The sequence below is a fragment of the Neolamprologus multifasciatus genome, chromosome 14 (assembly GCF_963576455.1).
Source record: "Neolamprologus multifasciatus chromosome 14, fNeoMul1.2, whole genome shotgun sequence".
Lineage (NCBI taxonomy): Eukaryota > Metazoa > Chordata > Actinopteri > Cichliformes > Cichlidae > Neolamprologus > Neolamprologus multifasciatus.
The window spans coordinates 40,783,988-40,924,863 of NC_140452.1; the positions used below are offsets into that span (position 1 = coordinate 40,783,988).

At 40.3% G+C, this 140,876-nt stretch overlaps 6 protein-coding genes, 1 long non-coding RNA gene and 1 pseudogene across 13 annotated transcripts; 2 read left to right on the plus strand and 6 right to left on the minus strand.

The window, feature by feature from the left end:
* Positions 1 to 5,296: 5,296 nt before the first annotated feature.
* Positions 5,297 to 9,485, minus strand: LOC146504699 (tapasin-related protein-like). Its single transcript, XM_085184796.1, has 7 exons — positions 9,358 to 9,485; positions 9,065 to 9,241; positions 8,691 to 8,966; positions 7,332 to 7,661; positions 6,317 to 6,653; positions 6,164 to 6,247; positions 5,297 to 5,994 (listed from the first exon to the last, which is right to left on the minus strand). The coding sequence occupies exons 1-7, from the start codon at positions 9,401 to 9,403 to the stop codon at positions 5,973 to 5,975; spliced, it is 1,272 nt and encodes a 423-aa protein (XP_085040922.1). The 5' UTR covers positions 9,404 to 9,485; the 3' UTR covers positions 5,297 to 5,972.
* A 2,001-nt stretch (positions 9,486 to 11,486) lies between these two features.
* LOC146504700 (tapasin-related protein-like) lies at positions 11,487 to 19,605 on the minus strand. 2 transcript variants are annotated; one of them, XM_085184779.1, is made up of 8 exons: positions 18,989 to 19,605; positions 18,696 to 18,872; positions 18,341 to 18,616; positions 17,725 to 18,054; positions 14,023 to 14,349; positions 13,870 to 13,953; positions 11,686 to 11,705; positions 11,487 to 11,586 (listed from the first exon to the last, which is right to left on the minus strand). In XM_085184779.1, the coding sequence occupies exons 1-8, from the start codon at positions 19,035 to 19,037 to the stop codon at positions 11,551 to 11,553; spliced, it is 1,299 nt and encodes a 432-aa protein (XP_085040905.1). In that variant the 5' UTR covers positions 19,038 to 19,605; the 3' UTR covers positions 11,487 to 11,550. The 2 variants fall into 2 exon arrangements, with proteins under 2 accessions (XP_085040905.1, XP_085040906.1); XM_085184780.1 differs by having other exon boundaries at positions 11,487 to 11,705; positions 18,989 to 19,604.
* A 657-nt stretch (positions 19,606 to 20,262) lies between these two features.
* Positions 20,263 to 34,149, plus strand: gemin4 (gem (nuclear organelle) associated protein 4). The gene is made up of 6 exons (XM_085184749.1): positions 20,263 to 20,471; positions 21,080 to 23,068; positions 23,860 to 24,016; positions 27,011 to 27,275; positions 32,667 to 33,356; positions 33,561 to 34,149. Exons 1-6 carry the CDS (start codon positions 20,462 to 20,464, stop codon positions 33,780 to 33,782), a joined length of 3,333 nt encoding a protein of 1,110 aa, XP_085040875.1. The 5' UTR covers positions 20,263 to 20,461; the 3' UTR covers positions 33,783 to 34,149.
* Positions 34,150 to 34,320: 171 nt separating this feature from the next.
* LOC146504702 (TLC domain-containing protein 3A-like) lies at positions 34,321 to 36,725 on the minus strand. 2 transcript variants are annotated; one of them, XM_085184789.1, is made up of 5 exons: positions 36,370 to 36,725; positions 35,870 to 35,953; positions 35,553 to 35,805; positions 35,386 to 35,481; positions 34,321 to 34,874 (listed from the first exon to the last, which is right to left on the minus strand). In XM_085184789.1, the coding sequence occupies exons 1-5, from the start codon at positions 36,489 to 36,491 to the stop codon at positions 34,599 to 34,601; spliced, it is 831 nt and encodes a 276-aa protein (XP_085040915.1). In that variant the 5' UTR covers positions 36,492 to 36,725; the 3' UTR covers positions 34,321 to 34,598. The 2 variants fall into 2 exon arrangements, with proteins under 2 accessions (XP_085040915.1, XP_085040916.1); XM_085184790.1 differs by having other exon boundaries at positions 35,553 to 35,772; positions 36,370 to 36,714.
* Positions 36,726 to 41,207: 4,482 nt separating this feature from the next.
* On the minus strand, positions 41,208 to 88,154 carry usp2a (ubiquitin specific peptidase 2a). 4 transcript variants are annotated; one of them, XM_085184756.1, is made up of 15 exons: positions 87,898 to 88,154; positions 86,067 to 86,313; positions 85,795 to 85,899; positions 70,614 to 71,442; positions 50,102 to 50,152; positions 47,438 to 47,561; positions 47,049 to 47,160; positions 46,847 to 46,957; positions 45,984 to 46,048; positions 45,721 to 45,824; positions 45,381 to 45,461; positions 44,177 to 44,255; positions 43,592 to 43,696; positions 43,120 to 43,240; positions 41,208 to 41,792 (listed from the first exon to the last, which is right to left on the minus strand). In XM_085184756.1, the coding sequence occupies exons 4-15, from the start codon at positions 71,379 to 71,381 to the stop codon at positions 41,708 to 41,710; spliced, it is 1,806 nt and encodes a 601-aa protein (XP_085040882.1). In that variant the 5' UTR covers positions 71,382 to 71,442; positions 85,795 to 85,899; positions 86,067 to 86,313; positions 87,898 to 88,154; the 3' UTR covers positions 41,208 to 41,707. The 4 variants fall into 4 exon arrangements, with proteins under 4 accessions (XP_085040882.1, XP_085040883.1, XP_085040884.1 ...); XM_085184757.1 differs by lacking the exon at positions 86,067 to 86,313; XM_085184758.1 differs by lacking the exons at positions 86,067 to 86,313; positions 87,898 to 88,154 and adding an exon at positions 86,370 to 86,661.
* A 530-nt stretch (positions 88,155 to 88,684) lies between these two features.
* On the minus strand, positions 88,685 to 115,630 carry LOC146504704 (tubulin-specific chaperone cofactor E-like protein). The gene is given in 12 exon segments (XM_085184784.1): positions 88,685 to 97,402; positions 99,548 to 99,659; positions 99,770 to 99,886; positions 100,038 to 100,054; positions 100,057 to 100,166; positions 104,838 to 105,094; positions 108,029 to 108,210; positions 108,349 to 108,488; positions 109,987 to 110,166; positions 114,370 to 114,440; positions 114,547 to 114,658; positions 115,442 to 115,630. Coding segments are annotated over 9 exon segments (1,290 nt in total). The 5' UTR covers positions 110,135 to 110,166; positions 114,370 to 114,440; positions 114,547 to 114,658; positions 115,442 to 115,630; the 3' UTR covers positions 88,685 to 97,195.
* Positions 100,173 to 103,303, minus strand: LOC146504705 (uncharacterized; annotated as a pseudogene).
* Positions 115,631 to 122,726: 7,096 nt separating the features above from the next.
* Positions 122,727 to 126,294, plus strand: LOC146504706 (uncharacterized). 2 transcript variants are annotated; one of them, XR_014877834.1, is made up of 3 exons: positions 122,727 to 124,332; positions 124,807 to 125,756; positions 125,995 to 126,294. It is a non-coding gene; the product is annotated as an uncharacterized LOC146504706 (long non-coding RNA). The 2 variants fall into 2 exon arrangements; XR_014877833.1 differs by lacking the exon at positions 125,995 to 126,294 and having other exon boundaries at positions 122,727 to 123,383; positions 123,621 to 124,332; positions 124,807 to 125,975.
* Positions 126,295 to 140,876: the final 14,582 nt, after the last annotated feature.

A 140,876-nucleotide genomic window follows, 5' to 3' on the forward strand; every position in this document is an offset into this window, starting at 1 on the left:
TTATGCATTTTAGGGCTGCAGTGAGGTAAGTTTTGGCTTTGCAGTCAATAAGTTCTGGAATCCTTCCCAAAACTGCTACTGTAGGACTTAGTGGAATATTTACTTTGAAAACTCAAATTATAGGATCAAATATCTGCCTCCAGAATACTTTAGGGCAGAGCCAAAATATATGGGTATGGTTGGTAGATTGTGTCCCACAGTTCCTCCAGTATGAAGTGAAGTGTGGGGCCCATCTTATCAGTTATTTCTGGTGTTCTGTAGAATCTGCTGATAATTTTCCATTTAAACTCTCTCCATCTGTTTGAATTAGTGGTCTGGTGTGCTTTAGTACATATCATCTGATGATACAGTACTTGGTATCATCAGGTATTTTTTCATTTATTTCTGCTTTCCACCTTCCCCTCATCCTCAGGGAATTATGCTTAATCATTGATGGGAATGCATTATAGGTTTGACTAATAGTAGTAGTCTTGTCTCTGTTTCCCATCTGTTTTTTGGGTTGTTTTTTTTTGTTTGTTTGTTTTTTTTTTAGAAATTCTTCAATTGGTGTGGGGTTGGCAATGTTTCCCTAGCTCTTGAGTGTTGTCAAAAAGGACCTTAGTTGAAGGTATCTATAGAAATCTGTCCTGGGGAGATTAAATTCATTCTTCAGATGTTCAAATGTCTTAAAGTTCCCTTGTTCCAATAGTTGATGTACACATTTCAGTCCATTATATGCCCACTTTTAAATGCAGTATCCAAATACTGCATTTAAAAAGTGGACAGGGAAAAGGGTTTCATAGATCCAATGCTTGATAGTGATGAATGATACTTTGGTGGTCCCAGTGCTGACTGAATTTTGTTCCAAAATTCTAATGTATTAGAAGATTGCCATTTATTTTACGAGACTATCTAGAAAAGGAAGTGTTTCCATTGGTTCAGGATATTTGCTATTTTCTATATTGAGCCAGCGAGTATGAATATCACTTTGCAGCCATGCCAGCAAAGGTTTTATTTGTGCAGCCCAGTAGTAATGTTTAAAATTAGGAACATTAATTACCCCCCCCCCCCCCCCCCCCATCTTGAACAACTGCGGGGTCTTGAGTCTAATTCTACGCTGCTGTTTATCCCATATGAAGTTAGAAGTTATTTTGTCCAGCTTATCAAGCATTGTCGTTTGGATTTTCAACTGGTATCATCTGTAAAATAAATAGAATAGTCTGGGCAGAACATTCATTCATATACATTCAACTCAGCTCATTAGGGACAGGAGGAGAATAGACCACTGCTCTCAATCATTGCTGATACGTTGAATTATTTTATTAGAATTTTTCTCAAACAAGTGGTCCAAAGGTATGGGAATGAAAATTCCCAAGTATTGTTAAGGGTTCAAATATTGAGGAGGGATACAGGAGGGTCGGTCAAACGCTGATGATTTTAATGAACACTGTACGTAGACAGCATCGATCTCTCCGTAACAATACACAAGCGGTTGTTTTATACCATCAGGGTTTACTTTTATGACGCCCCCTCATGCGTCAAGCAGATACAATACATGCATAAGTTTCAAAACCACAATGACTTTTAACACAGTTTGAAAAAACAACATTGCCTCGTCTGCATCCCAGGTGTCTTCCTGTCGCTGCCGGACACTCGCTTATCGTCTGGAACATCAGGCACACATTCTGCAACAAAATGTTCTTTTGCAGGCACAATTTTGCAGTCACAAGCAAAATATTTTGAGGGATTCTAAGTGTGTGTGTGTTTGTGTCAACCTGAAATGCACTCAGTGTCACCTCTCACCTCACCAGCTAAATCTTGTAACCTTTCCACCAGACAGAAGGCCAGCACGTACACAACTGAAACTATATGTGTAATATATTGAATAAATGTTTTAATCAAATGATACTACTTAAAACTTCATAAAAGAATATAAAAAGAATAAAAGATAACAATGAATAACCTGGTTATTCAAATGGACTCATCCAGACAGCTCCTCAAAATAAACACCAAAAAATGCACACTTTACAGAGGAAACAAAGACATTTCAGAAGTACACATCCTGACTTATTCTGAGTCATCTGTTACCAAGCAAACTCAAACACAGCAGGTTGCTGAATACACTCAGGTCTTTATTCAGGCCTGTTTCTAGATTATGTGATATATGTATTGTAAGCGTATATGCAATCTTTCCATAGCTCTAGGCCACTTTGCTCAATAGATCGGCATCGCGCCAGACGAAGCTTCTGACCATCAATTAACTGACCGAGCTTCAACTCTTTAATAAGCACCAAAATGCAATGTGTATAAAATGATTACAGTTGCTCCTGCAATGAAAGATTATTATATGATTATGGTACCACCTGTAATACAGACTTTAATGTAATGTTAACAGCTTCAATAAATGCTTTAGTGGTTCTAATGCAATGATAATACTGATAATAAAATAGCAGTAAAATAACTTGTTTAATCCTACAGTATTTAATACCCACTTTAGACCATTTTAATTCACTTTGTACTTTAATATTTTCTGGAATTGTCACATTTATATCCATTGCCTCGGTATCTATGTTAACCTTGTAACTTGAGTAATATCCATAGTCTAGAATAATGTTTTTTAGGTATGATATTGTAAGATTGGGTTCTGTTAGAAATAGTATTGTATCAGCAGCACATAGGGATATTTTATGCTCTTCATTGTTTTATATTATTATTGCCTATTAGTAACAGGTTGAGAGAGTTCCACCTCCACCTCCTGTTTGTAGTGCTGGCCCGTTTGAAGCTGAAGTTCTGGCGCATGTGTCACAAAAATCAACACACTGCTTCAGAAACACTGTGCCTGTGTCTGAACAGAGTCGTATGATCAATGACGTCTGAAGCTTCATTCGGCATGTCACTGCTTCAGTACCTAATTCAATGGTTTGTAAGGAACTGAATCACTGGCAGGGCTTGTGTTGTGTTTTGGTGGTGATTTGTGCGCTCACACAATGTGCTTACACATGGCCCACATACTGCAAAGAATGATGGCCCTTTGGTGGCCCAGATCTGGTTTGCCACAGGTGGCCCACACATGGGCCAGCACAAGGCCCGTTGCAGACATACTGCTGGCCCAGAACAGTTTCAGCTCTGGCCCCAGATGTCAGCCTAATGTGTACTTTAATCAAGCCATGTAATAACAACATGTGCCGGAACATAATAGTGCAAAAATAACGTGACGAAAATCTGTTCAGACAATAAATGGACTGATTCTTACATAGCGCTTTTCTACTCTCCCAGATTACTCAAAGTGTTCTATACAACATGCCACATTCACCCACTTTTTCTAAACTGAGTGCTTCCTAACTACATTTAAACGCATTCACACTCTTGACATGCAGACTGGAGGAGCCAGGGATCGAACCGCTAACCTTCCGATCAGTAGGTGACCTGCGCTACCTCCTGAGCTACAGCCACCCAGTGCGAAACATGAGTAAACCCTCACTAGGTTTTGGATAAAATGTACACTCACAAACCTGTCAAACCTGCATTTGAAATGTTGGTTACCATAGATAGCAGTATAGTATTGTAACATGGCATTTGGGTCTTCTAACTAAAATAGGAAAATAGGAACATAAATAGTGCCATCATTGCCAGGCCTGGCTCACATCTGGTTGACATACACCCTGCCATGACATCAGTCAGTCAGAAGTGCCAGCTTGATGCCAGACCTGTTTTCAATGAGCCAGGGCCACATAGACCAAACTGTAATCGGGCCAGATGTGGCATGCCATCACATAGACAGTGCCACCTATGCCAGGCCTGGCCCATATCTGGATGACATACCACTTACCATGCCAGAAGTCAGCCAGCAGTGGCAGCTAGACACCAGATCCGGACCAGACCTGTCTGCTATGTGGGAACACTCTGGAGTAAAAAACGTGAGTGCTTCCTCTTGTTACCCTCCATTAGTGAGAGTGCTTCTCTTTCGACTCTTCTTTCAAATCTTTGCATACCAATAAACCTGTGACTGAATTTTGTTGTCTTTTCTAAAACTGATAAAATTCTTCTCATCTGCTCAGCTTTTTTCTTGTGATTTTTAATATAAAGGGATCCTGAACTCTGAATACAGGCTGCTCTTGGACATACCATCATAACATCATGATAGGCGAGTTTAGACTCTTTTTGGGTGTGCTCAAGCATGCTATATAGGGTCAAAAGCATTAGCTGATGTAGCTAATTTTAACCTTATTGCGAGTTGCCAGCCAAGGAGCTGATGGACTTTACTGTTAATAGTTTGTTACAAATTTCTATTCCTATTCTGGTCAAATTGGGCTTCAGTGTTTGTTTACTGTACAGCTCCAGATCCAGTTGGCAGCAAGTCAGAATGTTGTTATCTATGTCAGCAGCAGCCTGTATTCAGTTTGAATATTGCTATAAACTGATATGGATCAGTTTATCTTTTATTCACTGCAACATTTAACATTTGGGTGATGGCACAAAGACTGAGAGAGGGGAGGATAGAGAGGGAGTAGGGTGAAGACAGCAAAGAGAGAGAGAGCAAAAAGAAACAGGTAAGAGTGGACATGTAGTCACATTCACCAAAAATTATAAAGCTGTAGCTTCATTTTTTATCCACATTTATTAATGATGATTTCACGTATCTAAGTATTGGGTTGTACTGTTGTTGATTATTTGGAACACCAACCTGCTCTTATAGTAATTATAAGATTATATTTTTATCATTTTCCAACAAATACAATTCCAGGAATATGGAGAGAGACACACAGAGTCAGAGAGAACAGACTACAAATCTGTTCTCCAATCGTGAAATTAGGGTACATGATGCTTTGTGCTGAGTCTGCATAACAAAGGGAGCATTTGTATGAAGTCAAAAACATATAAAACAACTCTATTACAAGTTTGCTTCAAGTACAAGGTCTATGGAGTTGGCAGGGGGATTTTCCATTGTTTATACTATATAATGCTACTTTAAGTGCTTGATGACTCAGTGAGCTGGCTCTATGTGATTAAGAAACTGAAATAGTGCCTCTTTAATGACTGAGCCTTTGCCTCAGTTTGGATCCATGCTAAAATGGGTGGATTAGATTGAAATCTCTCATAATTCACTCTGAATTACTCTTAGAAACAACAATAGGTCATCCAAGCAACTCATTTCCTTTTGAAGGTGACATTGTGATGTTAATCCATATGAGTTGAGGTTTGCAAGTGTAAAAAAGGTTGATGACATTTGCAAACAGCATGTTCCATTACTAATCAATGAAGCACTGCATGCATGACATTATGACTGGGAGCTGAACCCCCCCCCCCCCCCCCCCCCCCTCCCAAAAGGTTTAAACCTAGAATTGCTCCAAACATCATCTAACTTGGTTTATTTTTCATCTGAGTGTTTAAATAAAAGCTTATAGTAAAGGTAGTGCATATTTTATTTATCACAGATTTTACATTGGGTGCCCTTCCTGATGCAACCCTCCTGTTTATCCAGCCTTGATAAACCAGCACTAGAAGTACACTAGCTTGGTTTGCATTACATTCCAGTCTGAAAGAGACCTTTCTGTTCCTGTTTGCTAACCTGAATCTACAGTGGATTCATTCTTTTCAGCATCCTTATTATATTTATTAATTTTACAGTAATCTTCATTTAGTAAACTGACTATCAGTTTCCAATATTCTGTTTTTATTCAGCTCTATATAGAACCTTGTCTCCCCAGTGTTTAGTCCAAAAAGTGTCTCGTGCATCAGAAGAATCAGTCCTGGCTCCTGAATCCACTGGCTCAGCAGCTGCTAACCCGTAATCTTCAGTAGTTTTAATGTTATTGCACTGTTTTACATTCATACATGCAGGAGTTTACACATCGACACAAATCTACCTTTCACTGATGTTTCCATGGGGACCCCAGAAAGGACAGTTTGCCAGCCAGCCTTGTGTGTTGAGAATGGGGCCACATCCTCTCGCTCTGATCCCAGTCCTCCAGTTTGTTTGTTTTTATATCGCCTTACCTGCTAACGTTCTCCATGCTGTGAAGAAAAACGACAATTACCCTCTAGAACATCAACGAGTTATGTCATAATGATCTTCATATTTGTACATGCTTTCATGTCAGTGACTCCCAAACAGCAAGCTCGTGTGACTGTATTTTTTCCTTGTGTGTGTGGTTTGATGTAGCAGCAGGTCTGTATCACTCACCTGAGTGCAGGTAGCGCCGCTTCACATACAACAGCAGGATCATAACAGAGCCCACAGCGAGGTACAACATCCAGTTTGTTGGCTCTGAAACAGAACACACATCAAGCTCTGCTGCTCCCAGATGCTAGCTCTTAGTATTACACTGAGACTCACCTTCCACAATCAGGGTGAAAGCTCTTTGTGATGGGCACTTTCAGGGACTGATGGGAAACGCTGCATGTGAACCTTTTCCCAGAGTCCCTGAGCGAAGCCTGGAGGTAGAAGAAGCCCGACAACGAGAAGGTCATGTCCTGATTTTCTTTGTGGTCGGAAAGGAAGACCTTCTCCAGTGACCTGGGACGTGGAGCGTCCAACATGGCTGGATCCTGCTTGTAGCAAATTATCTCCACATCCCGAGGGTAGTAGCTGTTTGCCCCACACACAATCTTCCTCTTGTTACCCTCCACTAGTGAGAGACTGGGTCCCACATTGAGGGAGACATGGGGAGGCTCTGAGGAAAGCAGAGAGGGAAAAAAAAACATTACTTTAAAAGCTGAAACGAACAGTGGCTTTTCTGCTGACTTTCTATATTTCTGAGTTCTAAAAACACCTCCACACCATACGACTTTTATCACATAAGATGAGAATAAACACTTTAAGAGCCTGATTTGCTTTTTTTTTTAAAAAAAAAAAAAAAGAAAGGAAAAAAAGACAATAAAAAAAAAAGTTAAAAAAAATTTTTGTCAGCATTTACAAAGATACTTTTACACGCTATTTTGCCCTATTCAGGAAACATGGTTTTGCAGACATGTTCATGTGCAGCCCTCCAACAGCGTGTAGCCTGATGGCGATGACGCTATGCTGATAATGCTGAAAAGTGGGCGTAAACAGCAAAGAGAGTGAGTGACAGCAGGCATGCAACAGGAAACGGCAACGGACTGGTTCTACCACATATTTTTGACGTTGCTCCTGACAGCAGTAAACATCTCCAGCAAACTTTAAACAGTAATAATAAGAGTATTTATGGTTGTCACACTATGCTGTACACATCACAAACAGCTTTTTCACAGTCCACCTTAAACTCCATCCACTTAAACTCCATCAATAAATGTGGTTGAAAGCATATAAGCACAATTTAGTATTAGTACTTTTGTCCATGGCCTATGAACTCTCTGACTGTTTTCCTCACCTTCAATCTGCAGATTTATATCCACCCTGCCGAATAGTGGATTCACGGACACTGAACAAATGTAGGTCCCTTCACTGATCATTGTGGTGGAGGCCAGGGTGTAGGAGGCATCTCCGGCTGCAAAGGCACGTAGTCCAACACCACTTCCTTGGGTCTGTCCTGTGCGCCTGTTGTAACTGAAGAGCTTGGTCCTCTCACCGTGGTGCTGCTTGTGCCACTCCACAGTGACCTTTGCACCCTTGTGGTCGACATCAAACTGGCAGTGGAGCTTTTGCTGGAACTTCAGACATGCTTTAACTGAGGGAGTCTGTGTTTTGATGACCATGGCGACTGTGAAAAAGTGTGACAAACATGAACACATGCGAGTTGTTAAGCACATTTCTCAATACAAGCGTCCAATAACAGTGTAGGAGTCATGAGAAAGGCCATCTTTCATTTGTGTATTGAAAGTTGAAGATCAACCCTAAGTGGTGCAACATTTCTTAAATCTGAAATGTGACACCTCTGGCAATCCCTAATTCTAGGCCAGTACGGCTGAAGATTCCTGGTTAGCTGGGTACATATACCACTAAGTTAACAAACCACCTGGGTACAGCCTACTGTGCATATAGCTTAACACAAGGATCCTTACCTCTTATCTGTGTACATGTGTTTATTTGTCTCATCCATGTAATCATTAACACCAACTGGCTGATATTAGTTACACAGACACAGGTTCCTGTTGCATGCATGCAATCTTCCTCATTAACTCTGTACCATTGTTCCACATGATAACACTTTCTTATCTTTAATTAGCTTAAAAATTCCTGCACACATTGAGGAAATCCAAAGCACCTGCCACAGATGCTCTTTGTTGTCATTAATGATGCATTCAACCACATCTTATAGGACAAATACACATTTGTTCTGGGACACACCCAACATGTGCATGCACTCTCAAACAAATACTAATATTTCTAGGTTATGTGCTGGTGTAATACATTTTGTAGATATGTAAATATGTCATCAAGGGAGACTGCTGATGTCTAACTTTGATTATAGTTCTTCATTTAATTATTAATCAGACTGACCAAATCAATGTATTTTATGAGAAGAATTAAGTACATTTTTATTATTTCATTATTTTAATTATTTTATGAACATTTTATTATTTGTTTTAATGGATGGTTAGTCATTTGCAATCAAGTTAATTGTTTTATTTTCCTTCAGTCAATGTTTGTTCCCATAATATTTATATTTTCTTCCTTTATGGGGTTCTGGCACAGCAATACTAATGACTAGTCATAACGCCAACGAAAAACAAACTTTTAAGACAAATATATTCAGTTTTAGTCTGAAATCCTCATATGTTCGGTTTACCTGTGGTGGTGAGCACCCCTCTATTAGGGATGGGGGGCCATTTGTGGTAGTCCGGCCGTCCTGGGGGAGGCTGGTCGAAGGGGTGCCTGAGGAAGCTGGTGATGGTGAAGAGGCCTCTGCTGTGTCTGAGGATGCAGGTAAACCAGTGGTTGTACTCCTGGGCACCGAGGACAGGCCAGCGGACATAACTGCCCTCTGTGCTGTATCTGTGCAGCTCACACTTCAGCTGCTCTGCCTCCACCCCCTCCACATACTGCAACAGATCCAACTTTGATCCTAGAAGACAATAAAATAAACTCTAACACACTGTAGTTGTTGTTGTTGTTGTTGATGCTGTTTTCAGCCTTCTCCTCATGCAGGCTGCAGTAACTCACTGGTGATCTGGAAAGTGATGGCGTTTGGGTTAACAGGAGCATCTCCTTTCTGACCAAACTGAAGTATAGCCTCTCTGTGGATGAGCCGAGTCTCTGTGTGGTTGTCCTTATTCAAAAACACACGCTCATCAATGAAGTTGCAGGGCAGCCACTGGATCTGATGGACACTCCACACACCTGAATGACACACAAACACATAGAAAATCAAATAGTGTTAAGTTCATGTGGTAGCCTGTAGTGCCGATACTTGTTGCTGACCTACACACAAGCTGTAATCTGTGACAATAACTCACCTGCACTTAGAGACCAGTAAATAAATATCGTGAATATTAAACTCATGATTCTTCCCCGGTGCCCTCCACGGTCATACCCCTTGCTGCGCGATTGTCACAGGAAGTTTGTCGGGATACTTTCACCTTCACTCTGCGGGGGGGAGGGGGGGAATGCTGTGCAGAACAGGATAACGAGAAGAAGAAAATTTAAAAAAAAGAAGTTTATCTAGAATATTTGCTATTAAATTGCGTTAATTTCCACGGATGACAGGTGTGCTAATAATTTTATTGTCCTTCATTATGAGGATGACTGTGTGTCCTGTGTAAACTACTGTCTGTGCTATGTCATACATTTGACATTCGTTTTCCCACAAAGATCTATTGTTAATTTGTTTTTGTCTTTTGTTTTTTTGGTGGGGGGTGTCTTTTTGTTTTGTTTTTTAACTGTATTAAACTTGCAGTACCGTTTTTGTCCTGAAGTGTCGCTGTGAAAACTGACCGCATGAAAATACCAGATCAATAGAGAGAAGTCCTGAAATTCAACACACGTCGTACAAGAGAACTTTTCCACCCAATTTTATTAATGAACAATAGCAATACAAACAGATGAGGCGCTTATCCACCAAACAAAAATAAATTATACAAAGGCTGAGTGTTTAGGAGACATATCAAATTCAATAAATATTAAAAATATTAATTAACATGAAAAAAGCATAAGCATGAAAAAGTTCCTAAAGAAAAAAAGAGTCCTGATACCAAAGCCCCAAAACATATTCCATACTGTTTTATTGCATCCTGTTGGACTGTAACCAACTCCTGTGATTCCAGAAAGCCTGCAGTGATTCAGTGTGGAAAAAGCAGACAATCCACACTTTCTATATCATCTTCACAGAATACTCAGGTGGTCATATCCAAGTTAAACCAACTAAAGCCTGAATGATTATTTTGTTGGTAAATTCATTTACAATTTTGAATTTCTCTTCTTTCCCTTTGGGAGGAAGAGGAAGTGAAATATGTTTACTCCTTGTTACATGAACCTCCTCAGCCTCAAATTCCTTCAAAATAGAAGAAGATTAGACTTTCTGCAACTGAATGCTTCTAAAAACCTTTTGTACATTTATCATCACAAAAGTCAATAGCTGCTATGCAGAGCTGTCTGAGTCCAGGAGAAGTCTCAGAGTACACAATGTCTTCTTTATCCATCCATCTTGAAGGCAGTGGGATAAGTTTTTAATCTCATCTGAGAAGGATGGTTTGTCCAGTTTAACCTATGCAGCATTCTCTTTTCCAATGTCTCAAAGTGATTTAAGATATAGATAATGCAATTTTAATTCAGTAAACAATTTTTGTTATACAAAGAAAAGAAATGTGGTTAAAAATGTTGATTCCTTTGGTATAAATGCAACTGAATTTGGACTTTATGGATTGTGTGTTCAAGCTTCTTTCCAAATCCAAAGTACTGCAAAGTTTTCATTAGAAAAAGGTGTCTGACATCATCAAATGCACTACAAAAATATAAGAATACAATATATCCATGCTCTTGAATTAAATAGGCTTCCATCAGTACAATCTGACATCAGTCCAGTGTTATTACAACTGACCATCCGTTCTAAAATAGCTGTGAGCTGGTATGTCCCAGTATATTTCTTTAAAGCCATCATCAGGATCACTGAATTCAGATCCTCAGTTTTCAGCTCTGATTCACATAATCTTTGAAAGAGTCCTGAGTATACAGGATAACATCCTGAATCCAAAAGAGTAATCTGTGGAGCATAAACTGGAATAAAAAGTGACTACTTATTTGTTAGTACTTCAGAAAACTATTTGCCAACAGACTTGTGATTGACTTACACTGGATGTCTGAATCACTGATATCTAAATTAATAAAACATGACGAACTCTTCATACCTGATAAAAAGCCATCAAACTTTTGCCCTTTTGCAAACTAAAAAAGGGCCTCCCTTAAAAAGCCCTGAAATTTAATGACCCAAACAAAACTGTAATGTTTACCATAAATTTTAACAAAGAAAGATAAAATAAAATACAACACTTGTTCAAGTCAACCAGTTCACTAGCTGGTAACCCATCATTTTAAGCAGAGTTGTAATGCACTGCCTCACTGTCACACATGGAATGCAGGAGTTCACCAGCCCTCAGTCCGTCGATGTATCTGTGAAGACTCTGAAGGAAGACTCATTTAGCAGCTCACCTCTCTTATTCAGTCTGTGGCCACAACCTCTTCCTTTCTTCCTTTCAATTCAATTCAATTCCATTTTATTTGTACAACACCAAAACAACAGTCATCTCAAGGTGCTTGCCATTCCCTTTTTTGTTTTTATATCACCTTACCTGCACCAACTTTCTCCACACTGTGGAGGAAAAAAAAAACAATAATTACTTTAAAGAACTTCAGCATCTCACATGTGATACAACCAAGTTCCAAAAGAGCTGGGACGATGTATGAAATCTGAATAAAAGCAGAATGTAATGCTTTACACATCTCATGATCCCATATCTTATTCACAAACATTGAAAACATATCAAATGTTAAAACCGATAAAATTGAAAATTTAAAGAAACACAAATAGTTCATTTTGATTTTAATGGCTTATTTATTGTGAGGGTCCCAGGGGGCTGGAGTCTGTCACACCTACTGCAAGGTGAGAGGCGGGGTACACCCCGGACAGGCTGCCTGTCTGTCACAGGGCTAACACAGAGAGACATACAACCTTTCATGGGTAATTTAGAATATCCACTTAACTCAACCCCAATAACTGTATGTCTTTGGACTGAGGATAGGCTCCAGATACCCCTGCAACCCTGATAAGGATAAATGTAAGAGAATGGGTGGATGGAATTTGATGGCAGTAACTCTATGGTGTAGAGCTGTGTATTGAGTGTATCAAACCCAAATGCAGAAATCAGGATTCGGGAGTGAACTGATAAGGCTGGGACACAAAGGAAAAAATCAGGAATGATGAGACCACAGGCTTTAAACCATACACAAGCACAGGAGACAAACAACGCCTAACACACAACATGAAGTACCTAAACATGGAATTACAAAGAGGAAAGGAACACAACCTAATAACCCAGAACAGAGCCCAGAGAAGTAAAACTAAGGCCTCAAACTAGAAACACTACACAATTATCAGTAAACTGACACAAAGGAGCAAGTGCCACAATACCGAAATGAGATTAGGTCTGATGCAAGAACACAACAGAGGCAGGAACGCATAATGAACTAAATGGATACAAAATAGACTAAAAACCCAGAAGGGAACTAGATCAGAAAAACAACTTTTTCCCCCATTAAACCTGTCCTGCCTCGCAGCTTTTCCAATCTGAATTATTAGCCGACTCCAATGTTGTGCCAAACATATTTCGCTTTTCCAAGATGAGCACCATAAAATCTCTATATGCTCCTCCTGTTTGTGTGTTTCTGTATTCGTTTCTGTATTCATTTCTATTAGTGTTATTTCAGTTATTATAGTGTAATATGACCATTTCTAAGCTAACAGGCAGGAGAGAGAAAAGCAAGTGGGAGAAAATAGGAGAAAATATCAAAGATAAAAGGATAGAGCACAAATAGAAAAGCACCACCTGCTGCACCTGTAGTCCCAGAACTGCCTGGAAGGTTGCAACTCCAAAAACACAAAAACGCAGCTGTTTCGTCCACACATAAACGGCGTTCAAATCACCGAAAACTGAGATTTTTTAAAACTCCTTTTTTGCGTTTACGTGTAGACGAGGAATACAGAGTTCGTCACGCAACGTCAGAGCTTTGCATTGATTTCTATGACAGAATTCCTGTTTTTAAAGCATGGCCCAATTCTGATTGGATATTCTGCCTTGTCTGTCGTCTGTTGCCTTTCATTTGCCAGGTGGCATATTATTTGATTAACTATCAAATTTAATGCTTCAATGCAACTATTTAAAAAAGAAATTGACCTTGTCCCTTAGACACATTCTCTGAACCTTTTGACGATATTATGTACAGGAAACTATGACATATTTAAAGTTTGCAATTTTATGGAGCATTATTCTGAAATTGTTAAACAATTCTTAGACACTTCTGGGAAACTCTGCCCCTCTGAGATGCTCTTTTTATACCCAGTCATGTTACTGACTCCAAAAATGTTTCTCCCACTGTTTTTTCAGTACTGCAGACTTTTCCAGACTTTTCTTGCCCAGCACCAACATTTTTTTCTGATATGTTGCTGTCATCAAATTCAATATAGTCTAGTATTTTTCTCAGTAAATTTTCTCACTTTAGTCTTTTCACATGTTTTCCATTTTCTTTTAAATTGCAAATCATCCATTCTGTTTATTTATCTATATTAATAATTATTTTCTGTAGAATAAATATCATTTTCTCTAATATATGTTATTTATATTATTTTCTTTACATTTTACACACAACTTTGCAACTTTTTTAAAATTGGGGTTGAACATGCTTTATATGTCAGTTGCTCCCAAACAGCAAGCACGTGTTCCTCAGGTGTGATTTAGCTGGAATTCTGTATCACTCACCTGAGTGCAGGTAGCGCCGCTTCACATACAACAGCAGGATCACAAAAGAGCCCACAACAAGGTACAAAATCCAGTTTGTTGGCTCTGAAACAGAACACACATCAGGCTCTGCTCCTCCCAGCTGCTAGCTGCTAGTACTATACTGACACTCACCTTCCACAATCAGGGTGAAACTCTTTGTGATGGGCACTTTCAGGGACTGATGGGAGACGCTGCATGTGAACTTTTTCCCAGAGTCCCTGAGCGCAGCCTGGAGGTAGAAAACACCTGACAGCAAGAAGGTCATGTCCCTATTTACTTTGTGGCTGAACAGAACACTATGGTTCAGTGGCTTAGGATGTGGAGTGCCTGGATCCTCCTCGTACCAGATTATCTCCACATCCCGAGGGTAGTAGCCATTTGCCTCACACTTAACCATCAAGTCCTTGCCCTCCTGCAATAACAGGGTGGTTCCAACATTGAGGGAGACATGGGGAGACTCTGAGGAAAGGAGAGATAAAAATAAATAATAATAGTAATTTCAATACCTAACAGCAGACATTTATTATAGTAACTGGGCTGTTTTATTTAATTCACTCGTTTTAATTTAATATTCTTTCAGGTCAAAACTGGTGACATTTAAAAGTTGAGATTTGGTCTGAGTTCCAGAATTCTAGGAAGTCAAATTTGGTAAGATGCATTTCAGGTTACACACTTAACAGAATAATTAAATATATATATATATATATATATATATATATATATATATATATATATATATATATATATATATATATATATATATACATATATATATATATATATATACATACACACACAGTGGGGCAAAAAAGTATTTAGTCAGCCACCGATTGTGCAAGTTCCCCCACTTAAAATGATGACAGAGGTCAGTAATTTGCACCAGAGGTACACTTCAACTGTGAGAGACAGAATGTGAAAAAAAAATCCATGAATTCACATGGTAGGATTTGTAAAGAATTTATTCGTAAATCAGGGTGGAAAATAAGTATTTGGTCAATAACAAAAATACAACTCAATACTTTGTAACATAACCTTTGTTGGCAATAACAGAGGTCAAACGTTTACTATAGGTCTTTACCAGGTTTGCACACACAGTAGCTGGTATTTTGGCCCATTCCTCCATGCAGATCTTCTCAAGAGCAGTGATGTTTTGGGGCTGTCGCCGAGCAACACGGACTTTCAACTCCCGCCACAGATTTTCTATGGGGTTGAGGTCTGGAGACTGGCTAGGCCACTCCAGGACTTTCAAATGCTTCTTACGGAGCCACTCCTTTGTTGCCCGGGCGGTGTGTTTTGGATCATTGTCATGTTGGAAGACCCAGCCTCGTTTCATCTTCAAAGTTCTCACTGATGGAAGGAGGTTTTGGCTCAAAATCTCACGATACTTGGCCCCATTCATTCTGTCCTTAACACGGATCAGTCGTCCTGTCCCCTTGGCAGAAAAACAGCCCCATAGCATGATGTTTCCACCCCCATGCTTCACAGTAGGTATGGTGTTCTTGGGATGCAACTCAGTATTCTTCTTCCTCCAAACACGACGAGTTGAGTTTATACCAAAAAGTTCTACTTTGGTTTCATCTGACCACATGACATTCTCCCAATCCTCTGCTGTATCATCCATGTGCTCTCTGGCAAACTTCGGGCCTGGACATGCACTGGCTTCAGCAGCGGAACACGTCTGGCACTGCGGGATTTGATTCCCTGCCGTTGTAGTGTGTTACTGATGGTGACCTTTGTTACTTTGGTCCCAGCTCTCTGCAGGTCATTCACCAGGTCCCCCCGTGTGGTTCTGGGATCTTTGCTCACCGTTCTCATGATCATTTTGACCCCACGGGATGAGATCTTGCGTGGAGCCCCAGATCGAGGGAGATTATCAGTGGTCTTGTATGTCTTCCATTTTCTGATGATTGCTCCCACAGTTGATTTTTTCACACCAAGCTGCTTGCCTATTGTAGATTCACCCTTCCCAGTCTGGTGCAGGTCTACAATTCTTTTCCTGGTGTCCTTCGAAAGCTCTTTGGTCTTGGCCATGGCGGAGTTTGGAGTCTGACTGGTTGAGGCTGTGGACAGGTGTCTTTTATACAGATGATGAGGTCAAACAGGTGCCATTCATACAGGTAACGAGTGGGGGACAGAAAAGCTTCTTACAGAAGACGTTACAGGTCTGTGAGAGCCAGGGATTTTCCTTGTTTGAGATGACCAAATACTTATTTTCCACCCTGATTTACGAATAAATTCTTTACAAATCCTACCATGTGAATTCATGGATTTTTTTTTCACATTCTGTCTCTCATAGTTGAAGTGTACCTCTGGTGCAAATTACTGACCTCTGTCATCATTTTAAGTGGGGGAACTTGCACAATCGGTGGCTGACTAAATACTTTTTTGCCCCACTGTATATATATATATATATATATATATATATATATATATATATATAGTTTCTGACCACACTTAGTGGAGTGTAGTGGAGTAACAATCCAACAAATGGATTTAACAGTTCATTAAAATTTGCCTTCCATCCTTCAATGTTAGTTGAAAATAGATTCAGAAAACCAAAAAGAACTAATAACTAAGAAACTGAGATTCTTAAAAGGCTGCTGTATATTGACAACATATAAAAAGTACCATATAAAGATTTCAAATATCATGTCACATTTGACCACTTACATTTCCTTTAAGGTCAATAGATTGATCTGAAGGTCAAAGTAATAAAATGCTATAAAGAACTCTCATTGTTTGTACTGACAACATATACACCAGTCAAAGGTTTGGACACAGCTTCTTATGGCAAGCACAACAGTCAGTCATTACTTTAACAACTGAAGATCAGTCAGTCTGGAAAACTGCTAAAATTTTGAATGTATCCCCAAGTGCAGTCCCAAAAACCATCGAGCACTACAATGAAACTGGCTCACATGAGGATTGCCCCACAAAAGGAAGACCAAGAGTCACCTCTGCTGCTAAAGGTAAAATTCAAGGGTAAAGAGTCACCAGCCTCAGAAATCACAAGCTAACAGCACCTCAGATTAGAGCCCAGATAAATGCCACACAGATTTTCCAGTAGCAGACATCTCTACATGAACTGTTCAGTGAAGACTGTGCGAATGAGGCCTTTGTGGTCAAATAGCTGCTAAGAAAGCACCACTAAGGAAAAGCAGGCGAGGAGGTGTGATGGTGTGGGGATGCTTTGCTGGTGACACTGTTGGGGATTGATTCAAAATGGAAGGCACACTGAACCTGCATGGCTCCCACAGCATCCTGTAGCAACATGCCATCCCATCCGGTTTGCTATTAGTTGGACCATCATTTATTTTTCAACAGGACAATGACACCAAACACACCTCCAGGCTGTGTAAGGGCTATTTGACTGAGAAGGAGAGTGAGGAGTGCTGTGCCTGATGGCCTGGCCTCCACAGTCACCCGACCTAAACCCAGTTGAGCTGGGTTGGGATGAGATGGACCACAGAGTGAAGGCAAAAGGGCCAAGGAGTGCTCAGCATCTCTGGAAATTCCTTCAAGACTGTTGGAAAACCATTTCAGGTGACTGCCTCATGAAGCTTATGGAGAGAATGCCATGAGTGTGCAAAGCAGTAATCAAAGCAAAGGGTGGCTATTTTAAAGAATCTAAAGTATATAAAATGTTTTGAGTTATTTCACGCTTTTTTGTTTACTGCATAATTCTATCTGTGTTCATTCATAGTTTTGATTCCTGCAGTGAGAATCTACAATGTAAATAGTCTTGAAAATAAACAAAAACCATTAAATGAGAAGGTGTGTCCAAACTTTTGACTGGTAGTATAGACATTTAGGGAATGATCCAATCCTATGTACCTTCAATCTGCAGATATATATCCACCTTGGCAAACAGTGGATTCACGGACACTGAACAAATGTAGGTCCCTTCACTGATCATTGTGGTGGAGGCGAGGGTGTAGGAGGCATCTCCAGCCGCAAGGGCACGTAGTCCGACACCGCTCCCCTCGGTCTGTCCTGTGCGCCTGTTGTAACTGAAGAGCTTGGTCCTCTCACCAGGGCGGTGCCTATGCCACTCTACAATGACCTTTGCACCCTTGTGGTCAACATCAAACTGGCAGTGGAGCTTTTGCTGGGACTTCAGGCGTGCTTTAACTGAGGGAGTCTGTGTTTTGATGACCATGGCAACTGTGGAAACAGACGTGACAAACAACACAAGTGTCCTTTACTCAAATAGGTGACAACCACTTCCTGTATCTATGACATGACAATTATTTGGCCATCCACCATTCCAAGTCGATATAACTATAACTGTCTCTCTCTATTTCTACTCTAATCTCCAAGACACAAACACAGTTTCTTTTCAGCACTCTGTCCTTGAACTTCTGCCACTGCAGCAGGCAGGCAATTAACAAACCCCTAGGAATGGTCTGTATGGCTCAAAAAAAACCAGAATCCTCATATGTGAGTTTACCTGTAGTGGTGAGTACCTCTTTGTCAGCAATGACAGACCAGTTGTGGTAGTCTGGCTGCCCTGGGGGAGGCTGGTCAGAGGGGTGTCTAAGGGTGCCAGCGACTGTGAAGCGGCCCCTGCTGTGTCTGAGGATGCAGGTAAACCAGTGGTTGTACTCCCGGGCACCGAGGGCAGGCCAGCGGACGTAACCGCCCTCTGTGCTGTATCTGTGCAGCTCACACTTCAGCTGCTCTGCCTCCACCCCCTCCACATACTGCAGCAGATCCAACTTTGATCCTAGAAGACAATAAAATAAACACTAACACACTGTAGTTGTTTTTTCAGCCTTCTCCTCATGCAGGCTGCAGTAACTCACTGATGACCAGGAAAGTGATGGCGTTTGGGTTAACAGGAGCATCTCCTTTCTGACCAAACTGAAGTATAGCCTCTCTGGGGATGACCCGAGTCTCAGTGTGGTTGTCCTTGTTCAAATACAAACGCTCATCAATGAAGTAACAAGGCAGCCACTGGATCTGATGGACACTCCACACACCTGAATGACACGAATGGAATTCATGCGGTAGACTAGAATATCTATAGTCACTGTTGACCTAACACGCACAAACTGACCTAAGCTAATCTGTGACAACGTGTTGCACTATAACTCACCTGCACTTAGATACAAGTAAACAAAAATCCTCAAGATTAAAACCGTCATTCTTCTCCACTGTCGAACTCCTTGTTGTCCGATGTCCACACAAAGTTTCTCTTGACACTTTCACTTTCATTTCAAAGGAAAAAGAAAAAAGGAGTGCGATTTCTGACGTGATGAGCAGCTCGAAAACCAAACCTTTAAAAAAACATTAATCATAATCAAAAAAGTTCATAAAATCGAGAATATATGCTAGGAAGTTGCAAATAAATAAATAAATCAGGATACAATGTCCTAGTTCTTTTTACAGCGTTCCTGTTTTCATGTTAGACGTAACATTATTGTAGCTGGAGCCTATCCCAGCTGCCACGTGGCCAGAGGTCTGTCTGGTAGGAAGACTGTGGTAGGTGCATATTTTACTTTATCCATTACCACACAAACGGACTCTAAACTGTGTGTACTTGGAGTCACGGGGCAAATGTACTCCATACTTGATTCGAACTCAGGATTGCTGTAATGTGACTATGTGAACCACCGCACCACATAGTTTAATAAATAGTTCACAGCAGTTCATGAGGAGTCAACAGCTTGCAACAGGTGCTTTATATAAAACTCGTAGTATTGACTTTGCCCTGAGATGTCGCTGTGAGGGCATGACAACAGCAGCCTTACTAGGCTTTCCGACACCAGAGCTGATGGACGAGAGTCATGTCACTTCCTGTTAATCTCGTTTTACAGAAATTCACTATTTAGTTCACCTGAAAGTCCTCAAATAATAGCTGTGAATGTAGCGAAAGCACTCAGATAATTATTTCTCCATGCCCGATGTTAGGTCTAATAATCTACATTATACGTTATTTAGATATTGGGAGCGTAGTTAAACCACAACAAAACCTATAATGCATATGAGAACACGCTGCTTGTGGTGGTCGAAGGTGATCACTGTCAGGAAGTTACTGTCAGAAGTTTTCCGCGGCTGTGTGTTTCATGCCTGAAAGTAAAGTAGTCGATGCATTATGCGGTTCTTGGTGCTGTTTGTATTACACCGAAATGTTGGAAACCATAAAAATGTGAAAATGAAGCTGCATCTATTAACTATTAAGGAAACGATTTAAAAACAAAACAAAAAGCAATAACCAAAATTGTTTACCCAACAAAAATGACATTCTGGGGCTACAGAGCCATAGAGCTCTATTCATTCTGCCATATGCTTAGAGCGCCCTCTATGAAACCGGAAATCCACAGAGTGGGAGTTCTTGATCATGAATACTCTCTGGTTGTACACGCTGACGCTAACAGCGGAAGCGCTTTATACAAAGTTGGTGTCACTCTGATAGAAACCTTTGCTGGGACGTAGTTTCGTGTTTGCTCTCTACTTCATTATACTCTGTTGTAAAGTATTAGAGCTGTGGTACAGCTTATAGTTGGAACTAAAATTAGCAAACTAGCTTCTCAGCATCCAGGTCCACTCTGCAGCTTTGGCACTAATAATGAACAAAGGTAACCGTTACACTCCTCACGTTCCCATACAGAAAACACGAGTCACAATTTCTGTTATGCTACAGTTAATGTTGCATGTGGTAAAAGGAAATAACAGCAAACCGTGATTTTTCGCTATAATCAACCCCCACAAAATTAAATCGTATCAGCTTTAGCAGTGTAAGAGGTAATGCTGTTCTCTAACCGCTCTGCTGTATGTGTGTGAGAATGACAGAGCAGCGACATTTTTTCTATATATATTTATATAACTTGTATTCATTCTGTGTGGAACTGAAAAATAGACACTAATACCTTATTCTACAGAGTGTGGATGTTCATATACAAGATCACGATTTAAAATAATGAGATACAAGTAACCTCTCTGAGCTCAGACTATGTTCCTTCCACTGTCAGCTTAAGATGAACCAGAGTTGAACTTAAGCTTATCTTCAGTCAAAAGCCATTTTCAAAGTGGCATTTTCTGGTCTTAAGATCAAATGTGGTTTTTTTTGTGCAGCTTTGCCATTTTAGGCTAATTTAAGGAGCTGAGAGGACAGTTAAAAATTTTCAAAAAAATCAATTTCCTCTGGCAAATTTGAGTTTTGATGCCTTTTCTCTTGTTCTTTCAGACTCGACAGTGCTTTGGGGAGCTTTCCTCCTGGCTGATAAGCTGTGTTCCCCCTCATCTCTGTCCACCATTCAGAAAGCAGACTGGAGCCGGGTGGGACATGTGATCCTGGAAGCACTCAAAGAAATCTGCAGACAGGATGAAGTCAGTGACTGTCCCAACCCAGCAGCTGAGAGCTGGAAAAAGAGGATGGTTTGTGTTGTGTGGCTGAAGCTGCTGTGCAGAGAGGCTGAGGAGAACGTTGAGTTTGCTTGGAGGGAGAACCCTTTCTTCTCTCTCCAAAACAGCCTCCCTGAGGTCAGCCATGTCGTCCTGCTGGAGCTGGTGAAGTCAGCAGCAGCTGCGGGTGTTTTTGCCAGTTTCCTCCTGCGTCTTCCTCACGCTCAAATCTGTGCTGAGCTGGAAAGGCTGGTGGAACATGTGGGGAGCGATCCCATAGGGGAAGACGATATCCGACTCCTTCTGGAGGTTTGGTGGGAGCTGTGGAAAGGCAGAGTGGAAGAGGAGGTTGGAGAAGAAGAGAGCATAGAGAAGATGTTTGCCAGCCAGCTTGCTCGCCTCTCCTCTGAGTCCTCCAGTCTGTCCCCTCAGGCTGCAAAGAGGTTAAAGTTAGACACGCCAAATTCAGCAGATATTCTGCACATTCTTCTTTACGCACTCAAAGACATGAAAGGTCACATATCCTCACCTGACCTCTGCTTTCAGGCCTTATCCATTTCCCTCGATGCTCTTTACACAACCTTCCTGATAGACCAAAACGTGGTGCTTCCAGCTAAAGAGAAGTTGGACTGTTTGTGTAAAATCCTCCGAGCCAGAGAGGAGAACATGGAGAAGCTGAGTCCTGAAATGATTCAGGAAGCTCTGAAAGACTTGCGTGCTTCTCACACACCTTCTCAGTTTAATCTGCGCCAGATGAAGCTGAGTGAAGCTCTGAGGATTATCACAGAGCTTGCACAGTTTTGGCAAAGCGGTGTTCTCAGTCAGTGTGACCACTCCAGCCCTAGTTACTCTGCTTTCCAGCTAGAACAAAGCATCCAGAGGGTCCTGGCTTCTCTAGAGGAAGCACCCGGAGCTGGGAGTGACGACTTTGAAGGAGAGAGTGATACACTCAGAGGTGTGCTGAAGTCACTGTCCCTCCCTGCAGCAGAGAGCAGCCCTGAAGTGAGCGCAGAGGTTGCTGCTGTCATCATCACCCATCACCTGGAAGACTGTGAGGACTTTGCAGTGTTGTTTGCCAGCGAGCCATTATGGGCAGAACGTGCGGATCGCTGGCTCGACTGCCTGGAAAAAAACCAGGGGGCATTCCGGCAGCACGGCACCCTTATGAGCCTCGCCTCCACCCTAATGAGCAGACTCCATAGCAAGAGCGCTAATGTGAGGCAGTGCCACAAACTGCTGAAAATCACTTCAGGTATTTTCTCCACACTCACATTAGAAGACCAGAACAAAGCGTTGGCTGCCATGCTGAGATTATCCAGCAGGGGGTTCTTCAAGTGCTCTGTACCTGCTGCTCTAGCTGATGGGTTTGAACAGGAGCTCAACATGACCTTCAACTGCATCATTCAGGGGGCGGGCGGAGCTTCAGTGGGAGCTTCACAGGGCAACCTGACTACGGCAGCCTCTCTAGTTGCAAGAGTGGCCTTTCAGAACCCTGAAGCCACTTTGAGGTCCTGCTGTCATTCGGCTGTTTTCAACAAAGGAGCTTTCTCTCTAATGGCTAAGATCCTGGAACAGCTGCCAGGACTCAGAGACCAGAGGGGAAGAAGAGATGGAGGGAGGAAAAATGTGGTGTGCAGTTTACTTTGCAAGTGTTTACAGGACATGATCCAGACCAAGTCACTGTTAGCAACTGAAAAAGAACAGTTCCTCAAGTTTCTGGGTCTGCTCATGGAGCCCGTCACTTCAGCTGAGGGAGAAGGAAAGAGGGAAAGCGTTCTGTCACCTCACGAAGTCGTGAAAACCTTTGTCCTGCCTAACCTCTCAGCTACAGGTGAATATCACATGTTTATGTTTACCACAACCTACATTAGCTATTTTATTAGCATTTTACAGTTGTGATCAAAAGTTTAGATCCACTCGTCATGGATATGAATGTCATGGTAAACGTGGTGCTTCCACCACGTCTGGGCTTTTAACATTTCCAGGGTGGAATGATTGTACAGCATACATGTGTGATGACTTTGAAAAAAACAAAACAAGAATTGGATTCACAGGTTTTAATTTATTTCCACTGATCCTGACAGGGTCAAAATTCTAAATGTTAAATGAAAAGGTTAAGTGTACCGTAGCATGTTGCATCTTCATCAGACACTTTTAGTAGTTACCAATAAGCATCTGGCATAATTCTTGGCAGAATTGTTAGGTTATTCAAAATTATTGGTTTCCAGGCATAGACCACTAGAGTTGAGGTCTGGGCTTTAGGAAGGGAATTCCAGAAGGTTACGGTAATGTCAGCCTTCTTTATCCAAGTTTCAACCATCTGACTGTTGATTTGAGCCACAGAGCATGATGCTACCACGACCATGCTTGACAGCAGGTACAGCATTCTTAGGTTTGAAAGCCTCTGCAGCTGCAAGTGTCAGTTAAGTGTGAAGATGTCGATTTTGGAGCAGGGGCTTCTATATCGGCACCTTCTTGGTCCATGGCGATGTAAAAAAAAAAAAAAAACAACTCTTCACTGTGGACAGTGATGCTGCTGTTCCAGAAGTTTCCAGTTACATAAATGCATTGGGATGTAAAGTAAATTATTTGTCACTGATAGTTATTCTGTGGTTCTGCCAGCTCACTGTTCTGTGGATGCAGAGCTGAGTATCCAGCTTCTCCAGACTGCTTTGTCTGTGGACATGCAGGAAGCAGCCACCACTCCTCACTGGGTGTTCAACTGCTCTCCTTTCCCCCTCCTCTACATGCTGGCCCAGCTACACAACCAGACTCTCAGGTTTGTATCATAAGTAAAGCTTTCCACTTTTTTTTATTTCTGAGCTGTTAAACCTTTATATAGGGCTGCTCAATTATGGCAAAAATGATAATCACGATTATTTTCACTGAAATTGAGATCTCGATTATTTGACGATATTTATTTAACAATAACAATGTATTGAATAATGACTTTAAAGATTGTCAAAAAATAATATAAAATACTGATAACAGTGCAAATGTTTGCAATATAAAAAATAAATGAAAAATGTAAACATCTATGTTTAGTGAACTTTGCGGTGCTGCTCTGTGGTGCAGCTACGACACTGTAGCAAAGTTTACACACTTTGTCTACTTGATCCACGTCTGACTCTGCGAACCCATAATGTTTCCACACCACTGAAGTTTTTTTTACCTCTCTTTTCAACCACCAGCAGTCACTCTCCTCTCCAAATAACTTCTGCTTAGCTTTCCAAGCATCCCTCGGGTCCTCTTAATCAGCGGTCCCCAATCCTCAGACCGGTACCGGTCCGTGAGTCGTTTGGTACCGGACCGCGAGAGTTGAGGCTCAGGTGTGAAATGTATAGTTTTCAGGGGGTTTTTTTATCGGTTTTCAGCGTTATTTTGTTTACTCGGTTTTCCTTGGTCTTTTCACGTGTGTTATGAATAAATCTTCTTTTTTTCGGTACCGGTACTAGTTTTATTTTGTTGTATTTATCCGCGACACCTTAAAGGCCGGTCCATGAAAATATTGTCGGCAAGGGCGTAGATTTGTCATGGACGAAAGGGACATGTCCCCACCAATATCCAGCGATTATTCAATTGTCCCCACCAATAATTTGATCTCTTCGAGTAAAGAAAAACAAACCAGATAAAAAGAAAAAAACAATCCGTCAACGTCTCATTCAGCCAGCGGTGCAGAAAGAGTTAAATTACGTTCTCTACTGGAGTCCTACCTCATGTGACAAATATGGCCAATGTGATTGGCTGTGCCTTTCAGGGAGCTCTGTTTAGTTTTAGCAGCTGCAAGCCTGCGCTGCGAGGACCTGCAAGGAGGATGGCAGCAAAAAGGAAGAACCTGGATATAAAAAAGTATTTCGGAAACTAAATGCACAACAGGCAGCACTATTAGTTATCTCAATCTCCCAGAGTAGTATTTCTAATTTTGATTGAAACTGTCAGAGAAAACGGCAGCCTCGAGCAAGCCCGGATATTAATTTACAGAGGCTGTTAGAATTATATGTCTAACGTTAAAATGTTGGTGACACAATAATTTCTTCCTAATGGCACTGACATATTCATAGGGTTAATTTTTGAGACTAAATATCATGAGGTAGTCGTGATTTTGCAAATATTCCACCTTGGAGTGCAGTTTGCACAAATTGTTTTAAAAATGTGCTCAACCTACAAACATTACTGATGAGTCAAGATCTGCACAAATTGACAGAAACACTGAAGCAGCTACACATTTTATTCTTATTGTCATGTATGTCCTATTTGTCAGGTGATAGAGAGTAATGGTGATACAAGAATCACATTGGATGGTGACTTGGTGCTTCATTACTGTATTTGGAGCACATGTGTGACTGCAAGTATTTGGAATGTTTCACTGTTATTTATCAGGTGACAGAGGCAGCTCTGCCATGTTGTAGCTCAGACAGAGGTGAAGAGGCGAGGTCACAGGTGACTGGCTGATGATTTGGTGCTATAGATTAACTAGTATTTATTATCATGACAATTGTTAGGCCGCTGATTTAAATTGATTCATTAGTGTATATTTGACAAAGAATCTGAATTGACATGTCTCACTTTTTATATGGCACGAATCCATGTGTTATTTTATCAGGTAGCAATATGTCCTAGTGCAGTCAGAGGGGAAGAGCCAGGGCCAAAGGTGAGGCACATCAAGCACATAATAATACTTTTAATCTGAGGATAAAACACATGTACTGAGGCTGAAAGAAGCTTCAGTGCTCTCAGAAGACTAAAAAGATGGGTAAGGTTAACAGTGACTCGAATGAGATTAAACAATGCTGCTGTGTGTCCACTAGGAGAGACTGGACAGTATAGATGTAAAACAAATATGCCAGCAGTTTATCTCAGTTAACGAGTGGAGCGGGCATGTGTTTGACTCCTTCACACAGTCCACATTGAGTTGTTGTGTGGGACACCAGTAGTCCATGTCTGTTGCTGTAACAGTAGTTCATGTTTAGAATAAAAACTCCCAGCTCACTGATTTCATCGGGGCAATATTGTGCCTAAAATGTTGCATAATTTTGCCGAGTAGTTGCTGAGTAGTTTTATGGACAAAAACCACCAGGTCATTCAGTGTTCCCTTAGTGCTAATGTGTTAGAGATGTTGGTGTACTATAACTGAACTAATGTTGTTAAGTCCTTAAAGTCATATTCTTTTATTGTCATGACTGTATTTGAAGCTATTTTTATGTTTGTATGATACCTGATTTATATGAAATATGGCTGAAGTAAACTAAAGCCTAAAATACTTAGTCAGTATTGTTTAATAGTAATTTAACATTATATAATTCACATATAAAACTATGAATTGTAATTTTAAATGGTTTAAAAGCATGCAGAATAGCATATGTAGGCAAGTATATTTCTCCTTTTTTTTTTTTTATCAAGAAGCAAAGACAAAAAGGAAAAAAAAAGAAACAGGGCAGGGTTCAGTGGTTGAATCATCCGTCCCCACCAATGCCAAAACCAAATCTACACCCTTGATTGTCGGGCATAAACCGGTCCGTGGCGCAAAAAAGGTTGGGGACCGCTGCTCTTAATTGTTGTGACACGTGTTCGAAATGCAGAGAGGTGCGCTCGATTTGCCACACGGAGCAGCGCGAGAGTAAAGCACGAGGGAGGGGCTAATAATCGGCTCGGTCATTTTTAATGATCATTGAAAGCCCAGATTGTAATCGTGATTAAAATTCGATTAATTGAGCAGCCTTTATAGTGTTTAACATCATTTGATTTCAACTTAAACCCACCTGATCCCTCCTAGATGTTGGGAGCAACCACCAGACCACCACATCTGGTCCATGGATATGAAGGAGCTGCTGTTGTCAGTGCTGACCACTCTGGGGCAGGTGGTGGGTGCAGAGGTGGCAGCGGCCCCCAACAGCTGGTCCCGAGCGCTGTTCTGGCTCCACAACAAGATGGAACAGCTGGACTGGACGGTTCAGTTCCTGCTGAACCCTGTGTGGGGGGAGCACTTTAAAAATGAAGTGCCCTCCTCTCTGCTGGCTGTGTGTGATCTACCTGAACAGGTATGTCCTACTGCGGAACCCGCCTACTCCTGAATTTCTTTGAAGAACAGTGTCAAGTATCAACATCCAATCTGTGAAAATGCAAACCCAGGTCTGGGTAAAACATAAATAAAACAGAATGAATTTATTTGCAAACATCTTAAACCCTTGTGTTGTCTTCGTATGTCTTCGTAGCGCTTGTTAAAAAGACCACAGGATCCACTTATGCCTTGCTAGCTACTGCTCCAATCACTTTATTGACACCATTCTAAAAAAACCTCTCACACCACAGACCAGTCTTCTTTTATGTGCTCCCTGGAGGCATTCATGAGCTTTCTTAAATACAGCGCCCCCTGCTGGTAAACCTTATTACATGACCACCTACATATCACCACATCCCCTTTCCTCTGAATTATATACAACATAGGTCTTATAAACTAACATATACACATAATTGTTTTACATTAAAATTTTTCCAATTATTTTTTTTCAACACCATCAGAATATAAGATAAAAACAAATCCAGTTATAGCTTTACAGATTAAGCCTAACTGGTCTTTTGACCTCACGCTCTGACCTCCTCAATACAGGTTCTGAAACCACTGCACTCTTCTCCACATACTCATGTCCATCCAGTGGTTTCAAATCAGACACTGTCTCTGCATGTGACACATCAACATTTTCATCTTCCTCACCATATTGTTCCTCCTGAAATGTTTCTTTAGTCTTCAGCAAGTTGCGACGGTTCCTTCTGAACACATGACCTTCTTCAGTTCTTACGTCATATGATCTCGGACCTGCTTCCTGAAGAACAATGGCTTTCCTGCTCCATGCATTCTGATCTTGAATTCTCACTACATCATCCTTTGCAAGCAATCCAAGTGCTCTTGTTCCCTTGTCGTATTGCCGTTTTTGTTTCCATTTCAGATGCTCTTGCTTTTTTATAATTTCATCACTCTGCTTGCTTTCTGCATAGCAGGGCAAAGTTGTGTGTAGCTTACGATTCATCAGCAATTCTGCAGGGGATAAACCACAGTCAAGAGGAGCAGTCCTGTAGCTCAGCAGAGCTAAATAAGGATCAGATTGACTGTCTGTAGCCTTCTTCAGAAGCTGCTTGATGATATGCACTCCTTTTTCAGCCTTGCCATTTGCCTGTGGATGTTGAGGACTTGATGTGACATGTTTAAAGCCGTATTCTCTTGCGAAATTCTGCCATTCTTTGCAATTATAGCAAGGACCATTGTCACTAATGACAGTTTCTGGTATTCCATGCCTGGAAAAGATAGACTTCACATGTGTGATCACATTATTAGCAGTTGTACTTGTAAGCAGAGCAATCTCAGGAAAGTTAGAGTAATAATCTATCACCAACAGATAGTCTTTCCCATTAAAATGAAATAGATCTGTTCCTACTTTCCTCCAAGGCGCTGTAGGAAGTTCAGGAATCATCATGGGTTCTCTTGCCTGTCTGCTCTGAAACTTGTTACATGTTTCACACTTTCCGATCATGGTCTCAATGTCTTTATTAATGCCAGGCCAGTACACAGTGTCTCTAGCCCTCCTTTTACACTTTTCTATGCCCAGGTGTCCCTCATGTATTCTTTGAAGTATCAGCTGTCTCAGACTATGTGGTATCACAATCCTATTGCCTCTCAACAGCAGTCCATTTGCCACATTGAGCTCTGATCTAACATGATAATACTTTGAACAAGACCCTTTGGGCCAGTCTCCTTGAATATTTTCCATCACCATTTGCAGCTCCCTGTCTGCAGCTGTCTCTTCACATACTTGTTTTATCTTTGCGTCAGACACCGGCAGAGACTCCACAATCATATTAACATGATCATCTACTTCTTTCTCAGTGGAGCTTGCGTGACACACCTCTGATGCTCTCGACAGTGCATCCGCTAAAGCTAAATGCTTGCCTGGTGTGTATATCAAGTCAAAGCTGTACCTCTGCAGTTTCATCATGAGACGTTGAATCCTCGGCGACATCTCATTCAGATTTTTCTTAATGATTGACACAAGAGGACGATGATCTGTCTCAACTGTAAAGGTAGGAAGACCATAAACATAACAGTGAAAAATATCAAGTCCATATGCCAGCCCAAGACATTCTTTCTCAATCTGAGCATATCTGGTTTCAGACTTAGTCATGGATCTAGAAGCATAAGCAACTGGTTTCCAACTCCCCTCTTCAGCTTGAAGTAAAACAGCTCCAAGCCCATCCTTTGAGGCATCTGTTGAGATCTTCAGACTCTTAGTTGGATCATAATATGCAAGCACTGGGCGCGTTGTCAGTGTGGTTTTTACATCATTCCACTCTTGTTCATGCCTCGCTGACCATTTAAATTCTATGGAATCACGAAGTAACTCCCTTAGTTTTGATGTTCTCACTGACAAGTTAGGTATGAATTTTCCTACAAAGTTTATCATTCCCATCACTCTGAGCACACCTTTCTTATCTGTCGGGCGTGGCATTGTTGCGATGGCTTTTATTTTTCTTTCATCTGGCTCAATACCTTCAGCAGAGAATTTGTCTCCCAAAAATGTTATGTCCTTTACACCAAAATAACACTTGTCACGATTTAGCTTTAATCCATTCTCCCTTACCCGTTGCAGCACCTTCACCAGTCTTTCATTATGTTCTTGTAGGGTGGAGCCCCAAATAACCACATCATCAACATAACAGCGAACACCCTGTAATCCCTCTAACATGTTGTCCATGGCACGATGAAAAATCTCAGATGCTGAGATTATGCCAAATGGCATTCTGAGGAATCTGTACCTGCCAAAAGGTGTATTGAAAGTACAAAATTTTGAACTTCTCTCATCTAGCTTTATTTGCCAAAAACTGCGCTGCATCTAGCTTTGAGAAGTATTTGGCGCCTGCCATTTCACTTGCAATCTCTTCACGCTTTGGTATCTGGTAGTGCTCACGTTTTATGGCTTGATTTAAATCACCAGGGTCCATGCATATTCTCAAATCATTGTTTTTATTCCTCTTATCCACACAAACCATTGAGTTTACCCACTCAGTTGGTTCTTCCACTTTTGTAATGACCTGCAACTGTGACATCCTGTCCAGTTCTTTCTTTAAACGGTCCTTCAGTGGAGCTGGGACTCTACGTGGTGAATGGATCACTGGCTTTGCATCCTCTTTCAGCTGGATACTGTAAGTGCATGGTAGACATCCCAAACCTTTGAAGACATCCTCATAATACTGCACAATGGAGTCAACTGCTCCTCGCTGTCCACTTGCTGCTTCTGCACAGCTAATGTGGTACACCCTTTTTACTAGGTCTAATCTTTTGGATGTCACTCCACCCAGCAGTGATTCACGACCTTTTGGAACAACATTAAACAATACATCATAATCCTTATGTTTTATTGTCACTTTAAGTCTGCATTGACCACTACTTTCAATATTCTTTCCATTGTAGTCTTTTAGAGGTACTCTTTTCTTTATTATTTTGGGCTTTGGTTTCATAGCATGGATCTCTGTCATGCTGATTAGGTTTGCCTGAGCACCTGTATCAATCCTTAATGCCACCAAAGTTCCTTGTATTGGGAGTGAAACAATCCACGTGTCTTCATAATCTGAGCGTCGGTCACTGCCTTCTGCTACGTTATGCTCACGTTTTACATCCCCAAGTGACACCATGCCCACAAAGAAAGTCTCGCTTAAGTCAGTCTCTTCAACTACATGCACTGATTTGGGTTTGGCTTTTGACAGACATTGTTTGGCAAAATGATTTTTTCCATCGCATTTCAAACATCTTTTGCCATAAGCTGGACACTGTCTAGGTTCATGTCTGCTACCACATCGCTTACAGGAGTACACTGTACCCTCTTTGCTGGACTTTTGTGACATATTCTTCCTCATTTTCTTTTTAACCACAGCTATTTTTGCACCATCATGTACTGCAGCGACGCTTGTCTCATTAAATGTCTTTGCATGCTGCAGGGCTAACTCACTTGCGTGACAGTCTTTCTGCTTCATGTGTTGTCTTCGTATGTCTTCGTAGCGCTTGTTAAAAAGACCACAGGATCCACTTATGCCTTGCTAGCTACTGCTCCAATCACTTTATTGACACCATTCTAAAAAAACCTCTCACACCACAGACCAGTCTTCTTTTATGTGCTCCCTGGAGGCATTCATGAGCTTTCTTAAATACAGCGCCCCCTGCTGGTAAACCTTATTACATGACCACCTACATATCACCACAACCCTCATTTTATTCAAAGTACAACACTCAACGTGTCAAATGTTTAAACTGAGAAAATGTGCCTTTTTTAAAAAAAGAAGAAGAAAAAAAATCTCCTTTTCAAAAATTGGAGGCCGAACTTTGAGACAAGGCCTTAAAAGCCTGGAAAAGTCAGTGTTACTAAAACAAGTGGCTGATAACTAATTGGGTTAACTGGAAGCAAGTCAGTAACAATACAGAGTACAAAGAGCATCTTTGAGAGGCAGTGTTTCTCAGAAGTAAAAGATGGGCAGAGATATACCAGTCTGCAAAGAAATGTAATCCCAAAGATTTTGAGTATCTCATCATCTCTGGTACATAACTTCAAAAAGGTTCAAAGCATCTGGAGAAATCTCTGTGGCAGAGGACAGGACCTTCAGGCCCTCAGAAAGCAATGGATTTAAAAAAAAAAACAGCCATGATTCCATCATAGAAATCAGGAACGCTTCCAGAAATCACTGTTTGTGAATATGATCCAGAAACATTGCCGTCTTCTCTGAGGCAAAGCTCATAAATGGACTGATAGATCCAAACTGTTCTGTGATCAGATAAATCAAAACTCGAAAGCCCCGAAAGGTCAAATTAACTGAAACTTTTTTTTAAAAAACAGAAAATAGAAAAACGCGTAAAAGCACACAAACCACAACTGAAGTGTTTATGGGGACACAATAATGTGACGGACCAGCTAGAGAAGTGGCCAGAACCAAAACATGCACATGATCACACTGAGACATGCTTAAAAGAAGAGGACTCATCAGAGAAGACGATGCAGGATAACACAAGATTCATATAAAACTGTAGATACTGTACATGTTTGCTATTAGCTGTTAAACAGCCATCTGTTATTGTGTCCACAAAAACACTTCCATTTTTTAAATGATTTTTCTATTTGCTGGTGTTCTTTGACCTCTGCGGGCCACCGTAATGTACAAGTTTTAGGTTTTCAATCAGCAGATGCTGCTCAGCCTGTAGACCTTTAAGCCATTTTTGTAGCAGGCTGTAAACCAAATTTTTAATGCTGTAAATTTGGGCATTTTAACATTGAAATCTGGCTCACAGGCTCACTTTTTGAGAAAAAAATATGTGATACTGTTATTTGTGTGGTTTCTCTAGAGCTGATTGTTTTTGCTCTCAGTTTGCATTGAACAATATGTCTGTCCTGTAGGAATGGTTGGGTGTGGACCTTCCCTCGTACGGTTTGGGCACAGGTCTTTTAGCCTGGATGGAGTGTTCCTCCATATCTGACTCTCTGCAGAGCATCATGCTGTCCTGTCTCACTCTGGACCAGCACAAACCTGACCACGTCAGCATGTTCAGCAAAGGCCTGCTAGTGGCTCTGACTCAGATGCTGCCCTGGTGCTCCGTCTCCCAGTGGAGCAGGCTGCTGAGAGGCCTCCGTGAGCTGATCACATCCAGCCGCCTTCACGTGCCTTTCTCTCTGGAGTACGTGGACTTTCTGCCCCTACTGGACCTGAGGAAGTTTTCATGTGAACTCCGCCTGTCAGTCCTCCTGCTTCGAGTCCTGCAGCTGCTCTGCGGCTCCAGCTGCTCTGACTGGCTGTCGGCGAATGGCTGGGCACACGTAGGCAGGTTATACGCCCACGCTGTGAGGGACATGATGAATTCACTACGAGCCAAACTGCCTCTTCCTTCATCTGGTGCTTTTACTGCTTCTGCTTCAACTCCTCCTAAAACACCAGCAACCACAGACTCAAATCCAACTCTCATATGTCCAAAGTCCAAAGAAGCCAGAGACACTCCTCTGATATCAAAGGATTCACAGAAGGAGACTGCTCCAAGCCAGGAAGTTCTTTTTGTTCTGAGCCAGCTCTTCTGCCATGTTCAGCACGTCCAGGTACGACTTCTTTACACCATTCTGTCTCTGATTGGCTAATTTTTTCCTCTTATAACCAAGCAGCATGTTTGCTCAAATTTAGTAATGCTCTTGGATCAGCATGTGTTAGATGCCATTGTATTTGACTGCTACAAAGTTCTCTCAGTGTGTTCTTTTCCTGAGTCAGGACTACAGGCTCACTGGTGAAATGTGTCTTCCCTTCAGGTGATGATGCCAGGAGGCCAATGTGAGCCTCTGTTCCTCTCTAGTCTAGAGATCCTCAGTCAGTATGAGGCCATTATGGCCGCCTTCCCAAACAGCTGCACCCCACTGGAGTGCGACAACACCCGCCACTTCTTCTCTACCATCTCAGACAACTTGGAGAACCCGGAGATGAAGGCTGTGCTGCAGCAGAAAATTGCTCAGCTCGTGTCCTCAGCAGCATGATACACACTGATCTGCTGTTTCCCACTGAGCACGTTGAGTTTGCAAAAACTCAAAATCCTGAATATGCCTGCTGATTAACAACAGTGTAATGTTAAGGTCATGTTTAATATGAGCACCTCTCTAAGAATCCGCTAATGATGTCAGTGTGTGTACAAGTTATCCCTGTGAGCCAGAAGCTCAGGCTGGAGACGGCTCTAAATAATTTTTTTTATTTATTCTTGGCTCTATGTGATGTCATAGAAAATATATTTTTAATATAGTGAGACACAGACCTGCTGTATGTGAGGGCAGGACACAAAACTACTCATGGAGGGTGCAAGAATGAAAGCATGGAGATGGAAATAAGGAGGAAATCTGTCACACTAAACTCAGGTTAAGAAGTAACAAGCTTGAAATCTCTGTGAATTAAAAACCAAACTTAAAATCATATTTTGCAACACATTTTGCAGTTATTCTTATTTGTATTAACATTGTAGACAGCATGAAAACGTAAGCTAAATGTGTGTACTGTACACCAGGGGCACTCAGTCCTCATCAGTGTGTTATTATTTCATCCTTTATTCATTAAAGTGACTTTAATTTATACAAACAGATTCTGTGTAGTTGGGTAACATTGTTGAGGCTCTAACATATAAAAGCTGAACAGACAAAAGGAAAACAGCACTGCTGACAGACTATGTGATAGAGTCACAGTTAAACAACTCTTTCCTGTTAAATCTGACTTAACTTTATTATGAAAATAATAAACTTATTTTTTCATTAACTGTAGCAATAATCTGAGGGTTTTGTGTTGTTTTTTTGAAAATCATGGAGCCTTCAGTCTTTGCGGGCCGGCCCCTTCCTCTGCCTCAGGTACAGTCTGTTGGCTTTCCTCAGCAGAAGTATAAACCAGTAGATCTGTGGAGCCAGGAGCACTAGGTTACCCACGTTGCATTGCAGTGGCAGGTGAAAGACCACTCTGTGCAGAGGAATCCCAAATTGCCGGCCATACATCCAATACATGAAGGGGAAGAGCAGGATCCGACATGTGAAGAAGCTGAGCAAGACAATGATGCCGTTGATCCTGTGGAGTCCGGTGTTGTCGAGACCCAGCTGGATATGAAACACAGAAAGATGGTGAGGGGACTTCCCTAATACATCCATGTGCGTAACACAAAACACATTCATGCAAACATGATAAGAATTTATGCCATTTGTCGTACTACAACACAATCTTTTATACATGACCATTATAAACCCTGCACACGGTCCCACAATAAAAACACAGGACCAGGTAGGTTCATCATTAAAAACTGCATTTTGTATTTAATCGGATTATCTTTCTCTAACAGTAAATTTGCTTGATGATCTGAAATTATTAGTGTGACAGATTTTCACACCCATATGTTTTGGCTAGTCTCTGGTGTATTTGTACAGTCTGCCACTCTGGTCCTGTCAGCTGTGGGAGACTCCTCAATCTATGGATTGGGAGCTTAGGTCCTGTTCCTGTGCTGCCAAGATCGAAGCCTCTGTGCTGTCCTTTAAGCAGACCTTTTCTTGCCACTAGTGGGATTTCTTGATGTCAGCCTTCCTCTATCTGCTAAAGGTAAATCCCATGCATTACCTGGATGAGAATCTTTCCAATGGAGACAAAAGGAGTGCTGAACTCTGTAGTGAACAGGCAGCCGATGAAGAAGTCCCCCAGTCCTCTTCTGAAGAACTGCAAATCAAACATTTAGTGGCAAGTCAGCCTGAACACACAAAGCGGAAGAGACTCCTCAGTGTTCTCACCAGAGTGATGGGCATGAAAATGAGAAGCAAGGCCACATGATGAAGAACCAACATGGAGTCCTTGATGAGAAAAGCCTTCACTGTCTGAAGAGAGTGGCCGCTGTATGAGCTGGAATGACCTTTGAGCTTCTGAGTATGGTAGTGGCTCAGATACATGGCATAGATGTCAAAGACCATGTAGGGCACTCCAAACAATACAAACGCGTTCACCAGCCAGTGACTGTGAAGTGAGACAGGAAACACTTTCACTGAACTAACAAACTGACAATCTAATGATAACTTATGTCTTCATGTGCAACAAACTATGAAATACTAACCTGTCAGCCATGACGTCCCTGCAGGATGTCATGACTGTGACTCCAGCTGCAGTAGCCAGAGATGCATGTATGGCAGAAACCAGCCTAAAGTAAGCAAAGCAACTGTTTGAGTAGACACAACTGCACTGGAATACATGCACGTTTATTTGTTGTCTGGCTTTTTAATAGTCCCCACTGCACACGCAATAAATATTCAAACCCTCACAGGCGTGCAATGTGGTGCCTTCGGCACATATCCTACAAACAGATAACCTAATTATTATGTCAAATTCTAAAATCTAAGTCAAGCTTATATTTAACGGGAATCAGAGGATTCCTTACGTCAAAAACGCCTCTATGGTTTGTTATATATGTGCCGAATTTAGCTGCTCTTTCCTGTTAGTAATGTGACACAGGAAGCAAATCTCCGCAGTGTGTGTAACGAGACAGATAAACAACACAACATTAAACTGGCGTTTGTGTTAACACAGTCTGGTGAGGTGACCCGTGTGGATGCTGACCTTTCACTGACACAAACCACGTCAGCGTCGCTCCACTGTGTGAAAGTGGATTTAAGCACTTTTCTGAAGCTGCAGAAAAATCCAGGGAACACCAGAGCGCCACAGACCAGGGCAGAAAGCATTATGTTAGCCGGCCTCCTCCTGGTCCCCGTAACCGTTTTAACACAGTCTACATACCAACACCTGCGGTAGGGACACCAACGTATTTCAGTAAGCTAACGGCAACTAGCTTCTCTGATGTTTGTTGAACTTCCGTTGACCTTTATTTAGAGGGCTATGATTGGCTGTAGGAGAAGAGCTTTAAACCAATAGAAATCCTTGACTTTAAACTACCTTTGAATTTCTCAGTCTACTTTATTCGAATCTGTTTCAATACGTTTCTTCTCTTCTTTGGTGATTGAAATATGTATAATATTTAAATGCAAATGGTATTTAAAATTATTAAAAATACTACCCATCTGTACTTGTATTATTATTTTTATAATGTCCTTTTCCCATTTTCATTGAAAAAGAAATGCGCGTGGGAAGGTAATGGTGATTCAGTACTACAGGATTATATTATGTATTTATTTTTTAAAGAGAACGTTTTAGGAAATTCTATGTTTTAATAAAGTTATAAGAAAATGTCGTAATGACAGTGACTTACCAATAAAGGGACATGTCAGTCCAGTCTAAGATAAGTCTTCGTTTAACAATATTATGGATTCATGTCCATTTAGATTAAATTACTCATTGAAAACTATGGATTAAAACTATTATTATGTGAGAATTTTAAAAATTACAAATGAAATAAAACACAGGTTTTATTTTCAGTTTCCAGTATGCAGTCTGTGATACCAACATATAGTAGAACCAGCGTGTCATATATTTACAGGCAGCAAGCAGGAAAGTGTGCTTGGTTCTCACAGAGCAGGAATGCAAGGCGGCTCCAGCCTTTCTCCAGAGGCATTATAACAGAGAGAGACATGGTACTGAAAGGACCCTGGACTGGAACCTACAGTACAGAAGAATCCTGTACCAGCACCTGTACCAGCAAAGATGCTGACATAAATATAACTTCCAAGGGAAGAAAAGCTTATTTAAAACCATATTTTAAAGAAAAGTCAGAAAAATTCTGAGTATTATTTTAACAGATTTGTCAGAAGATTCAGTTAATGAAAGCTAATGAAAGCTACATACTTCAAATTAAGTGCCCAATAAGTGCCCAGAGAACTGCTGCAACAATGGTTTGGAGTTTCTTTGTGACCTCGGGGCAGCAGTCTTTGACCTAAAGCTTAGAAATAGTGCAAACTGGCAACTTGCTAATCTCCTACATTAAGCATCACTTCCAGTTGTGTTGATTATGTGAGTGACCGTGTGACTTGACACAAATACATCAGTCTGATAGTGTGAAGGGTGCCTGTCCCTGCATGTCACCTAATCCACACTGAGTTCATATTTGCCTGCAGGAACGCTTGGACTGGATTCCACATGAGTCTGCTAGGACTGCTTTCTTCCATTTGCGCATTATTTCTAAAATTAGAAATATCCTATCTCAGAGTGATGCTGGACTACTGTAATTCATTATTATCACTGTGTCCTAAAAACTCACTGAAAAGCCTTCCGTTAATCCAAAAGTGCTGCAGCAAGAGTATTGTCAGGGACTAGAAAGAAACTGCTTATTTCTCCTAAATTGGCTTCCCTTCATTGGCTTCACTGGCTTAATAATAATAATAATAATAATAATAATAATAATAATAATAATAATAATAATAATAATAATACATTTTATTTATAGATGCCTTTCAGACCCTCAAGGTCACCTTACAGTAGCACGTAAACAATACCATAAAAAACAAAAGAAAAATGTATATATAGCAAACATGGTAGATAAAATTTAGACATAAACAGTGTCTTCAGGCTCCTCTTCTGTGGAACCGGCTTCCAGTTTGGATTCAGGAGACAGACACTATCTCTACTTTTAAGATTAGGCTTCAAACTTTCCTTTTTGCTAAAGCATATAGTTAGGGCTGGATCAGGTGACTCTGAATCCTCCCTTAGTTATGCTGCAATAGGCATACGCTGCTGGGGGATTCCCATGATGCATTGAGTATTTCTTCTTCAGTCACCTATCTCACTCACTATGTTTTAATAGTTGTACAAAGTTTTAAAACGTTTTAGTAATCTCTGGCTCTCATCCATAGCATGTCTTCTATTCTGTGTTCCTCCTCTCACCCCAACCGGTCACAGCAGATGGCCCCACCCCTCCCTGAGCCTGGTTCTCCCAGAGGTTTCTTTCTGTTGAAAGGGAGTTTTTCCTTTCCACTTTCGCCAAAGTGTTTGCTCATACCCCCTATGATTGTTGGGTTTTTCTCTGTATGTATTATAAAGCGCCTTGAGGTGACCGTTATTGTGATTTGGCACTGTATAGATAAACTAGACTAAACTCTCAGCAGTTGCAGGATACTCAACTGCAGAATCAGACTTAGATAAATGGTTCATAGTGTGCATAGTGTGCGCTTCTGACTGTCACTGTGTCCTATAATACAATGCCATTTTTTGAAATCAAATGTATTTCTTTAGAATATTGCAGCACTTTCACAGGAACGCCTCACAGATGCCTGTTTAAATAAATACACTTGAGTGTTTAATTTGACTGTTGGATTTGTACTTCAGTGCTAGTTGTACTTTATCTTACATGTGAACTTTATGAGACCATCTTCTTCTTTCAGCGTCATTTTAAGGGTTGACACAGCAGATTGTCTGATTCCATCTCACTATATCCTGGCATCCTCCTCTTGTCACACCAACCCTCTGCATGTCCTCCTTCACTACACGCTCTACTGTCCTAGTCGCCTGTCTCAACCTCTCTCTGAACTCTGTGTGCTACATTCTTCCTATTATTAGACCACATTAAACTTTGCAAAGGCTCACAGTTTGGAATTTCATTGACAGGCTTCCTGACAGTGTCGATCAGTTGTTTCACAAAGTAGAATTAGATAAGTTATAACAGAAGAGTATGGAAATCTATCAATCTGAATGTTTACTTTCAGGTAGAAGATACACAGTTCCACATTTTACATTTAAAAGATATAGTTAGATTCACTTAATGCTGCAGTGTGCAGGTCACACAATCAGTGATTTGTGTTAGTAAATTGTGATTTGTTGTGCTTTTATGTACTGCAGGTAAAATAAGTATTGAACATGCTTACCGAATGTATTTAATACTCCATACAAAAGCCTTTGTTGGTGATGTGCCAGCTTCAAGATGCCTACTGTATGGAGAAACCAGTCACATGCATTTCTAAATGTGATTCTGTCTTCAAATCCTGTAGGTTACTGAATTTTTGATTCTCATCATTTTCACTCTGTCTGAAATCTGGTGTGGGGAGCACCTGGTTGTGGATGTTTTTTCCACTTTTAGATTATGGCCACAACACTGCCCACCGGAACCTTCAGTAGTTTAGAAATCCTTCTGGAACCGATGCCATCTGTATGTTTTGCAAGAATAATGTGGTGAAGGTCTTGGGGGAGCTCGCTGGTTTTACCCATCATGAGATGTTGCTTGTGTGACACCGTTTTGTAATGGATCAGCTGGGACTGAACTAGTTGATATTAATTTCCACTAAGTAGCAGCGTTGCTTTCTAATTACTGATAGATTTCAGCAGCTGTCATGACTTTCTGCACTTCCCTTTCTTCCCATGCTCAGTCCTTTTTCCCTGTTCCCATTTCTCATTACTACACATAATTTATGGACATCTACGGTTTGTTTTCTTTGTATGTGTGGATTGGATGGGTTGTTACCAACATCTGGTGAGAATTTCATGCCAGTAGCACCTTTAGAAATATATTTACTTAGAAAACTTATTTTACCCGTTGAATGTGCTGGTTATATGGTTGTACTGGTATTGACTAGAACAAATGTTCTCTTTGGTAACAACAAACATTATGGTAGCTATCCCTGTCTTAACTATCAGACCAGATTCAGGCAGCTGCAGACTCTCTAGCAGAGACCAAAAAAATACAGAATGACAGAAGACAGAAAGTAAAAGCACTGTTGCGCTCACTTTTATTCATATTTATATATATATATAGTCATGTGTTTGACTGCCACAGTTAAAAAGTGTGACTCATCACATTATCACCTGTAAGCATAAATAATGACTTTTTTTTCTCTCTTGAAACCTGGTAAATAAACCAACTGAAAACAGTTACGGGTCATTTTCAGCACCACTGAATAGTACATTCTCTATATTGCATCAGGATATAAAAATATACAGATATAGTGTTTTTTAAAACATTCTTTCCATGTTGTTCAATGGCATGAAACAAGAGAGGAAGAAAAGACCCCATACTGACAATGAGGATTATTACCGTTATCATCTGTATTATTAATCTGTAGCCGACCCTTAGCAGACCGTGCGCTCATCCGTTCACAGCACTTTTAAAACATCAGTAGCAGCCACACGTGGGAGAAACAAATAAAATAAAACACGAGTTAGAGGCAGACTTCTTCTCTGGAACATTTCACGCTCACAGTGCCACCGACCCTCCCAACCACTTTTAGAGAACAAAAGAAAAACAGGAGAGTGATGGAGATGCTAATAGAGACCTGGGAGTGCTTGAGTGTTGTGGGAGGGAAAACCAAGCAGGCCGGTGGGCTGCAAGCTTCTCGTATCCATGACCAGTCCAGTTATAGACACGGTCTAAACACTGTACATCCACAGTCCAGGATGGTAACGATGCTAGGGGCCTCTATTGAGGCCTCTACCCCGCCCCAAAAACTATCAATGAAAAACCCTCAACATGAATTCAAAGCAGAAAAACGTGAAGAAAGAAAGCAAGAAGAAAAATAATAAACTGGGTCGTCTCAGTTTTAATGGTTTGAGGCAAACAAGAAGATCACAAAGAGAAGACGAAGAAGAAGGAAAGGCGTGGTCAGGACCAGAGTTCAGTTTGCAGTGCATAGAGAGGGGCTTCTGAGATGGAGACTGAGTCCCCTGGTTGGTTCACTCAGATGGGATTATTGCCCTCTGTCAACCTCACACACACACACACACACACACACACACACACACACACATAGAGTAAACGCACGTCCACCCACAACCAGCAACATGTGGGAGTACAAACGGAGAGCAGAATTAAAAAAGCCAGTGGTTTCCAGCCTGTCCCCCCCTCCAGCAGTTTCTGTGGAGTGATGTGTGTGTGTGTTTGTGTGAGCCATGTAATGTATGTCCAAGTAAAATTTCTAAACAGGCCAGGCTCCAACAGCACTCTCATGTGTTGCGTGTCCATCCGTCCAGTGTCTGTCTGTGAGTCAGAGTGGTGCTGTGGCCTGCCCTCCTCTACGACGCTTCACATCCGCGAGGAGCAAGCCAGCTCGTAGAACAAGACGTAGGCGTCGCTGCTGCGCACTTGGCTGGAGGACATTGGCGTTACTCTGAAAGGAAAGCAAGAGAAGAGAGTATATAAAGTATATAAATAAAATAAAATTGAACTTAAGCCTTTGAACACTTGATTATAATGTATCATTTATATATTTTATTCAAGCAAAAATTATCTCATGATCCTCTGAGTGAGCTATAGGGTGTCTTTATAGATATTAACTGTAGACATAATCGCAGTCTGTTTGAGCAGTATTAAAAGCAGAATGTCTGAATTTGGTGATTTTGAGATGAGATGTCAAGTCTGAGGGAGCCCACGTGCTAACATGGTTTCCAAATGGATTAATTCTGTTGGCTAGTGCTGATGCCAGGAGGATGTGTAACAAATGATGTATGCCTTCCAGGAACGACTTTGATGCTTGATTAATAGGAGAGCATTAAATCAATGCTGCAGCCTGACATACGCCTTCCCTTAAACATCTGTTTGGTTGTGTGAGTGTAGAATACAGTACAAAGCATCCGTTAAATGTAACACAGTTGTAATTGTTTCTAGCTTGCTCATTATGCTGATGCAGCAATGTGGAACAGTGTCGAAATCTACAAGCGTTCTTGTTTTCTGAGCTTGAAATCATCTGTGTGCACTCAGTCGGCTGTCTTCTGTTATAGTAAAAGTTACTGTTGTTCAAGATTTATCAGCTCCAACGTGAGCAGCTCAGTTTCGGATGTAATGTTAGAACAAAGCAGACACACACGGGTAGAAAAGAAAAACAACACTAACGATTCACTGCTTCTTTATGGATGGTGGCTTTACTTTGCAGTAATGCATATGTATATATACTGAATGCATGCTGGTGTATGAGGAGGTAAAGGAAACAAATTCACTTAGTCAATCTAATTTGCTTTGTTTCCATGCCGGAGTAACTTTCAGAATCATCATCAATTCATTTATCTTTCATGAAGCTATCAAATGGTTTCAGTGCCAGCGTGCATGCTATACACTCCCAAACACACACACAGAACAGCGTGAGCTATGTGTAGTCATCAGGGTACAACCCCCGAAGAGTGACGGAGAACCAGCATCAGACCTGAAAACAGTGTTGAGTAAGAGGAAGCGTGCAAGGGTATGAATGAGTGCAGCACAGCAGGAAACAGCCTGGAGTGACCAACGGGATGCTAAGCAGAGCAGATAGAACCCGCAACTCTTACTATCACTCCTCAACTCTGTTTGTGTGCTTGTGAGAGCAGTAACAGCCTGTAAAATTATCATTATCAACAAGCTGACTTCTCCACACAGCTCCTATGATCTTCTACACGAACAGTGAACTGTCATAGTAACACTAAGTGTGTGTGTGTGTGTCTGTGTGAGATTTGTGGCGAACCTACCTGGAGTCATTGAACGTGTACCATTCTCCCGAGCTGGGATTGCGACAGTAGGCTGTGTAGTGGCCGCCCATAGTGGTGCCTGAGTGGTTGGACACTGCGTACAGGTTGTACACTGCATTTACTGCAAGGCGACAAAACACATGTTTAAAGGGACAGTTCACCCAAAAATCCAATCTAGATATTGTCTCAATAGCCTGTAGTGATTGCTCACCACAATGGGCCATGACTTAAAGTATAATGGAACTAGAAAAAAATCTGAATGGAGAATAGTTTCATGTAGAAACCATTATTTTAATGTTGTAGATCTGGGGCATTGGCTTGAACTGCTGCCTCACAGCACAAAGGCAGAAACTAGCTCACACCTAAACACTGAATAAACTTCTCTGTGAGCCAGAGAGAAAAGTTCTACATTTAGTGTAAACATAGCGTTCTGTGGCAGTCCACTCATGGAGAGTACAAGCTCATTACTTACTGCTGTTTTCAGAGGCAAACTCCCGCAGGTCAAGATCCTTCATGGGGAAGTTAACAAATGTGGACAGTTTGCTGGTTCTTCGTGCCTCAGAGAAGCGCTTCAGGTCTTTAGAGGAAAGGGAGTCAAGGAACAGATGCTCTGCATACAGTAAACTGTACATCAAGCCAACATTCAACATGACTACTCGGAACGGCTTCACTCCACTGAGGCTTTAGAATGACACATCCATCACCTCAGTGACTTGACAAATTCATAACAGCCAATTAGCAGCTCGCTAAAACATCTGATCATGTGCGCCGTCAGCGCTCACTCACTTAATTATACTGTTGGGCTTATACACATGACAACTTCCTGCCTGCATGGCAGAGCTGTCTGCTGCTAACTGTTCACAGCACTTTTCTATTGCAGCTATTGTCATAGCAGCAACAGAATAGCTAAGGGTCAGCTAATTACTAGAAAAACACTTTTTGCAATTCAGTAGAACAGAATACAAAGCAGTAAGTCATAAAATCTCAATAAAGCATTCAGCTACCCCACATGCCTCAGTACAGCATCACAGCAGGTGATGAATAAAGCAAAGGATACGCAGCACTAAAATCTTGGGGAATTTCTGTATTGTGAACTTTTTAGTGCATCTCCTCCTGGCTTTACATCTGTAGCACGTCTTTGAAAAGAAACAGAATAAGATCAGTCAGTGTTTAAGAACAGGAATCATAGAGGAACCACCACACAAGATAAAAAGCACAAGTTACTCACTCAGTCTAAACTATCTCTGACCATCTATGTGCAGCTTACATTTGTACTGAGCATAAAACAAACTGCAGTTTATAGATAGTTTCCCTTTTAGATGCTGTGTAAGTTCTGTGGGAAGGATTTTCTGGGAAAGAAAGCCTTTAATTTGAATTACTTTATAAGCATTTTACAGTTTGTTGTTGAACAGGAAAATTCAAAACCAGTTTTCCTAAATTTGCTGCTTCTGTAGTTACTTTGTTCTGCCTTTGTAGGGCAGTGTAACTCCTCTAATTACATGTATATGAAGAGTTTCTGAAGAAATACAGTTTTTTCTTATTTTCATATTTGGCCTGTCACACTGCTGGATGCTCACATTAAACATGACCAACAACACCTTTACATTTGTAAAAACAGTTCTACTGTCATTTATGATTCATTCAGATGTAAACATATTGTTGTGCACTTTGTGCGTCAAAGTATGAATTTGTTTTGAGAATTGTGTTTTTTACTTGTATTTATGTTGTATGGTCTACCTTACAATATAAAGTGCCATGAGGCAACTGTTGCTGTGATTTGGCACTGTAAAAATAAAATTGAACTGAATGCTAGGTTTGCAGTTTGGTTTTGGAAATCCTACAATTGCAAGTTCAGGAGGAAGTCTTATGGCTTCTTTTAATAGCTTAAAGCCAGGCGAGGGGCAGCCAATAATATAGAAGTGAAAGGGTGGACTTAAAAGGACAGGAACTAAAGCAGCTTGTTTCAAACAGAGGATCAACTCAACTGAGTCAGGGGCAGCAACGAGCCTTGTATATGTTAATAGGGATTATTTTAAACTGTGAATCATGCAATTCCGTCATCGTCTAAGAATAAAAAAGGAACTGAAATTAGCTTAATTATAAAGTAAACAATATCAACTCTTATAACCACAAATACGCACAAATAAAAAATCTCATGTTCTGTGTTAGCTGTGCTAACTCAACACTGGATAGGAAAAGTATGAAGTCAAAGTGGTGATTATCATAAGCTCTTTTTGTCAATGCAAGCAGTGAACACCTACCGGCTTTTCATCCCCATCAAGGACGTCTTCTTTGGTGAAGAGTCGCATGCAGTCCATCAGACTCACCTCACCATAGCCCTTCTGAGCACAGATGCATTCACATTACATTCACACACACGAAGCAAAAACAAATAGAGACAGGAAAGAAACGAAGAAGTACATATTAGGAGCTGTGGACACAGGAAGTGTTTCTATATTTAGTGCAAATCATCATAAAACACACACACCCACACTCATACACTGATTGTGCTGACATTTGTGTCTGCTGCCCTTCTGGTACGCGTTACGTAAGAAGGACAAACACAGGTCCCTGTCTGGACCTCTGAGTCTGTGCTCTAACCTTGGCGATAGGCAGAGAGAGATCCCAGAAGGGGTCGAAGACAGTGGAGCAGAAACCACAGTGGCTGCAGGTCAACGAGCTCTTCAGCTGTCCCACAAACAGGTCTGGAGAAGCACAGATCAAAGAGTACATCAAAGAAACAGATGAGAAAGTTTATCTTCCTTTTCATTTCCATTTAACCACATTCTGTTTATGTCTTGTTTGTGCAAGGTGAATTTTCACATTGGTGACAAATAAAACTGAGCTGCAGCCCATTTACTCACCTACTATCTTACTGTCCTCTCGCTCCAGGTATTTACTCCACATCTTCTTCCCTTTCTCCTCATCTCTGAGGGGGGAGTATGAGTTAGAAGTTAGAAAGTGTAAGCCTTTATGTACATATGTAGTGCCTGAGCCCCCAGCAGGCAGCTGATAGTTAGGAAGATGGCTAAGATGGGGGAAATCATACTGAGCTGTTGTGACACTGTAAAAGGGTTTCAAAAATAACAAAATGCAACAAGAGAACCTGGCCTAATTTATCTTAACTACCAAGGTGTCCAAGAACCATTTTAGGGGATTAAAAAGATGCTTTACAGACACACTTCCTCCAGTGAAACACTTTTTCATGCTGTGTGCAGATATTTTCCTGCAGTTTTAACAGTGCAGCAGAGAGGATGTGTTTTTAGGACAATACTGGAAGTTGCTGGTATTAACTCTGACCCTTAAACAAACCGTGGTTAGATAACTGTTAATTATATCAATGAAAAACTGGAGCATTAAGTGCTTGTGGCCCCCAGAGAGGAAACAAATCAGCATGGGAGGTGAAACCATTGCACATGGCCTTGAATTAAAGCTTAATGATGAGGCCTCAGTGATTAGTGCTGTCTTGGTTTGGGGCTTGTATTCATACTGTACGCTGCACATAACCTATTCAGAGATTTGGCCCTGATGAATTACTATGCTAATGTGATTCAGGCTGGTTACGTATGAGTAAAAACTCTAATAAAATACAATAAACAGTTGTACTGTTCATCTGTGAAACTTCCAAACACATCCTCATCTCCAGCTAACAAAGTCCACTTTTCAAAACAGTGTTAGTGTGAGTCAGTGCAGGTACACACGCACGTGTGTCGGTCTGATTACTCACGGCAGGTGGTCGAAGTCCTCCACAGTGCCTCTCGGCCTCACAGTGACCCTGTTGACCTCGTTGTGCAGGCCGTCCAGGAGGAAGCGCAGGAACTCCTGAGCATCTTGTTGGCTGTGATACACCAAAACAGTTAGGGCTATGAAAATCAAAATCAGGTCGCAAAAAAACAGAAAATAAAAAATAAAATGATTACAAAGCTTACTTGTATCCCACAAATCTGGGAGCATATCTCTGGATCTGTGTTTTAAATTCGGACGGGCTGACAGCCTCACTGCTGGATGATGTCCACATGGTCTGTAGCAGCTTGGCAAATTCTACCAACACAGCAGCAGCTAAGGTTATTCACACATGCTGGGACGTAAAATGCTTGTGTCACAGTGGAATGAAATGAAGGTAGGACTTTTTTTCATGCAAACCCTTAAAAGACCAAGAAAACCACTCTTGTTTTTACCTCTTCTAACATGCTTTCAGGTGAAATGTGCAAATCTTCCAGAGATGCGGGGGGTAGGGGGAAATGAGTGTGCTGCTGGTGGACCGCTGTGAGGAGAGTTTGTTTTGGACTCTAAGGGGCCTGTGTGACATGTCTCTCACCTTCCATGAGGGCTGTGTTGGTGCGGCTGTTGTTGTTAAGGTCTCTGCGGTGGGAGTTGTGCAGGCAGTAGTCTCGCAGGCTTTGTGTGTTGCTAAGACACTGCAGGATACTGTTCATGAAACACTGCCAGGACAAAGCAGAGAAAACGGTTTGATTCCAGATGCTATAATCAAATCAGTTTATGCTTTTACTTAATTAATACTGTTAAGTTAAACGTATTATAATTAATAAGATTTAAGACCAAACTTGACATGGACATCAAAAGCAACAAACACACTGTTGTCAGTTCAAAATGAACAATAAGGTCAAATTAATACAGGAAAAACTGTATTAAAAACTGTGACCCTGAATCCTCCCTTAGTTATGCTGCAATAGACGTAGGCTGCCGGGGATTCCCATGATGCATTGAGTTTTTCCTTTCCAGTCACCTTTCTCACTCACTATGTGTTAATAGACCTCTCTGCATTGAATCATATCTGTTATTAACCTCTGTCTCTCTTCCACAGCATGTCTTTTATCCTGTCTTCCTTCTCTCACCCCAACCAGTCATAGCAGATGGCCGCCCCTCCCTCAGCCTGGTTCTGCCGGAGGTTTCTTCCTGTTAAAAGGGAGTTTTTCCTTCCCACTGTCACCAGAGTGCTTGCTCATAGGGAACATATGATTGTTGGGTTTTTCTCTGTATCTATGAAGCGCCTTGAGGTGACTTTTGTTGTGCTTTGGCGCTATATAAATAAAATTGAATTGAATTGAATTGAAAAACTGAATGTATTTGTTAATATAAACAGACAACCACCTTGTTCACCCAAATGTCAAACTCCTGAAAGCCTGACCAGTTTATCTGATATTATTGCCTGAAACCAGCAATATGCTACTGCTGGTATGTTGTTTGGAACGCTACACTCACACCAAACAGCTGATCTGACCACAGTCGGGCAGAATGTACACGAGTAAATAAATAACTACACATAACAAATTTAGGGAAATCCTTTTGCCATGTCTAAATGGAAAAGAAATACTGGCATATATATTGGAATATGGCATTTTAAAATCACCAAATATTAGCACTAGTTTCAAAAATCCTTTACCTACCTTTGACAGGCAATGTTGTTTGTTCCAGAAACATCTGCACACATGCTAAGAGTTGCAGTTGTTTTATTGGTCAACAGATGCTGGTCTCAAACAGTAAGTCAATCCCCATAGACTATAATGTTACAATGTCCAACTCTGCAGCATTGAAAATGGCACAGGAAATGGATTTAGCTGTGACAGATCATTTCTACTTCATAACAGCTGTACAGGGGGTGAATGTTTTGGAGGCTAAGGCCAACTTTCATACAAAGTCTTTGGGTTAAACCCGCAGCATCCCATGACCACAAACCAACAGGAGAGCTGCCCTTGTTCTAAAGATTTATTTTTGCCATTTACCCTTTAGTAGATAAGATACAGGACAGACAAGAAAGCAGAGAGGGAGCATGGGAGAATGACACACAAGCAATGTGGCAGGCCTGTGTATGGGCTGTTGGTATATTGGTCACCAGCTCAACCAGATGAACTAAGATCTAAACTGAACTTAAGACGGCTGAAGACTTTTAAAGGTGTTTTAATAAAAGATAATTCACAATTAAGACATTCTAGGCCTTTCTGAGGATGTGCAGGCACCCTGCATCATGTCTAACAGTGATTTCTAATGTTGTTCCAATATGTTACCAAAATATATTTCTGAGCGCAATTTGCAGTGTTAAAAGATGACAAAACAGTAGCTTAACAGCTTGAACGAAGACTTCAACATTTTGAGTGATGTGCTTATTTGCCTAGAGTTAGATGAAAAAACAGCTAGCATGTATAAAGATAACAACATCTCCATATAGGCACTCAAAGCTCACTGAAGAATATGCTGTCTTGTTTGACTTCGGTGTGCTCAAACAGTAAGAATAAAAAGTTGGGACTTTACAGAATGTAATTTGTGCACTAATTCTTTGGGTGAGCACATCATAGCTGGGTATCTGCTAACCTCACTGTAATTACAAATACTTGTTTTTACAACTGTTCTAAGTCTTAGTGAAAAGCCAAGCAACTCAGATTTACTCCTCAGACTTGAGCATCATCAACTTCATAGAACAAAGGCAATCAAGTGTTTTCGCCAGAACTCTGTTCACATCATTTTGAAAAAAGGTGGTGTACAGTCATGTAATAAAAGCTAAATCTACATATTATGTAAGAGAGGGATTTTTCAATGTAAATGTGAAGTCATTTGTCCTTGATGAATGTTTAAAGAAGCAGAGAAGCAGCAGTGTAACTCCTGGGTACAAAGAAGTATCACAGCACTGTCTCATGTCACGTGTTCATGTGACACATGTGCAGCTTGGTAAGAACAAACCGGTCAGAGAGGGAGGGAATGAGATCTCTCTGGTCCATAGTTCAGAGCTCTCTGATTAGGTTACTCTATACAAGCACACAACACAGCGCACAGTTTATTTTAGGAGTCGTCCTTATGCTTGTTGCCTGGCAGACCGAACAGATCGCAACACACTGTGCTTACAGTGGCACTCACTGGATTTTTGGAAAGCTATTGCAAATCAGTTGAGAACAAGAGCAACACCACTCAAGATGTTAGTCTCACAACAGATGTAATTACATGTATAGCACGTGGCTGCTGTACTTACAGTGTTTCCTAAATTCTTCAGTCCCACCAGGCCTTGGGCGCTCTTTGAATTCTGAAAATATAAATAAATAAATATCAAATTTAAAAACAAAACAAAACACCATTTTCAGATCATATGTACAGTCTTTTGATCAGACCAGTGAGGGCTGGTGTCTCCCAACCACCACTGACAGTGCTAAAATGTTTCATTTTATTCCTGAAGCAAAAACACTTGAAGAGCACTCCATGTAGTGGTTTGAATGAAAGAACTGAAGCATTCAGCTTTTTCTGGTAGTGTTTAGCCTTCAGGAATCTCCAAACAGAAGATTCCCATTTCCAGCATCAACGTTATCTCTCGTGTCACTGTCCATGCTGCATAAGAAATACTAGTCAGTTAAATTAATAATTTGTAGTGTATTAAAGTACAACACCAGTTAACTATTGGTCACAGCCAGCTGTTTTCAGAAATGACACTACTCAACCAAATCTAACAAAGTCCTTCTAGCTTAGTGTGGAGCTTTGTCTGCACTGGGTTAGAATGGAATGGAACAGTTTACAGTGCAAAGGCCTTAATAGTGACTAACAGAAAAGTCTTAGTGTGTGTCAGACTTTAAAAATAAAAGCCCACAGTTATACACCGGATGTTTTCAGGATAACTTATGTTAAATTTTCATAATCAAAGTGTCCGGTTCCTTCTTGGAATACCAATGTTATTTAAAATATGTTGAATTCTCAAAAATAAAAGCCTCCACTGGTTGGTGGTTGTGAAATGTTAGATTTTTAAAATAGTCCAACAATCCATTACAAGAATTTGTCAGTATCCTTTGGTGTGTCCTTTTTGCACTAGACACCATCATCACATGCTGTAACTGTAAGAGTTTCAAAATAAAAGTTACCATTTATGTATAGGCATTTAGCAATACTTTACAGAGTATTAGAATTTTAAAGATAAAACCAGGTAAGTAAAGCCCAAAAGGTTTATTCTGTTCATCTGGACGTAGCATTTACAATGGGTATTGTCGTTTCTGTCACTTGGAAGAGTGATGAAATGTTTCTCCCATTGAAAAGGCTAACTCCAGATGCACTGAATCAACCTTTTGGGATTTACTTACCTGGATGATTGAGCATGCATCAAGACACTTTCTTTGAAAACTTCTGTAATTGCTGGAATTGTTTATTTATGCAATCTTGAGTCAGCATCTTATCTTCAGCTTCTCTCAGCTAGCTGATTTTGCTAAAGATTTTTAGCTACGAGTAGCAGACAAAGGCCAACAAAAGCAATAATCCAGGTGCACTCTCTCCAGAACCTGTGTGGTCTAGTCATGCAATGTCTTAACTAATGTGTAACTGAATGCTGGACAGGTGTGTATGTGTGTGGATTTTAACCTTTAAGGACAGAAGGACTGAAGCCCTGCTAATCTGACATCTTGTGGGTGCACTATTATGCATGGTGGATTTTTGAAACATTTCAGCAATTTTTAAATATGATGTAAGAATGCAATTAACAGTTTGAAATGGAACTTAAGTTTGAACAGATAAGATTTAATACCATCTGTTACACCGTGCTCAATGCTGACTGTTTCCAATACTTTTCTTGCTTTTAGATTAGTTAAAATGGCATTTAGATTTATTAGTAAATGTAAAAAAAAATATCAATCAATGAGGAACCACACACACATACACACCCACAGAATGTGATTCTTTTTTTGCTGAATCCAATGGGTGAAAATCCTTACATAACTGAATATGTATCCATTAATCTGGCAGTCTTTCTACTGAATAAGCCGGGATTGTGAGCTACTTCGCCACTGCCAACAGTGCTGATGTGTTTAAAGCTGAATTTGCACTTTAATGATATCCTCATGAATCTAGAGACATGTGACAAAGATCTGACCTTGCGCTGTGTCCCTCTAAGAATGCCATATAGGAGGCATTTCCTGGTGAGCATTATCTGTAGACAGAAGCTTGTTTTTGTGATTTCACAGCTGCTTCCTCTCTGGGTAATCACTCCCAGATGGCTGAGATCTGATCAACAACAGCAAAGTCACTGTACCTCGCCGAGTTTAATTCATACTGTAACTTTCACTGTTCTTTAGGCAGGAAACTATGAAACAGACACATTTAAGCTCAGTGAAACACAGCAGATGGCACGGCATATTATCATGTTTTCAGAATCTTAAAATGGTCTGAAATGCTTTAAAGAACTTATGTCATTACTCGCTGCAGTTCAATTTCATTATATAAGATTAGTGGTTATATAATAGTGTAACCAGAGGAAGAACTAACAAAGAAGACGGGGGTGGATAAGGAATGCACTGGTGCCCTTGGCTAAGAGGCAGAAGCATTTTTACAAAGACGTGTAGGACTGAATTCACTGTGCATAATGCTCCATCAACCAGAGTGCTGCTGTACTAATCGTGTTTATAGCCACTGTGAAAACACACTCACTAAAAACGTGTGGGTAAACTTGTGTTTTTAGGCACTGAGAGAGTCGGCAGACTGACATCAGTCACCTGAGCTCACTGTTTTGTTTGGCTCATTTTTAAAATTTATATAGCACATTTGATTACAACAGCAACGTTGACCTGCTGTACAGAATTACAAAATAACTAGTACCGAATAACTCTCATACTGTATTAAAAGACAGTGAATACAAATGTGTTTTTAGATTAGATTTGAAAAGACTAACAGTAGGAGGCTGTCTGATGTGTAGGGGTAGATTATGCCACAGTTTAGGGCAGGGGTCAGCAACTTCTTTTGTCCTTATACTGCGGCACCTGGAAAAATAAATTAGAACTATTTAGCTGAAGTGTATTTTATTTGTGTTTAGTTCTTTTTTTTAACGTGTAGTTCTAAACTGGAAGATTATTGTGATATTGAAATATAAAAATAAAATTATATTTTATTATTTTTCATCGCTCAAAATAAGCGGCACACTCGCGGAAGCCGGTGTACCCGCCGAAACGCCGGGCATTTATCGATACTTTCAACTCCAGGTAGGCCAATTATGGCTCTTTGGATCCACATTATGTCAGCAGCTATTCTCCACCGTGAACTATGTTAAAAACAAACACCGCTCACGCCTCACAGATGACAGCTTACAGTCCTGCATAAAGATGAAAGTCACTTCGTATAGCCCCGATTTGCAGACGCTGTGCGCAGAGGTTCAGGAGCAGAAGTTCCATTGTAAACATACCACGGCAGACCCGCTGCTTTCCAACATTTCTTTATTGACCACTTTTCACACAGGGTTGCTGTACGCATACAGCCGGCTGTAGCTTTTCAGCTCACAGCCTGACAACACAACAGCAGAGAGAGCACAGACTTTAAGGCAGCGAGGTGTGATTGCGAGTGCCGCTCAGGTGCGCCCGACTCCCATGCAGCGGCACTGCAGACCACGCCCCGCCACACACATTAACCAGGTAAAATACATATTTAGGCAGAATTTTGCAAATATCAATTTTTTTTAGCAGCATAGTGCTTTTTTGCCAATTATTTTTTAAAAGTCAGGTCAAGGCTCCAAAAGCCCAAAGGCGATATGAGGGTGGTGGCTCACAACAGTTTTTGTTTGCTACATGGATCATTTTAGTTCAGCTGGGTGTCTTTCCTTTTGTTATATTTCTTTAAGAGTTCAAAATGTGTTAATTACATAAATAAAATGTAATTTTCTCTGTAGCACTTCATGGATTTCATAAGCAACACACCTTAGTTGCTCTGTGGATTCTTTTAAAAAGCAGTAAAAAACTTTTCTGTTCAAACAAGCCTTTTGTTGATCTACGTATTTTATATTCTTTACATTATTTACATTTGATCTTTTACATTGTGTATAATGTCTATTGATTGAATTGTTTACAGCGCTTTGTGAATGCCTGTCTGTTAAAAGCGCTTAATAAATAAACTTTACTTACTTACTTACTTTAGTTGTTCACACAAAGCATAAAGGTAAAAAAAAACAATATATACAGTGTTATCTTCATTTTAGATGTCAAAAAGTATTTGCAGCTCCCAGTGTTTTCTTTTGTGTGGAAACCAGGTCCAAGTGGCTCTTTGGGTGTTAAAGGTTGCTGTCCCCTGGTTTAGGGGCTACGACGCCAAACGCTCATTCGCCTCTGTGAACCATCCTACACCTTGGTCTGGCTAAAAGTAAAAGATCTTTTGATCTAAGAGATCTAGAGGGCACAAAAAGGCTGCAAGAGGTCAGATATTTATCTGACCCTGAATAGACAGGCTCCTGGGTATTTACCCAGGAGCCTGTCTATTCAGGGCTTTGATGGCTGTGGGTATGTACTCACGTGCTGGCTGTTACCCTCACCTGTGGTAAATGAGAGTGCTATGTAACAGGACCACAATGAAAATCAGCCAAGTTGCATAGAAGGCAAGCACACCAAACCGTTTAGTGATTAAATCAAAAGCAGCATGGGAAGGAGAGCTAGCTTTCACTGATTTGGTCCAGGACACGTCAAACTGCAGGTAAAGGTGGTGTTTACAGTTTGTTACTTTAGATGTTCTCCTATTTCAGTTGCTGAAGTGTTCAAATTCCTCTCTGGGTCTGAATACAAACTAGATGATGCCTGAGAGGCCAGAAACCGCTCATCACTCACGCACACTCAATCCCGCGTTCAACTTCCCCATGACACCCTGGAATTGACCTGACAAGCAATATATGAGTCACCACACATCACGTACCTAATGACCTTCCTGAACCCAGTGACCATTCATAATGGTATCAACACTTCCTACGGTCGCATGTGAACAGGCTTAACAGTCAAACTGTCAGGGTTAAACTGGCAACAGGCTTACATCATTACTACCAGAGCAGGACGTTTTCTGAGAGGCTCTGGAAGGAGGCCAAAAAGTATGTATGAAGTCACAGTTGGAACTTTTTCATTTCGGGTACAGGTGGGACTGGCTATCAAATACACCCTCACTTCATAAGGAGCAACCTATCAGAAGAAAGCTAGAGGTGAGGCTGCACCAAGGCTCAGTACATACAATAAGTAGGGCTTATTCTGAACTGTGAATGAGGCAAAGCTACAGTGTTAAGAGTCCAAGAACAGACCTATGGAGATGGAAATGAGCAGAGGCTATGCTTGTAAAATTATTATGAATGTGTAAGTAAACTTACACATTCAGCAGCTCCATTACAGTACCACTATGATTCAGATGGTGTCAATGTTCTACCTTCTTCACAGATTCAAGTCCATTATTGCCCGTCCTTTTGCTTTTCATTCTTTTAGCGCTGTTTTTTTTTTTCCAACAAACTCCTGAGAAATAGATTTGTTCATCAGCAAAAAGCAAAAAGTGTGAAGCAGGTTCATCAGATCTTTTTTTCCCCAGAAACAGCTGCTTGTTGGCACTGGAAACAAGTTTAATGAGACCACTGAGACCAAATAGGGAATCCAGAAATCTAAACAATGGCTACATTATTTTGGTCTTAAATCTCCATGGGTTCATTATAATGAGCTGTAAACACACTCTGCACACTTTGAGTCACTGTTGATAGAGGGGGGAAATAACTGATAGTGCATATTAAACTGATGATAAGAATACTGTAGCTGCTGATGGAATTTTTTGCTGTTTCAGCTGCTCACAGAAGAGCTTCGCTTGCAATGCATGCTGGGAGAAAGAATGCTGAATGTGACAACAGAAATCAAAGTGACTACTCCCGCCCTGAGCTCTGCTGCCGGCCTTCTGTAGCTTCACATGATTGGAAGTGTGTTCTGTTTGTTCATGAGTAACGTGCGCCTCCAGCTCATCTTGTTATGATGCTTTTATAGGAGAAACTCTCTGCTCTTATATAAATAACCCCTGCCATCTGCCTCTGATTCACCAATAACACAGTCATACAGGATGGGGGAGGGGAATATCTGCAGTTTAATTAACTACAGCTTATCTAAATCCCCCTTTCTGTAAATTCCTCTGTAGTGACTGGAACATTTTATTAGCCACGGCCATATAACATAAATACACAAACACGTGCACACACTTCCTGCTGTGATTTCGCCACTATCTCAGCGATGACAGGATGGAGGACAAATCCTCTTTGCTTGCTGTAAATTTTATTTCATAACACACACACACACACACACACACACACACACACACACACACACACACACACACACACACACACACACACACACAACTGGAATGTGGACATTGCTGAGTAATGCCATGGTCACTACCAAAAGTAGCTGCCTTGCTTTTAGTAACGGCTGCTTGTCCACTCACAATTGGCTGATGCTTTGGCCAGCCCAGTGCAACTCATAACAGTGAAATAACATCTTGGCTTTGTCACCGTGGCAACACTGTTTTTATTTTTTATTTCTTTTTTTGTACACTTTTACATTTTTTTGCACACTAGTACACTTTGACATCACTGTGACAGGACTGAGCATAGAGAGATCTCGCTCTCAGAGAGAGAGTGAGGTGTGTGTATGTGTGTTTCTGGGAGAAATGGCTTTGAATAACTTGGAGCAGATGTGACTTTTGACAAGTTTTAGAAGCTGAAAACACAAGTTAATTAGTCTTGGTAGTCAGCATTTCAATCCTGTCATCCCATAATAACAAAAATAATTAATATGTGTTTTCGATGAAAATATTACATGAAACATAAAATATCAGAAAGAGGCAGGAACCATGTAAAAAGGCTGGGAGGTTAAGTCATATAGTAAAAAGTGACAATACAGGGGAAAAACCCAGACTGTTTTGAAATGACATTGTTGTTGTTTAATAAATATAATAAAATACTGTATGATAATTAGCCAATTTCTTAAATTATTTGATATTTCCACTTCAATTAAATGCTTTTCCTTAATTTATTCTTGTGATTATTTACAAGAATAATGGGGTTTTTTTTGTTTTAGCTTTTTTTTTTAACCCACTGGACCTCCATAGATTCTCATGTTCTTTTAAAGGCTTTGTTTGGTGCATTATGGAACAGTAAAGCTGTCCACTAAAAGCCACACTGATGACATCATTTTGGATGAGTTAGAAGCTCTCCAGAGGGCAGAGCAAAGCAGCTTTTATGAACTGTTGAGGAAAATCTCCCAAATCACACTGGATTGGGGGGTTGCAGGGTTCTCTGCTCTCTCCATTATTCAAAAGGAAAATTTAAAAATATCAGTGAACAAGCGTGGAGCACTGACCTCTTTGCATTATACTATGATTCTGCAATATACTGTGCAGAAAAGACTTAATATTTTTCTTTCATCCTGCAACCTGACTTCAGACTCAGTGTAAAATGCAGTTAGAATCTTAGTGACTAAACAGTGTATGAAACAGGACCCTTTAAACATTTGTGTGTGACAGTGCAGGAATCATACCAGACCACTTTAATAACAGCTACACCCGTTCTGCTAATTCTGCTAATTCTGCTAATTTAGCGATTCTTCTCTGTGAGCACTGTACAGAAGCACAGGCTGTGAGTGTGGGATTAAACTCATGGAAGGCTCTACCAGTTGCATTTACACTGTTTAACTAGCAGAAAACCGACGAGGGGGCCAAATGCACAGATGTATGCATTCAATTAACAAAGCAGCTAAATGCTCAGTTAGGTGCTCATCCTATAAACATATCATAACATACAGTGTTAAGAGAACTGTGACATTACCTGGAGTCTACAATACTAATTCAGTCGAAAATAGAGAAGAATTTTCTGACTCTCTTGCTTCCTCCCTCCCCTTTACTCGTGGACTGGACCCCAAGACACATGAACTCTTCCGCTTGGGTGGGCAAAAGTTCACAGGCTTTGTTATGTTACAGATGTTATGTTCATCTTTTATGTACAGTTTATGGACAAACTATGCAGCCTATTTTGTAAACAGAAGTGAGCACGGTGGATTAGGAAGAGCAGTGTCTGGACCAGAAAAGAACAGCCTTGTTTGATGTTAAACTCTTCAAAATAAATTCCAAATATTTTACTTTTTTACAAAATGCAGGTGTTGAGTCAAATATAAGTGATATTTTCACACATAATTTTCTTTTTTTCTAACGCTACAACACACACACACACACACACACACACACACACACACACACACACACACACACTTGTGCTGTAGCAGTAACTACTTATGACAGTGAAACAAGCCTGAACATGCAAATCCCCTAGATCTGCATACCTCCATAATCATAATTTAAATATGATATGGTATATTCATCTCACACATCACTCACCCTCAGTACTCTTGGATTTTTTGTTTCTTGCTTGCCCAGTTTGGAGCTAGTGACCTTGGGAGAACAGGTCAATGACATATATTTACATATATTTAGACGTCTCTCACTTTAAAAACAAATCTGAATACTTTTAAGCAACATATCCTAAATTCACTGCACTAATCTGGTGTATTTGATAAAAACATTAAGGTGGTGTAAAAATGACACACCTGCAAGTACAAGAACAGGGAATATCATCACAGAACCAAAGTGTGCTGCGAAGACTAAAAAGATGAAAATAAAGAAAGCAGAAGACCGAAGACAAAAAAAGAGCAGGCACAGGAAAGAATATGAATCCACTCCTCATATTCCCTGTTGTTCCATGTGAGCACACTGTGCACAACAGAGGCAGCCCAGAGGGATAAATTTGTATAAATGCTCTATTCATAAATGTCAGAAGAAGCTCAGGCAACCAGGGGAGCTGAAATCTTACTCCTCTTATGTTAAAAAGCACCAGGAACAGGGAGGCCACTTTAAAAAGCATTCCAGAGGCCAGGTTGGACTGCTCCCTAGAGATGGGAATAAGAGACGCAGGAAATGAGCATTTTGGCACAAGCCCAGCTCGGTGCAGGTAAAATCTGTCCATCAACTATGCTCAATTAATTCAAAGATGTTTGGACTGCTGGGTAGAGGAGGGTGGCTTGGGAGCAAAATGGGTCAAAACAAGGTGAGGGGGATGGAAAGGATAAGTAATCCCAGATTCTGGCTCTGCTTCCCAGAATGACTTCATAGGAAGACAGAAGGTGACCAACAGAAGAGATTTTTACTCCTCTGACAGGCATTCAAGAAAAAATATATCAAAGACCACATGATAAATGTAAGACATGGTCAGTATATGTGTTTTAACAATGATGATGTTGCTCCCTATTAAGAGAGGGTTTGCATAATGATGATATTTTTCTACCCTGCATATCTTCATCTCTGAAGAGAGTGAAACTGGGTCACCTTCTTGCATTACATAAATTTACACAAAAATATCAATTATAACCTGGTAATATCAGGGAATAACTATTTGGAAATTCTTTATATATAAAAATAACTACTCTTATTGTCTCCTGTCTATAATCACCCAGCAAATGAAATGCTTTTCACAGTCAGGTGTTTCACTACATGAAAGCATGTATGTAACATTGTTCTCATTGTTAGGTTACAACACTGTATACACTGTGGGAAAAGTTACAACAATATGAACACTACAGCAAAATCTTTGATTTGTGTGTAGATATGTGTATGTAAATTCTGTGTGTCCCTTGCAAAGGTTATAGCCAGAGCTAAAAGAGTGTTATTATGTACTCGTTTTAATCACTTGTGGGGGATTCATTATTCACATAAACATTCCAGTTTATCTACAGATACAGATTATCTTAGCTGAGGCTTGCTTTGTCACATGTAGAAGAACAGATGAAATGAACTGTGGGCTGGCAGTGAAAAAGTCAACTCAATAACATCTTTATGATTCACAGTATCTCCCAATGTCTCTAACTCACAGTAGGATAAAACTAAAACAAGTGGGGACAGAAAACACTTTTAAAATGTTTGAACTAAAAGTGAGAATGATGAGCATGAACAAGCCATAACTCCTGCCCATCTTAATTAAACTGACTACAGTCTATAATCCATAATAATTCAAGGTAATCAAAACATGAGTTTAATCAAATCAAAAACAAGTTTAATCTGCATAACTACTTTAAGCATTTGGGTCTACAGTGTACAGCTCAGTTATTGAGGTTGTGTTTGCCACAATCACCCATGACCAACATGTGTTGCTGGGTGGATGACTGTTACTGTGTTAGCACGGAGCCAGAACAGAGACGATGCTCTGTTCTTTGTGAAGACAGAAGAGCTGCTGCTCAAGCTGTCGAGCTGGTGCTGACTAAGAGTGGTGATTACCTACCATTAAAATCTTTATGGAAAACAAAGCAGCGAGTCATGATCTCAGCGTTTCATTTAACCAACCAACATCACTGTTAGCAACTGAAGCCATAGAATTACACTATCACTTATCTGAAAAGACAGATTTGTGATCAAATTTTACACATGATGGTTTTCAAAGTGGCTGGATATTCTTTTCTGTCGACAAACAACTTTTGAAGTTGGAACTCAGTGAGAATGAGTTGGTAAGCTGTGGTAGAAAGCAACCTTTAATCTACCAGCTGGTTCACCCTGAGCCTGCAGTGTACAAACATGTGCATCATCACAGATGACAACACACATTACCCACTGTAAGCTCACCATCGGAAGGATACAACATGTTCAATGGGCAAGCGGTGGTCTGCAGAGAGGGAGGAGGTGCTGAGCCAGAGCTGAAGGAGAGGGGCAGGACGGGAGGAGCAGGTGGGACGCTGACAGCAGAACAGACAACAGCGACGAGCGCGGCAGAGCACCGGGCTGGGCCAGCTGTAAAGTGTATTCTAATGTGATTTGTCATTACATAACAGAAGCTGGCACACAGCAGAGCCGCTCCACGCTGCAGCCCAAGAACATGCACACAGACACACACCAGCAGCAGCAGCAAGCCTCACAGCACTTAAGGTTATTCCTCTTCTGTTTGTATCAGGGCAGTTGGCAAGTCGACTTAGTGGATTTGTTTAGTTCTTCACTTGGCATAAAACACACTGTGTTTTTGGTTGCACTCAACCAAATTACAGAGAACACTTTTCAACTATAAAAACAACAATACACAAAAAAAACTGACAAGGGCACTCAGTGAGCAAACAACACAGCCAGCGATCACATGACTGTGATCATGGCTGTGTTGTTTGATCACACTTTTTTCCTCAACAGACGGAACTGACTGTCAGAATTTTCCTCACACCTACATTTATGTGTACATGTGATAGAGACCATACAGAAACAGCAAGAGGCAACCTCCTCCTCCTATACTTTGTGTTGCATACATACAGGTCAGCCAGAATGATTTATTCTTGCATCTAACTCCACTGTAACACTACAATGGGATTCATACGAGCAGTATAGTAAGAGCAGCTGTAGTGTATGAGGGGGATTAAATGCTGGTTATATAACCAGTGACCTGCCAGTGCAGCCCTACTGATCCTGGCACAGCAGAGTACAGCTCGGCTTAAGAGAGCAGCTTACCTCTGCAAATGATTCATTCAGTGTTAAACTCGCTTCATCTTTCACAACATGCATAACACCGGGAGTGAAGTAAGATCTGTGGCCTATTTTAATGAGAAATCCTCCCACGGGAATCATTAGCCCTCCAACACATCCCAGCACTTACACAGATAATAAAACATGATGATAAAATACGCTTGCAAATTAATGAGAATTTCATACATTCAGTATAATATGAAACTTGAATATATATACACGAATATATTGTATATTTTACTTTCTGCAGTTTGTTACAGTGGAGTCCCACAGTAGATACATATCAAATACCACATATTATTATTATACTCACATTATATAAACCACTGACAAATATACAATCTTAGCTGGAACCTTTGAAGCTCTACAAACGGAGCATTATAAATATAACGGTTAAATTGTCAGATTTTTGAATGGAGTTAGGTGTGATGCACTCCCCGGCGGAGCTCAGAGCTCAGAGCAGGCACTCTCGCTGTCTCTTACCTTGGCTTGGTTGATGATAAGCCCCACGAACGTTGACACCAGCACCGACCCGGACATGCTGCCTTTTCTTCGCATCTCCTGCTTTAGGAACGGGAAAGCAGCGGCGGGCGGCTCCTCGGGAACTGTCACCGTGTAGGACTGTCGCATGCTCGGCATGCTGGCGGAGGAATGAAACCGATCACCGGTACGAGTTACTCAGACAACGGCGTAGGTCTCCGAGTGCTCCCGCTGACTGGATGATGAGCTTTCTGTCTCAGGGAAGCCAATCACACGTTTCACCAGCTTTCTCTGCTTGTAGTCATTCATTCATCGATATAGACGACCTGTGGCTTCTCCTTCCACGCCGTGCTACTACAGACTGCAATGAACACGCCAAAAGCGACAAACACGTGGTGAAGCCGAGTGTTATAAGAGCAACAGGCCGCTGTGTCGTTCTACGCAGGTGAGGGTCCATTCGGCGGTGTGGGTCTGTGAATGCAAATAAATGCACATTGTGTTCCCATTCCGTTTTACCGGACTGCAGGCCCGCCCCCTTTGGGCTCGGGTGAAGAAAAAAATCGGCCTACAACAAACGTCAGCGGCCGCCTCCAACCGTGCTGCCTACGTCAGTCCAGCCTTCTCCGCGCTGCTGCTACAGTCTGAAGGACTAAACGCTGTGCTCCAAGGAGACTACGCATCTCCATTTCGATCACGACACAAAAGTCACCTATAAGGGCAACTACTGTATAAAAATCAGTGTAATAGTATGGTAATAGCTAAAGTGAGGAAGAAACATCGGCTGTAAGGGAAAAACAGCATACACTCTTAATGTGATAGCAGGGACAAGTAGTTCTAAAATTAGGATGTGTAGTCCTAAAAAAACGGTTGTTAATGACGTTTCCGGTGAATCACCAGCAAAGACAAAGACACATTCAGTGTTAGTTCTGGTCTGTCTTAATGAGAGGGTGTAGTAGAATGACAGTCTAGATCAGGGGTGTCAAACTCAAGTACACAGTGGGCCAAAATTCAAAACTGGAACAAAGTCGCGGGCTAACGTTAATATTTATTGAAAAAAAAAAATCTTCCTCCAGATATAAGAATGAATCTTTTCTTATGGACTCAAATAAGTTTTGCTGGAAAACTGAATATGGAACAAGCAAAGCTTAATACTAAACAATATATATATTAGCTGTATAATACCAGTAGGTCAGCTCTAATAGTAATTTCGTATGGCTTCGCGGGCCAAATGTAATTAGGCTGCGGGCCAAATTTGGCCCGCGGGCCAGAGTTTGACACCTATGGTCTAGATCTATCAGCAGTACCCAAGCAAGCACAGAGTGCCGCTCAGCAGTCTGCTAAATATCCCATACAGTCCGCATGTAGCAGATTAACAACAACTAATGTCCAAATGGTACACTGTATTAGTAACAGAAGTTACAAAATGAACACCATATCACATTCTCTGACCTGAAACTATGAATTAATCCTGTAAACCCATCACTGAAGTGTTTAATTAGGTCACAGATCACAGGAATAACTCCTGTTGGCTATTCCAGGTTTACTTAGACAAAAGTAACAAGGGTTATAGTGAGTAATAACTAGTTGATCAATGATGACATTCATCAAAATACCAAAGATTACTAATAAGATAACAAACCTCATGGTAAAAATTCAAGTCTAAGGTTCAAAGTTGAGGAACGCAAAAGTAAGATAATTACAGACTAACCCTCTTAGTGTCAGAGTACACTCATGGACCTTCGTGGAGTTCACAGAAAACGTGTTAAAGAAAAACAAGTGTTTCCATGATGGCAGTCAGGTGACACACAAAGATGGAATTATTGTGAGTAAGGAAGACTTAATGTTCTGTCTCATCCTTTTTTCTAAGTGAATGATGGTCACATTTTACACTTCAGGCAACCCCAAATAGACCTGCCGTAGAAATACTGAGAGCTACATGTTACAGTAATGCTTGTGATCACACAGGTCTTTTGACTATAAGCACCTGTGACTATAAGGTTTTGATGACAGCTCACCCGACACCCGGAATTATATTAGCGCTAAAAAGAAATTTCCCAATGAATGTAGTTAATAAAACAACCAAATGTCCTGTACCTGCCCTTCCACGTATGGGCAGTATAATTCACCATTGCATCAAAAAGGCGAATTGCTGACAAAAGTAACATAAGTATTTTGATTTTAGCTGATCCGGTGTGTGAAGTGGAGGAAGTGCAACATGTACCCAACAACAATATCATAACCCAGACTCACACAACAAATAACCAAAGAGCACAGTCCATCTGCAGACTAAACACTTGTGTGTGTGTGTGTGTGTGAGAGAGAAAGAGTCTAAATCCCTGAAGAAGAAACCTGCAATGTGAGAAGGGTCTGTATTCTGATATGTGATGCAAAAAGCTACATAATCTAAAATTGGGACAAATTAGTCTGAGCAGTGTTATCTGGGAGAAGTCCGAGTACAGTTACCTTGGGAGGACTGTTCTATTACTTAGGCACATCAGGCTGATTATGTCCTCGCTCAAATGTTTAAATTTAATCTAGGAACAACATATTTCATACTTTTTATTGCTCTTCGTGCGCCGTTATTCATTCTATAGTCACACGTCGTACAGAGCATACTTTGACTTACTAGCACCGATTCAGATTCAGAACTAAAGGAAGAATGCAGGCAATCCTTCAATATAAAGCAGCTACCAAGTTACAGCTCTGCCCATTAATCCATCTTTCTGTCATAGTCAGATTGTCTCCAGGTTCATGTGGTATCAAATAGAATCCATAAACTGTATATAAAAAGTTGACAGAGCCATCTGTCTGGATTTTGGAGCCAGAAGAAACCAAGCTCTAGTTGTCAGCTCAGTCTTGCTAGCTTGGTTAGGAATCTGCATGTATTATTGAGAACAGATGCCAAAGTCAGACACAAATATCTGCAAATTATATATATCATATATAAGCAGATAATAGTTTATTTATTAGATATTTAATACTGTGCCTACCTTACCAGGGATAGAGATGGAAATTAGTTTTTAGATAAATGTAAAACAAGGCATCTTCTCTTTTCTGGGATGTTTTTTTACATGGTTCCTCACAAATACAACATAAAACTCACATTAAACTAAGAAAATATCTAAAGTTCCACAACTGGTTCAGGTGAGAAAGTTGATCTTTATGGTTTTCTAAGCTAATTCCCTCTGATAAGAAAGACTGTGAAATATGGCGGAGAGCCAGCACTAAGTAATATATGAATCTTGACTTGAGTATATTCTGTCACACTATCAGATAACTAACAAATTAAGTCAACAATCAAACACTGATGCCCATTGTTCCTATAGTGGCTTGACGTAACCTCAGCATCAGATGGTGGTTGTGGAGGGAAAGCTGACCTACAAAGCAAAGCTCTTGATTTAGCGGTCTATATTCATCAATCTTTTGAGTTTACTTGTGAGATAACAATTCTAAGCTCTTGGTGAAACTCGCCAGAGAAAGTCAGGGCTCAGCCAGTTGCTATGAGTGACTATTTAGTTGGAAGAAAGATCAGAATGTCTATCGGGCACAAATGACCAGACAGTATATGCTGACATCTGCATAGCACTTTAGAAGTGGTAGTCAAACAGAACATGAATGACCAGCTGCCACAGCTAGAAAACAAAACAGATGATTTACATCTGAACCATCTCTGTGTGTTAACCTCAAAGTCCAAACAGTAACAGGCCATCTTGGATTTAAAGATCCGAGTAGTGATACTCAAAAACCACTGCATGGTTTAGTATTGGGGCAGTGAACAGTAGTTTTAGAGTCCTGCTATAATGATTGCTCTGACAGATATGGCACACACTGACCCACAAACCTACCAATCAGGCAGAACTACAATAGCAGCTTGTAAACCTGAGCTACTTAAAATGCTGGCCCTTCTCTGCCAAAGAACAAGGAAAAGCTCCATCTTGTACCAGACTGTTTATTTTCTGTTAATTCAAACCATAAGCTGTCTGGCTAAGGTGTCAAACCGAGAGTCAGACTGTCTAAACATACTGTTGACCCAACAAAAAGTCTAGACACAAAGCACAAACGGATCTGCTGAGTTTAGTCTCAAGGATGCCACAGTGCCCTGTTGTGGCTGTTTGTCTCCACAAGCACACATGGAAAAGTGTCAGTGAAGGGCCATCAGTGTCTTTTCAAAGAGCTGGCTTTAAAAAGCAGTAAGAAACTTAAAAAGTACTACCACTTTGAACAATAGACTGAAAGTGGTCTGAATCTGTGTTGTTGATGGGAGAACAACAATACACACAACTGTGGCGACAAAATGTGTCAACATTTAAATGATAATAATACTGTTCTCTGTTGAAAATGTCTGACTAACCCAAGAGTGTGTTTAGAGCTTGGTGGCTTATTTGTATCAGATCTCACTTATAATAATTTTGAGTGAGCACTTTTAGCATAGCTTTGTGATAATGCTAATAAGTTTAATTGTTAGATAGCCAAAATACAAAAGCTTGTGCGATGTAGATTGTGTCATGGGTGCTAGCTATGCCATTCAAAACCTCGCACTACACGATGCACACACGATTAAGGCAAAACACGGGCTGATCCCCAAAACGGTTGCACAACTGAAAAATCGTCTCAAAATGGGCCAAAAATCGCACAGTGTATGGCCAGCTTTTGGAGGCTAGCTCCAAACAAACATCTGCAGCTTGGCAGTGTATACAGCACTATAATGACCAGACCTAATTCTTTTGAAAACCTTACATCTTTCCCAGGTTTCCACTTCATCAAACATCGCCTAGACACAGAGCTGGATGAGGCCAGCACAAACAGCGGCCTATTCGACAAAGATGATGGATCCATGGGGTCAGGAAAGCCAGAAGCAGGGGAGCTGGAGAGGTACCTTTCATGTCCATTCACTGGAGGTGTGGATCTATTGCATGGCGTTCCTCACATCAAGAAGCTGTCGATTAGTCAATACAGCTCTTCCTGCATCTGGAGCTTGTGAAGGATTCTTAGTCATGCAGGACTCCTGTTCACTGCTAAACAGTTACAGCTTCACAGAAAGAACCTTGAGAGCAAACTGCTGCTGAAGCTTAACTATCACCTCACTGAGTGAAGAAATGGCACATTTGTGCTAAATATGCAGAAATAAATGCACACCCATACAACTTATGGTAAACTGAGCTGCCTTGTATGAACATATGTTGAAGATGCCTCATTCTAATGTTTTCTCTGAGGCTGCTGTGCCATTTGGAGCAAAAATGAATATAAAGTTTACAGCATATCTTGTCACTGGAAATTGTTTGCACTGTTTATATATTTATATTATTTACTGTAGGTATTGGTGAAAAAAGCTATATGTTGTGAAAAACTGAAATCTGGAAATTAGAATTGTTGTGCCTTATTTTGTTGATGTTTTTACATATATTCCTTTTGAAAATGGTAAAATTTGTATATTTATTTATTTTTGTTTGTCTGATAACATTTATTTAAAAAATAAATCGGACATTTCTAACAGTTACTCGCTACTTGAGTAGTCTTATCGCCAAGTACTTTTTTACTCTTACTTGAGTAACTTTTTTGACAACTACTTTTCACTTTTACTCGAGTAATAATATTATATAAAGTAATGCTACTCTTGAGTACAACTTTTGGATACTCGACCCACCAGAAGGATACATGATCTATTAAGCCTCAGCATTTGAAAGCTCTCTTAATCCACAATGCATTCTTACCTGCATTGTCATGGCCATGCACATATGCACCACACAGTGATTACACTTCATTGCCTGCCTATTTGTCAAAGTTCTATTTAAGCATATCTACTTTCACAAGAGTCACAAGATTTTCAGAAAATTTGACCTCTGACCTTGACGTCAGGTCACCCAAACTAGAACTCGTCCCAGATTTTTACTAGATGCCACTATAGTATCAGTGTGAAAATCCAAGGTACCTAAGAAAAAAGACAAGTGGTCACATTCTACATAAAGAGGCTGAAAAAAGGAGATTAAAAAAATTAAGGGAAATAAACAAAGTTGGCTGCATTAAAATCAGTAAGAAACAATGAGTCTGGGCTGGTGGACATACACTATTTTCATACACCAAACAAGTGCAAGCAACAGGAACTGTGCACTGTACTGCAAAGCAAGTTCAACATACCCAGGTTATCTTTCTGTTATCAGGCTTCACTTACTGTAACACCGGCAGTCAGGCTAAGGGGTTACATCACTGTATTGACTTAGCAAGTTGATAACCATGGGTTTATTAATGTCGCTATGCGTACCTTCACACAAAATAGGTGGCAATGCCAGTCTCTGGCCATCAAAAACATTACAGCAATTGTTGTGAAACTGTTTGCAGGAAAGAGGGAAAAAGTCTTAATCATACTTAAGCATGTGGACCAGAGTACTCGGGGATGGATCCCAGGAAAATATTTGCTGAGATCACTGATCAAGTGCAAGTCAGTATACTTATTTTACAACTAGATTTCTTTTTGAAACCAGAGAACTCACCATTTGCTGGCCACTGGAAAGAATATAAGCTTAAGGCATTCAACATTAGCTTAACCTTCCAGACTGAGAAGCTACTTACATCTTTTATATATAATCTATTGGTCTAATCAGTACATCCATTGTTTTCCCAATGACATGTCTAAAGCACTACACAGCTTCGTAAGTCAAAACCCACTGGGGCTGCTTTCTGCACGCTCTGCTGTCAGTGTTGACACCAAGCCCCTGGAAAGATGGTGATTATATGTGCTTGAGTTCATTAGCAATATGCACAGGCCAGCTGGTGACCTCCAGTTAAAGTCCTGCACTTTTCAGACCTTGTGTGTTAAAAAGGTGTTGATTACCTAAGGGGTTAAAAAGAATAACCCTAGCAAAGAACAAGGAATTCTTTATAACCAGTATTTCACCTTTGCTTTAATAAAGCCTGACTTTTTTTTGTCTCTATAGTTAACCCAGCAGCACCATGATCCCAGGTGTTCTTTAGGAACACTCTTTTGAAATGACTTGGATATCTTAGGTCATGTTTGTGAATAAAGACTTGCATGAGCTATGTTTACCCCCTGATGTCAGCAGGCAGCAGTTAGTTTCCACTGTTAAAACTCCATAGTCCAGAGTGCTGTAATACTGTAAAGTGTACTAAGTGTACTATTATGTCTTCTCTTTTCATTGTTCTCAATGGCAGTTAGTTTTAAAGAGCCTGCGCACGTATAGCCCACGTTGGTTATTTTAAGTAATTTGGCAGATAAGACCTCTCCTCAAGGCCGTGTGGGTACACACACACACACACACACACACACACACACACACACACACATTCCCAGTACTGCAGCACCCACTATCAACCTGAGCTGCAGGGTCTTGGTGATATGAAACTGTTAATATATTAAGTTATTGTTTAAAAAAAGTGCTAAAAAGTGTTAACCATACCCGGTGAGCCCTAAAACACATTCACTTCTCAGTAACACACATGGGAGTTACATACAGCTGACTGGACATTACAGGGTTTAGACATTGCCTGGTTTAGAATGGGCCTTTGGGGCCTCTACAGTAAAGGCTGTGCTAACTTACTTGGCAGAAATGTTCTCATTACTAGAATGCAATAAAAATGCACTCTGGTATTAGTTCTGTCACCCTACTGTCAGGCTCAGCCAGCAAACCAGCTGATAGTTGAGAAGATATCCTTCTGCTTTTCGTATATGCAAATCTATGAACATGATGAGCAGAAGAACTAAATGAATAAAGAATGTCACATTCTGGAGCATATCTGATGCCATAAAGATGACGGATTTATTCTATCTGAAAGCCACTTTCAAACAGACTTCTCACAAATTCTCCCTAATTCCCACTTTTCCTCCTTCCATCCATGGAAGCAGTTATTGAGACTAATCCAAAGGAAAAGTGGATCAGTCATACTTTGGGATCTATGCAGTGGAAACCTGAGTCATTAATCTTGATGCTGAGAAGACCTGTCTGCTCTTTGAGAGACTGCTGGGTTTAGAAAGAGCTGTCAGATAACCATCAAACTACTTTTGTACAGTACAATAAGAGAGTTAAAAGAATAAGGAGCATTGTAACTGTGTCCTAGTGCAGCGGTCCTCAACCGGTCCCCAACTTGGACCCCAACTCGGACCGGTACCGGTCCGTGAGTCGTTTGGTACCGGGCCGCGAGAGTTGAGGCTCGGGTGTGAAATGTATGGTTTTCAGGGTTTTTGTCAGTTTTTAGCGTTATTTTGTTATCGTTTTTATTGTTAACTCTGTTTTCCTGGGTCTTTTCACATGTGTTATGAATAAATCTTCTTTTTTTCGGTACCGGTACTAGTTTTATCTTGTTGTATTTATCCGCGGCACCTTAAAGGCCGGTCCATGAAAATATTGTCGGGCATAAACCGGTCCGTGGCGCAAAAAAGGTTGGAGACCGCTGTCCTAGTGGAGAGCTGTAACAGTAAAAACCACAGAAGAGTGTAAGGTGTGCAAGAATACTGTAAACCCAGACCTCAAGTGCACTGAAATTAATGTGAACAACAGTGCCCCCAACTGGTAGGAAACAGTGCTACTAGTAGCACTAGAGCATTGTGGGTCTTTACCATGTGCAGACTAATAAAAGGAAAGCTCTGTGATGATGACTGCAGCTTTTGTAGTACTCAGCCTTCCATAGCTCCTGCCAAAGATCCTGCCAAGGATCCTCTGTGAAGGAATGCTTCTCCAGTTAAAGCACAACAAGAACATGGGACTTGTTCTTACCGTAGAGTCCCTCGTTGGGGAATGGGACAGCTGGTTACCACTTGGCTCCCATGCTGAAGAGCTGAATGCTTTGCTCCTGCTGAAGGCCTCCTGGGTGGAGCTCCGTGACAGGGTCTCCTGAGTAGTGCTTCGGGACAGGCCTGAGTAGCCGGGTCGGGAGCTACTGCCGTACGAGTCAGCCACATCACTGGTCCGACTGCGGTAGCTCCGCAGGGCACTGGTGGATGAAGAAGGGGTTGAGGAGGAAGCATCATTGAGGCTCAGAGAGGCCAGGTCCCTGCTCAGGTCACTCTGGGATACAGATTTTCGTCGACTGAGCGAGATGCTGGAGGCCACCGGAGAAGAGGAGAGGTAGCTGGACTGGGCTGGAGATGAAGCGTAGGAGCTGTAGCCAGTGTAGGCTGACCCCCCACTTAGCCCTGACCCTCCATAGCTCTTGAGTGGGGTTCTGCTGAGGCTCTCACTCCGGCGGTTGCTGCTGCTGCCAAGGATGTCAGTGCGAGGGATGGTTCGACCTCGGTCACGCTCAGGGTCCGAGGAGGTGCTGTAGTTGCGGCTGCGGACGGCGGCGCTGCTCAGATAGCTAGAGGATAAGTAACCTGAGGAGGAGGATGAAGAGGAGGAGGAGGTGTGGGACTTGTAGGAGGACAGCCTGTCCCGCTCGCTGTAGGAGCTAAGGCCTGGGGTTAGGGAGGAGCTGTAGGAGCTGTAGTGGCTGGTGTAAGAGGGGCCAGTGTAGCGCTTTGCGGTCGAGGAGACACGGGACATACTGCTGCTGCTGCTGGTTTCTCAGCCAGGGAGAGGGATAGCCTCTGGAAGACAGCATCGACTGCACACACAGCAAAGACACAAGAGCCCTGTATTAGTTCATCAGCAACAATCCAATCAATACCACAGCAACAACGTAAGCAGTGGGCAGGCCATCATTTACCCTCGCTCCATTGAGCGTTAATTGTGTTTTAAAGAGACAAAATGATTCAAGGCTGTGCATGACTGAGTTTAAATGGCAGAATATGAAAACAAACACTGATTCATTCACTCATCCTGACTCACTGTCCTGCCATTTAGAGAATGACATCAGTATTTTGTCATGTCTAAACAAATTTACCACAAATCCCATTTCCTTTGCATTGCTGCAGTCCATTTCCTGAGCATGCGCTAGTGTTTTTTCCACACTTACTGGATTCCAGTTGGCACACTAAGAATCATCAGGACCACCTCAGACTGAACGTTTCTTATTTCACTATCGGCAAAGGACAAAGTTTAGTTTCTGAGTGCTACATAATGCAATAGTAAAAGAATTAAACTCAAATGTATGGGCATTAACTCAACTCTGTTAGCCCTCAAAAATAATGGAGCAATTTCTAAAGGTCCTAATGGTATCATAAAAGCATACTGTGGCAGAGTAGTACATGACTCCACATGCAACACTGTCTTCCATATTTAAATGGACACATCTTAAACTCCACACATACTAGATATTATATGTGTTTTTGATTAAGTGTGTGTAGGTGTGTAGGCTGTTGCTCCAGACAGATGGAAAATTGCTGCAATATAGCAGCTGTGCTCAGTGTGTTTACATCAAGCTTATACTCACACTCTCAGGCTGTTGGATCAAATGATACCTTTCTACACATTCAATTAGCTAACTGCACTGGATGTGCTCTTTAAGCTGGCCACCGTAAGCACAGATGCTTTGCACCTGTAAGCCATTTTGCAACCCAGCTCTTTGACTTATATCGTTTGTCACTGAAGCCCGCTTCATTCTGTTCTGGGTGTTGTTGCTGCTCTCCATAACTGCACATAGAAAAAACAAAACATTTATGATGGTTTTGACTAAAATGTGATCAACATGACTTATTTATATTTATTCCCAGCTCCATATTTTTATCCTTAGACTCTTATAGAGTAGCATCATGGTTATAAGAAAATAATCCTCAGCACTCTTTCCGTTTCCTTTAAGTCAACCTTCTCCTGATTGGCTTGTCTTCCCAAACAGGTCAAATGCATATCGGCTACCTCTGACATCATACAAAGTCAAGAGTAGAACATATCATGCTGTAGAACAAACAGCATGATATGAAATCCAGGGGAAAACCATGGTGATACAATTAACACCAGCAAGCATGCTTGCTGACACACAGTTTAGGATATCAAATGCTAAATCCCTCTCATCAACATGGAACCCTCCTCTTAACTCAGCGCTAAAAAAAAATCATGGAGATTTGAGGAAATATAGAACATAATCTCGCTTGCGTAGACCCAGCAGTGCTCCTCCTGCCTGCCCTGGTCTCCCCTCTCGCCCTCTCTCACAGCTATAACAGGAGAGTCCAGCTTAATTCTGGAAGTAAAGCCATGTGGGCAGGACAGTGTGTTCCTGTGGCTGAGGCAGAGAGAGGCTCTTGTTCACACGCACAGCAGTGTCTAAATAAATAAAAGTATCTGGTGATGCTGATCCATGTTGAGTTCATTTAGGGAGGCTCCTATTTCCTTAATCTGCCTGTCTCCCCTCTTCTCTCCCCCTCCCCGGCACCTACCTCTACTGAGTATAATTTCCTTTCCTTCGGGGTCTCTGTTGATCCCTTTTTGCTGTTCTCTTCCTCTCTCTCTCTCTCTCTCTCTCTCTCTCTCTCTCTCTCTCTCTCTGTCTCTATGAACACAGCTTTATCTATTATTCAGCATATGGATCTGGAGCAGGCAGACAGGCACCATTTGGAGAGAGACCAACTCACGGCACTGGCCAAGACACACAGAGGGAGGCCAGGCGGCTGTGGCCACTCAGTGCAGTTCTGCTAAGCCAGCAGGACTAGCAGCAACGAGAAGCTGGCCTCGCTTTCAGTCAGCCAGCTTTGTAGACGGTCAAGGTTTGTTTCAATCATTTGACAGTGCTGGTATGTGGAGGGTTATTTTGGTTTTGGCAGAGTAACATAGATGGAAACCGCAAAATGTGGATTCTGTGTCTGATATCAGCCAACAGTTTTCAAACAGGATAAAACCTGAATCTGGACTTACTTACCATAATTACCAAGTTGGTGATTATGGTGGGAAGTACAGCTGGAAGTTAAGTGAAGAAAATCATTGGCAAAAGGGCTCATGAGACAAACCATCCAAAAACATGCACCTCTTACTGTATTTCATGTCATTTGCAAACAGCATGTTTTTAATTATTCTTTTATTTATTTTATTCTATGCTGGGGGAATACATTATCTTTGTGCAACTTGTTAAGCTGGACCTTGCTAACATCAGTTATGAAGCACTATAAGTATATTTCTCATGTATTCATCTGGTATTGCAGAAAATGTATAAATGTTTTTATACGTTCTAATCTGCTGCTGAGTCTGTTTTACACGGCTGGAATGGCAACTACTACACCACAGAACATGCACCAGGAATACCTGTTCAATCAACCAAATTAATTTAACTTTAATCTGCTGACAAACGCCTGCTTTATCAGGCTGTGGGACAGTAAGTTTTAAATGTTTATTTCACTGCCCTGTGCACTATCACTAGATTAACTGTCTTCTGCAGCATTCATTTCCTGTCTTGCAGTGGTGTTATCATCTTTATAGAGTTTTATCATCACCTGATAACCTCTGATTGGAATAGGTGACACTCGTAGGGATCATTTTATGAAGAAGAGTCTGATGTATAAAACGCCCCTTTTTGTGTGAGCACATACAGAGCCTGAGACAGAAAGCCATGCTTAACAAAGCTGATAACCACCATCATGTCACCTGTTAACTACTGGAGTAGTTGCCAAGCCATCTGACATAAGGAAAGCCTTAAAGCCATGTTGAAGGTTCTCGATCGTATATCCCTCTAATCACTACTAACAAAATATTTACACTTAACTGAATGAAATGATTTTAACTGATGCCCCCACTAACATGTGTATCTGAGTCCTCTTTCAGATGACATCCTGCTTTATTTTGAAGGATTAGTTGCTCATGTGGCTTTGTGTATTTTTACTTCCCTCCTTTGCTGTTTTCCCAGCCTCATTATTATCTTAACTGAGTTCACCTGTGCCATATTCGCCTTCTCACTAGTGTGACTATTTATTATATTTTGTTTGTGTCTTTAACAGGTAGACGTTATATCTCTTGTTCCCGAGTGTTTCCTGGTTTCTTTTCCTGCTGGCTCTATGCATTTGATGAATTGTTTGGACTTTTGTTAGCTATAGGGTTTCCTGCCACACTAGGCTTTGCAAAAGTGCCAGGTAAAAAGTTCTTATTTTTGTCCAAAATCGCTGACCCTGTACTGCATATTAACATGACTCAAAAGGCCTAGGCCCTGTATGACATGAGTTCAGCGTACCCTGGGTATCTTACCGTTATCTGGATCCAATTACCCTAACATTGGTCATCAGGATAAGTGGTTACATGAAGCAGAGTATCAAGTCTAACCATTGACTTAAATTGTTTTTATGTATTGCAACCTAATCAGTAATATATGAATATTATTTAAAAACTAGTTCAGCCATTTTCAGTAATTTATATGTAGTATTCTGATTCTATTCTCTTTTTAACACTGTTAATCCCCCCCAAAATGTGTCTGTGCTTATGCCAGTTATTTGCATTACAAGCATTTGAGTGGACAATTTGTTGCCTAAAAACAAGCCAAACAAGATTTTCACAGCTCAGACCAGACTTTGATGATAGCAATGCCATTTTTCATGGAAAAATTTTTTTCACACCTCTTATAACCCTTTAAGGGTTTTTTCTCAGTTTGCTATGGCAGACATCCACAAAGCAAAGCAATTTGGAGTAAGGGTTAGGAACTGAAACACATCAGAAAAAAGTCAAAGACTTTTCTAACTTTGTTGTCATAAGAAAAAACAATGACACACACAAATATAGCTCTGATCATCATTCATCTTATTGATGTAGTTACTGTTTTACCAGCCTCAACCTGGTTCTCACTAAAAATGATCCTGGCGACTAATTTCTTAGTCAACTAAACGAGCTGGGGAAAAAAAAGGTGATTAACAGACTAGTCTAAAAGCAAGAAATGCTCGCATATTAAGTTCATTTTTAAGATTGTTAATTGGACAATGTTAAAAGGTGTAGTATGCCTAGTGAAAATAGCGATGATTAGCTGCCTATCAACTAGTCACGCACATTCCTAGTCCTTACATCATGCTACTGTTTGTGCTGGTAAAGTGGCTCCATGGTTTGGTGGTTAGCACATTTGCCTTACATGTGAAAGATCTCCATTTCAATTCTGGGAAGAAACACAAACCCAGTCATAAGATAGCATTTTCCTAATAACAGTACCAAATTATAACCAAATGAATAGAAAGGATATGTCAAGAATATCCCTCTGGCATTAAAGCTGTGTCAAACAAACATGCAAATCCATCCACTGTGACCCCCATGGGAGATAAGGGAGCAACTGAAAGCACCCAGCAATGTTCTTATTCATAATGTGGATGCAAACAGGAAGTTACTTCTCAACCTCCTGGCAGAAAGATCTATGGCGTCAAACTGAAAATCCTATGACTTCAAGGTCACTAAGATTCAAATTTGTCTGAGATTTTTAGTAGATGCACTTATGGCATGAATTTGAAAATCCTAAAGTTGCCTTCTTCTTGAGTTGTCATATTTTCAAATGTACGTGTCCTGGGTAGGGGTAAAAACATATAGGTAATGTAAAAAGTTATTTAGTTCTCATGTAAGCTCCCCCGTGGGCAGTTATCCTGAGGGATTTTCCAGAATTCTTAAAGCACCTTAAAATAAATATTTCACATGTGTTTCTGTGGTTTTACCAATGTTGTGTGGGGCTGTGAAGTTTCCTGTATGATGGCTCCCTTTCTACCTTGAACTGAACCTCTGCGGACCCATCAAATGCACGCACCTCTCTGTAATCCTGCAGCTGTGTCGCAGCCAAAGACAAAGGGCAGCTGAGTGAAACAAGTTTGGGCGAGCCTTGTGGGCGAGCCACTAAAAGTGGAGTGCGAACAACAAGTCGCATCATACATCATGGACACTGTGGATTGATAAGAAAATTACAGATCCCACTTCTGAAGAGATGTCTCCACGGAAACAACAACACAAGCAGAGTCACGAGCAAAAACACACACAAATGCACTCTGGCTACTTCTGCATTTTTGGCCTCCCCTGAGGCTGTGATAACCAGCAGTTACCATAGCTACTGGGCAACAAGCTGCTTTTGTTTGCTTGCTACCAACGCATAAAGGACTTAAAAGTAACAGCAGGGCATATTCCATGACCAATTTACACTAAGTATCAGAGCTCTGCATTCTTTTCCTCCCTTTTAGAGCCACCAAGGAAGTGAAAACCCTCTGATTAACAAGTCTCTGTGCAACTGGAAAGTCAGAACGTGGTGAGATAGAATCTAATATGGGAGGCCAGAGGAAAACAACATTGTACTACCGTGAAAGACTTGGCTGTTCTGGTAGGCTTCTACTAAATCTGTATTAACAAAGCTGTCAACAGAGTAGCACAAGTGACTGCATGAGTGCAGTGCAAGAAAGGATTTCAGCAGGTGACTGCTGGCATCGTGCTGGCAAAGAACTGAAGGAGATGAGGTTTCACTTATGGGGCAGGTTTCAGAAAACCAAGCTCAGAAGCTTCCTTTCACTAGAGGTAATTGAAAGTTGAAAAAAATCAAATCAACTTTAACCCCCACCCCCCACCCCACCCCCCACCCAACTAACAACACTGATAGACAACGCCATAATTCTCCCTGGGGAAACACAGAGTGTCTGTGACCTCTTAGTAAAACATGAGGTTAAAGGACCACTACAGTCAGAAGAAGACCTCAACAAAAAAAGCCTGATCTTTTTTTCTGAACTACTTTATATTTAGTGTCCTGGCTCTGTTCTGGGATCTCCCCGCCTTTCCATGTGTGTACATGGAATGCATGAGGAGGGAGGAGAGCAACAACAGAACTTCCAGCGAAGATCAGAGCACACATCAGCAAGAAGCGACATGACACAGTATGAAAGTAGGAGCTGGGGTGAATCTGGCTTTCACTATTAAAGTTACTTTATTAGTAGCTGTGCTGACCAGAGCTGAACAATAACAAGCTCTGCACTTCCTCTCAGGTCAACAGAACATTGAACATTCAACTCCTCGGTTCTGATGAAGAAGCCACTGCATACATATTTACTGTATACATGTTCATCTTTAAACATCTACAGAAAAATAGGGCCCACATGTGACCGTGTTCAAAAATCTAATGAGTGGTAAAGTCTCCCTTTCTCACTGATCTCTGCTCCTACTGATAGTTATTTTAGAGACCTGCATAAAGCTTTGACCAAAAAAGGCCCTGTCATCACTATTGTTTAATCCACTCGTCCCTAGGGATGGGTATTGTTTAGGTTTTATCCGATACCAGTACCAAACCGGTACTTTTGAAACGGTGCCGGTGCTTAAAGAATGAAGAACACACACTTTGTACAAAAACCTCTCATGTTTAGCTGTTTTTTTGTAAAAGATAACAATGTTCGCATTTTCTGCACTGCAGCTATAGGGCATATATGGTATCGCTCTTGGCAGGAAGCAGTGCTTAAACAATGGGAAAATACAAACTTTGTCCAAAAACCTCTCATGTTTAGCTGTTTTCCACTTTTTCTTTGGTCATTTTAGTTTTTTTGGCCAGGGTGAAGGGAGTATCTGCCATCAAACAAGAAGACAGCCGCATGTAACTACGACTGTGTTTGCTAGTTTACCTTACTTGCATTAATGTAATAACGTGGTTAGCCTACTCAACGTAAATTACACACAAACAACATTAAGCTACTCACGCAGAGAAGAACTGCCATCATCATCCTCATCATTTCTGCTACACTGGCAGGGCTAGGGGCCAGGACTCTCCTCTTCGGGTTTTTGGGGGATGTTGTTAACTCCGGGACCGATAACAGGCACCACACCCGCAGTAGATGTGCTTGGTGTGAGGTCTCGCAGCAAGCTATCAAATACGGTGCATTTCTCAGCTTTTAAAAAAATGCTATGCGTCACCAGGTGTTTCATCAGATTCGAGGAGTTACCTCCTTTGCACAGTATCACCTTAAAGCACTTGTTGCAGGCTGCTGAGTTTGCATCTTTTGCTGTGAAGTTCAGCCAGACTTTTGACCGCTTCGCCTTGGGCATTTTTAATCTGTAGCTCTGCTCTAAAAGAACGTACGTACCTGGGCCCGCCTACTACACTTGCAAAGGTAAAATGATTGGCTACAATCCAAAGTGTGTGACATCTCAGTAAAAAATAAAGCCCCGAAATGTGCGCTGCTTTTCGGTCTGGTTACTACCGTTTATGTCAGAACCGGTGCCATCATGGATACAGGTACCCATCCCTACTGGTCCCTCACACTGTGCCTGTAACATCAGAGTTTCAGGCTCGCTCTCAAGCTACTGAGTATTAGACTTAAAATCTCCAGTTGAAAAGCATGAGGCAAAAACACATGGGCCTTATTTTGAATACTCTCTAACTACATGTCATAATCTTTGACGTGTTTATGTCTCCAAGAACCAGGCTCCCTGTCTTGAGTCTTGATTGGTGAGTTTTGGCAAAAACAAGGTATCAAATATATGTTTTCTGACTTTTCACCTCTAACCACCACAATTTCTCTTTGAGTTCAGATGACTGTTTCACCGTACTTCCCTTAAGATATTTAAAAGATATCACGTTAATAAGAATAAGATGAAAGGATGGATGGGCTGCCATAAAAACATAAAGCCTCTGGAAATGGCTGTTGTTATTATGAAGGCGCACAAAAAACAAAACAAAACAAAAAACAAAAAACAAAGAGAGAAATAGGACTAAAATGTGCTCATGCCGTCATTCTAAAAGAGTCAGTGAGTAAGATCTCCTCCCACACCCACTGTCCTCTCAGGCTGTGCCCCTGGACTGGTGGAGGGAAGAAGCAATCTGAAGCTTCCGCTATCCGTGTTGTTGATGATGCAGGACGCTAAAGGCACCGTGCCTTAGAGTGGTACTGCATGAATGTAACATCAGTATAGACACTCGGGCTGATCTGGAGTGGGAGTGTGTCTGTGTACTGTACTGTAGTAAATGGCAGGCTGAGTCAGTGCATTTCTGAGGAGAAATCTATGTGTAAATTCTATGTGAAACTCACTGCTGGTTCAGGCCCTGTTTCCACAGACAGAAAACATTTTCCCAATTAGGATCCAACTGTATATTGTAGGGTAGACCCTACAATAATACATTCAGAGAAAAAAACCCAACAATCATATGACCCCCTAGGAGCAAGCACTTTGATGACAGTGGGAAGGAAAACTCCCTTTTAACAAGAAGAAACTTCTGGGAGAACCAGGCTCAGTGAGGGGCGGCCAGAAACCAAACCAGATTATTATGACTACTGCCAATCCTACACCTCCCACTTCCACGTTGTCAACAAGACAATGATAACTATAACAGTTAATAACTTGCGAATACATCAGAAGAAGGCATAAAGTACAATGTGTTAACTTATCTAAAAAAAGTTGGGGAAAAAAACAAAACAAAAAAACCCTCTTTCTTTAGATTTACAAACATTTACAAAGAAAAGATTATCTCCCAAAATGATTTTGTTCATTCCTGGCATAAATGTTAATCATCTGCAGTTCATGGAGTAAAGTCTTCAGGATGCCGGACAATCAGGAACAGCAGCTTCCATTGTCCCACTTTGTTTCATTTAGAGCAGCTCACTGCACAGGTTAGCTCGTTGGGCGGAGGTGGCCTCCTTGGGCGGAGGTGGCCTCCTTGAGTGCTCTATATGCTCAGTTGGAAATTCAGCAAAATTAGGCTTTTTTGTCGCTGTCTATCTTCTGAAATTGAGGATCGAAACTTAACCAAACCAAGGAGCTGAAAGACACCAAACTACCCCACAGAACTGATGGTAACTGAATAGATTTTTCATCTGAAAACTCACTGCTAATATCAAGCTGTTCATAACCACAGTTCATTCGCTGCTGTAAATGAACAACCTATTTGACATTTAGAAAGGAAAGAACAGACATACTGACTTTTGTCAGACCACCGTGTACATTTACAAGTAAAATATGTGAACTTAGTAAACTGAAGGCTATTTGGCCCTCACAGCAGTACACTGCAGTGTTGCCATCACCTCAGTATAAACCGACCAGCAGTAGCAGCACAATTTAGCACATGCCAGCAGAAAACATTCAGAAAATAGTCTGAACTTAGAACTGAAGAAGCTTCTCGGATGAGAAGTGAAACGTCTTCAAGCAACTTATAGAAGTCCAGACGCTTTTCTTTGCAAGCTCCTTTGACTACGATGACCTGGATGACTGAGAACCTTCACAGACATTCAGAAAATAATTTGGTTCTCAAAGGGAAAGATGTTAAGAATCAACAAGGGGACTGTGAGTGACTGTCTCTGAGCTGTGCTGGTTGCCATATATACCCTGAAATGTGAGTAGATAAGAACATGCTGATGCCATTGAAGGCCATACTCACAACCCTACCCTACCTCTCTGTGCCTGTAACAACTGGCTGCCAAGCATATTAAAAGAGGCTCAAGTACGCCTCCATTCCAACAGGCCATAGCTGCACCTTCGCCAGCTGTCCCTAACTAGTCGTTAGATACCAGTCACTTTTGTTTTGACCTCAGCCAAATCTTGTGTGTACGGCAGTGCAGTACTGTGTACATGCAGCATTTAAAGCGCTGCACAAAGTAGAAAAGGAAATGAACTGGAGGAATGCACAGTGCTGGCACAAAGATGATACACTGCATAAACCATGAAATTAAAGTAGCAACTAAAAACACTGGGTTCCTAAAAATGCTATGAAAGAAAAAAATTAACATCTACAATTTTGCTTGTTCCCGGGGCCCTCCAACTGGGCCCGTGGAAACTATGAGAGCTCTGAATTTAACATCTCAGTCACCTTTCATTCTCCATCCTTGAACATACATGAAACACCCCAAAACAGGGCACAGCCCCAAAGCCCTGCATTCAAAGGCTGCAACTGAGGAGTCAGAGTTTCACAGTATCTGCTACCGAGCCTATGCAATATGAAAATCTGAAGAAGAGCAGACCAATTAGCATTCATCACTACTACCATCTGTGGATGACTCACATTGCGGCCATACACACAGCAGTGACCTCAAAGAGGACGGGATCTGGGCTACAGTGATTAATGCTCCAGTCTGTGCAGCTGATTGCTGTAATTCTTCATTCATTAAGCAAATTGAAATAATAATAGTGGCCAAATAATAATTGGCCATACAAACACCTATCATGCTCTGACAGCCCGCTGCCTGAGTGACGCTAAGTGACTCACTGGACAAGCTCAAGCGTAACTAGTTAAAGCTCACAGCTCAGAGTTCAAACAGAATAAAGCACCAGCACTGTCAGAGTCTTGGATTACTTTAGATTTGAAAGTATTTTATCCAGTAATTCATGCTGCTGATAAACACTTTATAGACTGGCTTAATTCAAGCAAGAACCAACATACTGCTAAGTCTCCTGTGCTGATCCAGCTCCTTTTGGCGCTGATGTTTCACTGAAACAGAAACTGACACGTAAAAATATGTATGACTGATAATTCAGCCAGACTGATATATAACACTATTCAATTACTAAAGATCTATTATGAACTGGTGTTCTGCAGGGATCAATTCTTGGTCCACTTATTTTTAGCACTGATCTGTTTTATGGCAAAACACTATAAAGTACAAGCAATTAAAAGCTGACAGTTGTGTCTTTTTATGCATAAAGACGTCCTGTTGATTGGCTGTGCCACATAAACAGGTTAGAATACCAGGTTGACGAGGCTTCTGCACTCACAGCCAGAACTGTGCGCCTAAGATGCTCATGTTAGAATATCCCTTCTCAATGGCTTCATACAGAGTCAATAGTATAGACTTTCTAAAACTAAGCTTTTAAAGCAGTCTCAAGCCTGACATTACTTAGACATACACTGACCTTATTATTTTATGACTTTAGGTCATGAACATCTACCAGTGTAATAGTAAATGAATGACAGAGAATAATGAAAATGACAATATGTCCCCTAAAGGCAGATAGAGTGTACATTTCTCCAGGGTTAACTTTTCTTTACTGTTTCGATGTAATTTTAAGTTAAGTTAGCAAGGTCAGTTTTTGCCATTAAGATAACAAAATCAACCAGAAATAAGGTTGCAGATCAACTGCAACATAGGGTTGTTTTTCCATAGACTTTTGTATAACCAGACCAGTGGAGTTGCCCCCTGCTGCCATTAGAGGAAAAAAAAGCACTTTCATATTGGCTTCATTTTTTTTAGATTCAAATCTTTGTCAAAGTCCTTCAAAAGCAAGTCTTGCTACTCAGTGGCTATCTGCATTCAAATTAGGGCCATTCACGTTATACCGGCATAATGTTAGGCAATGATAAGAAAATGAAATATCGCAATAGAATATGGGTAAAACCTTTGTTTTCGTATGCACATGGCGGAAAGACGATGGCGGCGACGGAGAATGAGAAGGGCAAAAACGGATCGTTGAATGAAACAGATGAACCAGAATTGGTTTGAAAAAATGGTGCAACTTCAGTGATGTGGAACTGGTTTGGTTTTTGTCTGTCAGATACCCACCAAAGCACATTTTTATTTATGTTGTTTGTTTGTTTTTGTAGAACATGCAAGTGGGCCATCGTTATTACAGTATTTTTCAGATTTTAAGGTACTCTTAAAGCCTTTCATTTTCTCAAAAATTGACAGTGCACCTTATAATGTGGTGCGCCTTATGAATTCTGGTTGAGTTACTGACCTCGAACTGATTTCATGTGGTCATGGCGCTCAAAAATCTGTTAAAAAATGTTTTAGTACCACTTTGGTAAGCTATGAAGCTGCACCGCTTGATGGATTGTCGGAATATTACGGCTACCGTAGTCAGGAGCCTCGCAGAGTAATACGTACTGTGCTTCAACATAACATTACCGTATTGTGTGTGTATAAGGATCCCAAAATGGCACCTGTTAAGAGACATGCGTATGAAGCGCATTTTAAACTCAAGGCTATCAGTTGTGCAGTAGAACATGGGAATAGAGCAGCTGCGAGAGAATTCAGCATTAATGAATGAATGGTACAGAAGTGGAGGAAGCAAGAAGAATGAGCTGATTAAAGTTTGACTTATCTGACTGTTTCGCTTAATGCGCCTTATAATTCTGCGCACTTTATGGTCCGAAAAATACGTATTTGACTTATTTATTTGGCTCACTGCAGTTTCATGCTGCAAAGCACCTCTTCTAAACTTTTGTGGATATTATACATGATTATGCTCAGGATATGTCAGCCCATTTCCACTGAAAATGCCTTTTGGTTAAATTGTCAGCAGGGAATTTGCCTTTGCACTGTTAAATTTTTATATAGCTGCTTGTTTAAGTGAAGATGAATTGATGGGCGGTGTTTTCACTAATAAAGTTGTGGAGTTGTGAAGTATTTTGTCTCGCATCTGTTATGTCGTCAGTTATATATAATTTTCAAATATATGTTGTGATGAATATTTTTGGCCATATTGCCCTGCCTTAATTCAAATTACCAGAAAACTGCTTAAAGTTTGTTATAAAATCTGGGTTTTAAAAGAATCAGCAACCACCACTTTTGCCTTCACTGAATTCTCCCATAGGATTCAGTGAGTCTCTCACTCTCTAATAATGCCTTCAACACAGTTAATGTTAGTACACTTTAAAAATCATCTGAAAAAACAGTTGTTTTCTATGGCTTTGTCTTGGTTTTATACCATCCTTTGTTCTTCTAAAATCTGAAAAAAAAATCCATACACATGTCTATAAAGTGTTGCCCTATAGAATCATACGAACATGTTACCAGCATTGTATCACATAAAAGCTACACTGTACAGCAGTTTTGTCTAATGTAGTGGAAATGTGTTGAATATTGGAAGGCTGTTCTATTATACTGGCATCAGAACCTTTTAGCTGTCCCATTAATGGCACAGTGTGCATTAGGGGTGGGCGATATAAACGATATACGATAGAAACGATTTCAATTTGGCCAACGATAGAGATTTTGACTATACCGCTCTATAGCGATAGCGCATGTTGATGATGTCATCAAGCTGCGCCTGTTTTGGTCAAAAGCATCGCAGCGGCTACAACCATTATCATCTGCAAATTATGCCGGGCGACAGTCATGGCAAAGAGATGAAGCACTTTTAAAATATGGGGAAATCCAAAAACTGCACTTCCTCCACTTCCGTAACATTGATTCATTAATGTTGAATTCTCTCGCAGCTGTTCTATTCCCATGTTGTTGCAGTATATTAATAACTAACCTCGTATTGTTCTCCTGACTGAAGTTTGCCCCGTGTATAGCATCCTGCTATGCGATTGCATTTGTCCCTAACCACCAGAATCCCTCATGTTAACTTTTAATGAGTGGAAAAAAAGTTGGCGTTCATCCTCCAGCTTCACTGTGCTAATGTTATGCTAACATAGCTGTATCGCTAGCAATCACGTAGCACAACATTATATACTAGGTAGTCCAACTTCAGTAACCCTACAAACACCACTGCTGTTTAGTTTTCTGTCTTCATTTATGTTGGAAGTGATAGCAGAGCTGTACGTTTTAATTAGTTTCAAAAATCTCTCACTCAGAACCTGAAGGGGGACGGAGTTTTGGACCCAGATTACTCCGCAAAGCTCCTTACTACGGCAGCCGTAATGCTCTGACAATCCATCAAGCAGTGGGGCTTACCAAAGTTGTACTAAAGCATTTTTTAACTGATTTCTGCACGCCCAAATCGGTTCGAGGTCAGTAAGCACAACCAGAATTCATAAATAAGGCACACGAGTTTTGAGAAAATTAAAGGATTTTAAGTGTGCCTTATAGTGTGGAAAATACGTTATACAGAAAAAAAGAATATATTGCGATATATATCGTTACCGCACATGCTTCGAATTATATCGCGATATGAATTTTAGGCCACATCGCCCAGCCCTAGTGTGCATGTTATAGTAGTGCTGTAAGCTGAGAATAAATTGATTTGCAAGATCATTGTTCTAGTTTAGACATTTGTGTGTGTCACTGAATGAGCATATTAAACACACCACGTAACTTATTTTATAACTTTCCCTCACTTTCTGTCAGTAAATCTGCTGTGATGCATGTAAACCTTGCAATCGCTGACATGATAGCAGGACTAACATAGCAGCTGGGACAGAGTTGTGTGTCCAAAGGCATCTGTGTGAAGTAATTACCTGCCGTATTTGTAGCGGTGTGTGTCAGTCCCTGCAGACTGTGATGGCTCTGGGGCAGCTCATCCTACTGTTGCTCCCCTATAGTCTATGCACATGCACACGCTCCTGTGGAAACACACAGGCACACAGGATTAAAACCACCCTGACGCCAGAAAGAAGCATCTTATGAACGCGTCTGCCTCTCAAGACAAGTTGCCACACTTTCACACAAGCTGTTCGAGTGTGACGTGAACGTGCAACAGTCAACACATGTTCCGGATTTCATGTCTTACCATTAAAGATTGATGGCTTTCTCCCAGTTGGACTATCAAATCCAGAAAAGTTGTTCATTATAAAGCCCAGCTAAGCTAAGACTGTCTAACTGAATATTTCTGGTGAGTGCGCTGCCAGAAGCTCTTCTACTCATGCGAGCAAACTCCAGAAGTTTCTGAAAGGTTATCCCCTATCATCCTAGACGAGACTTGTTCTACAGCTGAGCGAGCAGCCCGCACTGTATACGTCAACTTTTCAAGCAGATACCTAAGAGAAGAAAAGGACGAAGAGCAGCAGGTTAGGTCAGGTTTTAAGAGGCTCACCCTTGATGTTCTGAGAGGCCAGGCCAACAGACAGAAGGCAACCGGGTGCCAGTTTAGTTTGGGACTCTGTGGGTAATGGAGTGCGAGGGGGCAGCGTGAGCACAGCACTCCAGAATGCCACCGATCGAGTTACAGAGTCAGTAAATATAGCAGCCGCCTATGACCTCCATGGGTCACTCAACACTCACTGGCATTCCACTTTGCTCTTAAAGGACTCCATGGGTATCTCTGAGTTTCTCAGTAACAGTAACTACATTTTATTTGTGTGTGTGTGTGTGTGTGTGTGTGTGTGTGTGTGTGTGCGTGTGCGTGTGTGTAGCAAGCTGTACACAGCCCCAGTAAATAGATGGCTCTTAAATAGTACCTAATAGAGGGAGACTGCTCAATATTTTTGATGGAGGCTGACAGCCACTCACTCTGGCCACATGTGACACTGGTATCCAGATAAGAAAAAGCTAATACGTGAGCAGCAGAGAGGACCAAATGAAGTGGAGTGTGTTGTAGTGTGTTGACGTACGTTTGCAGGACAATGGAAAAAGACAGACACGGCTCTGTGGTGGATGGGCTCTGTGAGGGGTGTAGCGTTACATGACACTGACACTGAGATGAGATGGCGCTGGTACCGGTGTTGCCAGGCTCGCTGCACTGCGGTGTGGGACTTAACGTGGCTTCTGAAGGGACCGATTTGATGCAAAATATGATGTAGGCGCATTTTAAATGCCGCTCATTAATAGTGGGGGATGACGTTATTCCGCGCGTGATTAGATAACCAGTCAGACCCCGGGAGCGTTGCTCGGTAATGGAATGGGAGGCTTGCGGTGCTGTCCGTGAAGGGGAAGGGGGTGGTGGGGTGTTTAGGGGCGATAGACAGACCGAAAACTTGTCATCCCCAGAGGAGGCGACGCACAAACTTAATACAGCGCGTATTAACTAACCTGGATACTGATTTCGTCTTTATATAAGCACGTGACCACGACGTATTGGTCAGTTAATTAGCTGTCTTGCTAGCTTACTCTAGTCAACAGTAACGGTGCAGTGTAGCCAAGACAGTAGCACTGTGTCAGAGTACCGCGTCAAACTGTACTGTGTAAGCATATTAGTGCAGCAAGCACGCAAATTTCACGTGTCATAACACAGTACTTCCAAACCTACTAGGGTAGTATTCTTCGCACACGTATATCCAAAAAAAAATTAAGACTTCGTTTGACGAACTTTTAGAGTTTGTTCGGGGTTATCAGCCTTGCAGCATAGCTTCGGGCAATGAGCATCCTTGTTCTAAAACTTGAAAATATACTAAAAAAAAAAGACAGCAGTTACACTATCACAACTGATACCGAATATTTAACCGCCACGCTGTTACTTCTAAAATGCGCTAGATTGTTTTTAGTGCCGTTTATATGTTAATTTCCCTCACAAAGCAAACTTAACATTCTCTGAGTTCGATGGGAGTTCGGTTTGTGCTTCTGTCCATACGAAAGAACAGCACCTATCAGGGTTATGGTGGTGTCAGGTAACTGCATACACTCACCCCGCAATTGGAGAACATCCCGATCCAAACGGGCAGGGAAGCGCCACTCAAAAGTACCTCTGTGGTCGCTTTTAGAGCATCACTATTAACATTAGACTGGAAGCTTGCCCTGCAGGCGATTTAATCAAGAGTACGCTGGTATTCAGCCATATCCTCCTTCCAGTGCAGTTGTAGAGTTTCAGCAACCAAGTAACGGTCCTTTTCGCTTTAACGGTGACGTCAGTCGGTCAACGAAGCTTTTTTCTGATTGGTTCATACCTCTATTTGAGCGTCACTAGCTAACGGAGTGAACCGCCTCCTACACCGTCGTCATGGCAATGAACGTAAACATCAGAGATTTCTTTCATTGAAAAAAATGCAATGTTCAAGCGCGTCGAAGAGAGCTGGCGATACCCGTGATTTAATCAAAAATTAAATGCTATTCGGATAGCTTTCCAGTAGGTTTTATTAGTATTACAAATAATAGTGAAAAATAGTATATTTAATTAGAATAGCTTGCGGGGAAAAAAGTCAAAGCCTACACAACAAGTTCATTATCTTAATGCAACTGAAGCCGTCACCTTATGATCAGAGCCCTTGAGTAAGTCAATGGCTCTGTCTATGATAGCTGAGATGTGTTATGTAAAAGTACCCAGGAAACTGCGGTCATTTCTTGTCTTTTCTTTTCATAATGAGTGGACACGTGCTACTTTTTATTGAGGGTATAGGGGGAATAATAATAATTGATTTAAGTACGTAAATTCCATAAGTACATACACACTTTAGTACCTACCTTGAAATGGAAAAAAAAAAAAAAACTGTTACAGACAGTACTGGACACAAAATCTGTGAACTGCTTCAAGCTGATAGTCAACCAAAAATCAAATAGCCACTAATTACAACCAAGATTTGTGGAAGAGCGTCTCTCAATGTATGTATTCAAGTATGCCTGACCTTGAAGCAGATGGGCCACAGCAGCAGAAGACCACACTGGGTGCAAATCCTTTCAGCTAAGAACTGAAAATTGAAGCTACAATTACCATTGACTCACCAATCAATCATCTCGGAGGATAGTCTGAAAAAGAGAAACTCTCTGAGCCTCCTTGGTGTGAGAGATCCGAAGAGAAAGGACAGACTGCTTTGAGCTGATAGAAAGGCAACCGAAAATAACCATTCATTACAACAAAGGTCTACAGAAGAGCATCTCTTAAAGCAGCTGGGCTACAGCAGCAGAAGAGCAAGGATCTAAGGCTACAATTTTCAAAGACACACCAAAATAGGACAAGAGAAGACTGGAAAAACGTTGCCTGCTCTGAAGAGCCTGAATTTCGGCTGCAACATATGGATGGTAGGGGCAGAATTTGGTGTAAGCAACATGAAAGCATGGATCCATCCCGCCTTGTACCATCCATTCAGGCTGCTGCTGGTGGTTTAAGGGTGTAGGGGATATTTTCTTGGCACACATTAGTATCAACTGAGCATTGTGTCAATACCACAAGCAATCTGAGTTTTTTTGCTGAGCATGTCCATCCCTTTATGACCACAGTGTACCATCTTCTGATGCTTGCTTCCAGCATGATAATGGCCAGTGTCACAAAGCTTCCAGCATCTATGCCATGAAGGATTAATGCAGTTCTGAAGGCAAAAGAGGATCCAACCTGGTACTACTGTGTTCAATTAGTGTAAAGAAAAACACATAAATGGCACCAGATAATTATTCATATGCTTGGTTTCTGGTATTCTGTATTGCTTTCAAAAAAATATTTGGTATTATTTCTTATTTAATATCATCCCCGCTGGCTCAGCACATATATAGTCATCATATATTCTGATGCCCTCTGGGTGTTTGCCTGAGTCCAGTCAGTGTGTCTTTTAAATGTACATCGATCGTTTTTAGACACTGGTGAAGAATTAATTTAGTTTCATTTATAAAACTCTGGACTTTAATCCTTTAAAATAGTGTTTTCTGTCCTCATTTCTGCATGTTCAAAACATGAACTTGAATCCTTCCAATCATCATTGTTATCTTATTAAGTACAACAGAAAACAAAACTGGGCAACACTTCCTGAAGATTGATTAGAAAACCAGCAACAACACAGTTTGAAACTTTAAAAACTTGCTTGTATCTTACTGAGTTTTCAGACTAAGGGGGGGAAAGCCCTTGAAAAAACCTCCACTCCCTTATTTTTCAGTCTTGTCTGGTTATTGTCCTAGAAAAAAAGAGACTGTGTTTCTGCTGACTGAGATCACATTTATACAGAGTTGTAATTGCCATCTTGTGCTGGATTTGTTTCCCCCTGTTGGTCAACAGTAATTTGCACTGATTAGAGGTTTTCAGAAAGGAACAACCTCTTTTTCTCTTTGATACACGCCTGACAAAGACATGCATCAAAACCCAGCCTTTGTATAAATATCTAGAGAACCAAAGTATAGTAACTGTAGTCAGATAATGATAGATAATTCCACTTTAATATTTTTTCTCCTGGTCTGGCTCTTAAAAATGCTGGGATGTGCTCACACTTACTCTCTTTTCTGGTAATCAGGTCAAGTGTAAAAGATTCAGTGGTGGTATGGATTCATTAGTCATATTTTGGGAGTGAGAGAAAAAAGATGGACTTAGAGTGAGTAATGCCCCTCTGGTTCATTCAGTTTTTTGAATTGGTGGGGAATAAATGAACATGGTCTAAACCAGGCCTCAAGGCCGGTGTCATGCAGGTTTTAGCTGTGTCCTTGATCCAACACAGCTGATTTAAATGGCTAGATTACCTCCTCAACATATCTTGAAGTTCTCCAGAGGCCTGGTAATAAACTAGTCATTTGATTCAGGTGTATTGACCCAGGGTGATATCTAAAACTTGCAGGACACCAGCCCTTGAGGCCTGGAGTTCCCCACTCCTGGTCTAAATAATAGCAAGGCATGTCCCCTGTGCCCCCAAGAATGGTCACTGGGATCACCTATCAACAAGGATTTGCCAGTAGATGTTGTATAATATTGTTTGCTAAGTTGCTGCACTCTGGCAGCACATCAGGCTGGAGTATCTGAGTGTCTGCATCAAAGTGAGTCATAAAATCATACTGCGGTATAACCATGAAATCATATCATGAGATACAGTCAAAACCTTTGACATGGATCCAAAGCTGCTGCTGCTGTGAATGAAGAAACAGTGTCACACACTGAGGAGGGAAACTGCCATTTATTACCATTCAGTGACGCATTCTTCCCTGCATATACTAAGACAAGACAGATGACTCATTCTGATCCACTCAAGATTTCCTACAGGCTCCTACAAAACAAGTGGTTTATGCTTTAAATACCACAGATAGTCCCAAGTTATCGTCAAGTGACTTGATGAGCTTAAATACTGAGTGAGTGGGAACAAACCAACAAAGAATCTGTGACACTATAATCAAAGCCCCAATCTGAGATCCAGGATCCACTTTTGAAGGCAGGTGATGACTCAAGCAGTGAACTTACTATTATGGCAAATGTCTATTTTGTTTTCACAGATTCCCATTCAAACATGGATGTGCTGTAAATAAAGCTGCTGCATGTCTGGCGTCACATGTTGACTTTTTAACTAAGCAAAGCAAATACAGATGCTTATTTTGTCCATTTCAGCAGGCAGGCCCAATAGCCATGTAACCGAATAACATTTCTGCATGACTTAAACTATAAATTAAACTATAAATATAAATTACCCAACTCCAAAAAAGTGGACATACTCCTTTAAATATCACATTTGTCTGTGGATTATATGTTAATGTACAGAAATAGGTGAAAATGTTAATAATGATAGCAGCAAATAGAAACACAAGTGCTGGTGGAGTGTCTCCAGCTCTATTATAGAGGTTTCCCAGTAGAACTGCTGAGTGATGAATGGAAGGTGACTATAGGAAGCCTCACTGTACGATTCTTTGGGGCTGATACCAAATGCTGACGTTTATGGTCCAGTTAGGCTGAGTAGTGCAATAACTGCAACAAAAAACAACAGTGTGACCAAAGAAAACAAAGACTGCACTCATGACACGTCAGAGAGTTTTAAGCTGGGATTTTGTTCCCCCTTAAAGGCCTCGAAAAGCTATTTTGTAAACCAGATTCAGATTAGGAATGATGGGGTCCCACATGAAGATATTTTTTTGTCACTGTTAGAAATATGGCCAATAATTTTTTAGTTATATAGACAGTACAGCAAATGGGTGAAGCTCACAGGTCTGAAAAGTGAAGCCAACAAGGAATCCTTCTGAACCTGGATTCCTTTGACTCATCTGCCCTGTGGTTCCACTGAGGTTGTATAAGTGTATGGGAAAACTACTGTTGACTCCCTCACCCTGTAACCTCTTTAAAAGCTTTACTGATGAATTTATTGGCTCAATAACCAATTTTAATTTCATATGGGCATAGCATTCAGTCCATTTTGTGCATCTCAGTGGTTATCAGAATCAGAGAGGAGGATTATGCTCATTATCTGATCGGTTGTAAGTTGTTAGCTAGTGAGTGTGCATGGCTGGATGCATGGTCAATCCTCCAGGTAAAGACATCCCAGAAAGTTGATTCTGTTCATCTGGACATAGCGTTTTCACTGGGAGAAACGTTTCGTCACTCATCCAAGTGACTTCTTCGGTCTGCAGGTTTCCCCCCCTTATTTACATGAAAAAGGAACAACCATTTCTGAATAGAGGAGGGGGCCTGAGGGTACATTTTTCACCATGTTACAGTGCTGTGATTGTTGCCATACCTCAACTCTCTGTTGGCACGGTAGGTAGCTGTCCCTCTGTGATCATTGGTCATGACAATTTGCATATTAATGATCATAGCTGAGCTCGTGGGCCATTGTTGGTCAGTGGTGCTAGCTTCATAATTATGCAAACCAACTGTTTATAAGGTTGAGGAAACCCGCAGTTATCTGACATAGTAGAAGTCATGTGGACGAGTGATAAAATGTTCCTTCTACTGAAACCTCAACACCCAGTTGAACAGAATCAACCTTCTGGCAACGAGTGTGCAGAGTCAGAGTCACCCCTCACTCATCACAAAGTACATAATATTCAAAACACCAACATGGCAACAGAGAAAACACTCATCTTAAGGCTTCCTAACAGGATTTTACTAACCAGGGGCTGATGTCATGGCGGCTAGCTTCATCTTTTGTACCATCTGTGATTTGGATCATTCAGAATTTCAATCAGAATGTAATGTGTAACAATTTAATGGAACCCCACATAGTACATTTAATGAGGAAAAAATGTGTAAATTCATACTCTTTATTCCATGCTTACTGATTTCCAAATGGACTTCTCGTAACAGAGGACAACAAGCGGTGAGTTTAAACAATTTTATGTTGTTTACGGATACATTTAATACTGGATATTTTGTAGTTTTTTATTGCAATTACTGTGCTTTTGACACCAAAATCCATCTTTCAGATTAACAGGTGTAAGGAAACCCTTTCCTCGTTATTTTGAGAACCCAAGTGGATTCACACTGTCAAGGCCCAATTATTGCCATCTTGGCTACATAGGGGAAAGGCAGGGACAACTGAACAAATTCAACCAGTAGGAGGAGGACATGTCATCAGCCCAGATGACAATGTCATGGCTAGTTAGTTTTTTTTCATGGCATTGTAGGTAAGACCACCTTACATATGCTGTGGTGTTTTTGTGTGTTAAAATGGTATATATTCTAATGGAGTTTAGTAGTGTATGCGGCCAGATGATCAACATTATTCAATAAAGAACAAAACACTGTAGGGAACAGATTAGGAACCCAAGAGCACAGTTAAAACTCTGAGAGTATGGATTTACACATCCCCCCCCCCCCCTCACCTGGACATAGTAGGTGCTCTGTACACTACCAATCACTTCAGACTTTGACTATTACACCTCTGAATAATAATTAATATTTTTTTATGATCTCTTCTTTGATCAGTGCTTTATTAGTTGTGAATCCCTGTTACAGAGAGGTACTGAAAATCAGAGATTACTTTTCACTGACTTTAAGGGCTATAAACTGGCTTAGACACTATTTTCAGTAAGCTGGGTTCCCAGTAAATGACATCAAGAAAAAAATGTTCAACAATAAATTTACATCAACATTTAAAATCTGAGCACTTAAAAGTGGACCCATTATACACATACTTTTTATTCTTGGACTTTGGCAGCTTTGCATAATCTATTTTATGCAATTCTTCAGTGCAGCACCAAAGTTCAACAAGCTGTTTCAGCTTCTCTCTCTCTCTCTCTCTCTGTGTGTGTGTGTGTGTGTGTGTGTGTGTGTGTGTGTGTTAAAATGGTATATTCTCTGTTAAAGAGTTTACACACACACATATATACACATATATATGAGTGTATCTATGTATCTCTGTGTGTGTGTGTGTTAAAATGGTATATTCTCTGTTAAAGAGTTTACACACACACACACACGCATATATATACACATATGTATCTATCTATCTATGTATCTATGTGTGTGTATGACAGCAATGAAGAAATAAAAACATAATAGGTCCCCTTTAATATAATACAAAATTCCTTTAAGTGCAGTATTCCTTCAATCTAAGCAAGCAAAGTGATACTTTCTTCAAAAACACGTAAATTCAATACATAAATCACATGCTTACCATTACGTCACCCACCCTGCAACAATTATATACGACACTTTCAAACAATCACACACTGATCAGCACAGTCAAGCTTGATATTCCAGGCCAGACTTGGATGTTGGTGTCTTGGTGTGTGCTGGTTTCTATGGCTGTGGTTCATGCTACACTAACATTTATTCAGCACTAGTGTGATAATAAAATGGGCAGGGGAGGGGGTGCCTTATTCAAGTATACCAGTGGTATTACAAAATGAACTTATAGTTGGAAGGGAAAAGAAGGGTTTACATATTTGTTATAGACAGGGTAAAAAAAAAAGAGATCAAAGCGCATTGAGATGAGTCTTCTATAAGCAGTGGATGAGCCGGCGCTACAGACATTCATTCCCAAACAGCCACTAACTGTGAATATTTCATTTTGTGGCTGTAAATATAGCAGTAACACTGTCAGGAATCCAGCACTCTGCTAGGTTGCTTGCTATAGGAAAAATCAATAGCACCAAACATCTCACATCTACACTCCTCTAATACAAGATGAATGCTGCATATTAAAATCAATATAACTATATATATTCCACATTACTATAATACTACCAGCATCATGAGCTATCTTTGGTGAAATTATATCTGTGCAGAATGGAGTATAATGTGTAATACACTATATTATGGCAGATGAAGCACTAACATTGGAATATATCAGTATTTCACTGTATAGCGTTCACTTCAAAGTAGAACTATTGGCTTAATATCAGTATGTGCCCTTCTGACTGATATAGGGGCATTTGCTGATGTTAGTGGCCAATACTTACACATTGTGTACTTCATATTTGTGTTGGCTAACTGTTCAAAAATAGTGTATCAAGGAGGTTGTTTTGTGTTTGTTTGTTTTGGTTTTTTTTTATTAAGATTTCTTTGTTTTCCAGACAGAAGTGGAAATAAATATCTTCCTCCCCTCACCATTAACCTGGCACGGTAGGTAGCTGCCTCTCTGTGATTTGCTTCTGCCAGATGTCTTTTCCTTCCTACCCACTGCCAAGTGCTTGCTCACAGAGGATTATGAGATCACTGAGGTTTTCCCTCTAATACAGTTGGGTCTTTAATTCATAACATAAAGCTTATTAAAGCAGGTATTGTTGCTAACTGGTTATATACAAAATAAATTTATTAGACTACATATCAAAAGAAGAAGTCAGCTATCAGCCAAACAGTCATTTTAAACACTGGTATAAATACCCAGTGGGTGCACTTAAATGCCTTCAAGTGAGATCAGCATCTGTTAAACGATGGTTGCTGATTATATATTCTTAAAAATTCAAATAAACTGTAAATAAATTATCTTGACTATGCATTTAAAGTTACATAAAAGTCATTCTTTGGGTGAAAAAAAAGCATGGAGCAGTGACAACATTGAATGCTGTGTCCTAAATGCAAAATTATAATTTCAAACTAATATCATCATGTACACAAAAGGGGAACTGCTGAAGCAAAGTTGCACCGTGGCCTGAATGTAATCAATAATAGCTCAAATGCAGATGCTATGATGTCCTGATGACTCTTACCTTATGTCTTTTGTGTACTCTGGTCTGTGTGTGTGTCATTTCTTCCTGCACTGACAGAACACACATCCAACCAAAAATACAGTGAAGCTTGTAGAAGGCAGCACATATAACATGACACAGCAACAGCTGCTCTGTGTGGGCAGCCGTGAGAGTGCACACAGCACTATCAATGATAGGAAACGCAGTAGCATCAGTTCTTAATCACTGACAAAGGAAAACATGGACTGGCAGAGAGTGTGCACTGTTGCTCCTGAAGCCATTTTGTTGCTAGGTGGTGTGCTTTATCTTTTCTCTCTGTTTTGCCTCGTGTTGCTTCATTTGGATGTTTGAGCTTCACTTTAGGTATGTTAAACAGAGCTAATCATCATCCAGTATAGAAGTGCTAAATCTTCTTATTACATTAGTTTCACACAGTGACATTCACGTCACTATGGCCTTTTGACTGAATGTCAAAAGGCCATAGTGAATGCGATTCAACAACCTAACTTAAGAAATTTGCCACATTAAACAAGGCAAAAAACACCACCTGACAACAAAATGGAGCTTCATCACCAGTCCTTCAGTTTACAGTGCTTTTGGCGCGAGCCTTCCTCTGCTCTTCCTCGTGTTGTGCCTCAGGTAAAAGTGCAGATGAGAGCAGTTCTTTTCCACTTGGTGGTACTGCCTGACTACCAATCAGTGTAACTTTTGCGACAAGTGGGCAAGCGAGTGATGTTGGAGACTTGCCTACGCAGGTGCTATAGTACATGCCGTGCGCTAAGAGACAAAGCTGCAGTGAAGCTTTGCTGGTCCAGCAGCGGCCCTCCCCTCCGCTGAAACTGCTAGCTGACTGCGAGGTGCTCTTCTCAGCCCGTTCTCAAGTGTGACACGTTTGTGCGTTCGCTCCAGTGGTTCCCCCTCAGAGAAAGCTCAATTAAATAAAGACAGGATCCGCTGCATTCCCAGTGCTCACTTCTATTTCAGAGGCACTCAGCAGCCATCTGTAGTCCACTAGTCTAGTCTCCTTGATGGTGCTCATATTGCTTTCATAATTTCTGTGTATGCCCTCTCTCAGTGGGCCACTGCTGCTGCTCTATTTTCCAATTATTTTGCTGTATCAGTTAATCAATCAGAAAAAATTTATTTTTTCAATTCACTCTCGTCAGCCAGCAGGTCATCAGCTGTTCACTTGGTTTTGGGCACCACCAGTATTTCGTCACCGTCTTGGATGCTGTAGGAGTGGAGAGCTCGCGTGTTGTACTTCATTTCCTCTGGACCGAAGGCACTGCCCTTGTCGATGTAGTAGAGCCTCATGCTGTTGGTAGACAGCTGGACCACTGTCGTGAGCTGCTTTTTCAGCTCAGCCACTGTCTGGTCCAAACGGATGCTCAGCTGGCACAAAGACAAACAATTTCTACGTTTGCGACTTTCAGAGTAACAGCAAGAGCACAGCAGGTTAAAGTTAGGAGCCATCTGTAGGCTGACAGCTATACTGTTAAAAGTGAACCAACCAGGTCATGAACTCAAGAAACTGCAGTTCACGCTGTTACGAACAGTGTCGGGAAGGTTACTTTTAAAATATATTCCACTACAGAATACAGAATACATGCCCCAAAATGTATTTTGTAATGTATTCCGTTATGTTACTCAATGAGTGTAACGTATTCTGAATACTTTGGATTACTTAATATATTATCATGCTTTTTACAACTACATGAACTGCTGTGTGATTTATTACTTTTACTAAAGGATACTCTTCATACCAATACCAACTAGATTTTTAAATCTTAATATAAAATGAAAAACAGTAGAGTGGACATTAGGTAAGGCTGCACTTTTTGCAGCGATCTCGTATAGAAAACTATTCCGTGCATATATAAAACGGCTCCGAACCGTAGTAAAGGGACCTCTGGCTTGTAGCTGAAAACAAGTTTTACTTTGTTGTCTGGGTCAACTTTGCTAGCAAGAGACAGAGAGATGTGTTCAAAGGCTGCTCCAATGGAACTTATTGTTTTGGAGGAAAACACGAACACAGCGTACAGTCAAGCTTACTTACAACTGGGCTTGTCAGGCACTCTTTTTGGCTGCAGTGGTTATTATTATATTTACATGCTTCCATCTCCCATTTCTGGTGGGTGACAACTTGTACTTCTTCTCCCTCCCTCAGACTCACAGACACATAACGGGTATGGCAGTCCATTCTCCCTGCAGCATGGCCTATACTGCCCATTAGGCTACATTCTTTAGGGCTATGCCTGTAACACTCTGCCTATTGCCTTCTTATTAAATAATTTTTGTGAATAATTTTTAAAAAATATTTCTTCACGTCATTTTGCGGGCCGCAAATAGTAGTGACACGGGCCGCGAGACTGACACACAGGCATTAGAGCCTCTTAATGCTGGCTTTGTTTAGGAAAAAAGAGAGAGCATAGCCTAATATATGAAACAGGAAAAGACCGTGTAATCCATTTATTTCAACAAAGTAACTGTATTCTGAATACCACCCTTTTAAACGGTAACTGTAACAGAATACAGTTAGTCATATTTTGTATTTTAAATATGTAACAGCAGTACATGTATTCCGTTACTCCCTAACACTGGTTACAAACCAGAACACAGATAGTATTATATTAATCAGCATGAACACAATGCTTTGACAATCTGCGCATAGACTAACTCTTTCATTTTTTTTGTTTTAATAAAAGTAACTAAAAATCTACTTTTGACTGCTGCCTTATTCACAAGTGGCTAGCTCCACATATTTGATTTGCCAAATTTTTATGCCAGATGTTCATCCTGACACAACCCAAAGAGATTTGTGACATGAAGCAAAATAAACTAAAACAAATTGCACTAAAATGCTTTGCAGACTTGAAGGGAACTACACAGGCAAGTAAAAATAAGCTGTGGGGTTGCCACTATCAGCAACTCCCTCTACATTACATGCAGCTGTGGGGTTTATTGGTAATATAAAAATACTGATTCAAGCACCTGTAAACTATGACTGAAATGTCAGTGTTTGCGACAAAAATGCATATTTTTATAGAAATTTCACTACGATTGTGTCTAATATATGTGCAATCTTTTGAAAATTTAGGATTTGCAAATAAATGTAAAACTGTATTTTTTTAAGGTTTTGTTGTTTTGAGTTTTTGTGGGCTTGAACAAACATGTGCACTGATTACATCATTGATAAAGTATACCCAAGCAAAATAAATAATCTCCAGGGTCCTTCACAGCAATGGTATTTTAAAATGTTAAACTGGTGCTGATTGAAATATTAAAATTGTTTTATAGTACTAGTTTTTAACACCGAGTTTTGTAAACTCTGTGTTAAGAGATTTCATCTACTTCTAAATGTCAAGTGCTTAGGCACCAAGGGCAAAGTACAAAGGCATAGTCATTTACTAAAGTGATTCACAGTGGTATGAGTAGTAGAGAAGGAAAAGAAAGCAACGGTTACATTTTATAATTTCGAAAAGGTATTTTTCATTCAAGGATTCTCCAGAACAGCAGATTATTAAATGCCACACTGACCTGTTCTACTTTTTCCTCACAGTGAACCTCCACCTGGGCACGGCAGCGAGGTCGGAGGTCAATCTCAGCAAGTGGTTCAAGCTTGCCATACTTGTTTACGAGGGAATGGTATCTGAGGAGGAGAGCAGGGTGTGTCGTCTGTTTTAACAGCACTTACTGTAGCACACATAAACCAACACTAATACCACTGCTCATACAGTGTAAACAAGGGCGTGGGTGTACCTATAAGGCAGCTCCTCTTCAGGGTAGTCTAAGTAATAACGGATGAAGAACCTCTCTGCGTCCTCTCTCTCACTGTCAGTCACAGCACTGCCATTTAGCAGTGATACTGAGGGAAGCCTGAAGAGGAGAGATGACATATTGTGCAGGTATCTGTTTATTGACCTTCTGCAGGTCAGAGTACAGCTCAGATCTGTGGATTATTCAAGCTCTCATCAATGTCCTCTACTTGCTGTGAGGATGTCATTTCTCTCTAATGTCACAGACTTACTGCGCTATCATGAGGGCTGGCGTCGCTCTGCATTGGTGTAGGCCTGCAGTAAGGGAATGCCCTGCAGGCGCACCTCCTCCAGCCTGGGGAAGAAGTTCAGCTTCTCTATATCTTCCCACTGGTTTAGACCTGACAGTGCATGTGCACGCACCAGCACACACACAAACACAAACACACACAGATGTCATGTTTCAAGCTTGCACACCAAAAAGTCTTTATAGGGATGGGGTGTGAAACTGCATATGTGATGAAAGTTGGACACTGTGCACTATTTTTATTTATTGAGGAAGCTGTGTGATAAATGCCATCAAGTGGAGTCAACTGAGTTGGGATCGGGGGTGTAACGTTAAAATTAAGCCAGCTCACCAGATCTCTACAGTCTGGCTCTGTAGTAGCTACTCATGTCCACTTAAGACAGACAACCCGAGCCTACCTTACTTACAAGACATTATATATACAGTATAATATAACAGATGCAATATAATATCACACAAATAATCCTCCATCATATTACACAATATACATATAACATTATATCACTCTATTTAAACATGATACTTCATGTTAGTTTTAAAATGGTCCTATTGTGCATTTCCCCATTTATATATCTACTATTACAATGATGGATATGCATATTTAACCTGGTCACAGTTTTAAATGGTGTGATCAGAGCATAAACAAATAGATCCTTTGAGTCAGAAGCTCAAGCTCAGACTGCTGTAGCCTAAGCTTTTGTGCCTGACAGTTTTTTCTACCCTTGACTCTGCATGATGTCAATTACAAAGGAGTGTTCTACATTAGCTGATACTAGAACAGCTATATCTGCAGCTGAACCTTCAGAGGTCATGTATTGCAGGAAATCTAGTTGTCAGGTTCTGATAAGGAAGAACCCTGTGCATGTTCATCTATGCTCTCCTTTTTTTCCTCTTCTTTTTACCCTCAACCCCAACAGGACCTGGTAGATGGCCGCTCCTGACTACAGAATCAGAATCAGAGAGACTTTATTTATCCCCAAGGGGCAATTAAGATACTGCATGACGTTAAAAATAAGGACAGGGCATAAACAGGCAATAAGAATGATATAAAAAAAATACTTAAAATATACAGTATATACACAGTTTTAAGATTAAAGTGACTGAATAAGTGAATAAATAACTGTAAGTGACTAAAACTGAATAAAGTGTCTAAAAAAGAGTGTAGAGTAGTTTATGGGCGTAAGATATGGTCTTATTGGCTGGAGTTAAAAAGCAGAGTGGCTTTGGGGACAAAGGTGGCTCTCCTCCTCTCAGTCCTGCAGGAAGTGCAGCGGACGCGCAGCGCAGCAGGGAGCCATTGAAATGCGGGACGAAGAATGCGAGAGGGGTCATTAATAATTTTGGCTGCCTGTCTAAGGACCTGTTGGCTGAAAACCTGTGCAAGAGTTCTGACAGGCAGGCCAATGATTTTTGAGCACACTCATGCAGTGTGCTGCAGTCTGCTCCTGTTCTGAAGGCTGAGGGAGTGGAACAAGCAGGTAATGATGATGCCTTTCCAGGAATACATAGTTAAAAAGTCATCATGATGGGTGTGCTGACTCCAAAGGAGCTGTTTCCTAAGGAGGTATAGCCGTTGGTGGCACTTCCTGAGCATCTCCTCTGTGTTAGTAGAGAATTTCAAGAGGTTGTCAAAGATGGTTCCCAAGTATTTGTACTCCTCAACTACCTCCACTGGCTTCCCATGGATGGTGGTGGTGACTGAAGCAGCCAGATCCCTCTGCCTACTGGAGAAGGTCACCACCATCTCTTTGGTTTTGCTCACGTTCAGTTCAAGTTTGGAGCTGTCACACCACTCTACAAAATCCTGAAGAGCGGGTCCGTGGTGTTGTGAGGGGCCTGACAGCAGTGACAGGAGAACTGTGTCATCAGCATATTTCACCAGGTGACAGTTGGGCTGTGTGGATCTGCAGTCATCGGTGTAGATGATGAAGAGCAAGGGGGAGAGCACACAGCCCTGGGGGGAGCCAGTGGAGGTGGAACGGAGACCAGAAAAAGAGTTGTCTTTTGTTGACCAACAGGACTGTCTGAGTCCTGTTGGAAAGTTTAGTGGCCAGGATATGAGGCTGCAGAGTGTTGAACGCTGATGAAAAATCAGCAAACAGAAGTCTGGCGGAGGAGTCAGGGAGCTCCAGATGTTTGTGGATGGAGTCCAAGATGAAGATTTTTGCATCATTGATGCCTCTGCGTGCACGGTAAGCAAACTGAAGTAGGTCCATCAGGGGGTCAGTTGCTCTTACAATGTGTTGTTTTATGATCTTCTCCATGGCCTTTATTACCAGGGAGGTGAGGGCCACAGGACGAAGATCATTCAGAGACTTTGGGTTGTTTCTTTTGGGGATGGGCATGACTGTGGAGTGTTTCCGCAGCTGGGGGACGGTGTGACTGTCAATTGAGTGTTGAAATAGAGTCCGGAACACACTTCCTAGTTCCCCTGCAAAGTGCCTCAGAACTTGACGGCTGATGTTGTCAGGGCCGGGTGAGCTCCTCACCCTGGTCCTCCTGAGGGCTCTCACCACGTCCTCAGTCTTGAAGATGAGTGCAGAGCTGGCAGATTTGAGTGAGGATCTGCACTCCTTAAGCTGGGTGATATTGTCTGTTCAAACCTGGTGTAGAAAGCGTTGAGGTCATCAGGGAGGGAGGAGGGGTTGCTGCCCTCCACCTGGATGGTTCTGGGGGTGGTGACCACAGTATTCACAGAGGCCATGGTTTTGAGGCCCTGCCTGGCTGAGCAGAGGTCCCCTGTGGTGATTTTTTTTACCCTGGTTCTGCCAGAGATCTATTCCTGTTAAAAGGGAATTTTTCCTCTCCACTGTCACCAAGTGCTTGCTCATAGGAAATTGAATTAGTGCAGGGGTTTTCTCTCATTGCTGGGTTTTTACCTTACAATTAAAATCACCTTTAGGTGACTGTTAGGTGTGATTGTGAACCAGTGCTATCTAAATAAAATTTAGAATAAACAAGCAATAAAAAAAAGTACTATATATGCTGCCACTGCTGGTGTGCAGCAGCAGTGGCACTAGTAGGAGGAGGGGGCTTTTTAAGTTTCTGTAGATAAAACAGGAAAAAAAGTTAATGGAGTCTGATTAGAATAGTGACAGTGCACAAATTAATCATGCTAAACTAGATTTCTCCTAGAGCATGGGAAATATATACGTGTAGGTTTGTATATATTCTGAGTTTATGTTGATTAAGTGATGGTAAGTAATTTTTTTTGATTCTTGGTACTCTCATGTGGTCTAGCTAACAATGCTAATTACCTTAGCACATATATGCGAATTTCTATTTTATTTCCATTATTTTCCATAATGTTATATAGTACCTGTGTGTCATGAACGTAGAAGTAATCCATTAAAAATACACAGGAGACCAGTTTGTGGAAGCCACAAACCCTATGAAACCCTTGGCCATCTCTCAGTGCGCTTCATGATGTAGTAACCTGAAATGGTTTTCACTTCACCAGTGTGCCTTGTTAGGGTTCATTTGTAGAATTTCTTGCCTTCTTAATGTGGATGGGACTATCAGTTGTGCTGTGCAGAAATTACAAGCTAACAGTACCTCAGATTAGAGCAGGGGTGGGCAACTCCAGGCCTCAAGGGCCGGTGCAGGTTTTAGATGGGTCCTTGATCCAACAGCTGACTTAAATGGCTAAATTACCTCCTCAACATATCTTGAAGTTTTCCAGACGCTTGGTAATGAAGTCATCATGTGATTCAGGTGTGTTGACCTAGGGTCATATCTAAAACCTGCAGGACACTGGCCCTTGAGGCTTGGAATTGCCCACCTCTGGATTAGAGCCTAGAAAATGCCACACAGTTCCAGTAGCAGACACATCTCTACATCAACTGTTCAGAGGAGACTGTGTGAATCTGGTAGCGTAAAACAGACGTAGGCACCTGTCATATTGACAGATGAGGTAGAAGTGAACTGACAGCTATGCTCACTCCAGAGTTTTTGAGGTGACTAAGGAGTAAAAACATACCATGAAATATTTAATTGCCTTCTATCAGTTTTTCATTTCTGATTTACTGCCAAGTATTGATATTATTAAAATATGTAAAATATTGTGTGTATAAAATGTTTATATAATATATAAGCTAACTTGCATCTGAATTCATATTGTTGATCCCTCCTTTTTCTCTCCATAAAAAAACAACAACAAAACCTCATGAGCCTTTTTATACTATGACACAAAGGAAGTTTTGGTTTTGCTGATGAAAAATCTGCTGCTTAAAATCCTGACAATCCTTGCTGCCTTGTTATTTCTTCTTTCAAGCCACTTCTAAAACACCCTAAATAATGGAAGCTGGACTTTTTGAATGCTACATTTTAAGAATTAAGGGATAAATATGAGCCATAATGGCTTGTTCCTTGCCTCAGGTGTAGGAGATATAACTAATGGATGGACTGCAGTCAATATAAGTATGTCTTTGTATACTGTTTTTGTTCTTTTTTTTCCTCTGAATAGAACTCTAAAAATAGACTCAGGACTGATAATCTCCAAATAGAAACAATTCCTGAGATAAAAGCTGACACATGGATAAATCTGTTTTAATAAACTACAAAGCCTGTAGGATTCAGTGCAATGTTTTCTCATGCTAATTTTATCAGTTGTTACCCAACTGACTGCTGCACACTAAGCTATGAACAGGAACATTTCAGCATTCCCTTCTGAAATGACCCTATCATGGCTAACCACTCACCAAGTATAAATAGTCCCATGTCTAAAACTAACACACAGAACAAGCTGAGAATGAAATGCACTTACCTGAGTTGTGCAGGTTGATGCTGCGTAGTTTGGGGAAGAGCCTTTGCAGGATATCCTTGCTGTCCTGGATGGAGGACAAGTTGTTGTTTGCCATAACCAGAGTGTCCAGACAGGGGAACATGGAGCCAAACTTGCGGACCTCGGCCCAGTCCTTGAGGCAGTTGTCGGTGATGTGAAGAAGGCGCAGGGTGGAGCAGGCCACGCTGGAGGGACTCACACTGCTGTACTCATTATGGCACAGAAACAACTCCTCCAGCCTGCACAACAACAAGGAGAGAGCATTCAGTCACAACCTTTTCAATAAAGACCTACATAAAGCCCTGCTCTACTCCAGAATTTCACAGATTACTACATTGCATAACTTAGTTGTCTATACTGTGCTAAACTACACTACAGTGGAATTGATTATACTGTACTATAGTATGTTGTACTATAGTGTGCAATATATATATTTACTGGCCACTTCATTAGGTACACCTGTTCAACTCCTTGTTAGGACAATACTAATCAGCCAATCATATTGCAGCAACTCAGTGCAGTTAGGCATGTAGACATGGTCGTTATGGTGACGATTCACTTTGATTGTGCCATGGTTCTCAATACTACATGAGCTAGTCTGAGTATTTCAGAAACTGGTGATCTAATGGGATTTTCCTGCACAACTATCTCAGAGAATGGTCTGAAAAAGAGAAAATATCCAGAGAGCTGCAGTTCTCTGTGAAATAATTGTCACTTATTACAACCAAGGTATGTAGAAGAGCATCTCTTGAAGCAGAAGGCTGCAATTTGCGCAGGCTCACCAAAATTAGACAACACAACATTGCCTGCTCTGAAGAGCCTTGATTTCTGCTGCAGCATTTGGATATTGACGGCTTCTGATGGCTGACTCCAGGAGGATAACATTCAATGTCACAAAGCTCACATCATCTCAAACTGGTTTCTAGAATATGAAAGTAAGTTTACTGTACTCATACCGCCTCTACAGCTACCAAATCTTAATCTAAGAAAGCACCTTTGGAATGTGGTGGAATGGGAGATTCCCTGTGCAGCCAATGAATCTCAATCCGTGCTGAATTCAAACCATGAAGGTGAGAGCAAACGTGGCTGCAATCCAGAACTATCAGGGTGTACCTAATAAAGTGTCTTTTGATTGTATACTGTCTATGACGTACCATGTTGTCTACTAGTCATGGTCCTGGGTTGTTTGAGCTAGTGTTTGAGTTTTTGAATTCTGGTTCCTTTCATCTTAATTATGTGCTTCATTTATTTTTCATCAGCATATTTCGTTTTGTTCCTAGACCCTGGTTGCTTCAGAGTTTAGTTCTCTCTCAGTATGTCTGTGAAGGTTCTCAGTCATCCAGGTCATCGTAGTCAAAGGAGCTTGCAAAGAAAAGCGTCTGGACTTCTTTAAGTTACTTGAAGACGTTTCACCTCTCATCCGAGAGGCTTCTTCAGTTCTAAGGTCAAATGGTGGAGAGTCCCAGATATAACCCTAGTGGGAGTGTCCCCCCACAGAGGGACAAAAGGACCCCCTGATGATCCTCTAATCGCCTGAGCCAAGGTGTGGAACTGGGTGTGGGTCCCAATCAGCCAGAGTTTCGGGTGATTTCATTGTGAAACCTGGCCCCACCTTATCATGCGAATTCCTGAGGTCAGATGGCCCAGGGTGTGAGTGGGCGTTAAGGCGTCTGGGAAGGGATCTCAAAACTGGATTATAGATGGCAGAGAGTTGGTGTCGTAAACCACCGCCTCTGTTCAAAGATGGTCGCTCACATCTATGTCCACTGTGAGCGACCATCTTTGAACAGAGGCGGTGGTTTATGACACCAACTCTCTGCCATCTATAATCCAGTTTTGAGATCCCTTCCCAGACGCCTTAAGGCCCACTCACACCCTGGGCCATCTGACCTCAGGAATTCGCATGATAAGGTGGGGCCAGGTTTCACAATGAAATCACCCGAAACTCTGGCTGATTGGGACCCACACCCAGTTCCACACCTTGGCTCAGGCGATTAGAGGATCATCAGGGGGTCCTTTTGTCCCTCTGTGGGGGGACACTCCCACTAGGGTTATATCTGGGACTCTCCACCATTTGACCTTAGAACTGAAGAAGCCTCTCGGATGAGAGGTGAAACGTCTTCAAGTAACTTAAAGAAGTCCAGACGCTTTTCTTTGCAAGCTCCTTTGACTTCTCTCTCAGTGTTCCTCTTGGCTCAAGTCTCCCATATTTCAAGTTCATGTCTGTGTTTTCCCCATGTAGCTATCTCACTTCCTACTTTGTTTTAATAGTTAGTTGCTCCTTGTACCTTACTTTTAGTTTCTCTTCCTTTGTCTTGCCTTCTGTCTCATCATGTCCTTTCAGCCTCGTTGTCCACAGCTGTCTCCAAACCCCCAATTCTCCTTCTGTTTATATAGATTTTACTGTCCTCTCATTAACCCTCTCCAGAGTGTCTGGTCAGCTCACCCCAGTGTTTTCCCAGGCTTTATATTTCAGTTGTTACAGTTTTCAGTTCCCTTTTTGAAAAACCGGCCAACAGTGTGAATGAACAGCTTGCCCTGTGTTGAATTCTGTCCATCTGAGATTCTGCATATTGTTCCTCATCTACACAAATTAATACTATACTGCACTTCAAATGTTATTTATCATATGATACTACCTGCACAAAACTATGTATTCATTGTACCTGGAAATTTTCTATTCTTCCTTTATCACCTTTTACATTCCTACACAAAGAAAATAAAACTCAAAAAAGCTTATCTTATATTGAATCTTAGTTATGCATTGGTTATCTAGTGCACTATTTGGAGGCAAAGATGAGAAAAAAAAATTATTTAGTTTTTTCTTTTATGTCTTTTAGTTCTTTTATTGATGTGCTCACACTTGCTGATGATCAATTAATATATATGCATTTGATTAACAGCACATAGCATACTTACCCTCTTAATTCCAAGGCTGTACTTTCTTCTATCTTGAAATAAACTAAAACATGGAAGCACGGCTCATGGAGTAAGTAAGAAAATATGTTTGTTATCATTTGGTTAAACTGCCATCATCAAATGCATTCAGTGATTTATCAGTGTTAGTTATGGATAAGGAAGGTGTTGTGCTAGTCATAGTGAGATGAAGTGAAATAAAGCAATGCTGTGTGTGCTTGGAGTTACACCCAGCTTAGGGTAGCTGTTCTTCTTACTCTGGTATTTCTCGAGTGAGCAGCAGCACAGTGTCCCAGGACACCTGAGTGTTGTTGAGGACAAGGCGTCGCACGCTGGAGAAGGCTTCAGCCCACCGTGGCTCAAGGGTCATTCCTGCCAGCGGGTTTGAGCTCAGGTTGAGGAATTCCAGGTTGGGGATGTTAGAAACAATTTTACTAATCTGAAAAAGGACAGTAGCATCTTTCTTAAATACACTTGGTGCTGTCGTCAACAGTATCACCACAGGTTAAAGCCTTAAAAGAGAAAAGTGATTTCCTAAAACAAAAAGATGTTACTGTTAGAAACCCAGGGACTGCACCTCATGCCAATCCTGTAGCTTGTTGTGAGACAGGTCCAGCTCCATGACATGAGCACAGAAGGCAGCAATTTCAGCCTGGTCCCCTGACCTGCTGATCCCACAGCTATTCAAAACCAGCACACTGGGAAGGTTCAGACGGTCTAAGAGGAAGGATTGAATTATTAAGAATTAATCAAACAGAAAAGTGTATGCTGATGCTCCAAACAAAAGAACGTGAAATTTTAAACATTTCCCAAAATAACCTCTAAGTATTGTGTTGTATCCTTGGATCATGTCCTTTCAGTTGTGGGTCGAGTTCAACCACACACAGTTTACCTTCTAGAGGGGAAAAAAAACCCATTCCTAGATAAAGATTTTATTTTGTTTCAAAACCAACAAACTTTATAAGCAGCTTTTATCAGCTCTGGTGACTATATACGTGCAGTTTTTATGTCCTGTAACCACTGACATTTTCCGTATTTTACAGAGTTTCAAAATAAAGGTCCAAACAAAGTGCCTTGTGGCTGCTGAATGTGAAGGCTTGCTTCAAGAAGGACTTTGGCTAGATTTATTCATGTTACATGATTATTTTAAAACTAGATGTCTAGTTAGGTGCTTGAATATTTTGTACAGTGAAAAATGCCTTGCTGTGGTAGTGAGTGCCACAATCCCAAAGTTTATTATGCTCACTGACATTTCTTTGTTTATTAGTGAATCATTACCCTTATTTCACTTCATATGCTGAATTATTATTGTTTCTATTAAAATCATCAAATATCAGTCATTCTCCGGGAAAAAGTGAAAATCTTCCAGAGAATCCTTCTGTAAACAGAAAAAGCTGTCCCACAGCTCTCCTTTGAATTTCTTGCTTTAGCTGGTGTGTAAATGGAGAAGCTCTAAGGATAACCCAGCTACCACAGAAATTCAATTTCAGGATCCCAGGAAAGTCCACGGTTAAGAAATATTCAAAAGGCCTGAGTCAGATGTTTGGATTTCCTGAGATCCCACACTTCAGATCAAGAGCCAATCTACAGGGCTAGAAAATGCAGCTAACCCGAAGTGCATAAAATCATAGTTAATGTTAACCGATGCTGGCTCCAAGAGCAACTCAATCCCAACACACTGCCAGATTCAAATGTACAACAAAAACACAATTAAAACTTTTGCATGAGTATTAATAAGTGAAATTCTAATATTTCACTGTTACTTTCCCTAATCGCCTGGATGCTAATCTGATAATTAGCACTAATTAGCAGATCTCTGCCTGTGTGTAGTGTATGTACAGTTTATAGTCGCAACTTGCTAATCAAACTTGTAATATAATAACAAATATAAGCAAATAACCTCACTACCTCTTCTCATCCAAAAATGCTAACTTCCAGCTTAAATGTGGAGTCACATTGCCTGCATCTATCTTTTATATATAGTTTGTAGCTCAGACATCGCCAAAATTCTTCTGAAGGAGTTATCAGAGTTTCTAGCTAAATTAACATGAAAACATAAAGGAAACGAGATGACAGCATTTTTAATACTAGGTCTATGAGTTCACTGTCGTGGTGATGACACTGAATAAAGTGCTCGTTATCACTTGGAGGTGCTAAGATGTGACAAAGAGACCCGTTAGCCTTTTCAGTTGCCCAATAGTTCTCCTTGGCTCACCTTTCATAGGGGAACCTTGAGGACCTCCAGTGGACACCACTACCACCCCCATACCAGGCCCTCTGCGGTATGGGAAGTTCTCTGGGCTATACTTTTCACTGATCACCTCGACAAAGGTACGGCCATCCTTATCCTCTGGTGGCTCCATAGCTCCTTCCTGGTGCACAGCCGCCCCTTCAGCTGCCCCACAAACAAAGCAAACACTCCCAGCAATTAGCTGCAAGCATATGCATATTTTAACCAGCCAATGCTACAACACACAGTTATTTTTATTCACTGATTCATATGCAAGTATTTCTGAATAACCACTACATCAGTTGACCTATAAAACATGACACATGCACAAAGTAACATACTGAAGTCTTCTTGTTTTGGTGCTGAATTTACAGGCACACAAAAATGAGGCAAAATTCTGATATTCCAGGAACTGAAATCAGAAAATCTTTTACATGGGTGTCATAAAAAAATTAATTACTCATCAAAAAATAAATAAATAAATCTATTAACTAGATAATTATTGCAGCTCTGGTCCAGACTGGCTTATACAATAAATTCCATGGATTTTTAGAAGGTGACTGGAAGCTGGACTTAAAGATTAGTAATAGTGTGAAAAAGCTTTAATAATCCGAACAAGCTATCATAACTAACAGAAATCAAAAGATGCAGCTGCCTAGATTCATAATAATGTAATGTAACAATGTACACTGCAGCCACAGCGTTATCTCTACTGAAATGAAAACCTAAAACAGATCTTGGGTAATGTTACCATAAAAATCCACATAAACTGAAGAAAAAGTAAAAATTAAATTGGTGGTAATATGGTAATTCACTCATACACACTCAGACATCTGAAAACCCTTTTTTAAATATTACATTTATACAAACTACCTATGCAGCAAAGCAATCACTGTGAGAAATGCACAATTCAATTCAATCAAAACACAGCGCCAAATCACAACAACAGTCGCCTCAAGGTCCTTTCTATTGTAAGGTAGACCCTTCACTAATACAGACAGAGAAAAACCCAACAATCATATGACCCCCTTTGAGCAAGCACTTTGGCGACAGAAAAACTCCCTTTTAACAGGAAGAAACCTCTGGCCGAACCAGGCTCAGGGAGGGGCGGCCATCTGCTGCGACTGGCTGGGGAGAGAGAAGGAAGGCAGGATAAAAGACATAATGGGGAAGAGAGCCAGAGATTAATTCAATAGCTGACAACACCAGACTGAAGGTATTCAGTTATATTCAAGGAGCTTATATTTGAACTTAGTGCGCTGCACTTAGGTGGCAAGAAAACCAGCAAAGCCATCCGAGTTACAAAAGATACAACCAGAATAAACCAAACACACAGAGCCAGACCATGAAGGAGCAGTTAGAAACAGGAGGGAGATTAAATTAGCAGATGAAGACAGCAGAATTCATAAATAAGGTGCGCTGGATTATAAGGGGCACTGTCGATTTTTCAGAAAATCAAAGGATTTTAAGAGCGACTTATTTTCTGAAAAACACGGTAATAAGAAGTTCCACATCACTGAAGTTGCACAATTTTTACAAACCAATTCTGATTCATGTCTTTCATTCAATGATCTGCTTTCACCCTTCTCATTCTCCGTCGCCGCCATGCTTCTTCTGCCATGTGTGTATGAAAACAACGGCACTGCGGATGAATGTTTTACCCATATTCTATCACAATATTTCATTTTCTTATCATTCCCCAACATCATACCGGTATTACCGTGAACGGTATGATATGGCCCAGTCCTAAAATACACAATAAAAGACTGAGACATACACAAAGAACAAAAATACAAAAGAAAAGAAAAATCTAATTAACAACAGAGAACAAAACCAGTAAACCAGTAAAAGCAGAAAATGCCTACAGTCACATGATGTAAAAGGTGGTTGCCCAGAGTTTTCAGGTTTTAAATGCTTGTGTAAAAAAGACCCAAACACCAGCTTTTCCTTGATTCGTTGAGTTACCTGTAATGTTTTTGCTTGTGTCACTGAGCAATTAATACAACAGTTAAAGATTAGACAAGAACTTTGACAGTTTGTTGGCTAATTTTCTCTCAACTAATTGTTTTAACTAACAGATATCAGATGTGATCAAATCATTAACCAAGCAATTACCATATCATATCTATAGCCACAGATTTATTAGTGGAGTGCAATGGATTCAAGCTCCAGACACAATAGAAGCTCAGCTGTCTTCTTGCTCTTGACTGACAAACACCAGTCCAATAACATCCTATCGAGAAATTCCACAAGCAGTTCTGCCACTCAGTGAAACTTCCTCACATCACATTTCAGCTATTTATGTGCAATTTTACTAGAACCACAACATAATCACGTTGAACATGACAGGCTCACAACTGTTCACATCTCCTTAATGACACAAATGTATCCAGGCGGACAAACATCTACATTTCTTGTCTGTGAAGGTTCTCAGTCATCCAGGTCATCGTAGTCAAAGGAGCTTGCAAAGAAAAGTGTCTGGACTTCTTTAAGTTACTTGAAGACGTTTCACCTCTCATCCGAGAGGCTTCTTCAGTTCTAAGGTCAAATGGTGGAGAGTCCCAGATATAACCCTAGTGGGAGTGTCCCCCCACAGAGGGACAAAAGGACCCCCTGATGATCCTCTAATGTGGATAAAAACATCAAGTTCACCAGGGAAGACACAAAGGACGACTGTTTGCCTTTCCTGGACTGCGCTGTGCACATTGAAGAGAATGGCAACCTCAACATCGAAGTTTACCGGAAGCCCACACACATGGACCAGTACCTCCTGTTTGACTCCCATCACCCTCTGGAACACAAACTTGGAGTAATTAGGACCCTACACCACCGGGCAGAACATGTTCCCTCTAAGCCTGAAGGGAAAAAGAAGGAACACACACATGTAAAGGAAGCACTCAAAACGTGCGGCTATCCTAAATGGGCGTTCTTAAAGTCAGCAAAGAGGCACAGAAAAGAAGATCAGACACCAGTGAGGGAGGATAAGAAGGACAGACGCAACAACATTGTTATCCCCTATGTAGCCGGTGTATCAGAGAAACTCAGGAGGGTTTTCTCCAAGCATGACATCCGTACTTCAGACCCAGCAACACACTCAGACAAAAACTGGTTCACCCGAAAGACAAAACGCCAAAACACAGACTTAACAATGTGGTGTATGCTGTACAGTGCAGCGAGGAATGCCCAGACCTCTACATTGGAGAGACCAAACAGCCACTTCACAAGCGCATGGCACAACACAGAAGAGCGACCTCCACAGGACAAGATTCAGCTGTCCATCTGCATCTTAAGGATAAAGGACACTCTTTCGAGGATGCCAATGTTCACATTTTGGACAGAGAGGACAGATGGTTTGAAAGAGGAGTGAAAGAAGCTATCTATGTCCACTGTGAGCGACCATCTTTGAACAGAGCCAGTGGTTTACGACACCAACTCTCTGCCATCTATAATCCAGTTTTGAGATCCCTTCCCAGACGCCTTAACGCCCACTCACACCCTGGGCCATCTGACCTCAGGAATTCGCATGATAAGGTGGGGCCAGGTTTCACAATGAACTCACCCGAAACTCTGGCTGATTGGGACCCACACCCAGTTCCACACCTTGGCTCAGGCGATTAGAGGATCATCAGGGGGTCCTTTTGTCCCTCTGTGGGGGGACACTCCCACCAGGTTTATATCTGGGACTCTCCACCATTTGACCTTAGAACTGAAGAAGCCTCTCGGATGAGAGGTGAAACGTCTTCAAGTAACTTAAAGAAGTCCAGACGCTTTTCTTTGCAAGCTCCTTTTATCTACATTTCTTGATAAAAGAGTTACAAAATGACAATTAGATGACAGGACACAAGCAGGTTTCCTCCTCTCTTTATCAGCAGAGCACAGAGACATTGACCTGTTTAAATGTCCTTAGATTTACCCAAAAAAGAGGAACAAGAAGGCAGTCTATTTCTGCTGAACTTTTTAAAATTAGAAAAAAGACTGTTTCTGCTGAACGTTTAAAATTAGAAAAAGAAAAAGTAAAGAAGTGCTTTCTTGATCTCACTCAGCACTCAAGGCTTGGTGGGCAGAGCCTCACTGTGGAATCTGCTGCAGGGAAGCATAAATTATGTAGTGGATTAGACAAAATAAAAAAATAAAAGGCTACTGTTACAATATCTTATTTATCAAAAATGGGCTGTAGTAAATTGCAGTAAAGGATGAAATAAATTTGTTACTGTCCAGATAATAAATCAAGACATTTGTTACAATGGTGTGGTTTGTTTTTACTGACCTAAAGCAAATAAATACCACAGCAGATGTGTGTTTGAACCAGTGACCTGATTAGAGGAATTCAGAACCATACCTGAATTGTTAAAACAGACAGCGTCTTACCTGAAGCGATGTCTGCCTTAATCTGACCACAATTGCTGCTCGCCGTCTTCTTTTGCTTTTGTACTGATGGCCTGACAAAGAAACCAAGTAAAGCTTTATTCATTTTCAGTCCACTATATTATTCCATTTCCATACTGAAACTATGACAGGCACTGTGACTTAATCAGCAGGTCTTACTGCAGGCTGGTGGGGCTGACGGATGTCTGCAAAAAAATGCGGGTTCCTCTTTGGTCAGCGGGTGGGATTTGTTTTAGACTATCCAGAACAGGAAGCACTGGTAGGTCATTCACTACATAGAGAGCAAACAAGGCCAAAGGTCAATTTCTGCCTCGTCAGGCAGTATCAATAAAAGAGAAAGAGACGGGAGAACAGAAGCACTCCCAACCAGTACCACTAGATGTGAGTAGTGGTAGAAGCTGAGGTCTCTCTTAGTATTTACTTAAGTAATAAAGTAGTTTTAATGCACTTGTACTTTGTAAAAAATATTTCTATATTAACCTGCTTTCTACTTGTACTTCACTGTATTCTGGGTGCAAATATTGTTCTTTGGAGGCCACACCATTTGTTTTGTACCATCATAATTTTATTCCTGAACTCAATAAATAATTGGGGTAAAAGTCATAAATCTAAATATTTGCGATCTAAATAAATATTAATATTAATATTTGAGTATTTTTCTAATATGGCTTTCAGCACATTTCTAAGCAAAGTCTTTTGTTTTTGTTCTTGGTTCCATCTCTGTCCATCCATTAAAAAAAGCCATTGTGTGTGACTGAACGTGAAGCTATTGAACGTGAAGCTATTGAACGTGAAACTATTGAACGTGAAGTTATTGAATATTCGGCGTAAACACTTTTGACAAAGCATTAATATTTACAGCGATCCAGACTTATTACAATCAATTTTCAATTCTCAAAACAAACATAACAACACTAAAAGTTGCTTCTTTAATATGGTATCATCTTATCTTCTTCAGATGGATTTAAGCCGATGTAATGAATGCGGATTATTGATTGGGAAAATGTGTTATATTAATCTTATTACACTACAAATAGGCCGAAAAGGCACTTACACTTCGAAATTGAGAGATATTCGAATAGAATTTGGCCTGTCCACCAATGCGTAAAGCTAGCCCAGTACAGAACACAACATCCCTTTCCATTCTGGCACAAACTCAAAGAAATCAGCGAAACAGCTGCTGAACAACGAGCGCGAACTGTGTGCTGCTGACAGCCTGGGAGCAGACAGTGTCCAGTCCGGGCTCAACATCGCAGTGACCCCCAGCAGCAGCTCGGTGGAGCCGGACATGGACCATAGAAGGCAGCGACACAAACACACTCTGAACAATCGCCTGCACAGTGACAGCCTGCTCACACACCGAGCCAGGACCGCATAACTCACAATCTCCTGATTCTGCCTACCTTTAACGTCTACTTTGAAATCCCCCTTGTTGATGAAAACAAACCAGCTGTCAGTTTGCGCTCCCCTAACTACCGGAAGTGACGTGCTCGATAGCTGAAAATACGTTTTTCCCCCTGTTTAATCCAATAATTTTGGGGGGTGATAAAAATATTTGCTTGACAGCATTTGTATTTTTGAACGTTTTTTTCCGGGATGGGATTAAATGAAAAAAAAAAAATACATAAAAAATAAAACCGGAGGTAGCCAGTGTAGTATCTATGATGTCACTGAGTTTTTACCAATGACTGTATTGGTTTTTACTGCTGCTGCTGCTGCTGCTGCTGATTGGTGGTGTCTTGTTTCTCGTGCAGATGATCTTCTGCAGATGCTGTCTTTTCCTATGATGTTACTATGATGGCAGACATGTTGTCAAAGCAGGTGTAACTTAAATGGTGGCTACATTTAGCTCAGCTGAGCAGAGTTTCATGAAATAAGAAACCCATGTCAAACAGCAAAGTTCACTGATACTGTCTGAATGGGACAAGCAATAAATGTGATTATGAATGTGACTTTAGACCACCACTGAATGCTTTCTTGTATCCCTGCCACACACACAGTGTTGTGATCTCACTCAACTGCATTTTGTGCACACACAGATACATGGTTCAGTTTGTGGGAGGCAAAAAGAAAAAGCAAGGCTAGGTCGGCTTTTTTTAAACCACTACTTTTAGAATTTATGGAGGCTGTTGCTTGTTAACTAATGTTAAGAAAATGTTACTGAATTTCCTGATTGAAACTGTTATACTGAACGCGACTGACAGAAATCATCATAGCATGACATGTTTCAAAAGTAAATAAAGAAATCTTGCTGGGACATGTGAGCTATTATTAATTGAAATATATTTTATTTTATTTTATTTATCAGTAGCTATCTCCCCAGTCAAAAGAAATAAAAGCACCTGGATATCAGAACAATTTCGACTCTCACATCTGGAACCAGGCAAACACAAAAAAGCACAGAAGAGTGAGGCGTGTCTACATGTCTACATGTCAAAATCTGAGAGCCTCAGTCATTGAGTATATGAGTACCTGATGCCTAATTTTTCTATTTTGCTTTTCATAAGTACAGATATTTGCATCATGAAATGGTGCAGGAAAGGTACAAACTGAGGCATAAAAATGATCATAATGCAGGGAAACTAATGATCACTTTTTCCACCTTCTTCTCTGTACAATTAAACACGTTTATGATTGCAAACAGATATGTAGTTCGATGCAGCCTCACACAGGGCAGTTACATCTTCTAGCCTTCGTTTATGAAGGCAGAAGGTCTTTGCAAATTAAGAATCTCTGAAATCCTTAAAATCCTTAGAACTCACTGAATTTCCAAAGGTTTTGAAGTATTTTGTTTGGTGTTAATTTCTGATAACATTTTATGATTTCCTAAAACCCCCATCTGACTGGTTGTTGGCCCTCATCTAAAAAAACATTACATTAAAAAACAAATAATTTTCTAAAAAGTGTAGTGCAGTTTCTTTTTTTCTTTTTTTAAAAGACTGAGCAAGTTTGGCTGCTTAGCATTTATTCATATTTAAGGTTCTACAAGAGAGAAAAGTATTCTAGTTCACACTGCATTTAGTTTCTCTACAAAATGATGGAAGACTGTCCCTTCAGCTCTGAAATAAGTCCAAAATATCTTTGGTCCATTGATAAAAAGAAATAACAAAACTATACTAAATCATATTCACAGTGTTACTAACATAAAAGTAAAGCAGGGTGATAGAAAAAAAAAACTCAATTAAAATTGGGCTCATAATGAACAAGAATGTCTTATACATACTTGATACACTATGTTATATAAAAGTATAAAAGCTGGAATCTGCATAATAAATAAATATAAGGGAACCACCTACAGAAGGTAAACCCCTGTATCAACAATAAATCCAGGGATACACATAAATGATTACTTTAATAAGACTTTATGTGTTAGGAGGTAGATGTAAGAGGATAAAAGTGATGCCTACAAAATGATGGATGGATGGAGAGAGTGTAGAGCAACGCTAAAGCCGAAGGCAGACTCTATCGCAATCAGACCCTGCTCTTAAATACACAAACCTTCAGCCACCTGCAGCTCAGACTCCATTCTATGGTGTGCTACAGCCCTCTAGTGATTGTGTGTCATGCTGACTGAAAGTGTGCTGATACATCAGTCGTTTGGGTTCACTTGCTGGTTCTCTGCTGCAGCTTTTGTTATTGTGACAGTTAAACTTAACCGTTTTTCCCAGTGGACACTGCACAACAGCATTGAATATGATTCTGTTTTCCAGTAACAATCTGTCAAAGTGAATGTTAAATCCCTGCCCAGCTCAGCCTGTTCTGTTTGGAGTTCGCATGTTCTCCCTGTCCTTGAGTGGATTTTTTCTTCTGGCTTTTTCCGACATACACATTGGGTTACTAAAAACTACACCAGGGGTCCCCAACGAAAATAGCAGGAGGTCCACTACCTCTATCCTCCAATCAATTTGGTGTCTGAACATTTGAAAAGAACCAACAAAAATTATTTTATTTTTATTTAACATTTAATTAACAATATAAATTTTTGTCTAATAACTATTGATCAATTATTCATATGCCCATTAAATCATCTGCTGAACAGAAAAGTGTAATCCAGTTCAAGTACTAGTATTAAACAAAAAACAATTTAACAATGAAATTATACAATAATCTTTACCACATGTAAAATGGTAAATGGCCTGTATTTGTATAGCGCTTTTACTAGTCCCGCCTAGGGACCCCTAAGCGCTTTACATGTCCAGTCATCCACCCATTCACTCTCACATTCACACACTGGTGGAGGCAAGCAGCCACAGCTGCCCTGGGGCAGACTGACAGAACCGGCAACCTTCCGATTACAAGGCGAACTCCCAACTCTTGAGCCACGATCACATAACGTGCATAAGAACCAACATAAAGGTGTCTTGATGCATGCTCAATCATCCAGGTAAGTAAATCCCAAAAAGTTGATTCTGTTCATCTGGATGTAGCGTTTTAGTGCACTCTCATTTTTGTACCTATAGGTACATTTTTTTTAAATGTTCCCTTAAAATCCCTTTAAATCATGCTTTTTATTTGTTTTTGTTTCTAATGTCTCTGTAAAGCACTTTGAATCACCTTGCTGTTGAATTGTGCTATACAAATAAACTTGCCTTGCCTTGCCTAAAAGTACAATACTGGTCTTTAAAACTCCAGAAATGCCCTTTAAAGGTTCAATTCGAAATAAAGTACAAATCTGTACCATCTGTACCAAAGCATTTGAATGGTTTAGGTTTATAGGTTTTCATTATGTGAATAACTTGAAAATCTTAGCCCAAACAGCTTCAAAACCTGTTTGCCCAGCACGGGGATGGATATTGAATTCTATAAGATAACGCCGTAAATATGTGTGTCTGAGTCTTCTATCAAGACTTACAGCTATTTATATGAAGTTGTACAAAAACGCTTTATTTCGTCAAGACAGTGCGTTTCCTACGATTACATGCATTTGAATGGGGGAATTCGCCCGAAACAAAGTATAGGTTTTCATTATGTGAATAACTTGAAAATCTTAGCTCAAACAGCTTCAAAACCTGTGTGCCCAGCACGGAGATAATGAATTTGATAAGATAAAGCCATAAATATGTGTGTCTGAGTCTTCTATCAAAAGTTACAGCTATTTATATGAAGTTGTACAAAAACGCTTTATTTCGTCAAACCAGTGCGTTGCTTACGATTACATGCATTTGAATGGGGGAATTCGCCCGAAACAAAGTATAGGTTTTCATTATGTGAAAAATTTGAAAATCTTAGCTCAAACAGCTGCAACACCTGTGTTCCCAGCATGGGGATATTGAATTCTATAAGATAAAGCCATAAATATGTGTGTCTGAGTCTTCTATCAAGACTTACAGCTATTTATATGAAGTTGTACAAAAACGCTTTATTTCGTCAAGCCAGTGCGTTTCTTACGATTACATGCATTTGAATGGGGAGCTCGCCCGAAACAAAGTATAGGTTTTCATTATGTCAATAACTTGAAAAATCTTAGCTCAAACAGCTGCAAAACCTGTGTGCCCAGCACGGGGATATTGAATCTGATAAGATAAAGCCATAAATATGCGTGTCTGAGTCTTCTATCAAAAGTTACAGCTATTTATTAGGAGTTGTACAAAAACGCTTTATTTCGTCAAGCCAGTGCGTTTCTTACGATTACATGCATTTGAATGGGGAGCTCGCCCGAAACAAAGTATAGGTTTTCATTATGTAAATAACTTGAAAATCTTAGCTCAAACAGCTGCAAAACCTGTGTGCCCAGCGATGAGATCTTGAATTTGATAAGATAAAGCCATAAATATGTGTGTCTGAGTCTTCTATCAAAAGTAACAGCTATTTATATGAAGTTGTACAAAAACGCTTTATTTCGTCAAGCCAGTGCTTTTCTTACGATTACATGCATTTGAATGGGTGAAGTCGCCCGAAACAAAGTATAGGTTTTCATTATGTCAATAACTTGAAAATCTTAGCTCAAACAGCTGCAAAACCTGTATTCCCAGCACCGGGATATTGAATCTGATAAGATAAAGCCATAAATATGTGTGTCTGAGTCTTCTATCAAAAGTTACAGCTATTTATTAGGAGTTGTACAAAAACTCTTTATTTCGTCAAGCCAGTGCGTTTCTTACGATTACATGCATTTGAATGGGGAGCACGCCCGAAACAAAGTATAGGTTTTCATTATGTGAAAAACTTGAAAATCCTAGCTCAAACAGCTGCAAAACCTGTGTTCCCAGCACGGGGATATTGAATTCTATAAGATAAAGCCATAAATATGTGTGTCTGAGTCTTCTATCAAAAGTTACAGCTATTTATATGAAGTTGTACAAAAACGCTTTATTTCGTCAAGCCAGTGCGTTGCTTACGATTACATGCATTTGAATGGGGAGCACGCCCGAAACACAGTATAGGTTTTCATTATGTGAATAACTTGAAAATCTTAGCTCAAACAGCTGCAAAACCTGTGTGCCCAGCACGGGTATATTGAATCTGATAACATAAAGCCGTAAATATGTGTGTCTGAGTCTTCTATCAGAAGTTACAGCTATTTATATGAAGTTGTACAAAAACGCTTTATTTCGTCAAGCCAGTGCGTTTCTTGCGAGTACATGCATTTGAATGGGTGAAGTCGCCCGAAACAAAGTATAGGTTTTCATTATGTGAAATACTTGAAAATCCTAGCTCAAACAGCTGCAACACCTGTGTTCCCAGCACGGGGATATTGAATTCTATAAGATAAAGCCATAAATATGTGTGTCTGAGTCTTCTATCAAAAGTTACAGCTATTTATATGAAGTTGTACAAAAACGCTTTATTTCGTCAAGCCAGTGCGTTTCTTACGATTACATGCATTTGAATGGGGAGCATTCCCGAAACAAAGTATAGGTTTTCATTATGTGAATAACTTGAAAATCTTAGCTCAAACAGCTGCAAAACCTGTGTGCCCAGCACGGGTGTATTGAATTCTATCCGATAAAGCCATAAATATGTGTGTCTGAGTCTTCTATCAAAAGTTACAGCTATTTATATGAAGTTGTACAAAAACGCTTTATTTCGTCAAGCCAGTGCGTTGCTTACGATTACATGCATTTGAATGGGGAGCACGCCCGAAACAAAGTATAGGTTTTCATTATGTGAATAACTTGAAAATCTTAGCTCAAACAGCTGCAAAACCTGTGTGCCCAGCACGGGTATATTGAATCTGATAAGATAAAGCCATAAATATGTGTGTCTGAGTCTTCTATCAAAAGTTACAGCTATTTATATGAAGTTGTACAAAAACGCTTTATTTCGTCAAGACAGTGCGTTTCTTGCGATTACATGCATTTGAATGGGTGAAGTCGCCGGAAACAAAGTATAGGTTTTCATTATGTGAATAACTTGAAAATCCTAGCTCAAACAGCTGCAACACCTGTGTTCCCAGCACGGGGATATTGAATTCTATAAGATAAAGCCATAAATATGTGTGTCTGAGTCTTCTATCAAAAGTTACAGCTATTTATATGAAGTTGTACAAAAACGCTTTATTTCGTCAAGCCAGTGCGTTTCTTACGATTACATGCATTTGAATGGGGAGCTCGCCCGAAACAAAGTATAGGTTTTCATTATGTGAATAACTTTAAAATCTTAGCTCAAACAGCTGCAAAACCTGTGTGCCCAGCACGGGGATATAGAAGTCTATGAGAAAAAGCCATAAATATGTGTGTCTGAGTCTTCTATCAAAAGTTACAGCTATTTATATGAAGTTGTACAAAAACGCTTTATTTCGTCAAGCCAGTGCGTTTCTTACGATTACATGCATTTGAATGGGGAGCTCGCCCGAAACAAAGTATAGGTTTTCATTATGTGATTAACTTGGAAATCTTAGCTCAAACAGCTGCAAAACATGTTTGCCCAGCACGGGGATCTTGAATTCTATAAGATAAAGCCATAAATATGTGTGTCTGAGTCTTCTATCAAAAGTTACAGCTATTTATATGAAGTTGTACAAAAACGCTTTATTTCGTCAAGTCAGTGCGTTTCTTACTATTACATGCATTTGAATGGGGAGCTCGCCCGAAACAAAGTATAGGTTTTCATTATGTGAATAACTTGAAAAATCTTAGCTCAAACAGCTTCAAAACCTGTTTGCCCAGCACAGGGATATTGAATTCTATAAGATAAAGCCATAAATATGTGTGTCTGAGTCTTCTATCAAAAGTTACAGCTATTTATATGAAGTTGTACAAAAACGCTTTATTTCGTCAAGTCAGTGCGTTTCTTACTATTACATGCATTTGAATGGGGAGCTCGCCCGAAACAAAGTATAGGTTTTCATTATGTGAATAACTTGAAAAATCTTAGCTCAAACAGCTTCAACACCTGTGTGCCCAGCACAGGGATATTGAATTCTATAAGATAAAGCCATAAATATGTGTGTCTGAGTCTTCTATCAAAAGTTACAGCTATTTATATGAAGTTGTACAAAAACGCTTTATTTCGTCAAGTCAGTGCGTTTCTTACTATTACATGCATTTGAATGGGGAGCTCGCCCGAAACAAAGTATAGGTTTTCATTATGTGAATAACTTGAAAAATCTTAGCTCAAACAGCTGCAAAACCTGTGTGCCCAGCACGGGTATATTGAATCTGATAAGATAAAGCCATAAATATGTGTGTCTGAGTCTTCTATCAAAAGTTACAGCTATTTATATGAAGTTGTACAAAAACGCTTTATTTCGTCAAGTCAGTGCGTTTCTTACTATTACATGCATTTGAATGGGGAGCTCGCCCGAAACAAAGTATAGGTTTTCATTATGTGAATAACTTGAAAAATCTTAGCTCAAACAGCTTCAAAACCTGTGTGCCCAGCACAGGGATATTGAATTCTATAAGATAAAGCCATAAATATGTGTGTCTGAGTCTTCTATCAAAAGTTACAGCTATTTATATGAAGTTGTACAAAAACGCTTTATTTCGTCAAGCCAGTGCGTTTCTTACGATTACATGCATTTGAATGGGGAGCTCGCCCGAAACAAAGTATAGGTTTTCATTATGTGAATAACATTAAAATCTTAGCTCAAACAGCTTCAAAACCTGTGTGCCCAGCACAGGGATATTGAATTCTATAAGATAAAGCCATAAATATGTGTGTCTGAGTCTTCTATCAAAAGTTACAGCTATTTATATGAAGTTGTACAAAAACGCTTTATTTCGTCAAGCCAGTGCGTTGCTTACGATTACATGCATTTGAATGGGGAGCACGCCCGAAACAAAGTATAGGTTTTCATTATGTGAATAACTTGAAAATCTTAGCTCAAACAGCTGCAAAACCTGTGTGCCCAGCACGGGTATATTGAATCTGATAAGATAAAGCCATAAATATGTGTGTCTGAGTCTTCTATCAAAAGTTACAGCTATTTATATGAAGTTGTACAAAAACGCTTTATTTCGTCAAGCCAGTGCGTTTCTTACGATTACATGCATTTGAATGGGTGAAGTCGCCCGAAACAAAGTATAGGTTTTCATTATGTGAATAACTTGAAAATCTTAGCTCAAACAGCTGCAAAACCTGTGTGCCCAGCACGGGTATATTGAATCTGATAAGATAAAGCCATAAATATGTGTGTCTGAGTCTTCTATCAAAAGTTACAGCTATTTATATGAAGTTGTACAAAAACGCTTTATTTCGTCAAGCCAGTGCGTTGCTTACGATTACATGCATTTGAATGGGGAGCTCTCCCGAAACACAGTATAGGTTTTCATTATGTGAATAACTTGAAAATCTTAGCTCAAACAGCTGCAAAACCTGTGTGCCCAGCACGGGGATATAGAAGTCTATGAGAAAAAGCCATAAATATGTGTGTCTGAGTCTTCTATCAAAAGTTACAGCTATTTATATGAAGTTGTACAAAAACGCTTTATTTCGTCAAGCCAGTGCGTTTCTTACGATTACATGCATTTGAATGGGGAGCTCGCCCGAAACAAAGTATAGGTTTTCATTATGTGATTAACTTGGAAATCTTAGCTCAAACAGCTGCAAAACATGTTTGCCCAGCACGGGGATCTTGAATTCTATAAGATAAAGCCATAAATATGTGTGTCTGAGTCTTCTATCAAAAGTTACAGCTATTTATATGAAGTTGTACAAAAACGCTTTATTTCGTCAAGCCAGTGCGTTTCTTACTATTACATGCATTTGAATGGGGAGCTCGCCCGAAACAAAGTATAGGTTTTCATTATGTGAATAACTTGAAAAATCTTAGCTCAAACAGCTTCAAACCTGTGTGCCCAGCACAGGGATATTGAATTCTATAAGATAAAGCCATAAATATGTGTGTCTGAGTCTTCTATCAAAAGTTACAGCTATTTATATGAAGTTGTACAAAAACGCTTTATTTCGTCAAGCCAGTGCGTTGCTTACGATTACATGCATTTGAATGGGGAGCACGCCCGAAACAAAGTATAGGTTTTCATTATGTGAATAACTTGAAAATCTTAGCTCAAACAGCTGCAAAACCTGTGTGCCCAGCACGGGTATATTGAATCTGATAAGATAAAGCCATAAATATGTGTGTCTGAGTCTTCTATCAAAAGTTACAGCTATTTATATGAAGTTGTACAAAAACGCTTTATTTCGTCAAGCCAGTGCGTTTCTTACGATTACATGCATTTGAATGGGTGAAGTCGCCCGAAACAAAGTATAGGTTTTCATTATGTGAATAACTTGAAAATCTTAGCTCAAACAGCTGCAAAACCTGTGTGCCCAGCACGGGGATCTTGAACTGTATAAGATAAAGCCATAAATATGTGTGTCTGAGTCTTCTATCAAAAGTTACAGCTATTTATTAGGAGTTGTATAAAAACGCTTTATTTCGTCAAGCCAGTGCGTTTCTTACGATTACATGCATTTGAATGGGGAGCATGCCCGAAACAAAGTATAGGTTTTCATTATGTGAATAACTTGAAAATCTTAGCTCAAACAGCTGCAAAACCTGTGTGCCCAGCACGGGTATATTGAATCTGATAAGATAAAGCCATAAATATGTGTGTCTGAGTCTTCTATCAAAAGTTACAGCTATTTATATGAAGTTGTACAAAAACGCTTTATTTCGTCAAGCCAGTGCGTTTCTTGCGATTACATGCATTTGAATGGGTGAAGTCGCCGGAAACAAAGTATAGGTTTTCATTATGTGAATAACTTGAAAATCTTAGCTCAAACAGCTGCAAAACCTGTGTGCCCAGCACGGGGTTATTGAATTCTATAAGATAAAGCCATAAATATGTGTGTCTGAGTCTTCTATCAAAAGTTACAGCTATTTATATGAAGTTGTACAAAAACGCTTTATTTCGTCAAGCCAGTGCGTTTCTTACGATTACATGCATTTGAATGGGGAGCTCGCCCGAAACAAAGTATAGGTTTTCATTATGTGAATAACTTGGAAATCTTAGCTCAAACAGCTTCAAAACCTGTTTGCCCAGCACAGGGATATTGAATTCTATAAGATAAAGCCATAAATATGTGTGTCTGAGTCTTCTATCAAAAGTTACAGCTATTTATATGAAGTTGTACAAAAACGCTTTATTTCGTCAAGCCAGTGCGTTTCTTACGATTACATGCATTTGAATGGGTGAAGTCGCCCGAAACAAAGTATAGGTTTTCATTATGTGAATAACTTGAAAATCTTAGCTCAAACAGCTGCAAAACCTGTGTGCCCAGCACGGGGATCTTGAACTGTATAAGATAAAGCCATAAATATGTGTGTCTGAGTCTTCTATCAAAAGTTACAGCTATTTATTAGGAGTTGTATAAAAACGCTTTATTTCGTCAAGCCAGTGCGTTTCTTACGATTACATGCATTTGAATGGGGAGCATGCCCGAAACAAAGTATAGGTTTTCATTATGTGAATAACTTGAAAATCTTAGCTCAAACAGCTGCAAAACCTGTGTGCCCAGCACGGGTGTATTGAATTCTATCCGATAAAGCCATAAATATGTGTGTCTGAGTCTTCTATCAAAAGTTACAGCTATTTATATGAAGTTGTACAAAAACGTTTTATTTCGTCAAGCCAGTGCGTTGCTTACGATTACATGCATTTGAATGGGGAGCACGCCCGAAACACAGTATAGGTTTTCATTATGTGAATAACTTGAAAATCTTAGCTCAAACAGCTGCAACACCTGTGTGCCCAGCACGGGGATATTGAATTCTATAAGATAAAGCCATAAATATGTGTGTCTGAGTCTTCTATCAAAAGTTACAGCTATTTATATGAAGTTGTACAAAAACGCTTTATTTCGTCAAGCCAGTGCGTTTCTTACGATTACATGCATTTGAATGGGTGAAGTCGTCCGAAACAAAGTATAGGTTTTCATTATGTGAATAACTTGAAAATCTTAGCTCAAACAGCTGCAAAACCTGTGTGCCCAGCACGGGGATATTGAATCTGATAAGATAAAGCCATAAATATGTGTGTCTGAGTCTTCTATCAAAAGTTACAGCTATTTATTAGGAGTTGTACAAAAACGCTTTATTTCGTCAAGCCAGTGTGTTTCTTGCGAGTACATGCATTTGAATGGGTGAAGTCGCCCGAAACAAAGTATAGGTTTTCATTATGTGAAATACTTGAAAATCCTAGCTCAAACAGCTGCAACACCTGTGTTCCCAGCACGGGGATATTGAATTCTATAAGATAAAGCCATAAATATGTGTGTCTGAGTCTTCTATCAAAAGTTACAGCTATTTATATGAAGTTGTACAAAAACGCTTTATTTCGTCAAGCCAGTGCGTTTCTTACGATTACATGCATTTGAATGGGTGAAGTCGCCCGAAACAAAGTATAGGTTTTCATTATGTGAAATACTTGAAAATCCTAGCTCAAACAGCTGCAACACCTGTGTTCCCAGCACGGGGATATTGAATTCTATAAGATAAAGCCATAAATATGTGTGTCTGAGTCTTCTATCAAGACTTACAGCTATTTATATGAAGTTGTACAAAAACGCTTTATTTCGTCAAGCCAGTGCGTTGCTTACGATTACATGCATTTGAATGGGGAGCACGCCCGAAACACAGTATAGGTTTTCATTATGTGAATAACTTGAAAATCTTAGCTCAAACAACTTCAAAACCTGTGTGCCCAGCACGGGTATATTGAATTCTATAAGATAAAGCCATAAATATGTGTGTCTGAGTCTTCTATCAAAAGTTACAGCTATTTATATGAAGTTGTACAAAAACGCTTTATTTCGTCAAGCCAGTGCGTTGCTTACGATTACATGCATTTGAATGGGGAGCACGCCCGAAACACAGTATAGGTTTTCATTATGTGAATAACTTGAAAATCTTAGCTCAAACAGCTGCAAAACCTGTGTGCCCAGCACGGGTATATTGAATCTGATAACATAAAGCCGTAAATATGTGTGTCTGAGTCTTCTATCAGAAGTTACAGCTATTTATATGAAGTTGTACAAAAACGCTTTATTTCGTCAAGCCAGTGCGTTTCTTGCGAGTACATGCATTTGAATGGGTGAAGTCGCCCGAAACAAAGTATAGGTTTTCATTATGTGAAATACTTGAAAATCCTAGCTCAAACAGCTGCAACACCTGTGTTCCCAGCACGGGGATATTGAATTCTATAAGATAAAGCCATAAATATGTGTGTCTGAGTCTTCTATCAAAAGTTACAGCTATTTATATGAAGTTGTACAAAAACGCTTTATTTCGTCAAGCCAGTGCGTTTCTTACGATTACATGCATTTGAATGGGTGAAGTCGCCCGAAACAAAGTATAGGTTTTCATTATGTGAAATACTTGAAAATCCTAGCTCAAACAGCTGCAACACCTGTGTTCCCAGCACGGGGATATTGAATTCTATAAGATAAAGCCATAAATATGTGTGTCTGAGTCTTCTATCAAGACTTACAGCTATTTATATGAAGTTGAACAAAAACGCTTTATTTCGTCAAGACAGTGCGTTTCCTACGATTACATGCATTTGAATGGGGAACTCGCCCGAAACAAAGTATAGGTTTTCATTATGTGAATAACTTGAAAAATCTTAGCTCAAACAGCTTCAAAACCTGTGTGCCCAGCACGGGAATATTGAATTTAATAAGATAAAGCCATAAATATGTGTGTCTGAGTCTTCTATCAAAAGTTACAGCTATTTATATGAAGTTGTACAAAAACGCTTTATTTCGTCAAGCCAGTGCGTTTCTTACTATTACATGCATTTGAATGGGGAGCTCGCCCGAAACAAAGTATAGGTTTTCATTATGTGAATAACTTGAAAATCTTAGCTCAAACAGCTGCAAAACCTGTGTGCCCAGCACGGGAATATTGAATTTAATAAGATAAAGCCATAAATATGTGTGTCTGAGTCTTCTATCAAAAGTTACAGCTATTTATATGAAGTTGTACAAAAACGCTTTATTTCGTCAAGCCAGTGCGTTTCTTACGATTACATGCATTTGAATGGGGAGCTCGCCCGAAACAAAGTATAGGTTTTCATTATGTGAATAACTTGAAAATCTTAGCTCAAACACCTGCAAAACCTGTGTTCCCAGCACAGGGATATTGAATTCTATAAGATAAAGCCATAAATATGTGTGTCTGAGTCTTCTATCAAAAGTTACAGCTATTTATATGAAGTTGTACAAAAACGCTTTATTTCGTCAAGCCAGTGCGTTTCTTACGATTACATGCATTTGAATGGGGAGCTCGTCCGAAACAAAGTATAGGTTTTCATTATGTGAATAACTTGAAAAATCTTAGCTCAAACAGCTGCAAAACCTGTTTGCCCAGCACGGGAATATTGAATTTAATAAGATAAAGCCATAAATATGTGTGTCTGAGTCTTCTATCAAAAGTTACAGCTATTTATATGAAGTTGTACAAAAACGCTTTATTTCGTCAAGCCAGTGCGTTTCTTACGATTACATGCATTTGAATGGGGAGCTCGCCCGAAACAAAGTATAGGTTTTCATTATGTGAATAACTTGAAAATCTTAGCTCAAACACCTGCAAAACCTGTGTTCCCAGCACAGGGATATTGAATCTGATAAGATAAAGCCATAAATATTTGTGTCTGAGTCTTCTATCAAAAGTTACAGCTATTTATATGAAGTTGTATAAAAACGCTTTATTTCGTCAAGCCAGTGCGTTTCTTACGATTACATGCATTTGAATGGGGAACTCGCCCGAAACAAAGTATAGGTTTTCATTATGTGAATAACTTGAAAATCTTAGCTCAAACAGCTTCAAAACCTGTTTGCCCAGCACGGGGATTTGAACTGTATAAGATAACGCCTTAAATATGTGTGTATGCTTCTTCTATCAAGACTTACAGCTATTTATATGAAGTTGTACAAAAACGCTTTATTTCGTCAAGCCAGTGCGTTTTTTTTTTTTTTTTTTTCCGCCTGTCCCATTTGGTTCTTTAGCCGTCAGAATTGTTGTCTGAAGACCAACAAGGATACCCAATGGATTTATTTTGCCAAATGGATCACCATGGCATTGCCGTATTGGTCCATTTGATCGACCTTTGTTTTTATTATTTATTTTATTTTCAGTTGTTACAGACGGGACAGACATGAGTGAGGGATAGGAAAGGGAGAAAGAAAGAGGAAGGAAAAGAAAAACAGAAGGGGAGAGGGACAGTGAGAAAGGGGGGAAGAAAAAATATCTCCGGGATCACCTGTTGAGAGAAAAAGAATAGAAAACAAGCAAAAAAACCAAAACAATGCAACATACTATACACAACACCATCGCATTAATCTAGCTAAGTGTAAACAGCAGTAAATACTAAATATTGAATGTTGTTGTGCAGCACGCAGGACAGACAGCGCACAATGTGCTTTGAAGTAGCAGCCAAGAAAGGTGTGATTCAAGTCTACAAACAGTGAACGCCCATGTGCACACCTGTGTGGATCGGCGCTCTTGTATTCAAATGGTTTCCCCATGTAATGGTCTGCGAGAGGATGTAGAGAGCCATAGCCCTGTCCCCCAGGGCATGAAGCAGGCATGGAGGAGATCCAGGCCCCAGACATCCAGAGGCCCCAGAGTGCAAGAGCCCAAGGAGGACCACCGGAGGGGCATCCGTGCCACTGCCAGTGCGTTTCTTACAATTACATGCATTTGAATGGGGAGCTCTCCCGAAACAAAGTATAGGTTTTCATTATGTGAATAACTTGAAAATCTTAGCTCAAACAGCTGCAAAACCTGTGTTTCCAGCACAGGGATATAGAATTCTATGAGATAATGCCATAAATATGTGTGTCTGAGTCTTCTATCAAAAGTTACAGCTATTTATATGAAGTTGTACAAAAACGCTTTATTTCGTCAAGCCAGTGCGTTTCTTACGATTACATGCATTTGAATGGGGAGCTCTCCCGAAACAAAGTATAGGTTTTCATTATGTGAATAACTTGAAAATCTTAGCTCAAACAGCTGCAAAACCTGTGTGCCCAGCACGGGGATATAGAAGTGTATGAGATAAAGCCATAAATATGTGTGTCTGAGTCTTCTATCAAAAGTTACAGCTATTTATATGAAGTTGTACAAAAACGCTTTATTTCGTCAAGACAGTGCGTTTCCTACGATTACATGCATTTGAATGGGGAACTCGCCCGAAACAAAGTATAGGTTTTCATTATGTGAATAACTTGAAAATCTTAGCTCAAACAGCTTCAAAACCTGTTTGCCCAGCACGGGGATCTTGAACTGTATAAGATAACGCCGTAAATATGTGTGTATGCTTCTTCTATCAATACTTACAGCTATTTATATGAAGTTGTACAAAAACGCTTTATTTCGTCAAGACAGTGCGTTTCCTACGATTACATGCATTTGAATGGGGAACTCGCCCGAAACAAAGTATAGGTTTTCATTATGTGAATAACTTGAAAATCTTAGCTCAAACAGCTTCAAAACCTGTTTGCCCAGCACGGGGAACTTGAACTGTATAAGATAACGCCGTAAATATGTGTGTATGCTTCTTCTATCAATACTTACAGCTATTTATATGAAGTTGTACAAAAACGCTTTATTTCGTCAAGACAGTGCGTTTCCTACGATTACATGCATTTGAATGGGGAACTCGTCCGAAACAAAGTATAGGTTTTCATTATGTGAATAACTTGAAAATCTTAGCTCAAACAGCTTCAAAACCTGTTTGCCCAGCACGGGGAACTTGAACTGTATAAGATAACGCCTTAAATATGTGTGTATGCTTCTTCTATCAAGACTTACAGCAATTTATATGAAGTTGTACAAAAACGCTTTATTTCGTCAAGACAGTGCGTTTCCTACGATTACATGCATTTGAATGGGGAACTCGCCCGAAACAAAGTATAGGTTTTCATTATGTGAATAACTTGAAAATCTTAGCTCAAACAGCTTCAAAACCTGTTTGCCCAGCACGGGGATCTTGAACTGTATAAGATAACGCCTTAAATATGTGTGTATGCTTCTTCTATCAAGACTTACAGCTATTTATATGAAGTTGTATAAAAACGCTTTATTTCGTCAAGACAGTGCGTTTCCTACGATTACATGCATTTGAATGGGGAACTCGCCCGAAACAAAGTATAGGTTTTCATTATGTGAATAACTTGAAAATCTTAGCTCAAACAGCTTCAAAACCTGTTTGCCCAGCACGGGGATCTTGAACTGTATAAGATAACGCCTTAAATATGTGTGTATGCTTCTTCTATCAAGACTTACAGCTATTTATATGAAGTTGTACAAAAACGCTTTATTTCGTCAAGACAGTGCATTTCCTACGATTACATGCATTTTAATGGGGAACTCGCCCGAAACAAAGTATAGGTTTTCATTATGTGAATAACTTGAAAATCTTAGCTCAAACAGCTTCAAAACCTGTTTACCCAGCACGGGGATCTTGAACTGTATAAGATAACGCCGTAAATATGTGTGTATGCTTCTTCTATCAAGACTTACAGCTATTTATATGAAGTTGTACAAAAACGCTTTATTTCGTCAAGACAGTGCGTTTCCTACGATTACATGCATTTGAATGGGGAACTCGCCCGAAACAAAGTATAGGTTTTCATTATGTGAATAACTTGAAAATCTTAGCTCAAACAGCTTCAAAACCTGTTTGCCCAGCACGGGGATCTTGAACTGTATAAGATAACTTCTTAAATATGTGTGTATGCTTCTTCTATCAAGACTTACAGCTATTTATATGAAGTTGTACAAAAACGCTTTATTTCGTCAAGACAGTGCGTTTCCTACGATTACATGCATTTTAATGGGGAACTCGCCCGAAACAAAGTATAGGTTTTCATTATGTGAATAACTTGAAAATCTTAGCTCAAACAGCTTCAAAACCTGTTTGCCCAGCACGGGGATCTTGAACTGTATAAGATAACGCCTTAAATATGTGTGTATGCTTCTTCTATCAAGACTTACAGATATTTATATGAAGTTGTACAAAAACGCTTTATTTCGTCAAGACAGTGCGTTTCCTACGATTACATGCATTTGAATGGGGAACTCGCCCGAAACAAAGTATAGGTTTTCATTATGTGAATAACTTGAAAATCTTAGCTCAAACAGCTTCAAAGCCTGTTTGCCCAGCACGGGGATCTTGAACTGTATAAGACAACGCCTTAAATATGTGTGTATGCTTCTTCTATCAAGACTTACAGCTATTTATATGAAGTTGTACAAAAACGCTTTATTTCGTCAAGACAGTGCGTTTCCTACGATTACATGCATTTGAATGGGGAACTCGTCCGAAACAAAGTATAGGTTTTCATTATGTGAATAACTTGAAAATCTTAGCTCAAACAGCTTCAATACCTGTTTGCCCAGCACGGGGATCTTGAACTGTATAAGATAACGCCGTAAATATGTGTGTATGCTTCTTCTATCAAGACTTACAGCTATTTATATGAAGTTGTACAAAAACGCTTTATTTCGTCAAGACAGTGCATTTCCTACGATTACATGCATTTTAATGGGGAACTCGCCCGAAACAAAGTATAGGTTTTCATTATGTGAATAACTTGAAAATCTTAGCTCAAACAGCTTCAAAACCTGTTTGCCCAGCACGGGGATCTTGAACTGTATAAGATAACGCCGTAAATATGTGTGTATGCTTCTTCTATCAAGACTTACAGATATTTATATGAAGTTGTACAAAAACGCTTTATTTCGTCAAGACAGTGCGTTTCCTACGATTACATGCATTTGAATGGGGAACTCGCCCGAAACAAAGTATAGGTTTTCATTATGTGAATAACTTGAAAATCTTAGCTCAAACAGCTTCAAAACCTGTTTACCCAGCACGGGGATCTTGAACTGTATAAGATAACGCCTTAAATATGTGTGTATGCTTCTTCTATCAAGACTTACAACTATTTATATGAAGTTGTACAAAAACGCTTTATTTCGTCAAGACAGTGCGTTTCCTACGATTACATGCATTTGAATGGGGAACTCGCCCGAAACAAAGTATAGGTTTTCATTATGTGAATAACTTGAAAATCTTAGCTCAAACAGCTTCAAAACCTGTTTGCCCAGCACGGGTCTCTTGAACTGTATAAGATAACGCCTTAAATATGTGTGTATGCTTCTTCTATCAAGACTTACAACTATTTATATGAAGTTGTATAAACGCTTTATTTCGTCAAGACAGTGCGTTTCCTACGATTACATGCATTTGAATGGGGAACTCGCCCGAAACAAAGTATAGGTTTTCATTATGTGAATAACTTGAAAATCTTAGCTCAAACAGCTTCAAAACCTGTTTGCCCAGCACGGGGATCTTGAACTGTATAAGATAACGCCTTAAATATGTGTGTCTGAGTCGTCTATCAAGACTTACAACTATTTATATGAAGTTGTACAAAAACGCTTTATTTCGTCAAGACAGTGCGTTTCCTACGATTACATGCATTTGAATGGGGAACTCGCCCGAAACAAAGTATAGGTTTTCATTATGTGAATAACTTGAAAATCTTAGCTCAAACAGCTTCAAAACCTGTTTGCCCAGCACGGGTCTCTTGAACTGTATAAGATAACGCCTTAAATATGTGTGTATGCTTCTTCTATCAAGACTTACAACTATTTATATGAAGTTGTATAAACGCTTTATTTCGTCAAGACAGTGCGTTTCCTACGATTACATGCATTTGAATGGGGAACTCGCCCGAAACAAAGTATAGGTTTTCATTATGTGAATAACTTGAAAATCTTAGCTCAAACAGCTTCAAAACCTGTTTGCCCAGCACGGGGATCTTGAACTGTATAAGATAACGCCTTAAATATGTGTGTCTGAGTCGTCTATCAAAACTTACAGCTATTTATATGAAGTTGTACAAAAACGCTTTATTTCGTCAAGACAGTGCGTTTCCTACGATTACATGCATTTGAATGGGGAACTCGTCCGAAACAAAGTATAGGTTTTCATTATGTGAATAACTTGAAAATCTTAGCTCAAACAGCTTCAAAACCTGTTTGCCCAGCACGGGGATCTTGAACTGTATAAGATAACGCCTTAAATATGTGTGTATGCTTCTTCTATCAAGACTTACAGCTATTTATATGAAGTTGTATAAACGCTTTATTTCGTCAAGACAGTGCGTTTCCTACGATTACATGCATTTGAATGGGGAACTCGCCCGAAACAAAGTATAGGTTTTCATTATGTGAATAACTTGAAAATCTTAGCTCAAACAGCTTCAAAACCTGTTTGCCCAGCACGGGGATCTTGAACTATATAAGATAACGCCTTAAATATGTGTGTCTGAGTCGTCTATCAAAACTTACAGCTATTTATATGAAGTTGTACAAAAACGCTTTATTTCGTCAAGACAGTGCGTTTCCTACGATTACATGCATTTGAATGGGGAACTCGTCCGAAACAAAGTATAGGTTTTCATTATGTGAATAACTTGAAAATCTTAGCTCAAACAGCTTCAAAACCTGTTTACCCAGCACGGGGATCTTGAACTGTATAAGATAACGCCGTAAATATGTGTGTATGCTTCTTCTATCAAGACTTACAGCTATTTATATGAAGTTGTACAAAAACGCTTTATTTCGTCAAGACAGTGCGTTTCCTACGATTACATGCATTTGAATGGGGAACTCGCCCGAAACAAAGTATAGGTTTTCATTATGTGAATAACTTGAAAATCTTAGCTCAAACAGCTTCAAAACCTGTTTGCCCAGCACGGGGATCTTGAACTGTATAAGATAACTTCTTAAATATGTGTGTATGCTTCTTCTATCAAGACTTACAGCTATTTATATGAAGTTGTACAAAAACGCTTTATTTCGTCAAGACAGTGCGTTTCCTACGATTACATGCATTTTAATGGGGAACTCGCCCGAAACAAAGTATAGGTTTTCATTATGTGAATAACTTGAAAATCTTAGCTCAAACAGCTTCAAAACCTGTTTGCCCAGCACGGGGATCTTGAACTGTATAAGATAACGCCTTAAATATGTGTGTATGCTTCTTCTATCAAGACTTACAGATATTTATATGAAGTTGTACAAAAACGCTTTATTTCGTCAAGACAGTGCGTTTCCTACGATTACATGCATTTGAATGGGGAACTCGCCCGAAACAAAGTATAGGTTTTCATTATGTGAATAACTTGAAAATCTTAGCTCAAACAGCTTCAAAGCCTGTTTGCCCAGCACGGGGATCTTGAACTGTATAAGACAACGCCTTAAATATGTGTGTATGCTTCTTCTATCAAGACTTACAGCTATTTATATGAAGTTGTACAAAAACGCTTTATTTCGTCAAGACAGTGCGTTTCCTACGATTACATGCATTTGAATGGGGAACTCGTCCGAAACAAAGTATAGGTTTTCATTATGTGAATAACTTGAAAATCTTAGCTCAAACAGCTTCAATACCTGTTTGCCCAGCACGGGGATCTTGAACTGTATAAGATAACGCCGTAAATATGTGTGTATGTTTCTTCTATCAAGACTTACAGCTATTTATATGAAGTTGTACAAAAACGCTTTATTTCGTCAAGACAGTGCATTTCCTACGATTACATGCATTTGAATGGGGAACTCGCCCGAAACAAAGTATAGGTTTTCATTATGTGAATAACTTGAAAATCTTAGCTCAAACAGCTTCAAAACCTGTTTGCCCAGCACGGGGATCTTGAACTGTATAAGATAACGCCCTAAATATGTGTGTATGCTTCTTCTATCAAGACTTACAGCTATTTATATGAAGTTGTACAAAAATGCTTTATTTCGTCAAGACAGTGCGTTTCCTACGATTACATGCATTTTAATGGGGAACTCGCCCGAAACAAAGTATAGGTTTTCATTATGTGAATAACTTGAAAATCTTAGCTCAAACAGCTTCAAAACCTGTTTGCCCAGCACGGGGATCTTGAACTGTATAAGATAACGCCGTAAATATGTGTGTATGCTTCTTCTATCAAGACTTACAGATATTTATATGAAGTTGTACAAAAACGCTTTATTTCGTCAAGACAGTGCGTTTCCTACGATTACATGCATTTGAATGGGGAACTCGCCCGAAACAAAGTATAGGTTTTCATTATGTGAATAACTTGAAAATCTTAGCTCAAACAGCTTCAAAACCTGTTTACCCAGCACGGGGATCTTGAACTGTATAAGATAACGCCTTAAATATGTGTGTATGCTTCTTCTATCAAGACTTACAACTATTTATATGAAGTTGTACAAAAACGCTTTATTTCGTCAAGACAGTGCGTTTCCTACGATTACATGCATTTGAATGGGGAACTCGCCCGAAACAAAGTATAGGTTTTCATTATGTGAATAACTTGAAAATCTTAGCTCAAACAGCTTCAAAACCTGTTTGCCCAGCACGGGGATCTTGAACTGTATAAGATAACGCCTTAAATATGTGTGTCTGAGTCGTCTATCAAGACTTACAACTATTTATATGAAGTTGTACAAAAACGCTTTATTTCGTCAAGACAGTGCGTTTCCTACGATTACATGCATTTGAATGGGGAACTCGCCCGAAACAAAGTATAGGTTTTCATTATGTGAATAACTTGAAAATCTTAGCTCAAACAGCTTCAAAACCTGTTTGCCCAGCACGGGTCTCTTGAACTGTATAAGATAACGCCTTAAATATGTGTGTATGCTTCTTCTATCAAGACTTACAACTATTTATATGAAGTTGTATAAACGCTTTATTTCGTCAAGACAGTGCGTTTCCTACGATTACATGCATTTAATGGGGAACTCGCCCGAAACAAAGTATAGGTTTTCATTATGTGAATAACTTGAAAATCTTAGCTCAAACAGCTTCAAAACCTGTTTGCCCAGCACGGGGATCTTGAACTGTATAAGATAACGCCTTAAATATGTGTGTCTGAGTCGTCTATCAAAACTTACAGCTATTTATATGAAGTTGTACAAAAAGGCTTTATTTCGTCAAGACAGTGCGTTTCCTACGATTACATGCATTTGAATGGGGAACTCGCCCGAAACAAAGTATAGGTTTTCATTATGTGAATAACTTGAAAATCTTAGCTCAAACAGCTTCAAAACCTGTTTGCCCAGCACGGGGATCTTGAACTGTATAAGATAACGCCTTAAATATGTGTGTCTGAGTCGTCTATCAAAACTTACAGCTATTTATATGAAGTTGTACAAAAACGCTTTATTTCGTCAAGACAGTGCGTTTCCTACGATTACATGCATTTGAATGGGGAACTCGTCCGAAACAAAGTATAGGTTTTCATTATGTGAATAACTTGAAAATCTTAGCTCAAACAGCTTCAAAACCTGTTTGCCCAGCACGGGGATCTTGAACTGTATAAGATAACGCCTTAAATATGTGTGTATGCTTCTTCTATCAAGACTTACAGCTATTTATATGAAGTTGTATAAACGCTTTATTTTGTCAAGACAGTGCGTTTCCTACGATTACATGCATTTGAATGGGGAACTCGCCCGAAACAAAGTATAGGTTTTCATTATGTGAATAACTTGAAAATCTTAGCTCAAACAGCTTCAAAACCTGTTTGCCCAGCACGGGGATCTTGAACTGTATAAGATAACGCCTTAAATATGTGTGTCTGAGTCGTCTATCAAAACTTACAGCTATTTATATGAAGTTGTACAAAAACGCTTTATTTCGTCAAGACAGTGCGTTTCCTACGATTACATGCATTTGAATGGGGAACTCGTCCGAAACAAAGTATAGGTTTTCATTATGTGAATAACTTGAAAATCTTAGCTCAAACAGCTTCAAAACCTGTTTGCCCAGCACGGGGATCTTGAACTGTATAAGATAACGCCTTAAATATGTGTGTATGCTTCTTCTATCAAGACTTACAGCTATTTATATGAAGTTGTACAAAAACGCTTTATTTCGTCAAGACAGTGCGTTTCCTACGATTACATGCATTTGAATGGGGAACTCGTCCGAAACAAAGTATAGGTTTTCATTATGTGAATAACTTGAAAATCTTAGCTCAAACAGCTTCAAAACCTGTTTGCCCAGCACGGGGATCTTGAACTGTATAAGATAACGCCTTAAATATGTGTGTCTGAGTCGTCTATCAAACTTACAGCTATTTATATGAAGTTGTACAAAAACGCTTTATTTCGTCAAGACAGTGCGTTTCCTACGATTACATGCATTTGAATGGGGAACTCGTCCGAAACAAAGTATAGGTTTTCATTATGTGAATAACTTGAAAATCTTAGCTCAAACAGCTTCAAAACCTGTTTGCCCAGCACGGGGATCTTGAACTGTATAAGATAACGCCTTAAATATGTGTGTATGCTTCTTCTATCAAGACTTACAGCTATTTATATGAAGTTGTATAAACGCTTTATTTCGTCAAGACAGTGCTTTTCCTACGATTACATGCATTTGAATGGGGAACTCGCCCGAAACAAAGTATAGGTTTTCATTATGTGAATAACTTGAAAATCTTAGCTCAAACAGCTTCAAAACCTGTTTGCCCAGCACGGGGATCTTGAACTGTATAAGATAACGCCTTAAATATGTGTGTCTGAGTCGTCTATCAAAACTTACAGCTATTTATATGAAGTTGTACAAAAACGCTTTATTTCGTCAAGACAGTGCGTTTCCTACGATTACATGCATTTGAATGGGGAACTCGTCCGAAACAAAGTATAGGTTTTCATTATGTGAATAACTTGAAAATCTTAGCTCAAACAGCTTCAAACCTGTTTGCCCAGCACGGGGATCTTGAACTGTATAAGATAACGCCTTAAATATGTGTGTATGCTTCTTCTATCAAGACTTACAGCTATTTATATGAAGTTGTATAAACGCTTTATTTCGTCAAGACAGTGCGTTTCCTACGATTACATGCATTTGAATGGGGAACTCGCCCGAAACAAAGTATAGGTTTTCATTATGTGAATAACTTGAAAATCTTAGCTCAAACAGCTTCAAAACCTGTTTGCCCAGCACGGGGATCTTGAACTGTATAAGATAACGCCTTAAATATGTGAGTCTGAGTCGTCTATCAAAACTTACAGCTATTTATATGAAGTTGTACAAAAACGCTTTATTTCGTCAAGACAGTGCGTTTCCTACGATTACATGCATTTTAATGGGGAACTCGTCCGAAACAAAGAATAGGTTTTCATTATGTGAATAACTTGAAAATCTTAGCTCAAACAGCTTCAAAACCTGTTTGCCCAGCACGGGGATCTTGAACTGTATAAGATAACGCCTTAAATATGTGTGTATGCTTCTTCTATCAAGACTTACAGCTATTTATATGAAGTTGTACAAAAACGCTTTATTTCGTCAAGACAGTGCGTTTCCTACGATTACATGCATTTGAATGGGGAACTCGTCCGAAACAAAGTATAGGTTTTCATTATGTGAATAACTTGAAAATCTTAGCTCAAACAGCTTCAAAACCTGTTTGCCCAGCACGGGTCTCTTGAACTGTATAAGATAACGCCTTAAATATGTGTGTATGCTTCTTCTATCAAGACTTACAACTATTTATATGAAGTTGTATAAAACGCTTTATTTCGTCAAGACAGTGCGTTTCCTACGATTACATGCATTTTAATGGGGAACTCGCCCGAAACAAAGTATAGGTTTTCATTATGTGAATAACTTGAAAATCTTAGCTCAAACAGCTTCAAAACCTGTTTGCCGAGCACGGGGATCTTGAACTGTATAAGATAACGCCGTAAATATGTGTGTATGCTTCTTCTATCAAGACTTACAACTATTTATATGAAGTTGTATAAACGCTTTATTTCGTCAAGACAGTGCGTTTCCTACGATTACATGCATTTGAATGGGGAACTCGCCCGAAACAAAGTATAGGTTTTCATTATGTGAATAACTTGAAAATCTTAGCTCAAACAGCTTAAAAACCTGTTTGCCCAGCACGGGGATCTTGAACTGTATAAGATAACGCCTTAAATATGTGTGTATGCTTCTTCTATCAAGACTTACAGCTATTTATATGAAGTTGTATAAACGCTTTATTTCGTCAAGACAGTGCATTTCCTACGATTA

Coding starts and splice junctions, on each gene's coding strand:
- LOC146504699 (XM_085184796.1), bottom strand. CDS start 9,403: ATGAGTTTAATATTCACGATATTTATTTACTGGTCTCTAAGTGCAG. Junction 9,242..9,357: donor TTACTGGTCTCTAAGTGCAG/GTGAGTTATTGT, acceptor TGTGTCATTCAG/GTGTGTGGAGTGTCCATCAG. Junction 6,248..6,316: donor TTTCACCCTGATTGTGGAAG/GTGAGTCTCAGT, acceptor GTTCTGTTTCAG/AGCCAACAAACTGGATGTTG.
- LOC146504700 (XM_085184779.1), bottom strand. CDS start 19,037: ATGACGGTTTTAATCTTGAGGATTTTTGTTTACTTGTATCTAAGTGCA. Junction 13,954..14,022: donor TTTCACCCTGATTGTGGAAG/GTGAGTGTCAGT, acceptor GTTCTGTTTCAG/AGCCAACAAACTGGATTTTG. Junction 11,706..13,869: donor GCGGCGCTACCTGCACTCAG/GTGAGTGATACA, acceptor TTTCCTCCACAG/TGTGGAGAAAGTTGGTGCAG.
- gemin4 (XM_085184749.1), top strand. Junction 27,276..32,666: donor TGTGTGATCTACCTGAACAG/GTATGTCCTACT, acceptor TCTGTCCTGTAG/GAATGGTTGGGTGTGGACCT. Junction 33,357..33,560: donor GCCATGTTCAGCACGTCCAG/GTACGACTTCTT, acceptor TCTTCCCTTCAG/GTGATGATGCCAGGAGGCCA.
- LOC146504702 (XM_085184789.1), bottom strand. CDS start 36,491: ATGCTTTCTGCCCTGGTCTGTGGCGCTCTGGTGTTCCCTGGATTTTTC. Junction 35,954..36,369: donor GTGGTTTGTGTCAGTGAAAG/GTCAGCATCCAC, acceptor TGCTTACTTTAG/GCTGGTTTCTGCCATACATG. Junction 35,806..35,869: donor AGGGACGTCATGGCTGACAG/GTTAGTATTTCA, acceptor TCAGTTTGTTAG/TTCAGTGAAAGTGTTTCCTG.
- usp2a (XM_085184757.1), bottom strand. CDS start 71,381: ATGTCCCGTGTCTCCTCGACCGCAAAGCGCTACACTGGCCCCTCTTAC. Junction 46,958..47,048: donor CCCAGATTTGTGGGATACAA/GTAAGCTTTGTA, acceptor GGTGTATCACAG/CCAACAAGATGCTCAGGAGT. Junction 41,793..43,119: donor TACACGTTCAATGACTCCAG/GTAGGTTCGCCA, acceptor CTTTCCTTTCAG/AGTAACGCCAATGTCCTCCA.